Source organism: Gossypium hirsutum, chromosome D10 (assembly GCF_007990345.1).
Source record: "Gossypium hirsutum isolate 1008001.06 chromosome D10, Gossypium_hirsutum_v2.1, whole genome shotgun sequence".
In the NCBI taxonomy this organism is placed as follows: domain Eukaryota; kingdom Viridiplantae; phylum Streptophyta; class Magnoliopsida; order Malvales; family Malvaceae; genus Gossypium; species Gossypium hirsutum.
The window spans coordinates 63,561,817-63,705,995 of record NC_053446.1 but is presented as its reverse complement, the minus strand read 5'-3'; the positions used below and the strand labels follow the sequence as shown (position 1 = coordinate 63,705,995).

General features: G+C 31.6%; 7 protein-coding genes across 7 annotated transcripts; 2 read left to right on the top strand and 5 right to left on the bottom strand.

Moving 5' to 3' along the window:
• Positions 1–27,868: 27,868 nt before the first annotated feature.
• Positions 27,869–34,375, bottom strand: LOC107944072 (CASP-like protein 4D1). Its single transcript, XM_041102029.1, has 5 exons — positions 34,190–34,375; positions 33,327–33,462; positions 31,536–31,736; positions 28,199–28,309; positions 27,869–28,051 (listed from the first exon to the last, which is right to left on the bottom strand). The coding sequence occupies exons 1-5, from the start codon at positions 34,372–34,374 to the stop codon at positions 27,869–27,871; spliced, it is 816 nt and encodes a 271-aa protein (XP_040957963.1). The 5' UTR covers position 34,375.
• An 18,756-nt stretch (positions 34,376–53,131) lies between these two features.
• Positions 53,132–55,166, bottom strand: LOC107946604 (dof zinc finger protein DOF3.6). The gene is made up of 3 exons (XM_016881001.2): positions 54,828–55,166; positions 53,727–54,657; positions 53,132–53,621 (listed from the first exon to the last, which is right to left on the bottom strand). The coding sequence occupies exons 1-3, from the start codon at positions 54,873–54,875 to the stop codon at positions 53,590–53,592; spliced, it is 1,011 nt and encodes a 336-aa protein (XP_016736490.2). The 5' UTR covers positions 54,876–55,166; the 3' UTR covers positions 53,132–53,589.
• An 11,991-nt stretch (positions 55,167–67,157) lies between these two features.
• Positions 67,158–71,218, bottom strand: LOC107946605 (uncharacterized). Its single transcript, XM_016881002.2, has 9 exons — positions 70,926–71,218; positions 70,765–70,826; positions 70,350–70,440; positions 69,707–69,793; positions 69,534–69,587; positions 68,780–68,964; positions 67,939–68,021; positions 67,716–67,816; positions 67,158–67,561 (listed from the first exon to the last, which is right to left on the bottom strand). The coding sequence occupies exons 1-9, from the start codon at positions 70,974–70,976 to the stop codon at positions 67,346–67,348; spliced, it is 930 nt and encodes a 309-aa protein (XP_016736491.2). The 5' UTR covers positions 70,977–71,218; the 3' UTR covers positions 67,158–67,345.
• Positions 71,219–78,002: 6,784 nt separating this feature from the next.
• On the bottom strand, positions 78,003–80,918 carry LOC107946606 (cyclin-H1-1). The gene is made up of 9 exons (XM_041103584.1): positions 80,531–80,918; positions 80,246–80,430; positions 79,914–79,964; positions 79,585–79,657; positions 79,377–79,495; positions 79,206–79,279; positions 78,772–78,892; positions 78,615–78,683; positions 78,003–78,287 (listed from the first exon to the last, which is right to left on the bottom strand). Exons 2-9 carry the CDS (start codon positions 80,303–80,305, stop codon positions 78,273–78,275), a joined length of 582 nt encoding a protein of 193 aa, XP_040959518.1. The 5' UTR covers positions 80,306–80,430; positions 80,531–80,918; the 3' UTR covers positions 78,003–78,272.
• A 2,047-nt stretch (positions 80,919–82,965) lies between these two features.
• LOC107944074 (receptor-like protein 9a) lies at positions 82,966–93,371 on the bottom strand. The gene is made up of 5 exons (XM_041102028.1): positions 93,044–93,371; positions 90,991–91,122; positions 90,309–90,455; positions 88,857–90,142; positions 82,966–83,978 (listed from the first exon to the last, which is right to left on the bottom strand). Exons 1-5 carry the CDS (start codon positions 93,369–93,371, stop codon positions 82,998–83,000), a joined length of 2,874 nt encoding a protein of 957 aa, XP_040957962.1. The 3' UTR covers positions 82,966–82,997.
• A 28,594-nt stretch (positions 93,372–121,965) lies between these two features.
• Positions 121,966–123,014, top strand: LOC107944082 (NAC domain-containing protein 83). Its single transcript, XM_016877902.2, has 2 exons — positions 121,966–122,736; positions 122,878–123,014. Exons 1-2 carry the CDS (start codon positions 122,005–122,007, stop codon positions 122,959–122,961), a joined length of 816 nt encoding a protein of 271 aa, XP_016733391.1. The 5' UTR covers positions 121,966–122,004; the 3' UTR covers positions 122,962–123,014.
• Positions 123,015–142,740: 19,726 nt separating this feature from the next.
• On the top strand, positions 142,741–143,789 carry LOC121222568 (NAC domain-containing protein 83). The gene is made up of 2 exons (XM_041103583.1): positions 142,741–143,511; positions 143,653–143,789. The coding sequence occupies exons 1-2, from the start codon at positions 142,780–142,782 to the stop codon at positions 143,734–143,736; spliced, it is 816 nt and encodes a 271-aa protein (XP_040959517.1). The 5' UTR covers positions 142,741–142,779; the 3' UTR covers positions 143,737–143,789.
• Positions 143,790–144,179: the final 390 nt, after the last annotated feature.

Here is a 144,179-nt window from a genome sequence, read left to right as displayed (position 1 = left end):
TCATGCATTACATCTAGATTTGTCTACAATTCTGCTTTTCACCATTATGGCAATTTCATCCTATATTCAGGGTAGTTTCAGTTTTCTCCCTCTCTTTTGATATTCTGTTTATACTGTGATTATATCTATTTGTACATTAAGGATAATGTACATCTTAAGTGTGGGGATGTTATTCATATAATTATTAGAAAATCCTTAAATTATGTCTTGTATTTAAGTAATTTTCTCACACTTCCATTAGAATGATTTTTGTCAATTTGAATTTTTTTGATATGTTTTAGATTAATTTGTTGATAATTGTGTATTGGTTGATTTAAACTTGAAGACATAAGAGAATCAAACATGATAAGTTATTTTTCAGAAATTAAAAAATTTTAGGTGATTTCTCTAAATTGAAGTATTATCTTGAAGTTTGATATTTGCAAGATTGACATCAAAAACCATAATTTTTCGTGAGATTTTGAGCCTTTAGAGCATACATTTTTCTTGCTCGTTTTATTATTGGTTATGAATGTGTCAATGTGATTTGTTATTCTAGAACTTTCTTTGATTATACATGTCGAAACCACACCTTTGATTTGATATACTGAGAAGATAAAGACACTTAGGTTTTAACTCACTTACCCCATAAAAAGCCTACCTTTTTAATTAACCCTTAGTGAACCCCGTTGAGCCTAACACACCGTTTCTTAATTTACCCATTAATGTTAACCCATAACTCATTTTTTGTTTGCTGAAAATTTTTCCCATTTTATTAACTCCTTTTTTGTTGAGATTTGATTTGGTTAGTTCCCTAACTATGCTCTTTTGTTTAATTTGCTGAATTATTTCTTATTGGTTCTCAAAAAAATTATATATATTTAGATTGATTATTATTTAGTTTTATGTTGTTTGAGCTTGAACAGTTAAATTCATATTTTGAGAAGAAGTTTGTTTTTTGAATAGTTCTCAATTGATGTAATTGTTTTTAATTCAACACTTGTTCATTGTTTTTCTAGTTTGGTAATTTATCAATTCGATCTCGATTATAACCAACTTTTCTAGCCTTTCTCCACACCCTTAACCTAAGCCCCTTTACAACCTTCTAAAGACCTTTAGATTTGTGTATCATATCATTTTATACTGGTAGAGATTTCAATTTCATGCAAGCCTATGGTAATAACTTTTCATGTTTGACTATTGAGTGCTTATTCTTGAACCTTAAACATTTTGAGTGATTTGAATAAATCTTTAGTGAGGATGTCGATTCTTGTTGATTTTGAATTAAATGTAATTACTTAGATAAGGGGAGACACCTATCTTTTCGTGTTTAAAAATTTTAGCTTGGATTGTTTGAGAATTTAGTGCTCTTTTAGTTGAATTGCCAATGCATGATTATTTATAAATTATTTTGAGACATTTTTTATGGGAATTACAACTTGAGAAATATTAATTTTAATGTGAGTTGAGGATTTTGATTAAGGACAAGCAAACGCTTAAGTGTGGGGATAATTGATAAGCTGTAATTGTAACATATTTTAATATCATTCTTAATGCATTTTTGGATGATTAATTATGTAAATTAGTGAATTTGATGCTCCTAATCCTTTAAATTCATGTTTCTATACTTAAGAGAGCCTTTGGGAGTGAAAAGAGTGAAAAATGAGCCAAAATTGGACAAATAGAGCTGTTTCCAAGATCCACGCAGCCTAGGCATTTCCACACGGGCCAGCCCATGTCGATTTCACAACTTGCTTCCTAGATGTGCAAAAAACTCAATTTTTAGGCTTTCGGAGCATTCTAAAGTCTATAAATACCAATTAGAAGAAGACCTAAGGGAGCAAGCAAAGAATATAAAAGAAAACACTCGAAGAACGCCATCGGAATCAACTCGAAAGCGGATCTCCGTGAAGATCAAATATCTCTATTTAATTTCTTTCGAAGTTTTATTGAGTTTCTTTATGTATTGTGGTTATCCTAACTTTGAGATGTTTCTATTCAAAATTATGAACTAAATTCCATAGATACCTAGGGAAAAGGAAGCCTATGATGAATCTTATTATTTCATTTCTTATTTACATGATAAATACTTGATTCTTGTTCTGAATTATGCATGCTTATTTCTTGTCTTAATATTTTTGAAATATTAATTCATGTTTAATATGTTTATTTCAGTGGAGCAAAAGTCCATATTTAAGAGAAGATGTAGCATAATTGAGTGGAGTTGTATGCAATCCTAAAAATAGGACGACATAAATCTACCGGATTAGAGTCAAATCTAATAAGGGAATCCATAGATTGAGTTAATGTGACAATAGGGGTTTTAATTAGAAAGAGATCTAAATTTCAACCTAGAGTCAGTTGTTCTTACTCTCAAAAGAGATGTTAACATAATTTAGGGATTTCTATGGATCAAGACACAAATGAATAAATCATTTAAATCAGATTGATAATAATAAGTGGAGTATAGGTGGATTCTTACCTGGGTATTGTCTATCTCATTTGTTATCTTTAATTATTTTCCTATTTCATTTCTGTTGCGTTACTAGATAAATTAGATTAGTAAATTTAGATTTAAAAAAATCACTCCAGTTTGTCAGCTAAATAATTGAAAAACAGTAATTTCTAGTACTTTTAGTCCTCGTGGATACGATATTCCTTACTCACCATAACTATACTATTGTTCGATAGGTTTGCCTGCCTTTGTCGTAATTATAGTTAGTTTAGTGACCATCAATGTTGTGGTAAGATAAATTGCACTCTCAAGGAGAGATGCATGTTCAAATCTTGAAATTGACTTTATTGAGAGGGACACCCATGAAACATTAAATATAAATCGTGAAACAAACATGAATGATACCAAAAGGCAAGTATTTTAAGGAAGGCACACCATATATATCAATATATAAGTTGAAAAAGAAACTAATATTGAATGACACAGCTTGTTGTGACCTCGAGGAATTTCTCAACGTGACGTGACTCTTTAACATGAGCTCGTCGTGACCTCAACAGCCTAACGAAAAAAGTTCTTTCTTGTCAAGTTATAACAATTCCAATACAATCAATCATTACAAACGTTTAATAACTAACTCAACAAATAAACTAAATAGCTAGCAAATTAACAACTACGACCAACAAAGAGTGTCGAAACCTTTTTTTTAATCGACTTTTTATTTAAAAACGAAAATGGGAGTCGCCACCTATCCTTTTTTATGAGGTGTGATCGGGTCACCTCGTAATTTGATCGTTTTAATAAACGGTTTGATTTATTAAAACAACAATTTTTGGTCTACAAAATTTTAAAAATGGGTTCAGGAGTCGGTTACACATGAGGAAGGATTAGTGCCTTCGTAATGCCTAAAATTGGTACGTAATTTATTAATTAATGTGTAACACCCATAACCCTTATCCGTCACTAGAATAAGGTTATGAAGCATTACCAGACTTTACGAATTAAATACGAACATTTCACAACTTTTATTATATATGTCAAGAATCAATTATATAACACTCATACTGTCTCCTAGATGGGCCATCGAGACCCAATATACACCTTAAAAGTGAATTGGGACTAATCCGAATACTTAGGGAATTTTTCCCAAAATTTAAAAAGTTTTTTTAGGAGTAAGGGGCACACGCCCGTATGGTCGGCTGTAAGACATGCTCGTGTCTTAGACCATGTGGGCATACGATGCGAGGCACATGGCTGTGTCCCAACCTGTGTCCTTACCCATGTAATTCTCTGACTTAGGTCACACAGCCAACCACACGTTCGTGTGCTAGGCCGTGTACAAATTACAGGGGTCACACGGCCAAGCCGTATGCTAGGCCGTGTACAAATACCTGGGCATTTTGTTTTGAAATTTCAAAGTGCAGGGGCACACGGCTAGACTACACGCCCATGTGCATGGCCGTGCGTCATACACGGCTAAGACACACGCTCGTGTCTCTGCCCGTGTGAACGAAAATAGGTCATTTTAAGGCCTCTTTTCTCACCCTTTTTGACATCAACCTATACACAACATTTAAATACACTAACATATCCAAACCAAGCAATCAAAACCAACCAATACACGTTCTAAACATAATATAACATTACATATACATCAATTATTTATACTTACCCATTTAACTCATTTTATTGATTTATCAAATTCTACTACTAATTACACTCATACAAACATTTAAGATTCACAACCATAATTCAAACTATTTCATTGCAAAACCAACCTTATACATTCCATATAAACCAAAATTTATATTTCAAAAACTACTGGATTAAACTGGATAGTGCGGCTTGATGTGTTGACCCGATCTTTGATCACACGTTAATCTACAAGAAAATAAAACAACACGAATAAGCTTGATGAAGCTTAGTAAGTTCAATAGATTAAACATTGATCTTACTGAACTTAATATAATAAACTAAATTGTAAATAAATCATACATTCTCCCTGTCAAATACAACATAAGTCAATGAACACACTTCCTTCAGATCAATATTATTAATAATCAATATAACTTTCAATTCATTCACATAGGTCTTTTACCAATTCTTACTAAATTGAGGAACGACTTACAGATATGAGTACATCGTTTTCTTTGTGCCATAGTCCAACTATGGTCTTACAGATGCATTGCCATGGCCTAGCCATGGTCTTACATTCGTAGTGCTATAACCTAGTTATGGTCTTATCATTAGAATGCCATAGCCCAACTATGGTCTTACTTATAAATACTGCCATGGTCCAACCATAGTCTTACGTTCAAAGTGTCATAACCCAGTTATGGTCTTTTCATTAAAATGCCATAGCCCAGCTATGGTCTTACATATGAACATTGTCATGGTCCAACCATGGTCTTATCTGTCAATTCATCTTTTGCTATAAAATGATTGTACTATATCCTGCGTTTTCCTTGTTTTAAGCATTCATTTCAATTTCATATTTTAACAATAAACTTTAGTTTCAATAATAAGAATATGAATAAATGCATTATATCATTCATAAATTAATAAATAATCATGAAAGTTTAATCATACGAACTTACCTAGGTTGAATTGTAAAATTGGTAGTAGTTTAGGGACTATTCAACTAATTTTTTTCTCGTTGACGAACGGGCTCTTGATATGAAGTAAAAATAATTAAAACCAGCTTCTTAAGGGTTATTCAATGGTGCCTTTGGCTGAGAATTATGAAGAAATGTCTAGATATTCAATTAAATCCTATTTTTAACTATTAAGTTTTATTTCATTTCCAATTTTACCCCTTGTTCACACTAATTTCATATTTTTTTCTACACTCATGTCGTCCAGCCTCTTATTTTAGGCTTATTTACCCTTCAAGTCCTTCCTCATTTAACATTTAGGCTATTTTATCACTCTGACAAGTTTTGCACCTTTTTAAATTTAGTCCTTTTTAATTAATTAACTATCAAAACGTTAAAATTTTCTAACGAAACTTTAATACTAACTTAATGACACTCTGTAAATATTTATAAAAATATTTACGGCTCAGTTTATAAAATCGAGGTCTCGATACCTCGTTTTCGGGACCACTTAACCTAATAAATTATTTTAAAAACACAAATTAATAATTCAAAAATCTTTCTAAAATCACACTTGACTCATAAATAATAATTAAATAATAAAATTTTTGAACTCACTCGTCGGATTTAGAAATCTCGAATCATTGTTTCCGACACCACTAAAAATTGGGCTGTTACATAATGTCTTAGTGTCGTGAATTGAAATTTTGAAAAGAGTTTAAAACACGATTCTTTTTGTATTAACGCATTACCTAACTAAAGTAACTTTCGTGAAAAGGTTCAAGTTCATCGAGAAGAAAGACCATACCCCGTAAGTTAGGACAAGATACTTTTAATTCTTGAAAACGAGAATAAATGCCATTTGATTGTTATTTAAATCTTGTCTCTTATTTTTGAAATGGGTATTCGATTATGTTGGTTTTAGAAAGGAGCCATATCTCGTGAGTTAGGAACACGATTCTTCTAATTCCAAAAATAATGAACATTACCTCGGATTAAAAATTTTCATTTTTATGCATCGTACGAAATAAATGAACGTAACGCTTAAGGTGGCATTTAACTTGTTTGAGCATAGTATAAAAAATGCGTAAGTATGTTTAAACACGATTCATGACATGGTTATAACAAAATAAAATAAAATGATAATATGTAAAAATGAAACAATGATATATGAGAAAATAAAAATATCATACTAGTAAATGATGATGTAACCATAGTAATAAAATAACAAATAAACAATGGCAATAATCATATTATAATTACCAATTCTAATACTAATTAAATAATAATGTAAAAAATAAAAAATAAAAGAACAAAAAAGATGAAAAATAAATAATAATAATAATAATAATAATAGCAAAATGTGCAAAATAAAATTATAAAGAACACTATAAATTTTAGATACCAAAAGAATAAAGGAATCAATGAAAAAATAAACACATAAATAAATAAATAAAACTTTCGTGAAAAAATGAAATTAAATAGACCAAGGACTAAATCAGAATGAAAATGAAGTTAAAAGTATAAATTATGATAAAATAAGTAAATAAAGACTAAAATGAAAAGCAAGAAAATATATAGGGACTAAATGCAAGATTACCCCAACCCCCATGACACGCATCCTTTCTCCAGAAGATCAGCAAGCCGAGGACTTAATTGAAAACGGGATAAATTTGAGTGGCAAAATTTCTAAAAGAAAGAATAGCGAAATTAGGACTAAATTAAAACAACTCAAATGGAAGAAGGACTAAAATTGTAAATATACTACTGTAAAAAAAAGGATCCTTGGATCGGGTCGGGTCGATCTTTGGGTCTGCCTCGAAACTACGTCATTTCGAGTGTCTTTTTCCAAAAATGGTCTAAGGACCAAAGTGAAAACAAAATGAAATAGAATGGCGAAATCAAAAAAATAAAAAATACAGGATTAGATTGAAACCAACCGCAAAAGTGGAAGGGTCAAAATAGAAAATATCCCTTCCAAGGAAAAATAAGCGGATCCTAGGTCAAATTGGGTCATTTTTTGGGTTGCGTCAAAACGACTCCGTTTTGAGCGTTTGAAGCTAGTCCTAAAACAACACCGTTTTGGGGCCTATATAAGTGAAAAAAATAAAAAAAAAATTCATTTCAAAACAGTTTAAAAAAAAAACTCTACAACCTTTTCTTTTTCTCTCCAGCCTCCCCATGTTCGGCCATGATGCCATCGTTCGTTCGTCGCGGCCACCGGTCATTGGTGACGGCGGCCGAAAAATTTTGAAAAAAAAAACCCTTTTGATACTCTCGACTCCTAGAATCCAAATTTGGGGTCCAGTTTTTTAGAAAATGGCCAAAAGTCACCAAAAGGGCAAAGAACCCTTCGGCTCCCGACGGCGAAAAACGAACATCAGGTGAGTTTTTTTCTTTTTATTTTAATTTATTTATATAATAATATATTCAAATAAAAAAATAAAAAATAAAAGAGATCACCTTCTAAATGTTTATATTATGTTCTCTATTTTATTACTTTTTTTGTGCGTAAGAAATTACATGGGTTGTTGTGGCTTTTTTAGCCGATTTATATGCTATATTTTACTATTTTTTGCTACTGTTTAACCACTGCTCTTTGCCTTTTTTTTTTCCTTCCGTGGTCCTTTTTCTTTCTCTTTTCTTGCAAGTACTGACGCGGTCAACGGAGGGGAGAGAAGAGGCACCCTCTGCCATTTTGGTGCAAGGTGGCAGACGCGCGTCAGGCCTTGGGATGAGGCACAACAACATGATCAAGGAGAAGCGACTTTGGCAAAAAATTAAGCTTTTGGGCCGCTGGGCCATTAGGTTACTGATTTGGGCTATTTGGGCCTGGTTTTGTAAATGGACTGGACTCTTTTTTTATTGTTCATTTTGGGTTCTATTTATTTTGTTTTATTGTTCGTAATCTGGGCCAGGGCAAAATTGGGCTATTACAAAGAGAATCCACATATTTTATTATATAGGGTGAGACTCGAATTTGGGACCTCGAAAATCCTAGTAACTCAGCCTTGCCATTGCCAAGCAAAAGAAGATATTATTTAAATAGATTGACTGATGGAAGGACCGGATTAGAATTGTATAGATTGTGCAAGGTTTCTATTAGAACATTTTGAAGTTATTAAAAATTGACTCAAAATTTGAGAAGGTTTGGTGAAATTAACCCAAATCTGAGTAAATGAAATAGATTGGTAACTGAGTTTGGAAAATCCAAGCTGATTTTTTTGGAGGAAATTAGACTGCAGTTTTTTTTTTTTTCCTCAACCAACAAAAGTATATTAAGGGAGAAATCATACAAACACGAAGATAAAATAGGGGAGAAGAAACAAAATAGGCAACGCAACAGTGATTAAGTCCCAAGGTTAGCATCCCAATAATGATTTAGGTTTAAGCCTGTTGATGTAATCCTTTCTTCCGATTTGTAGCTTGACTGCCCGCGCGACACACAAAAAGCAAAATAGCTTCCTATATCTCCACATACTACACATACAAACTTAACATGGCAAGATGCAGAACAACAAAAAGAAAACACAAGGCAAAAAAGGGCTTCCACACACAGCCTGGCAATGAGCAGCAAAAGCGAGTTTCAATTCTTTCGAGCGACGGTAGACCGAGGGATTTTGTTCCAAAATGCCTGGGGTTTGTATACGTTATCGGGTCTCAGCATCATAGCTTTCCAACAAGCCACATGATAATTGGTACCATTATGGGAGACATAGGACCAGCCACCATTTATATTTGGACATGATCGGTACGAGCATCTAACGTTGCAACGGTTGCTCAGTGTCGTTTGCATCCCACTTATGGTTAGGGTGGTAGGAAGCCTTACACAAAGAAGATGTAAATTGGTTCTCTTGTTATTGCATTGATAGTATCGACCTTCTATGGGCAACTGACAGGCAGTGCATGGTAGATTTCGGGGAGGATCTCTGGAAACGACGAAGTTAGAGCCAGCTAGAAATGAGGGGAAATTGAAAGCAGTATGGTAAGTAAAATTGGTGCAACATTCTTCATGGAGATTGAAATTGCAGCTCTGAGGACACGAGAACCGCGGTCCGAACCCAGAATGCCCGCAGATTTTGCAGATGTAAAAAGCGGAAGAGATTTTGTGACAAAGATCATGCTGCGGGTGACTAGAATGGTTTCCTGTTTTGATTGTGAACATGTCTCTCCTAAGGTTTGACAATAAAAAAGAACTGCATATCATGGATACAGGCATGATTGGAGCAAATTTATAGATAAAATAAGACTGTTAGTTTATAATTAAATTAGACTTTGAAACGAAACTTCAAGGAAATAAGCATCTTGATTAATTTTGTTGAATTATTTTTTATAGTTTTAATATTGAAAATAAAATAATTAACACGTTAAAAGTGGTTGATCCTATGGTTCCAAAGCCGCCGCCCCTCAAGGTTCGATATCTAAAAAGGAATAAAAGTTGGAATAAGAGAGCAAGGGTCCAAGGGACTAGGGAGTAGTCGGTGACTTTAGTTTTTTCTTTTTCTAAATTACAACCAACCTTGTTTGGTAAAAGTAGGGACTAAGCACAGAATTTATTATGACTAACGCGGAAAAAGTAGGGACTAAGCACAGAATTTATTATGACTAACGCGGAAAGAGTCACCCATTATTGTGTACCATGGTTGACGTAATCGATTTGGCCCGAAGATTTGTTTTAGATGTGAGAGGGTTTGAATAAAATATAAGTCTGAAAGATTTGGGTAAAAAATAGGTCCGGATAAGTTTTTTTGACCCAAGGCCAACCCCACTCGAATTTGAAAAACAATAAAACTGTTACTGTTTTGTCATCATTTCATTATTGTATTGCTACTATTTTGTTGTTAGTATTTGAATATTGTATAAAATTTATTTTATTATTAAGTTTGATACTATTTTAGAAGTATTTGTTTGCTAAGTTACCTCTATATTAGTGTTATTTAAGTATAAATAATTTTTTAATTTATTGAGAAATATTTATTTTAATGTTGTTGTATATGTGATGTATTATATTGTTTAAATTTTTTTATATAAAAATTATAATATAAAAATTAATACAAGCAAACTATGCCGTACTCAAATTTTAACATTTTTACCCGATTAATTTAGACAAAATTTAAATATATTTTTTTGAGCTAAACTGAGCCTAAAACTAAAAAATGGACCTAAAATTCTATAGAAGCACGTGCGGAATTGTAAAGGTTATTTAGTAGGTTGTGAATTTGCTACTGGAAAAAGATTGGTAATTGGAGATCGTGCCTTTCTTGTCGATTTCTATGGGGATAAGGTACAATTTAATCATTCTATTTTTTTTATTAATTCTTTTTTACGTCTTTCAATTTTTATGTGGATTAAATTGCAATTAAGTCTTAATCATCCTATGATATTAAAACTTTGAAAGTATTAATTCTATATTTCAATAGAATTCTTATCGAGATTGTCTGTAGGGTGAATTCAAAAATTTTGTTTTGGGTGAAATAAATATTAAAATTTGAGGATTAAAGCTGAAAATTTTGTGTTACAATAGTTTAAATTTAATTATTATTTTTTGAGAAAGATTAAAATTGTAATTATTAAAATTGTAATTTTATCATTTGATCAAAATGTAATTCGTCCCGGGTACAACGCAGGCATATTTATCGTTATTTATTTTTCATATCTTTACTTAAATTTAAATCCTTAGTTGAGTCGGTGTCACGAGTCAGCTAGGTATCAATTCAATTAAAATTTACTAAAATACCCTTTTATATGCACAATAGGTTATATTGTATATTATAAGTGTATTTTTTTGTATTTTTATATAAAATTAATAAAATAACTAAGATTTAAACCCACAATACAATTAATTTTAAATATTTAATTTTACTATTTCAACCAAAGCCTTATTTAATTTTTATATCAAATTTTAAAAAATATATTTGTTCCATATATTTTTTCACTGGGTGTGCCATAATCTAGTATCACACTTATAGATTAACTTTTATTTTCTTGATACTTATTGGTTGATATATATGATTCCAATAACCATGATTTTTACCAATGAAAATTTGGAGGAACCTTTCTAATTGCATGCATAAATCTCATGTAAGAGTTTCACAGTTAATCCATATATATAATACTAATAACAATATATTTTATATTTATATAAATTTTGACATATTCGTATTATATTTTTAATGTTATATTCATATTAATTTTGGTGCAGGTAATATCGTATTTATTAGCCACTGGTTCGGCAGCTGGGGTTTGTGCCACCAAAGATCTGAAGTCACTTGCTGACTCGACAAATGTGGATGACCTTGATGACTATTTTGATAAAGCTTATGCATCGGCTAGTTTGCTTCTCTTTGCATTTATATGTGCTGCCATTTTATCTGTTTTCTCATCTTATGCACTCCCAAAATAGTTAATTCAAGTAACACTCAAAACCCGACCTAGACGTTATAGTCGAATTTTGAATATTACATTAATAAGTTGAAACTTTAAATTAAAATAAGACTGTTAGTTTATAATTAAATTAGACTTTGAAACGAAACTTCAAGGAAATAAGCATCTTGATTAATTTTTGTTGATCCTATGGTTCCAAAGCCGCCGCCCCTCAAGGTTCAATATCTAAAAAGGAATAAAAGTTGGAATAAGAGAGCAAGGGTCCAAGGGAGTAGTCGGTGACTTTAGTTTTTTTCTTTTTCCAAATTACAACGAACCTCGTTTGGTAAAAGTAGGGACTAAGCACAGAATTTACTATGACTAACGCGTAAAGAGTCACCCATTATTGTGTACCATGGTTGACGTAATCCATTTCGCCCTTTGTTCTAGATGTGAGAGGGTTTGAATAAAATATAAGTCTGAAAAATTTGGGCAAAAAATAGGCCTGAATAAGTTTTTTTTGATCCAAGCCCAACCCCACTCGAATTTGAAAAACAATAAAACTGTTACTGTTTTGTCATCGTTTCACTCTATTTTGTTGTTAGTGTTTGGATATTGTATAAATTTTATTTTATTGTTAAGTTTGATACTATTTTAGAAGTATTTATTTGCAAAGTTGCCTCTATATAAGTGTTATTTAAGTGTTAAAAAATTATTTAGAAGTAATTATTTAGTTGCCTCTATATAAATACTTCTAATAACACTTATACTTAAATAACACTTATAATATACTTCTAAAAAATTTAAATTTAAGTAAAGAAATGAAAAAAAAATAACAATAACACTTAAATAACACTTATATAGAGGCAACTTTGCAAATAAATACTTCTAAAATAGTATCAAACTTAACAATATAACCTATTGTGCATATAAAAGGGTATTTTAGTAAATTTTAATTGAATTGATACCTAGCTGACTCGTGACACCGACTCAACTAAGGATTTAAATTTAAGTAAAGATATGAAAAATAAATAACGATAAATATGCCTGCGTTGTACCCGGGACGAATTACATTTTGATCAAATGATAAAATTACAATTTTAATAATTACAATTTTAATCTTTCTCAAAAAATAATAATTAAATTTAAACTATTGTAACACAAAATTTTCAGCTTTAATCCTCAAATTTTAATATTTATTTCACCCAAAACAAAATTTTTGAATTCACCCTACAGACAATCTCGATAAGAATTCTATTGAAATATAGAATTAATACTTTCAAAGTTTTAATATCATAGGATGATTAAGACTTAATTGCAATTTAATCCACATAAAAATTGAAAGACGTAAAAAAGAATTAATAAAAAAAATAGAATGATTAAATTGTACCTTATCCCCATAGAAATCGACAAGAAAGGCACGATCTCCAATTACCAATCTTTTTCCAGTAGCAAATTCACAACCTACTAAATAACCTTTACAATTCCGCACGTGCTTCTATAGAATTTTAGGTCCATTTTTTAGTTTTAGGCTCAGTTTAGCTCAAAAAAATATATTTAAATTTTGTCTAAATTAATCGGGTAAAAATGTTAAAATTTGAGTACGGCATAGTTTGCTTGTATTAATTTTTATATTATAATTTTTATATAAAAAAATTTAAACAATATAATACATCACATATACAACAACATTAAAATAAATATTTCTCAATAAATTAAAAAATTATTTATACTTAAATAACACTAATATAGAGGTAACTTAGCAAACAAATACTTCTAAAATAGTATCAAACTTAATAATAAAATAAATTTTATACAATATTCAAACACTAACAATAAAATAGTAACAATACAATAATGAAATGATGACAAAACAGTAACAGTTTTATTGTTTTTCAAATTCGAGTGGGGTTGGCCTTGGGTCAAAAAAACTTATCCGGACCTATTTTTTACCCAAATCTTTCAGACTTATATTTTATTCAAACCCTCTCACATCTAAAACAAATCTTCGGGCCAAATCGATTACGTCAACCATGGTACACAATAATGGGTGACTCTTTCCGCGTTAGTCATAATAAATTCTGTGCTTAGTCCCTACTTTTTCCGCGTTAGTCATAATAAATTCTGTGCTTAGTCCCTACTTTTACCAAACAAGGTTGGTTGTAATTTAGAAAAAGAAAAAACTAAAGTCACCGACTACTCCCTAGTCCCTTGGACCCTTGCTCTCTTATTCCAACTTTTATTCCTTTTTAGATATCGAACCTTGAGGGGCGGCGGCTTTGGAACCATAGGATCAACCACTTTTAACGTGTTAATTATTTTATTTTCAATATTAAAACTATAAAAAATAATTCAACAAAATTAATCAAGATGCTTATTTCCTTGAAGTTTCGTTTCAAAGTCTAATTTAATTATAAACTAACAGTCTTATTTTATCTATAAATTTGCTCCAATCATGCCTGTATCCATGATATGCAGTTCTTTTTTATTGTCAAACCTTAGGAGAGACATGTTCACAATCAAAACAGGAAACCATTCTAGTCACCCGCAGCATGATCTTTGTCACAAAATCTCTTCCGCTTTTTACATCTGCAAAATCTGCGGGCATTCTGGGTTCGGACCGCGGTTCTCGTGTCCTCAGAGCTGCAATTTCAATCTCCATGAAGAATGTTGCACCAATTTTACTTACCATACTGCTTTCAATTTCCCCTCATTTCTAGCTGGCTCTAACTTCGTCGTTTCCAGAGATCCTCCCCGAAATCTACCATGCACTGCCTGTCAGTTGCCCATAGAAGGTCGATACTATCAATGCAATAACAAGAGAACCAATTTACATCTTCTTTGTGTAAGGCTTCCTACCACCCTAACCATAAGTGGGATGCAAACGACACTGAGCAACCGTTGCAACGTTAGATGCTCGTACCGATCATGTCCAAATATAAATGGTGGCTGGTCCTATGTCTCCCATAATGGTACCAATTATCATGTGGCTTGTTGGAAAGCTATGATGCTGAGACCCGATAACGTATATAAACCCCAGGCATTTTGGAACAAAATCCCTCGGTCTACCGTCGCTCGAAAGAATTGAAACTCGCTTTTGCTGCTCATCGCCAGGCTGTGTGTGGAAGCCCTTTTTTGCCTTGTGTTTTCTTTTTGTTGTTCTGCATCTTGCCATGTTAAGTTTGTATGTGTAGTATGTGGAGATATAGGAAGCTATTTTGCTTTTTGTGTGTCGCGCGGGCAGTCAAGCTACAAATCGGGAGAAAGGATTACATCAACAGGCTTAAACCTAAATCATTATTGGGATGCTAACCTTGGGACTTAATCACTGTTGCGTTGCCTATTTTGTTTCTTCTCCCCTATTTTATCTTCGTGTTTGTATGATTTCTCCCTTAATATACTTTTGTTGGTTGAGGAAAAAAAAAAACTGCAGTCTAATTTCCTCCAAAAAAATCAGCTTGGATTTTCCAAACTCAGTTACCAATCTATTTCATTTACTCAGATTTGGGTTAATTTCACCAAACCTTCTCAAATTTTGAGTCAATTTTTAATAACTTCAAAATGTTCTAATAGAAACCTTGCACAATCTATACAATTCTAATCCGGTCCTTCCATCAGTCAATCTATTTAAATAATATCTTCTTTTGCTTGGCAATGGCAAGGCTGAGTTACTAGGATTTTCGAGGTCCCAAATTCGAGTCTCACCCTATATAATAAAATATGTGGATTCTCTTTGTAATAGCCCAATTTTGCCCTGGCCCAGATTACGAACAATAAAACAAAATAAATAGAACCCAAAATGAACAATAAAAAAAGAGTCCAGTCCATTTACAAAACTAGGCCCAAATAGCCCAAATCAGTAACCTAATGGCCCAGCGGCCCAAAAACTTAATTTTTTGCCAAAGTCGCTTCTCCTTGATCATGTTGTTGTGCCTCATCCCAAGGCCTGACGCGCGTCTGCCACCTTGCACCAAAATGGCAGAGGGTGCCTCTTCTCTCCCCTCCGTTGACCGCGTCAGTACTTGCAAGAAAAGAGAAAGAAAAAGGACCACGGAAGCAAAAAAAAAAGGCAAAGAGCAGTGGTTAAACAGTAGCAAAAAATAGTAAAATATAGCATATAAATCGGCTATAAAAGCCACAACAACCCATGTAATTTTTTACGCACAAAAAAAGTAATAAAATAGAGAACATAATATAAACATTTAGAAGGTGATCTCTTTTATTTTTTATTTTTTATTTTTTATTTGAATATATTATTATATAAATAAATTAAAATAAAAAGAAAAAAACTCACCTGATGTTCGTTTTCCGCCGTCGGGAGCCGAAGGGTTCTTTGCCCTTTTGGTGACTTTTGGCAATTTTCTAAAAAACTGGACCCCAGATTTGGATTCTAGGAGTCGAGAGTATCAAAAGGGTTTTTTTTTCAAAATTTTTCGGCCGCCGTCACCAATGACCGGTGGCCGCGGCGAACGAACGACGGCATCATGGCCGAACATGGGGAGGCTGGAGAGAAAAAGAAAAGGTTGTAGAGTTTTTTTTTTAAACTGTTTTGAAATGAATTTTTTTTTCACTTATATAGGCCCCAAAACGGTGTTGTTTTAGGACTAGCTTCAAACGCTCAAAACGGAGTCGTTTTGACGCAACCCAAAAAATGACCCAATTTGACCTAGGATCCGCTTGTTTTTCCTTGGAAGGGATATTTTCTATTTTGACCCTTCCACTTTTGCGGTTGGTTTCAATCTAATCCTGTATTTTTTATTTTTTTGATTTCGCCATTCTATTTCATTTTGTTTTCACTTTGGTCCTTAGACCATTTTTGGAAAAAGACACTCGAAACGACGTAGTTTCGAGGCAGACCCAAAGATCGACCCGACCCGATCCAAGGATCCTTTTTTTTACAATAGTATATTTACAATTTTAGTCCTTCTTCCATTTGAGTTGTTTTAATTTAGTCCTAATTTCGCTATTCTTTCTTTTAGAAATTTTGCCACTCAAATTTATCCCGTTTTCAATTAAGTCCTCGGCTTGCTGATCTTCTGGAGAAAGGATGCGTGTCATGGGGGTTGGGGTAATTTTGCATTTAGTCCCTATATATTTTCTTGCTTTTCATTTTAGTCTTTATTTACTTATTTTATCATAATTTATACTTTTAACTTCATTTTCATTCTGATTTAGTCCTTGGTCTATTTAATTTCATTTTTTCACGAAAGTTTTATTTATTTATTTATGTGTTTATTTTTTCATTGATTCCTTTATTCTTTTGGTATCTAAAATTTATAGTGTTCTTTATAATTTTATTTTGCACATTTTGCTATTATTATTATTATTATTATTATTTATTTTTCATCTTTTTTGTTCTTTTATTTTTTATTTTTTACATTATTATTTAATTAGTATTAGAATTGGTAATTATAATATGATTATTGCCATTGTTTATTTGTTATTTTATTACTATGGTTACATCATCATTTACTAGTATGATATTTTTATTTTCTCATATATCATTGTTTCATTTTTACATATTATCATTTTATTTTATTTTGTTATAACCATGTCATGAATCGTGTTTAAACATACTTACGCATTTTTTATACTATGCTCAAACAAGTTAAATGCCACCTTAAGCGTTACGTTCATTTATTTCGTACGATGCATAAAAATGAAAATTTTTAATCCGAGGTAATGTTCATTATTTTTGGAATTAGAAGAATCGTGTTCCTAACTCACGGGATATGGCTCCTTTCTAAAACCAACATAATCGAATACCCATTTCAAAAATAAGAGACAAGATTTAAATAACAATCAAATGGCATTTATTCTCGTTTTCAAGAATTAAAAGTATCTTGTCCTAACTTACAGGGTATGGTCTTTCTTCTCGATGAACTTGAACCTTTTCACGAAAGTTACTTTAGTTAGGTAATGCGTTAATACAAAAAGAATCGTGTTTTAAACTCTTTTCAAAATTTCAATTCACGACACTAAGACATTATGTAACAGCCCAATTTTTAGTGGTGTCGGAAACAATGATTCGAGATTTCTAAATCCGACGAGTGAGTTCAAAAATTTTATTATTTAATTATTATTTATGAGTCAAGTGTGATTTTAGAAAGATTTTTGAATTATTAATTTGTGTTTTTAAAATAATTTATTAGGTTAAGTGGTCCCGAAAACGAGGTATCGAGACCTCGATTTTATAAACTGAGCCGTAAATATTTTTATAAATATTTACAGAGTGTCATTAAGTTAGTATTAAAGTTTCGTTAGAAAATTTTAACGTTTTGATAGTTAATTAATTAAAAAGGACTAAATTTAAAAAGGTGCAAAACTTGTCAGAGTGATAAAATAGCCTAAATGTTAAATGAGGAAGGACTTGAAGGGTAAATAAGCCTAAAATAAGAGGCTGGACGACATGAGTGTAGAAAAAAATATGAAATTAGTGTGAACAAGGGGTAAAATTGGAAATGAAATAAAACTTAATAGTTAAAAATAGGATTTAATTGAATATCTAGACATTTCTTCATAATTCTCAGCCAAAGGCACCATTGAATAACCCTTAAGAAGCTGGTTTTAATTATTTTTACTTCATATCAAGAGCCCGTTCATCAACGAGAAAAAAATTAGTTGAATAGTCCCTAAACTACTACCAATTTTACAATTCAACCTAGGTAAGTTCGTATGATTAAACTTTCATGATTATTTATTAATTTATGAATGATATAATGCATTTATTCATATTCTTATTATTGAAACTAAAGTTTATTGTTAAAATATGAAATTGAAATGAATGCTTAAAACAAGGAAAACGCAGGATATAGTACAATCATTTTATAGCAAAAGATGAATTGACAGATAAGACCATGGTTGGACCATGACAATGTTCATATGTAAGACCATAGCTGGGCTATGGCATTTTAATGAAAAGACCATAACTGGGTTATGACACTTTGAACGTAAGACTATGGTTGGACCATGGCAGTATTTATAAGTAAGACCATAGTTGGGCTATGGCATTCTAATGATAAGACCATAACTAGGTTATAGCACTACGAATGTAAGACCATGGCTAGGCCATGGCAATGCATCTGTAAGACCATAGTTGGACTATGGCACAAAGAAAACGATGTACTCATATCTGTAAGTCGTTCCTCAATTTAGTAAGAATTGGTAAAAGACCTATGTGAATGAATTGAAAGTTATATTGATTATTAATAATATTGATCTGAAGGAAGTGTGTTCATTGACTTATGTTGTATTTGACAGGGAGAATGTATGATTTATTTACAATTTAGTTTATTATATTAAGTTCAGTAAGATCAATGTTTAATCTATTGAACTTACTAAGCTTCATCAAGCTTATTCGTGTTGTTTTATTTTCTTGTAGATTAACGTGTGATCAAAGATCGGGTCAACACATCAAGCCGCACTATCCAGTTTAATCCAGTAGTTTTTGAAATATAAATTTTGGTTTATATGGAATGTATAAGGTTGGTTTTGCAATGAAATAGTTTGAATTATGGTTGTGAATCTTAAATGTTTGTATGAGTGTAATTAGTAGTAGAATTTGATAAATCAATAAAATGAGTTAAATGGGTAAGTATAAATAATTAATGTATATGTAATGTTATATTATGTTTAGAACGTGTATTGGTTGGTTTTGATTGCTTGGTTTGGATATGTTAGTGTATTTAAATGTTGTGTATAGGTTGATGTCAAAAAGGGTGAGAAAAGAGGCCTTAAAATGACCTATTTTCGTCCACACGGGCAGAGACACGAGCGTGTGTCTTAGCCGTGTATGACGCACGGCCATGCACATGGGCGTGTAGTCTAGCCGTGTGCCCCTGCACTTTGAAATTTCAAAACAAAATGCCCAGGTATTTGTACACGGCCTAGCATACGGCTTGGCCGTGTGACCCCTGTAATTTGTACACGGCCTAGCACACGAACGTGTGGTTGGCTGTGTGACCTAAGTCAGAGAATTACATGGGTAAGGACACAGGTTGGGACACAGCCATGTGCCTCGCATCGTATGCCCACATGGTCTAAGACACGAGCATGTCTTACAGCCGACCATACGGGCGTGTGCCCCTTACTCCTAAAAAAACTTTTTAAATTTTGGGAAAAATTCCCTAAGTATTCGGATTAGTCCCAATTCACTTTTAAGGTGTATATTGGGTCTCGATGGCCCATCTAGGAGACAGTATGAGTGTTATATAATTGATTCTTGACATATATAATAAAAGTTGTGAAATGTTCGTATTTAATTCGTAAAGTCTGGTAATGCTTCATAACCTTATTCTAGTGACGGATAAGGGTTATGGGTGTTACACATTAATTAATAAATTACGTACCAATTTTAGGCATTACGAAGGCACTAATCCTTCCTCATGTGTAACCGACTCCTGAACCCATTTTTTAAATTTTGTAGACCAAAAATTGTTGTTTTAATAAATCAAACCGTTTATTAAAACGATCAAATTACGAGGTGACCCGATCACACCTCATAAAAAAGGATAGGTGGCGACTCCCATTTTCGTTTTTAAATAAAAAGTCGATTAAAAAAAGGTTTCGACACTCTTTGTTGGTCGTAGTTGTTAGTTTGCTAGCTATTTAGTTTATTTGTTGAGTTAGTTATTAAACGTTTGTAATGATTGATTGTATTGGAATTGTTATAACTTGAAAAGAAAGAAATTTTTTCGTTAGGCTGTTGAGGTCACGACGAGCTCATGTTAGAGAGTCACGTCACGTTGAGAAATTCCTCGAGGTCGCAACAAGCTGTGTCATTCAATATTAGTTTCTTTTTCAACTTATCTATTGATATATATGGTGTGCCTTCCTTAAAATACTTGCCTTTTGGTATCATTCATGTTTGTTTCACAATTTATATTTAATGTTTCATGGGTGTCCCTCTCAATAAAGTCAATTTCAAGATTTGAACATGCATCTCTCCTTGAGAGTGCAATTTATCTTACCACAACATTGATGGTCACTAAACTAACTATAATTACGACAAAGGCAGACAAACCTATCGAACAATAGTATAGTTATGGTGAGTAGGGAATATCATATCCACGAGGACTAAAAGTACTAGAAATTACTGTTTTTCAATTATTTAGCTGACAAACTGGAGTGATTTTTTAAATCTAAATTTACTAATCTAATTTATCTAGTAACGCAACAGAAATGAAATAGGAAAATAATTAAAGATAACAAATGAGATAGACAATACCCAGGTAAGAATCCACCTATACTCCACTTATTATTATCAATCTGATTTAAATGATTTATTCATTTGTGTCTTGATCCATAGAAATCCCTAAATTATGTTAACATCTCTTTTGAGAGTAAGAACAACTGACTCTAGGTTGAAATTTAGATCTCTTTCTAATTAAAACCCCTATTGTCACATTAACTCAATCTATGGATTCCCTTATTAGATTTGACTCTAATCCGGTAGATTTATGTCGTCCTATTTTAGGATTGCATACAACTCCACTCAATTATGCTACATCTTCTCTTAAATATGGACTTTTGCTCCACTGAAATAAACATATTAAACATGAATTAATATTTCAAAAATATTAAGACAAGAAATAAGCATGCATAATTCAGAACAAGAATCAAGTATTTATCATGTAAATAAGAAATGAAATAATAAGATTCATCATAGGCTTCCTTTTCCCTAGGTACCTATGGAATTTAGTTCATAATTTTGAATAGAAACATCTCAAAGTTAGGATAACCACAATACATAAAGAAACTCAATAAAACTTCGAAAGAAATTAAATAGAGATATTTGATCTTCACGGAGATCCGCTTTCGAGTTGATTTCGATGGCGTTCTTCGAGTGTTTTCTTTTATATTCTTTGCTTGCCCCCTTAGGTCTTCTTCTAATTGGTATTTATAGACTTTAGAATGCTCCGAAAGCCTAAAAATTGAGTTTTTTTGCACATCTAGGAAGCAGGTTGTGAAATCGACATGGGCTGGCCCGTGTGGAAATGCCTAGGCTGCGTGGATCTTGGAAACAGCTCTATTTGTCCAATTTTGGATCATTTTTCACTCTTTTTACTCCCAAAGGCTCTCTTAAGTATAGAAACATGAATTTAAAGGATTAGGAGCATCAAATTCACTAATTTACATAATTAATCATCCAAAAATGCATTAAGAATGATATTAAAATATGTTACAATTACAGCTTATCAATTATCCCCACACTTAAGCGTTTGCTTGTCCTTAATCAAAATCCTCAACTCACATTAAAATTAATATTTCTCAAGTTGTAATTCCCATAAAAAAATGTCTCAAAATAATTTATAAATAATCATGCATTGGCAATTCAACTAAAAGAGCACTAAATTCTCAAACAATCCAAGCTAAAATTTTTAAACACGAAAACATAGGTGTCTCCCCTTATCTAAGTAATTACATTTAATTCAAAATCAACAAGAATCGACATCCTCACTAAAGATTCATTCAAATCACTCAAAATGTTTAAGGTTCAAGAATAAGCACTCAATAGTCAAACATGAAAAGTTATTACCATAGGCTTGCATGAAATTGAAATCTCTACTAGTATAAAATGATATGATACACAAATCTAAAGGTCTTTAGGAGGTTGTAAAGGGGCTTAGGTTAAGGGTGTGGAGAAAGGCTAGAAAAGTTGGTTATAATCGAGATCGAATTGATAAATTACCAAACTAGAAAAACAATGAACAAGTGTTGAATTAAAAACAATTACATCAATTGAGAACTATTCAAAAAACAAACTTCTTCTCAAAATATGAATTTAACTGTTCAAGCTCAAACAACATAAAACTAAATAATAATCAATCTAAATATATATAATTTTTTGAGAACCAATAAGAAATAATTCAGCAAATTAAACAAAAGAGCATAGTTAGGGAACTAACCAAATCAAATCTCAACAAAAAAGGAGTTAATAAAATGGGAAAAATTTTCAGCAAACAAAAAATGAGTTATGGGTTAACATTAATGGGTAAATTAAGAAACGGTGTGTTAGGCTCAACGGGGTTCACTAAGGGTTAATTAAAAAGGTAGGCTTTTTATGGGGTAAGTGGGTTAAAACCTAAGTGTCTTTATCTTCTCAGTATATCAAATCAAAGGTGTGGTTTCGACATGTATAATCAAAGAAAGTTCTAGAATAACAAACCACATTGACACATTCATAACCAATAATAAAACGAGCAAGAAAAATGTATGCTCTAAAGGCTCAAAATCTCACGAAAAATTATGGTTTTTGATGTCAATCTTGCAAATATCAAACTTCAAGATAATACTTCAATTTAGAGAAATCACCTAAAATTTTTTAATTTCTGAAAAATAACTTATCATGTTTGATTCTCTTATGTCTTCAAGTTTAAATCAACCAATACACAATTATCAACAAATTAATCTAAAACATATCAAAAAAAATTTCAAATTGACAAAAAATCATTCTAATGGAAGTGTGAGAAAATTACTTAAATACAAGACATAATTTAAGGATTTTCTAATAATTATATGAATAACATCCCCACACTTAAGATGTACATTATCCTTAATGTACAAATAGATATAATCACAGTATAAACAGAATATCAAAAGAGAGGGAGAAAACTGAAACTACCCTGAATATAGGATGAAATTGCCAGAATGGTGAAAAGCAGAATTGTAGACAAATCTAGATGTAATGCATGATTCCGAGAAAACTAATAAGAAAATAAACAAAAATAGGGAAGAAGATTAAGGGGTTATAACTCAAGTTAAAAAAACTATAAAAATATAAATATAGTTCAAAAGATAAGAAACAAAATAAGTCTAAGAAAATAACAATAAAAATAACTAAAAATAACAATAAGCATAAACATAAAATAAAAATAAAAAAATAAACTCAATGGTCATCGTCATAAAAAAGTCAGTGTTGTGAGTTGTCGATGCTAACGAAAAGATATAGAGATGCTGACAGATCTACTGCAATTTAGCGTCAATACTGTCGAACCTCTGAAAGCAGTGTTGCTCGAAGCAAGTGAATCGCTCGAAAAGGTCCTCTAAAGTAGCAGCAGAAGAAACAGGATAGTGACTCAAAGGTAGAGGATGAAGTGGATCTTCGTGATGGAAAGGGACATCAGCAGTGAAGTCCTCAGGTTCATTCTGAGAGTCAGAATGATATAGTCGGTATTGAGAAAGGTCTACCCTACGAAGTCGCTCGATCATCCTCATATGGGTCATGCTTGATATCCCTTGTGGAGACAGATAGGACCCTTTCTTTTGTTATCTGTCTGATCGCGGAATGCGAAGGCAATGAAGTATGCTAAATAAAAAAATATGTTTGGTGGCCATGCTCCATAAAAAATATACATCGGTAGTACTAACGACTCTAGTGCTCTCTCTCCTACCGGTCAAAGTATGAGTTAAAAGGACAAGAATATATCTTAAAGCCGGAGGGAGAGAAGTCGCCTTCGAGTGACTTGTGTTATAAGGTGTCGTACTCTCCGTAAGATCTACCCAACAATTAGATGGCGAGTAGTGGATGTGCTGATGTAAGCGAAAGAAGTTCTCGGCACTTATAAATTCTTCAGTGTATAGTCCCAAAGCAGCTCTAAACTCAAGGACACTCATATGGCGTACCAAATCACCGAGTCTGAAGGTGATGGTGTCCAGCTTGTCATGGGATGACATCACATGCTGTAGAGTACATGCTGTAGAGCAAATGCAGAGCAAAACTCCAAAGTAAGCTCCATGTAAGCGGGCTTGATAATAGAGAAGAACGATCTCATGAGGCTGTGGTAATAAAGGCACGCACATGATCAGCTAATTAAACCTGCTCCAAAGTGGCCCAATCGATATAGCGGTTTAAATCGGGTGGTCACAGTTGAAGTAACTAGTATAAGTCCTCTTGGGGACCCACTAAAAATCAGATATATGGGTGGCGGGCCTCGACAGAAGCGCTTGAGGAGGAGGTCGCGCCAGGGGTCTTCCACTTTTTCAAAGCGAGAACGACGACCTTGGACTTGCTTCGTGTGTTCTTCATGATGTACCTAAAAATAAAAAAAGCAATATTAGAAAAATTATAAATAAAGCATCGCCAAATACGCAAACAGAGGGCCGACAAATCAAAATCCAAGCAGTTAAAGAATGGAAACCTAAAAGACAAATAATAATCATAAGAACAATAGTAACAAATAAGAATAATAAGATAATGATAATAAAGCTAAGAAAATCAAAGCAACCAAGAATAAAATAAGAATTATAATAAAAACATTACTAAATTAATAATAAAAGGAATAAGAACATGAATAAGAACAAAAATAGAGGTGCAAAACAGAATAAGCAAAACAAAAATAAAAGGGACAATATAAATTAAAGCTACTACTAATAAGAAGACAAATAGAAAAGAAAACTAATAAGAAGAATAAGACTAAACTAATAGAATAAAACAAAATAAGAAGTAGGAAAATGAAAAAATAATAACAAAAAAAATAAAGATACTAAAATAAAAGAAACTAAAATAAAATAATAAGCAAAGAGAATAACAAGAAAAGAAGTAACTAAAATAAAATATAAATAAATAAATAAATAAACAAATAAAAGGGGAAATGGGGGAAACCGACAGTGATGGTGGTGGTATGCACGGCAACTGACGGGCTTGGGTGGGCGGTCAAAAGGAGCTGGATACGGGTTGGAAAGGGAAGCGAATAGGACGACTGTAGGGTTCGAGGTGTATGTGGGGGAGAAAGGGAGAAAGGGAGAAAGGAGGAGAGGGCTTGGGTGGTGGTGCAGTGAAGATGGTGAAGGAGAGGGTGGCGCGTGGTGGTGTAAGGGTACATGGCTGAAGTGGCGACGGAGATAGAGTGCGAACGTTGGAGGTGGCCGGAGTAAAAAGTCGACTTGGGTCAATGGAGGTCAGCGGATAGAATTGAAAAGGGGAGGAAGAAGACAAACTTAGAAAAATAAATTAGGGTTTACTTTAAAAGGGGTGGCATAGTCGTGTTCGATAAAGATTTTCAGCCCACACTTCCCACAGCCTTGGACACGCCAGTGTGTTCCACACGGCCGTGTTGCACGGCATTTTGCAATCTCATTCGCTTCTCTCACGCCCTTGTAACTCTCTAACTTGATTTAAAAATGAAAAAAAATTAGCTTCAGATTTCACACAACTGTGTAGACTATTTCAGGCCGTGTAACCTTTGATTTTTTGAAAAAAATTAAGTCCCAGGATCTACATGGCCAAGGACACACCCGTGTGGGTCACACGGCCATGTCATCAAGCCGTGTAACTCACTTTCGAACCCCTTATTGTGTACACAGCCCGGGACACGCCCGTGTGTCCAAGCCATGTGGGTCAAAAATACTTTTTGTATTTTGAAAATTAATTAATTTTAAAAATATCATGAAATAAAATTAAGAAAGTTAGTAGTGTTAACACTTGGGTTGCCTCTCGAGAAGCACTTATTTAAAGTCTAAGTTCGACTTACCTTGTATTCACATGGTAACGGTGGTTCATCGAGCTGAAACTCCTCTTTCTTGTTATCAATTCTATGATCAAAATAAGGTTTAAGTTTAGTGCTATTTACATTAAATGTGCCAAGTTTAGAATTAGTCACCTCGATTGTACCATATAAAAAGACGTTCAGTACCGTAAAATGTTTTGATCTGTTTGCATCTAGCTCTGAAGTGGCAATACGTGGACCCATTTTAGCAGTACCTTATCCCCAACCTTAAATTGGTTTGTTCCATCCACATGCTCATCATGGCATCACTTTGGCTTTGCATAGTGTATTCTCAGTTTCTCTTTGACTTGTGTCCTCCATTCGTCTAGTTCATCAATCTGTAACAATTGTTTCTATTTCTGTAGTATGGACTGGAACGTGGCTCCATCACGTTTTTTCGAGGGGTTAGCTACAAAGAAGTTTGAGCCACATGGTTACTCATATTAACAGAACTTGTAAAATCATCTCGATCACTAGATGTCTTAATAGAATCATGAGCTTGGAGAGTAATCGTTTTGTCACCTACACGAAATATTAATTCACCTATACCAATATCAATAATAGATCTAGCAATTGCTAAAAAGGGGCTGACCTAGAATCAGAGGTACATCACTATCCTTATCCATGTCTAAAACAACAAAATCAATTGGGAATATGAATTTAACAATTTTTACAAGTACGTCTTCAATAATACCCCTAAGAAATCTAATGGTTCTAATTGAATACTCATCCTAATTTGTTTGGGTTTCCCAAGACCTAATTGCTTAAACATTTTATAAGGCATGACATTAATACTATCCGTTAAAACATTATTAATATCCAAACTACCAATTAAACAAAGAATAGTAAAACACCTTGGATCTTTCAATTTGTTGGGTAGTTTATTTTGTAGTATGGCTGAACAAATTGCATTTATCTCCACATGCGACGAATCATCTAACCTTATCTTGTTTGCCAAAAACTCCTTTAAAAATTCAATAGAATTGGGCATCTGCGAAAGAGCTTCAATAAACAGTAAGTTAATATGTAATTTTTTCTGAAGTTTAAGAAATTTACCAAATTGTTTGTTCATGTGGTCTCTTTTCATCGTGTTAGGATATGGCACTCGAGGTTCATATTCCTTCCCATCTGGGTTTTGCTCATTTTGGCTTACGTTAACCTTATTGTTACTTACCACACTTTCTTGCCTCAGTTTTGATTCAGATTCAACTAACCCTTCTTCAGCTCGAACAGTAATTGTATGAAGTTGCTTCCTTAGGTTAGTTCCAGTATTGCTCGGCAAACTACCATGTGGTCGTTCTGAGATTAACTTAGCAAGTTGGCCTATTTGGTTCTCGAGCCCTTGAATTGATGCTTGTTGATTTTTAAGTGTTGCTTCAGTATTTTGAATACGAGTTTCTGACACCGAGATAAACTTCGTTAACATCTCCTCAAGGTTTGGCTTCTTCTCTTGCTAGTAAGGTTGTTGTTAGAAGCTTGGAGGGGGTTGTGCTCTTTGATTTCCTTGACCATCTCAAGAGAAATTGGGATGGTTCCTCCAACCTACATTATAGGTGTTACTATAAGGGCTATTTTGAGGCCTAGAATTATTACCCATAAATTGATTTGTTCGTTCTCTGTGCTAGGACCGTAGGGTAAACATTCTGGATTGTTCATTCCTCCTCCATTCGTATCGTATTGCATCACCAGATGTACCTGCATAGAGACATGTAAACCATCAATTTTATTATTTAATTGTTCTATCTAATTTGATAACATGGTGATTGCATCCAAATTAAAAACACTTACTGCTTTTATCGACTTTGTCCTCATGACTTGCCACTAATAATTATTCAGTGCCATCTCCTCTATAAATCCATAAGCCGCTTCGGGTGTTTTATTATTAAATGTACCACCGGCTGCTGCATCGATCAACTGTCTAGTTGAGGGATTCAAAACGTTGTAGAAGGTTTGAACTTGTAACCATAAAGGTAACCCATGGTAAAAGGATCGTCTCAATAAGTCCTCAACATAGTTATCTTATCCGGTGGGGAGTACTTCAATAGGAATTTCTCAGTCATTTGATCCCATGTAGTGATGGAACCTCGTGGTAAAGAATTCAACCACTGTTTAGCTTTGTTCCTCAACGAGAAAGGAAATAACCGTTGGCGAACGGCATCTTCAGAAACTCCATTTATCTTGAAAGTATCATAGACTTCCAGAAAATTAGCCAAATGAGTATTTGGATCTTCATATTCCAAACCATCGAACTGAACAAACTGTTGTATCATCTGAATAGTGTTTGGCTTCAGTTCAAAATTATTCGCAGCAATAGTGGGTCTCACAACACTTGATTCAGCCCTAGTTAAAGTGGGCTTGGAATAATCGTATATAGTACGAGGAACAGGATCTGGATTTGCCAAAGTTGCAGCAACTATAGGAGGTAGCTGATTATTCTGGTTATCACCCATCTCCTCAGTAATAATAATGTCTTGTTCGTCTACTATATTTTGTCAACTTTGCCTTACTTCTCTACGGTTTCTGCAAGCTGTACTTTTAATTTCACTATCAAATAATAATGGTTCCGACAAGTTTCTTCTAGCCATAAACTAAAAGAACCTACTAGAAGCAAACAAAAGAAAAATTAGAAAATAAAAATTAAACTAAAATAAAAAATAAAATGCAATAAAAATAAATGGCTAAATTAATAAAAATCAAGTGTTCCTAATATTTTAGTCCTCAGAAACGACGCCAAAAACTTGACGGTCACTAAACTAACTATAATTATGAAAAAGGCAAGCGCGCCTATCGAACAATAGTATAGTTATGGTGAGTAGGGAATATCGTATCCACGAGGACTAAAAGTACTAGTAATTACCATTTTTCTATTATTTAGCCGACAAATTAGAGTGATTCTTTTTAATCTAAATTTACTAATCTAATTTATCTAGTAACATAGCAGAGAATGAAATAGGAAAATAATCAAAGATAACCAATGAGATAGACAATACCCAAGAAAGAATCCACCTATACTTCACATATTATTATGAATCTGAATTAAACGATTTATTCACTTGTGTCTTGATCCGTAGAAATCTCTAAATTATGTTAATATCTCTTTCAAAAGTAAGAACAACTGACTTTAGGTTGATTAATTGAGATCTCTTTCTAATTAAAACTCCTATTGTCACATTAACACGATTTATAGATTCCCCTATTAGATTTTACTCTAATCAGGTAGATTTATGTCATCCTATTTTTAGGATTACATGTAACTCCACTCAGTTATGCTAAATCTACTCTTAAACAGAGACTTTTGCTCAACTGAAATAAGCATATTAAACAGAAATTAATATTCTGGAAATATTAAAAAAAGAAATAAGCATACATAATTCAAAACAAGAATCAAGTATTTGTCATGTAAATCAGAAATCAAATAATAATATTCATTATAGGTTTCCTCTTCCCTAGGTATCTAAGGAATTTAGTTCATTATTCTAAATAGAAACATCTCAAAGTTAGGATAACCACAATAAAACTTCGAAAGAAATTAAATGGAGATATTCGATCTTCAGGGAGATCCACTTCTGAGTTGATTTCGATGGCGTTCTTCGAGTGTTTTCTTCGATCTTCTCTGCTTTCCCCCTTAGGTCTTTTTCTAATTGGTATTTATAGAATTTACAGTGCTCCGAAAGCCTAAAAATTAGGTTTTTCCGCGTATTTGGGAAGCAAGTTGCAAAATCGATACGAGCTGGCACATGGGCTTCTGGCCAGCCCGTGTGGAAATGCCTAAGCCGTGTGGAACTTGGAAACAACTCTATTTGTCCAATTTTGGCTCGTTTTTTACTCATTTCGCTCCCAAAAGCTCTCATAAGTATAGAAGCATGAAATTAAAGGATTAGGAGCATCAAATTCATTAATTTACATAATTAATCATCAAAAATGCATTAAGAATGAGATTAAAATATGTTACTTTTACAGCTTATCATGCATCTAACATTATCTGATTTAGTGAAAATTTATATGTATTCTTATATTTTATGTTTTACGCTTCTGTCTCAACATCTGAAACAATGCCATTAATAATTAATAATCATCTAGACCTTTCAAAATCATAAATCGTCCATACATAATATAGAGAAAAGAAAAAAACCACTTGAAGATCTAAAAAAGATTAAGGTATATAAATGAATAGTCAGCCTGAATTGACCATTTTGAAAGGAGGAGAGGGAGTCAGGACTTATACTTATCCCTAGGCATTGAGTGTTACACATTATTAGCTTTAGTCCAAAGGTGCTACATGTCAAGTCTCTATAAGAGGGTTAGAGGTAAGTGGACCAGTGGTCTATCGTTATAGGTCTAGGTGGAGTGGCACTATAATGTGCTTTAAGTTACCTCGAATGGAATATGGCAATTTCGTGAGAAAATAAAATTAGCAGACGATGCCATACTGCCGTTTGTTTGACCGTGTGCTAGACCATGTGTGTCACACAACTGTGTGATTGGCTGCGTGTTGGGTTGTGTGAACCACACGGGCATGTGGTTAGCTGTATGAGCCACACGGTTTGAAAAGTATGGTGTGTGGGTCAGACAAGCGAGTGGGCCCATTTTGTGCAATTTGTTGGGCCTTGTGCGGTCGAGTATGAGTATTCTAAAATCTGATTTACATGCACTCATTAAGGATGTTAGACTCTGAGTAAGATTATTCGTATGATTTGTTGTATTATCTCATATGTATGAAAAATATGTATCTGGTTTGTTTTTGAGTAGGTGTCGCATGCTATGATACATATGCATGATCTTTTAGTATGACTTTGCATGTGCATTTGGGGTGGGATATATGGATGCGATGGAAGAAGTGTGATTATGGCAACACAACTACATATTATCTTAGTGGCATACGACCACATTATGGTGTGATGGATGGATGGGTTATTGTAGCCTTATTTGGTGTGATTGGTTGGACAAATTTGGTGTGTAGCAGATGGGGGTAGGATTTTTCTGTTTGATTATGTCATGCTAAGCATGTGTAATATCTGATATGTCTGCTCTGATGTATGCATCTAAGCATGATTCTGTTGTGATTTTAGCTTGTGGGCCAAGGCACACACTGAGCTTTATAGCTCGCTCTGTTTATTTAATATTTTTTAGGTAATCCTCAAACTTAGGATTTGGTGACGCTCGGGAGCTCGGTTAGGTTTTTCTGTGTTAAACTCTTTAAGAAATTCTTATTTTAGATTTTATGGATTATTGGACTATTTTTCGGACTTTAATTTTGATTTTTGGGATTTGTTAAGTATTTTAATCAGTATTCTAAAAATTGACATGATTTCTGATAATTTAAGTTAAACGACCAATTTTTGAAGTTAAACAATTCTAAGAATTTTTTTTGTTTCAAAGATTAAATCAGTATTATGCATTTTTCAAAACAAGTAAATAAAGTCGATAGCGTGATGGTTTTATAAAATCGAGTTTTATAAGTAAATGTTTCAAAGTTTCACATATACATTTGACAAATTCTCCTTCCAAAGAGTTGAGATGAGTTTCTATAAAATCTTCAATTTTCAATTTCGATATAAGATGTGCTTTGAAAATAAATTATCAAAGTTTCAACTTATTAATGTAACATTCAAAATTCGACCATAACGTCTAGGCCGGGTTTTGAGTGTTACTTGAATTAACCATTTTGGGGAGTGCATAAGATGAGAAAACAGATAAAATGGCAGCACATATAAATGCAAAGAGAAGCAAACTAACCGATGCATAAGCTTTATCAAAATAGTCATCAAGGTCATCCACATTTGTCACGTCAGCAAGTGCCTTTAGGTCTTTGGTTGCACCAAACCCAGCTGCCGAACCAGTGGCTAATACATACGATATTACCTGCACCAAAATTAATATGAATATAACACCAATACGATTGAACAAGTAATACCAATTATTATGATGTCAAATTTTATATGAATATAAAGGATATTCTTACTAGTATTATATATATATTAACTGTGAAACTCTTACATGGGATTTATGCGTGCACTTAGAAAGATTCCTTTAAATTTCTATCGATAAAAATGGTTACCGGAATCATATATATTGTCGTTTCGGCTTTTAATCAATTAGACGTAATTTAAGGTTTTTCAGTAAAATTTTGATATGCTTCGATCCATTGTAACAATATTGGTCTATACTGGTCAAGGGCAGTGGGAGGAAATTGTACTTAAATTTTTAAAAATGATAAAAATTTAATTTAATTCTTTAAAAAATTATAAAAATATTAATTAATACATTAATAAATTATATTTGAATTTTTATCAAAATTTATAACTTAATTTTAGTCTAAATTTTTTTTCTAGCATCATCCTCGATACCTCGATGCCGTATGTGCTAATAATCCATATAAATTGATACAAGGGATTTATTTTTATTAACCAATTTTTAGTACTTTTATTATCTTTTTTATCTTTTTAATTACACTAAAAAACAAAATATAATAATTAAATTAAGTTGTTGAACTTAATTAATAGATTTAAAATTTATATTTGCATGTAAACATATTTATATGTTTGTAATTGAAGTATATTTGCATGTACATATAATATATATTTTATGGAAAAATGTTTGGCACATTACTAGTAGGATAAGAGGGTTGACAAGTGTGCTATAGGATATAATAAATTATTAAAAATATATATTTTAAAAAAAAACACATGTCGATTTTTTAAAGGTACCAGCGGAATAAAAAAACTACACTACTAGTTTACCAAATAATCATCGATATTTTACTAAATTATGGCACACCACCTATGTGGGTGAAAAATATATGGAACAAATGTATTTGTTAAAATTTGATATATAAATTAAATAAGGCTTTGATTGAAATAGTAAAATTAAATGATTAAGATTCAAATCTCATCATAATGACTTTTATTATTAATTTTATATAAAAATACAAAAAAAATCCACTCATAATAGTATAACCTATTGTGTATATGGAAAGATATTTTAGTAAATTTTTAATTGAGTGGATGTTCAGTTCGCACGTGACACTAACTCAATTAGAGATTTAAATTTAAGTATAGATATGAATAAAATTAAAAATAACGATAAACATGCCCTGGTGGTATTCGACACACGAATTACATTTTGATCAAATGATAAAATTATATTTTTAGTCTTTATCAAAAAAAATAATAATTAAATTTAAATTTTAAACACAATTTTCAGCTTTAGTCCTCAAAATTTAACAAAAAAACTTTTTTCACCCAAAACAAAATTTTTGAATTTGCCCCTACGGACAGTCTCGGTAGAAATTTAAAATCCTTTTGAAATATAAAATTAATAATTTCAAAGTTTTAATATTTTAGGATGATTAAGACTTAGTTGCAATTTAATCCACGTAAAAATTGAAAGAGGTAAAAATGAATTGATGAAAAAAATACAAAATATATTAGTTGGGGAATGATTAAATTGTACCTTGTCCCCATAGAAATCAACGAGAAAGGCACCATCTCCAATTATCAATCTTTTTCCAGTAGCAATATGGTATAAAGAGAGAGCGGTTTGCAACACTGAGTATACGAGTCCCATTATAATCGACGCAAGCACGTATCTGCAATATATGTAAACTCTATTAATTATATAGAAAATTTTAAATTTTGGTCCCTCTAAAATATAAATAATTTAATTTAAAAAATTTTGGTACACCTCTCTCTCTCTATTTATATAAATATACCTAGAACGCCCTTAAGGATTGAATCAAATTATTCCTTCTACTATTAAATTGATCAATTTAGCCCATTTATCATTCAAAAGAGTCAAATAAAATCAAATTTCAATAGAATTAACATTTATTGCTTAAAAAAATCATTTATTGTTTAACAGAGTTATGTTTTGAAAGCTTTTTATGGTTCTATAGATAAAATATTTTGTTCAGAATTGATCTCTAAATAAAAAAAAAATCCTATAATTTTTAAACAGTTAATGTTAAATATGTTCCAGTTTGACTTTATTTGATTCTTTCTTAAAAATACATGTATTAATTTGATCCATTTAATTATAGAGGGGCTAATTTTAATGATCGGTATCATCAGGAATGATTGGCCCCAAAAATATAAAATTATAGTTTAGTTCCTTCAAAAATGATAAAATTGTAAGTTAATAAAATGGTGAAATTATATTTTAGCCCTAAAAAAACTTCGACCTTGAGTAAACTATCCATTGCCAATAAATTTGAATCCTATTTTCTTTATATATACTTGTTGAGAACTCATTTGATGCAGCAAATAATTTCAAAAACAAAGAAAGAAACTAATATGTGTATATAATTAGGGACTTACCGGTAAGTATAGACATCATCGAAATGAATTTTGGACTCTACGAAGGTGGTGTAAAAGCTAAGTGATAGAGTTGCAGTATCAGTGGCAAGAACAACTAGCGATGCTAAAAGCAAAACCAACATTAAAATCTTCAAAACAAGAGTAATAATAATTGGGGAAATTGTTGAAGTTGGTGGAGGTGCCATCTTTATGCTTTTATCTTTTGGTAATTTGATATTTTACAAACAATATAAAGCCTCCTTTTACTTGGAAAATGTTGTCTCTTTTTTGTTTCTAACGAGTGTCGTATTTGTTAAACTATGTAACCAATGATTTTTAAACAATTTTAGGTAAAAGAATCATTGAGGCTTTTGTATTAGGATTCGGATTAACTTTTGCTCTCTCTGCTCAAAAAATAACAAATTGGTCCATATCCATATACGTTAGATCAAAGAGCAATCTGGTCATTCTATTAAAAATCTCATCTATTTCTATTGTTAAAAACTGGTCTATGTATGTCAAAATGACGTACATGTAACTGTTTGGTTATTTTGTCAACTACACTAGTTTTTAATAGTAGAAATGGATGAAATTTTTAACAAAAAATACTAGTTTGCTCTTTGATTTAACGTATAAGGACTAATTTGTGAATTTTGTGAGTTAAGGAGGCAAGATGCAATCTAACTCCTAATACACAGGCCTCCATGGTACTTTTACATCTAGATTAATATTGAAAGAATGGTTTTTGGGTTTACACTAAATGTGTTCATAGGTTGGACTAGCTGATCCAAGTCAAATCCGTACGTAATATCAATACCATACATAATTGCTCAAACTTGGCCTGAAATCTTAGCATTAAATTTGTTCAAACTTGCACGTAGTTGTAAATGACTAATACAAGCTTTTTTAAGCTTATTAATATCATTTTTTATTTTAAAAACAATTATTTTAATTAATATTTATCATTTATATATATATTTACTGTCATTATATATTTTAATTAATTTTGATATATGTCTGTGAGAGAGAAAGAGAGATTCATTTAAAATTAATTTTGATAGAAAATTTGATCATTAATTTGTTATATATAAATATGAATAAATTTATTATGTCTACGTATAGTAAATTTTGTTACATTCACGATATGGGTGAAATAAAATATTTTATGTTAAAATTTCATTTAATAATGAATATAGATAGAGTAGTAATGAACTTATATTTTAAAATTGTTGAACAATTGTTTGATCTTTAGAAATAATATTTTTGTAATTTAATAACTAAGTTAGTAATCTAATTAAAGGTGATACTAATTTAATAAAGTGTTTGAATATAAATATTAGAGGTATATATAAAGTTTTAGGTTGAGGATGTTAACATAAATCCTTTTATGCTATAATATAAAAAAAATTCCAACTTTTAGTATTGGAATTTTAGTTTCAAGATAACAAAAATTATATTATTCTTATAAAAACCCAGACGTATGGGTTAAGTTGAAGATAAATAAAACCCATAAATTGAAAGGTGAAACTTAAATTAATAAATAAATTAAGATGACAAATTCATTTAATTTTTAACGACTGGCTACTTAGCTGGTTTTGGCCGGCCAAGTCCTTATCGATCTCCCGCTGTTAGACAAGGTATAATTATATGATATAAAGATATTATATAACACAAATTATTAAATTCTGTTGATATAAAATAATTTAAATATAATTTTAACATAAATTAGTGTGGTTTTCATCTCATGTTTGGTGTTAGATTAATTATTTGTTTATATTAAATTACAGAGTAAAAATTTGATTGTTAAAAATGCTCTAAGTTTTTATACATTTTATACATTTGGAATTAGTCTTCTACTTTTATTTTCGAGAATATTGTCACCTCCTTTTCAGATATAAAAATTAAGATAAAGTTGTTATCATTGCTAAAACTCTTCTGTTAAATTCTCTTGTGTGACATTTTTTACATTAAAAAAATGTTCACTTAATAGTTATGTAATATAATTTTTTTAATAAAAAAGCATTCAGAATTGCCATGATAAAATATTCTTGTTGTTGGAATAGCGTTTGTGTTGAAATATCACCAGATATTGAAACAATCGATTAAAACAAAAAATAATCGATTGAAATAGGAAAACAATCAATTCAAGAGTAAAAGAATTTCAGTACTACTTGAGTGAATACCAGAGCTAAAGGCATAGAACTTGTTGCAAGAGAAACTTTAGTTGACAATTTGGTGGATCCAACTTGATTTGCCATTGAAGTATTGGACTTGCATTTAGTGAATTTGAAGTCTAGAGTTAAGTCAATCAACATTGGTTGACCTTATCGTAACGTTCCTTAAGGTCTTTCCATACTTGGGCAACATTGGTTGCAAACACAATTCTAGCGGGCTGATTGATATTAACACTTCTCAAGATCCATGAAAGAACAATCGCATTACATCGATCCCATTATGACTGAAAGATAGATTTCACTGACTCTCTTGAGCAATATCTATCAATAAAATCAAGCTTATTCCTGGCCAACAAAGCAACTCGTATTGATCGACTCCAAATGACATAATTTTCATGACCCATTAAATGATGCGAAACCAACTGATTGCCTGGTGCGTCTGAAAGATGCAAATACATTGGATTATTGAAGTCCATGGTGACTGACTCTCCACCTCTTCCATTACAATAGAGAAATCCAAGAAACACACAACACAACAGAAAAGAAACAAGGAAAACTTGAAACAAAAAGCAAGAAAGCAGAAGCAAACTAAAGCAAAGAAAAACCACAAAGCAAGACGATTAATCAATCGGCAGCCTCTGCTGCTATCACCATCGTGAACAGTAGCTCTGATACCATGTTGAGATATCACTAGATATCAAAACAATCAATTAAAACAAGAAACAATCGATCGAGTAACTAAAGAAAACAATCGATTGAAATTGGAGAACAATCGATTCAAAAGTAAAAGAATTTCTTACTTGATTCAATTCAATAAGCTTATAATAGTTGACTTATATACACCATTCTACTAACAATTTACTAAACAAGCTTAATAACTATCTAACCATATTTACAACTTCTACAATTTGTAAGAGAAAATGACATCAACATTTTGATTGAAATAGTCAACAATATTAACTATTAAGACTAACTAATTATATTATAAAAGTAGAGGATCAAATTATTCAAGAATTAAACTATAGAGATTAAATATTAAGTTTCAACATAGTTTAAAGGTCAAAATTTAAATTTGACCAAACTTAAAAGAGATAAAAAAAAATCTTACTCAGTCTTTAAAACTCTTACACCATGTTTGGTTGGGGGAATGGAATAGCATTCTCCCCTTATTCATTGAATGGTAAACCATTCATTTGTTTGGTTGAACATAATACTCATTCAATGGAATAGCCATTACTTCCTTATTACTTGTCTTCCCATAATAACCACCAAACAATGGATATTTCATGCAACCTTGAATAATAAAACAAAATTAATTTCCAAATTAATCCTTTAAAACTTGGACTCAAAAATTAAAATATTTGAAATATTTTAATATAATTTAATATAAAAATAATTATATTAAAAATATTATTAAGTTTTATATTTATATTTATATTAAATTATATTTAATAATTTTTGTATTAAAATATGATTAAATTATTTATTATTTATTATTAAATATATATAATAGTCCTATTAAAATTTAATAACAATAATCATCTATCTAAAAAAAATTTGCTATGGGTACTCTGGTCATTTCAACTTTTTTCCTTATGCTATTAAAGTTCTATTTCGCTCAACCAAACATAAGAATACTATTGCAGCTCTATTTCATTTCATTCAATTAAACAATTAAATTACTAATTACAACTCTATTTTATTACAGCTCTATTCCATTATAGTGAACCAAACGTACCATTAGAATATTCAAATTATATATATCCACAAAATATTTTAATTAAAAATTAATAATATTAATTATTTAAACTAATTAATAACATTATAAAAAATATACATAAAATTAAATAAATAGATTCAATAGTTTTAGTGGGTAAATTTGACCTTTAGTACTGAAATTAAATTTGTTTGCTCAAATTGCCCAAGCCTATTTTATAAATGGTTTACTTAGACGAAATGGGCTCACCATTTGCTGGGTTCGATGACCCAAAAGTTGTGGATAAATGGTTTATCTTTTCTATTTTTGGTGAAATAAAATAATATGGTAAAGTCTGAGCAACAAACATGACTAATGTGATTCAAGCTCAAATCACACTTAGAACAATGAATACATTTAATCATCAGCCCATCACATGAGGTTCCTTTTAATATATATTTGTTTTTTTAGTTAATATAAATCCCAAAAAACTTTGAATTTGAGTTAAAATATAAATAATTAAATTTGAAAGCCTACATAATAATGGTGCTCACTTTTCAAAATTTTATTTCTCATTATACTCTTAAAAATAAATTTTAATTATCAATAAAGCGTTGGCTTATTATCAAGTTTAAGCGTCTAAAAGTTTTAAGATTTTATATTCAAGTTTCTCATTGATAAATAAATATAATATATGTAGATTCTATCTGAATAATATTTCGATTATCAACCCGAATCATATTTTTGTAATGATTAATAATAATTTTTCATATATATTATATTTATAATTCTAATTATACTTATAATTTCAAAAAAAAAATTAACTAAGACTAGCTTTGGGCAATAATTAAAACTTAGTTTGACACCTAAATAAAATACAATTAAGCCTGTAGTTTTAATTGTCTGGAGTCTCAACAGAAACAAGAATTGAGAAGGGTTTTGAGAAGTAGAGAGGAAGATAAAAAAGTAATTGTCTGGAGTCCCCTCAAATGGACCATCTTGGGGTTATTTAAACCATAAATCTAGATCGAATTATTCCATATTTTATTAAAATTGTATAACAAAACCCAAACTTTTAAACTGTTAACTTTTTACAACACCATTGTTTAAATTAGTACCATCAAATTCTTAACCGACAAGTAAAATGGAAATAGGGAGAAAGAAACCTTTTTGAGTTTAGATTTATATGCCTCAAAATCAATCTCTTGGGGGTTGATTGCAAGGACAAAATAATTATGTTTCAAATGATAATTTGCACAAATTTAAAGGCTGAGCTAATCAACTTTAAGACTAAAGTGAAAGACATGACTCAATTTGTAAAAATAAATTAAAAAATTAAAAAAAGAAAAAAGAAAGGGAAATGATTAAGTAGGGACCATCATGTTTTTATATGGTGTCACTAGAATTTTATTTTGATGTCATATTAAATTTGTTGGGGACCCCTTTGCATGTCGCTATAGTATCTTTATACATTCCAATATACCATATAATTTATCATTCTTTCGAAAAATATTTGAATTCTTTTAAAACATTATGCTTTTAAAAATAAAATTTTAAAATGTATTTCTATTTCATAATGGATTAAATTCTTTTTTAGGACGAGTTTGGATGGACGGTAGGCTGTGGTGAAATGCGTTTAACTTACTTTTTGTCTTACGCTATAATATCTAATCTCACGCTACTGCTATTTTTACACTAAACGCAAGTAAATACATCTTCTATCTAAACCCACCCTGAGTATCAGAACATTTTTTTAATTTTTAAATTAAAAAATGTATTTAAACGTACTCAAATTTATATCCTCTTAATTACTATAATATCAACGATACACTTAAAATAAAACTAAATCAATTTAAAATATAACTTTAACCTAAATTATTTAATACCAACTTTACCACTTTAACTATAAATTATATTAAACTTGGGTAACATATTTATAGTATTATATATACAAAACTTCATGTACTTATGGGACCAAATTTTGGTTCAATCAAACTCCACTTTGAAAGACGAGAGAGCAAAAAGGGCCACAAATTAGGCAGTCTATTGGCACAAATCTTTTGGTCAAAGATTATCACCTAATATCTACATAAGATATCCTAATTAAATTTGTTTGCTTAGTAGAATCAATGTTGTGTACTGAAATTTATATTATATTGAGAGGAGCTTTTTGTTGAAGGCAAGAGAATTTACTTAAGGATGAAGTTTTTTTCTTTCAATATTAGTATCCTTTTTAGCCTATCTGTTTGTTGATTTATATTGTGTGCCTTTCTCACAAAATTCTTTAAAGATTTTTTTGATATCATTCATCTTTATTTTACGGTTTATATTTAGTGTTTTGTGGATGTCTTTTCTAACAATTTCATCTTCAAATTTTAACATACATCTATCTTTGAGAGTGCAATATATCTTATCACTGCAGCTAACAATATTTTTTTTATTATAAAGAGACAACTATTATATACACTTAAAATAATATTTGATATTACAATCATATCTAACCCTTTATCTATTTTCAAGTAAAAAAATATAATATATTAATAATATTAGTGAGATTAAAATTATATCTTTAATAAAATTTACTAATATAATTTCATTTATTAAAGATTTTTATCATTAATAAAAAAATATGATTAATAGATTTTTAAGCAAAATTTAAATATTTTATTAAGAATATCTTAAGCAAAATTGATTATTTTTATTTTACTTAGGAATAAAATTAATTTAAAGGAAAATGTTCTAAAAAATAAAAATAAAACATAAAAATTTGATTCTACAAATAAAAAATGTATTAAATATAATTTTGTTTATATATATAACCAAACATGTATGGGAGGATTGGCGTTCTTTTTTCTTTTATTTCATCAATTCTTTATTCTTTTCTTGGTAAAGGTGGAGGTTTAAAATTTTAAATGTTGAAATTTAAGTTCTAATATACGCAATTTAATTCTCTTTAAAATTTATTTCTATACTAAATAATTTTTTTCTTATTTCGTTTTTTTAACTATTTCATTATAAGTTCTGATCATATATGTTTCGTTTGATATAATGCCTAGAACTACCCATAGCCTCTCCTCAATCCATAAATAGGAGGATAATACGCTTCAACGCACTCAAACTCACGTCCTCCTACATTGACAATAATATTCATACCAATCGAACTAAGATTCAATCGGCTTATTGATTTCGTTTTATTTCAACAAACTTTTAAGACAATCCCATAGTCAAATAATAAAGGGTTTTGGGTATAATACATAAATGACAAAATTAATTTCATCCCAAAAAGCAAAAGCTACCATAAGATAGGATTTCCTCCCTTTTAATTTCCAATGCTTAAGTTCCTTTCTAAAATTGGTTTCTCAAAAGTGTTGGCTCTTATTAAGTTTCTACAAAAAATAAATCAAAATTGGAGGTAGACAGAAAGATAAGTTGCCTTTGTTTAAGGATAATTAAAATAAAAAGAGATAGGTTTCTTTTATTAAATATGAATGTAAATGCTAAAAAAGCCATAGTAATTTCAAAGTTTTAAAACATTCCATTTTATGATGTCCAAAGCTAGAAAGGCTAACATACCTTTTAATTACCTTTATGTATGACATCACATTCCAATAAGTTTATATAGTAATTCTTTTGGCATAAATATAAAGTTGATAATTAAGATTCCACCATATTATTCACTCAATTCTGTAAATTATTAAGCTTAATCTAATTTAATCGAATAATAAAAATATTTATTTTTAAAAAATAATAAAATAAAATTTAATTATAATATATATTAATTTTAGAAATACATTGTCAATTTCTCATTGTTGTAAATATTTTAATTAATTTTTATATTTTATCTATAATAAATTTTAAATAATAATAGGTCAATGTTAAAAGAAATTCATTAAAAAAGTAAAATATGACAAATTTAAAGGACGGATTATATATTGCTTCACCAAACTGATTTCCACTTTTGATTTGTGCCTATGATGACCAAAAATATTCCTTTACAATCAAATATAGTTCCTTTTTTTCATTATTATTATTATTATTATTTGTTCTCAAAACCCTAAAAATAAACTCTTGATTGAATCAAGGGATCGATGAGGTTTAAAATGTTGGGTTTGAACTATTTTAGTCAAAATTGATAAAATAATAATAAGTCTATATATAGTGTGGTTGCTTCTTTATGACATTTTAGTTGTAATTATCTCAAAGCAATTTTGCAAAGAAAACTTAGTGCTTAGTTGCGCAAGCTTCCAATATTTGCATATATGATTGATTGCATGTTGAATGTACGTGGAATCAAATCCATTATGCATTACCAAACTTTAATCAACTATATCTCGTTCCTAATTTGCATGTTGTTGATTAAATAATTGTTAATAGTGCATATAAAATAATAACATTATGAGTATATATTTTTATCCCAACATCTTTTTTTATCATAAAAAGATTTTTTTTTTCATTTTTGCTCAATTTTGAAATTGAAAAAATTAGGCTCTCTCAAAAAAAATTGGAGTAATTTAATTTTTTTCAATTTTAAAAGTGAGCATTTAAGGACAATTAATTGCGATATTAATGACTTTCGTCAATTGTACATAATTTTAGTTGGTATAGTGACAAAGTTAGCCTTCAATGTTTACATATTTTGTCATTTTGGCTTTAATTCTAAAAAATTAAAAAATTTCACCCTCAACATTTACACAAATATTGCAGGATAAATTTGTTAAATTAAGACCAAGTTGGCAGAATATGTAAACTTTAAAGGCTAAATTTGTTATTATACCAATCAAAATCATGTACACTTGATGGAAAACATTAACATTGTGATTAATTATTCTTAGTTACCCACTCTCAAAATTAACAGAGATTAAATTGCTTTAATTTTATAGAGGAACTAATTTACTCAACTTCGAAATTAAAAAAAAAGACTAGAAAGATTTTTTACCTAAAAAGATTGAATCGAGATAATTTATTGGATCACCTTGAGTGGAATTTAAATATTTTAATACTTCATTTGAATACTTCATAAATTTTATTTTTAAATTCCTAACCTAAATTTGATTTCAAGTACGAATAATTGAATTTGATATGTTAATTGATGGCTGAGATATTCGCCATTGGTGAAGCTCCTTCTGTATATCTCTAGGATTGACATGCTTTAATTTAAATCTTTTCGTTGAAAGTTATTCAAAAAGGTTGTCATTACTTTGTTTCCTTTTATTGATTTTTAATAAATATATTTTATTTTTAAGAAATAAGATATAATATATATTTTACAAGATAATGTTGCTGTTTTTTTTTTTTACTGTCGAACAGTGATGTTATTTTCTAACTTCATCATTAAATTAAAAGTGCCTTTTTTTCCTTACCAATAGGATTTGTTTATACATACAACCAATAGGAATTAATTTCTCAATATTTAACATTTAACAGGATGCAAAGCTGAAATTTAAATTTGACCCTAAATTCAATGGTTAAGCTTAATTCGAATTTGTTTGAGTTTTACTTTAGTTAATGTTATAATATAAGTGTTAAGGGTTACGTATTTTAGTAGCAACAAAAATAGGATTTTTATGTAATAGGAAACTAAATGATGTGGAGTTCAAGATTTGTGGGTTTTGTACTTTCTTTTATTAAAGGATATTAATTGAAAAGTTTGAAGGATTAAATTGAAAAGTATGAGAGGATCTTTTAGCTACATTATACTCATTTCAAGGAGGATGATTCTATCAAGGATGTCAAAAGCTATATAAAAAAGGGATACATCTAAAAATTGTACATATTTTGGTTTAATGTCTAATTTTAGATATGAAATTTTGATTTGATTCAGATATCATAATTTATTAACACAATTATTGATATAGCATCATTTTATGTATATATGTTGCATACACAAATATTTATCTAATATAAAAATAAATTTATGCATTTATTTCTTTAAATCTGTACGACTGAATCAAAATTAAAGTTTCATGTATACATTGGAACCAAAATCTAAGTTTCATGGGTATGATTACACCAAATCAAAGTTCATGTATCAAATTGCACATCAAATCATAGTTCATGTATAATTTTGAGATTTATCACATTATAAATAAAAAATTCATCCTTCCCTATTGGTACAAGTTAAGAAAGAACATTCTAGTTCAATTAGGAACTTTATATCGAGGCAGTTGAGAACTTATTTAACAACATTTGGAAGTTGTGTAATATTGGTGCAGTTGGAAAAGTTGGGGTGTTGAGAGTATTCCCTAAAAGTGTACAAGATTAAAACTAAAAAATTTATTAGATTGTAGTTAATGCTTGTACTAGTGGATTCATGTTTAGGCAAGGCTCACACATGTTGTGGCTCATTAAAAAAAATTAGTATAATATCAATTCAACCAGACATTTTCAATTTATATCAAAGCCTATCACCAAACATATGTAGTGTAATCTTATTTGCCATAACTACTAGAAATTGGCTTCCTAATAGCCAAATAGACTTTGTTAATAAAAGAATGGCTATACCATTAAGAAAAGTGGTAGAGATGATTGAATTTGGTCTAGGCCAAATCATCTTTGATGGGATTGTTAAGTTTGTAGAGAATATTTATAACCATTTCCTTCTACTTTATCCTTCACTTATCTTCCAAATCCTTTACACTCAAAATCTGAGAATTGTTAGTGTCACTGAATAATATGAAAAGACAGTACTTGAGCTGAAGTTCTCACATAAATGGCTTGAAGGAAAGCATATTGTAAATGAGCCTACAGAATAAGCTTCAGGTTTTGACTCTGAAAAAGATGCTAAGGAATATGCTCCATCTTAGGAAGTGCCCACTATTGCAAGTACCAAATCTGTACCTTTGGGCATGAGGAAAAGAATAATTAATGAACTTAACTCCTCTATTGAATTCAATAAGAGACACTGTGACAGTCTATGAGTTGAAGCCAAAGTTGTAAAGAAGCTGATTGATAAACAAAAAGCTCTGTGGGCTAACTTGCTGACCCTCTCTGATAAGGAAAATGTTGGCAAATTTGTTGACCAAAAAGGGGGAGAATGAGGTACAAAAGGAGGAAGATGATGAAGCAGTAAGGGGGAGATATGTTATTAATGGGGAGTATTTCTTGTAGGGAAGAATTTCTTTTGATGAATTTCATATTGATTTTGAACTACTATTTATATTTTATTTGGGATGACTGTATTCCTTAATTTGCTAGTGCTACTTTGTTTTGATTCTTGATGATGAAGCTGATGATGGACTTGGTACTGTGGAACTTCATTCATTGGTGAATGGATTGCTTTTACCATTTTTGCTTTATTTTTCTTGTTTCATTAGCTTAGTTATAATTATGGTTGGTTTATTATAGATGCACAATTCAACTTAGCTTTGATAGTTAATTTGCTTAATTGTTATCTAAGTTTTTGGAAATAAAAGGAATAAGCTAAGGGGGAGCTAAGGTAACTTGACAATATAGCTTCTTGTGTTGTACAAGTTTTGTTCAACAAATTGCCAAATGGGGAGATTGTTGAAAAATATGGAAAGGATAAATGAGTTCTTGCGGGAGTTCCCACTCCTTAGCTAACTGCGATAGTTGAGAATGTTTTCATATTTGAGTTATTGACAATTTATTGAAATGAATATTTGGACTATGTTGATATTGTGGAATGTATCTAACCATTAATCACTTGAGGAAACATATAAGATCAGGTCATACTTATCAAATCCTTTGGATCAAGGATAGTGAATTGAATTGAACGTTGATATCTTAGCTACCAAGAGTCCTTGTTTACATTGTTGGTTATTATCATAGTGTATTCAACTTATTTAATTATTGTTTAATAGGGATTGTGATAGATCTTCTTCATGTTAAGAAGTCTCAAAATATCCTATGTAATTGACAGATTTGTATAGGTTATTGTACTGAGATATATAACACTTAATTTGTTCAAATGAGCAACTTTGTTTTTATGAGTGCATTGTGATAGTAAAACCTATTGTGTTGTGGTTTTACTTGCTAAATTCACAAAGGTAAATTTAGTGGTATCAGTCTTTAATATGAAAAATGAGGAGATTGTCACAGGTGTGTGATAAATTTAGTTTCATTTGTTGTAAGTGTTGAAGATAATGAATATTTCTCGCTAAGTTAAGCTTCACAAAAGTAGGGAAATTGGACTGCGTAAACAAACTTTGTGCCCCCTATTTTATTCTTATTTATTGTAGTGCTTAAAGGAGTGCTCACTCCATTAGCCAATTCTTCCAAGCATATAGCTTATATCTCAGCAACTGTTCAGGCCAACACTCTCTTTCTATATGGCACAAGAGACATTTTGGGTCCACTATTTCGATCCTTTGTCAATTTTTGCCTTGCATACCAATACATTGTTGAGAATCTTCCACAAGAGAATGGTTATTTTGACTAGTAATTTTGCAACCCATAGCGCATTCCAAATTTTTCTTGGTAAATACATGATGATGTGGTTTTGAGTTCTTTCATGCCTATTGTTAAATTCTTCCAAATAGGCCTATTTTATTGAAAACTCTCCTCTAGATGAGAATTTCCATTTTGCAATATAGGTTCCTTCAAAAAAAGATCTCACCTTACTCTATCTCTTGTTAGTGAAACTCTGAATTTCGCTTCATAGTTCTTCTTTCCACCTCTTCATCAAACTCCATCACATCTTGTAATCTATTCTCTCTTTTCCATGTTAGGCTTTCTTGTGCTAACTCCTTGTTGTCAAGGATACTTATCCAGTCCCACGAGTTCCTCAATTTGGCTTGGCACTAGAGAAATCCATCTGTCTTGTAATATTTCTTGACTAAGGTTTCCTTGATGAGCCACATTTGCTTATCGACGATGCTTAATGTCTGTCTTGCAAGTAGCGCGCTATTCATGACATCCAATCTTTTGATCCTTGATCCACCTATTGCTTTTTCATTGCACAATTAGTCCCAATTGAGGAAGTGAATTTTCCTCTTCCCTTGTTCTATCCCCACCAGAATTGACACATTAATTTATCTATTTTTTCACATATACTTTTAGGGACTCGAAAGCCAAATAACTAATACACTGGTAGGCTTGAAAGAGCGAACTTTTCACCTTCCATTGTCATAATCTTGACTCATCTTATTCTTGGAAGAATTTTTTTTTATTGTTATGAAGACCAATCTAAATTCTTAGGTATTTATTTCCTTCCATTGTGGTCTGTACTTGCGGTATACTCTTGAACATCCTCTTGAATTTTGGGTGGCAATTGTTGCAAGGTAACACATCAGATTTGCCAAATTTTATCTGTAATCTTGAATATTCGTAGAATCAGTCGAGTATTCTTTTGATCTTAAAACATGATTCCTTGTTATCTTTAAAGAAGAGATAGCTATTGTCAGCCAACTAGAGGTGAGAGATGGGAATGCTCCTCTTACTAATTTTAATGTCATGTATTCTCTTTTCAATTTTTTCCTTGCTGATCATAAGGGAATGTACATTATGGCAAAGAACAAAAAGATAAAGTGAAAGCGGGTCACCTTGTTTTAGACCTCTTTTTCGGATGAATTTTATCATTCGGGGCTCGATTAATAAGAATGTTATAGGACACTGAAGAGACACATGTCATAAATAAGTTCACCCACATTTCCTCCAATTTGGTTAATTTAAGGACCGTCTTTAAAAATTTTTAGCTCAACCTATCATAGACTTTGTTCAGGTCATGTTTTAAGGCTGATAGAATGTATTTCTTTTTCTTGATTAGGTGGATCATTTCTGAGCCAAAAATAATTGTCGAAACCACTTTTGGAAAAACAAAAATTAGTTGTCGACTTAAAAACGAAAATTGGAGTCACCACCAATTTTTTACTGAGGTGTGATCGGATCACCTTGAAAACGATTCTGTCTACGAGTTTCAGAAAAATGAGTTCAGCAGTCGGTTACGTGCGAGGAAAGGTTAGCACCCTCGTAACGCCCAAAATTGGTACCGAATTGATCATTTAATGTCTTAGTGTTGAAAATTTGGAAAGATTTTAAAATACGATCCTTTGAAAAGAAAACTTGAATAAACTAAATTAGATGATAAGACACTCTTATTTCAAAGAAATAAACTGTTACGCTTAGTGAGTTAGGGTGCAACACTTTTAATCTTCAAAATTAAGTTTATCTTTTGACTTTTTAAAACTCATGCATTTTGAAAAGGATATTTGGTTATTTGTGTCAAACGAAAAAATCAGAACCCAGTAAGTTAGGGTTCGATCTCTCGAAATTCCTAAACACCGAATATTACCTTTATTTTTAAACTCCTTCATTCGAGATAGCAGAATGTCATATCCAGTGAGTTAGGATTCAACAATTTGAGTTCTTGAGAATAAGCTTTATTTGAAATTTGTATGATTTTATTGAAAAAAGATACTCGGCCACCTAAATTCAACGAAGAAAATTGAAGCCTAGTAAGTTAGGGCGCAATTTTCTCGAGAATCTTTGCATACCGGGTATTTTGGAAACTTATAAATAAAACTATTTCGATATTTTAATAAAATGTAACCTTTTAAACAATGTAATTTGATTGAATGTTTACGTACAACGCAAAAAGGATAATTCGAAAAAAAAAATGTACACCAATGAATAACAAACAATTAACAAACAAATACAAACAAGCATAACAACAATACTTTCAATCATATATTATGTGAATACCAATATCAACGGTCAAACATCAATTGAATTATTAATCAAAATTTTTTAAAGATACACTAAAAATAACAAAAGGAGAAATTTTAATTTATAGATCCTATGTACCAAAGTTTTAAAATAAATTATATACATGAGTATAAAATAGATTCGAAGTAGAATGAAAAATGTTGCATAATAGTATTTGAAATAAGTTTGAAGCAAATAATATACATATATTAATTTTACATAGGTAATACATATAAAGTGAAACATAATAGTAATAATACATATTATAAAATATCAAAACCGTATACAAAATATATCAAATTTTTCTAAAAAATATAAAATAATTAAGGATGAATTAAATAATAATATGTTAAGTTTAAAACCATAACACATAATGAACTTGAAATGTTAATGTATGATTAATTTAAATAATGTTAATAATAATTTAAAATAATAACATGTTATATCTTAAAATAATACTAGTGATAAATTTTAAAACGATGTTAACTTTAAATATTAAGTAATACTAGATTTGAAAACAAATATATTAAAAACAAGAACCAATTAAATTAAAAAAGTACACTAATAAGAACTGAATTTGAATTAAAACAGAAGTAAAAAGAGAAAAAGAAAAAAAAAGAATGATGGGTCAAAATGGAATTAAAATAAAATTAAAGAGCAACAAACAGAATTAAAATAAATAAAAAAGGACTAAAGTGCAGCACGCGAATAATATGAGGGACCAAAAGGGAATATTCCCAACACCTCAAAATGCTGCAGTATGATAAGGACCAAAGTGAGCAGAATTCAAAATACATTGGGTAAAATTAACAAATAACAAAAACAAAATTAGAAATAGGAACTAAAATAGAGGGACTAGTGGCGCAAATATTCCCTCCGAGACCAAAACGCGGACCTGGCCGTACTTGGGTTGGGTCATTGGGTCAGTGCCAATACGGTACCGTTTTAAAGCCATTGACACAGGCCCTAAACAATGTCATTTTATGCCCTATATAAATGCCATTCAAAACCCTAAAAACAGAATACTTCAAAGCTTTATTAAACTATCAAAAAAAAAAAAAAGAAACCTAAACGTCTCTCACCCTCCGCCGCCTCAAAACCCAAAACTCTGTCTGACTCCGATTTGGACAGAGTAAACGGAGCTCCGACGGCGTGCTCACAGGTAAGATCCCCCGTCTTCCTCTTTTTGTTTTGTATGTATATAAAAAGGAGCGAGAACAGAACGACAGAAGGAAAAAAAGAACTTCGAAAAATCACCTTCAAAAACTCAGTCTTTTGCTTTTGATTTTCTTTTCGTAATTTTCTGATATAGTATGCGTAAAAAACTTACAATGGTTGGTTGTTTTCTTTTATAATCGAATATTCAAAATAAAAAATAAAATAAAAATACAATATTTTTTCTTCTCTGCTGCGTTGTTTGTTCTATTTGCAGGTACTGCGTACGGAGGCTGTGGACGTGGCGTGTACGGAGCTGCGCATGAAGAACTGCTCGGCTGTGGCACAGAGGCTTGGCACGCGCGGAAGAGGGTTTGGCTGCTGCGACGCTGGGAGCCAAATGTTGCTAGGGTTTCTTGCTTCTGTTTTGCGTTTGGGCTCATTGGGCTAGAGGTTTTTAGGCCAGTGGGCTAGGTTAAATTTCGGTTTTGGGCTTGGGTTAATTGGGTTTGGTTGTAATTTTTGGTTTCTGTTAACTGTTTAATGGACTTATTTATGAAAATAGACTTTTAATTTTTTTTGTTTTTATATTGGTTTTATTTATTTACACAGGCCCGAGCAAATTGAGCTATTACAATAATATTATCACCGTTCACCTCCCTTCAGGGATTTAAATAGCGGTCCGTTACCGAAATAGCGGCCATTATATAACGGTAGCGGCACCGTCCGAAACCGCTACTGTCGAAACCGCTATTATATTTTACAATAAGTTGTGTGAATTTTTTTAAAAATTCATGACCGTGATACCCGCAATGACCGCAATAGCATTCGTTATATCCGCAACTGCGATAAACACAATGCGACCGAAAACGCGGCTGCGACCGCAATTTAAATCCCTACCTCCCTCTTATAAATACATTTTGGAACAGTGATATAATGGCACTCCAAATTAATTTTAAGCGTCTGATGATTATTTTCACAACCACATTGTAAATCACATTACAAAGAATTATGAGGCACATGCAAAGACTACTAACACATTCTCGAGTCATTTTTTTCACTCATCCAAATTTTAATGAATCAAAAAAATATAATAACTAAAATACCATCTTGAGCCTCCTTTGCTTCTTATCAAAATTTCAGAAAAGATTAATAAAGGAAAACATGTTGATGACACAACAAAACCTAATGACTTTAGCAATTTTTTTTAAAGGAATTTGAATAGCATAGGTAAACGACAAATATTCTAAATAATTCTTCAAAAAAAAATTCAAGCAAATGTCGAAATATTCAGGTCAAACACCCTTTGTCTCTTGATGTAAATAGCCAACAATAATAATAATAATTAAGGGATGGAATTAATGGAGAAATAGTAGAAGTGATGAGAAAGAATCTTAGTGTCAAATGTATGATTGAGCACATGTGGAAGAACGTGATGGACTGAACCCCATACACAAATCAGAATCACTTGGATTGGAATCTCATGGCAAAGCTAACCCCAATTCAAAAGCAAAAGAAATATATAACAAGGATGTTTCAAAAGTGAAAGCTGCCATTGGAAACAGAGAGAGAGAAACCTGCCCACACGCCTATACATACATTCATACCAACTAAAAATTATATTTAATTATCAAGCTAAAATAGAGAATTACTAAATTTTTTTAAAGGAAAATATTATTAATTGTTAATTTTATAATTATATTAAATATCGATTAAATTTGAAGTAGAAAATCGGAATTAAAACTGTGACTGTTAAAAGAAAGAGAGAGATTTGCTTTTTTTGGAGAGAGAACTTTATTCCATGTTAGTAAGCAGCCTTGGTTATTGCAAAAGCAGATCCAAAACACAGATTCCATTCTCTTATACAATATTACTTGGAAAAACCCTAAACAAAAACGTTTAATTTTAAAATTATTAATGGCATCGAATGATTCATACGTTCTTGGAATAAATAAAATAATAATCATGCATTAAGCATTAAATACAAATATTTTACATAAATCACAAATAATAAAATACGAAATAAATAGTAAAACATATATTAATTTAATAGTTTAACATTTTAATAAACTTGATATAAAACCATTTTAATCTAATTTTTTGAACACTAGAACTCTTTTTCTGTCGGTTTAATAAAAACCCTAGTTCTTTTTATATATATTGGATCAAACAAACTTAGATTAATTTGATTTTTTTTCTTTAATATAATTGTTTTCAAAATCGGATTAGGTAGGCTGGTCAGGATGAGTGATCCAAGAACTGGTTGGGATACCAGTTCGGAATAAGAGATTGAACCGATTAAATCAAATTAAAAATTAGTTGAATTGGTTTTTTTATTTTTTAAATTTATAATTTTTAAATAATTTATTCAATTAAACCGTACAAACTGGTTAAACTAATCAAACCCAAAGCCAGTGATTTGATCGATTCAACTATTAGTACAGCATTGATGTAAAACTATATTAATTACATTGTTAAATGCTTAAATGTGCCCTAAACAAAAGCTTAAAGGGAAAAAGTCTTTTGAAATATGATAAATTTTTTTTTCCTTTTGCAAACGATAATTCAAAATTTTTAATTATATATATAATATACTTTTGACTTTGTACTGTTGGATTTTGGTCTTACGTTAGAGAAAAAAATTGCTGACAAAATTGGAGAATCCTATATGTATTTATCTTTGCATGGTTTTGAGTGAGATTTTGGCGTTTTTCATTTTCTTTTTAAACTTTCTCTTTTCCAAACTCTCAGTTCGGTACAAAAAAGCAAAAACAAAAATTGAAATCAATGTTGTTATTGTTTGATAAAATTCCCTATAATTATAAATATATATTTTAAAATTTTTTATTTCTAATTTTAAAATTACCATTATCCATTTTTTTAATCATGGTAATATGGGGATGTACAAACAGTACTAAATGCATTGAAGACAAAATAATTATTTTTTATTATTTTTGGGTTATTGGGGAGGGTGAAAAATAACTAACCTCAGGTTAAAAACCCTAAAAAATGTAAGGCAAAGCAAACATTTTAGGAATTTGAAATTGCCCAGAAAGATGATAAAAGGGAAAACTGAGATTCTGATGATCAGTGATTACTATAGCAGTAAATGAATTCAATCAATCTTACAGAAAAAAGAAAAAGTACTGAAACAACATTTTTACTTAATGTATTTTTCGGTTTTATCTCCAATAGCAATAGACACGACATGATTATAAAAAGATGTTCATATGTCATCAAGTCCATAATGTGTAAGCAAAAGAAGTGAAAAAAAAATATGAAATTATTGTCCCATTGCATGAAAGGGATTGAAGCTCACTTTCAGCTATGCTAGAAAGTACTTAAAACTCCAGTCACTGATGAAATTTCAAAAGAAAAAATTATTTTCTCAAGCAAAAGAAAAAAGAGGTGGCAAATTTTTTTTTTTTACATAATAGATCAAAGCATTGTTGTTTTTTTCACCATCAACTATGATAAATTGACAATAATCTATCTTAATTTCTTCAAAGTCAGATACCCCAAACCCTTTTCTCTCCATGAATTACATATATATATAAATTAAAACCCTACTTAATTTCCTTAGAGATCATCACAATATTAATACATAGAAACACAACAAATAATTTTTTTCAAGAGTAGAAAATATCTACCATTAATTTTTCTAAAAACCTCTTGTTTTTAGTCTCCCATTCCTTCATTCAAAAAGTTAGAGCTTGTTCTTCATTGAAAACCCTTTATCTATGACTTGATTTCTCCTTGATGAAACCTGCAAATAATTTAACCAAAAAAACCAAGTATTAGATTGGGTTTTTAGAGAAGAATCTACACGTATATATAAATAAATCATGGTTTGAGGAAGAAGAAGTGGAACCAGAAAGGTCAGTCCATGAGTTGCCAGCAGTGGCAGTGCCCCAGTATTGATGATCATTGCCCGAAATTCCCAAAAAATTCCTTGATAAATTCAATCCTTTTTGAGAGTCCTCCATTTTAACATTCGCAAGCTGTGTAATAGCACTCTCTAATGGCTTAGACCGAAATTGATGATGACCAGCATAACTCGGTGGTGGCTCCACACCATCACTTTCAAATGGATATAACCCAGTTTGGGATTGTTCCAAGCTAGTCAAAAATGGAAATTGTTGAACTTGTTGAAGTGATCTCCATTGTTCCACTAATCCAGTTGAGCCTTGAAAATCCATGTCACTAGCACTAGTTCCACAGCCTGTCACCGCCACTTGTGGTGGAATTCCTGCGAAATTCAGCCCGATATCGCCGGAATTGTAGTTGCCGAGATGGTGTAAGGGTGGCAATAGAGGTAATTGAGGTGGTGCTGGTGGGTTCATGTGGGTTAATATATCAGTGCAACTATTAGAAACAAGTGTACTTGAAGATGAACTTGAACCATGTTGCCGTTCGGTAACAACTGACGGAGACTTTGATCTATTATTTCCTTTGCTTCTTTTGTTTCTGCGGCAACCACCGCCGACCGGTACGTTCCTTAAAGCTCCGCCGCGAGTCCAGTACCGTCTACAAGTCTTACAAAAGTGACGAGGCTGAGAAAGGCTGTAATTGTTGAAATAACAAAACTTAGTGTTGGTTGATTCACAACGAGGACACTTTAGAGCTGATTCAGGTTGTGGTATTTTAGCTAGCCTAGCTCGTTCCGTCATCGAACCAGGCCTAATACCACCACCACCAACACCCGGTACTGGCAGCGGCGGCGGCGGTGGTGGAAGCTGAGAATTATGATGATGACTCTCACTAGTGATAACCCCAGCTTGCTGATGATGATGACTTGGTGCCTACAAAATTCCCAACAAAAAGAGAAAAAAAAATATACATAAGAAAGAAGAAGATCAAAATAAATGGTATATTCAAGTTAAGATCAAAAAAGGGGTAAGAATATTATTTATCTTTTTTGAAGAAGAAGCTAGCCAAGGAAAGAAAAGAAAAGAAAATCTGGGTTTTTTACCTGTTGCCAATTTGGGGGATCAAGATATGGAACAGAAGAGAAAACCATGGTGTATTGAGCTTAAGCTTTCAATCTTTTTTAGAGATATGGTGGAGAATCACATCAAAAGAACAATGGAGAGTTTGCAGAGAGAAAAGAAAAAAAAAGAAAGAAAGATAAAAGGAAAGGTTATGGGATTGTTTGTTTATTTATATTTTGGTTTTTTTTTCCTTTGAGTTTCTCTTTCATTCCACTCTTCTCTTTTTGTTTTATTAAATTTTTTTAGGGTTTGAAATTTAAAAAATGGAAAAAGAAAGAGAAAATCTTAGTAAGTAAGGTTAAGTTTTTTTATTATTACGGTGCCCGAAAAAGATATTAGTGTGGCCATGCATGTTTTGAGAGAAAGAGGAAACCCTAGATGAAAACTTAGTAATAATAAGATAATAACAATCTATTGTTTATGAATATAATAATAGAATTTTATGGGGAAATAAAAGGGAAAGGAAAAAGAAAAAAGTGGTCTTGGTGGGGGAGACTTATGGGTGGATGTGCCACAGTCGAATGTACCTTTGTTTCTTGGTTTTGTCCCTTGAATATTTTTTTATTTTATTCTTGTTTTTTGCATGTAAAATATTTAAGGATTTTCTTTTTATTATTTACTTTCACTCGAGTCCTCCTTTGGAGTCTCTTCATGTATACTATTCTAATCTTGTAGGTTAAGTTAAACATTCCCTATTAATCAAATGTTAAAAAAAATGAAATGGTTGATTTTCTTTTTCCTTTTCTGGTTGGAGATTTTTTATTTATTTAATAATCTCGTTGAATCACCATCAAATTTGTAGTCAAGTCGAACCCTTAAATGAGGATTAAAATTTTCTCTATTTTCTTCATTTTCGATACTCAAATTCGATACCTTATTTAAGGGATATCCAACTCCTTACAACTCAACCCAATATTCATTAATAAATGATGAGACTTAACCGATTAAATTAGTAAAATATTTAATATTTTAATAAAAATATTAATTAAATATTTTTTTGAGAAAAAATATTAATTAAATATTAAATGCGACTGATAATTGAAAGTTTTTATTTTGGTCAAATCTCATTAATTACAAATCATATTTTGAGTTGTATAAAAGAAATTAATATTTTGAAAAATGTATCTAATCATTTTCTATCGATTGAGTCTTTGTTTTCCGATTCACTTAAGTCACCAAACCAAATAGACAAATGATTCAATCGATTAATCCAATCGCAATTCTTATTTCATGTTAATTTTAGTATAATTTTTAATTAAAAATAAAATAAAACTACAATTCCTTCTCCGTTCGTTATAATCTCGTTTTAAAGAAAAAATATAGTATTATAATTTTTTGAAGTTACAAATATAATTACAATTATAAATATAAATATTATATCCAAATAAAGTCACTTAAATAAATTATTATAAAACACAATCCAACTGATAATAAAAATATACTCAAACTTGGATCAAAATACTATAAACTTTCTTTATTCCAAAGGTAGATGAGAAGGAAGGAAAGGTCTGTGAAAAGAAATGAAAATAATGTAGGTATAGGAAGGGATTAAAGCAAATCTCATAGTGATACATTCAACATATTCTTGTCACTTTTTTCTTACTCACCCTATTATTATATTTGCTTACACTGTTACTATTTCTGCATGACTTTGATTTCTTTTTAAGTCAATACAAATTTCAGTTTAGATTTAAGTCAAAAAAAGGAATTAGGAGAATGATGTGAAAAGTAACCAAAGGGAAAAAAAATTTTGGGCTAGCAATTTTGAACCATTCAATTAAAAAAAGTTTATTTACCAATTCTTTAATTAAACTAGAAAACAAACAATATTGTTAATTTTGAAAAAGTGTTGTTAGAACTTAGAAGGTCGACCAAAGTCAATCTTTATAGGACAAAATTAAGAAAGACAATTTCTCTCTTTATTTTTTGTTTCAAAAGCAAAATCAAGTCCATACTAAATTGAAAACCAATTAATCTACCCTTTTTCTAGAAAAATACAAAGGAAAAAAAATACTTGATGGGAGAATTAATTTGGATGAGACTTGCTTGTACCTTTTAGCTTATTAAATTTGTCTTGCTATCATTTAAATTTTTGGTTGAAAAGTAATTATCCATTGCATTAAATAAAAATATTATAGATATAATTACTTAAGAATTCCTTTCATGTTTAAAACTTAAAATCATTTTCAAAAAATTATTAGGATGGCAGCTGTTTTGAAAATATAATGAATGTCACAAAATTAAACAAAATCCTAAGCTACTATCTCAATCGATATCACCAAATTATATCACCAAATGTTGCCTAGCATAATGGAGGATTTTTTTTTTTGAAAAAAAAATTGTCATTGGGATTTTTTGAAAATGATTGGTTGAATTTAAAATACAATTAAACTTATATTTAAAAATAATGAATATTTGTGTTTTTTTACCCACTTTGTGTGTGAAAAATAATAAAAGAATGTTATTAAAAATAAGTATGAGGAAGAGTTTTTTGGTGGTTAAAAAGGTAGTGATTAAAAAAATTATTGATAGTTTCTAAATATTTTTATTTTTACTTTTAACAAAAGATATCAACAAATTTTAAATATTTTTTTATTTTTTTATTTTACAAATAGGAGATTTTTATATTTGAAAATCATATTTTTTCTTAATTTTTTTATAATTTTAATAGATTTTTAATTTTGAAATAATATAATTAAATTAATTCTTATAAACAAAATAGAATTAAATTAATGCTTATAAATGAAATGGAATTAAATTAATGATTATGTATTACTATCCATATAGTGAAAACAAGATAATAACAAAAACAATGGAGAGAACAAAAAAAAAGATATGGAAGATTAAAAAGTTTTAATTTAGGTATTGTTGGATAAACTGAAAAATTAAGTGTTAAAAATTTTGGTACTGAATTTAAATTTTAAAATTCGTTTGATGTATTACTTAAAATTTAGTATGTAGTATAATTAAATTCTTTGATTGATATAAATTATAAATTATGATAGCGAGAGAAAAATAATTAAATATATTAGAAACCTTATTACACGCGTATGCGTGTAGAAATAATGTATTTAAAACAAAATTTAAATAAAAAAAACACATGAGTTTAAGAATATTAAATGCATACAATTTTTTATTACTGTTTTGTTATCAATCTTGAATTGATGTCAAGTTAATATATACAATTGATTGAGATAATAAAGTTTGCATAATAAAATTAAAATGTATAAAAATATCAAAATAAAACTTTGGTTGAGTGATAAATTTAAGGTTTTGCTAACCCAATTGACATGATTTCAAATCTCATCATATGTATATTTTTATTGGTTTTTTTTTAAATTAAAAAGATTAAAATATCCTTAAATATTATAATTTATTTTAAACCCGATGGAAAATTAAATTAACTGAATTGAAACCTAATTAATAGGTGACACCAACTCAATAAAAAACTTTATAAATAGTATACACTATGGAAAGAGAAAAAGAGAATGTAATTGTAAAAGTTTGTGAAAAATGTGCAGTAAATTCTAATTGAACTTTTGTTTAATATTTACCCAAATTCTAATTCGCATTCGATTTGCATTGCAATATAATTCTATTCAATGGATATTACCTAGTACCTAAGTTTACTTAATATATTAGTATTTACAACATATAAGAAATATTAGGAAATAGGAGTTCTTTATGTTTATATATAGAGTAGGTTTTACCCTTTAGACTTAAGAGAGAAACCTATATATTCCAAAAAAAAAAAAGTTACATAGTGATCTTTTTGTGTGGGGTGAGTAATGAAGGAGGCTTTATAGCTTTGTCTATGCAAAAGTTACAAATTGTAAGTTTTTTTAATTGAGTGAATTGTTTTTAGTTGTTGGAGATAGGGGTTGAACTACATCAAATTTGCATTGTTGGAGATAGGGGGTGAAGTGTTTATTATGGGATTATTATGTTATTCTAATAATTGGTATTAGAGCTTTGTTATTGCCAAGAGGAAAGGAAGGGTGAATCCATCAAGGTTATCACATCAGCAACTATTAAGAGTGGATAATGCAATGAAATTCAAATTATCGTCCTTTGATTGGAAAAGCAGTTTCAATTTGTGGCCGTGTATCATACAAGAGCTTTTGGTGAAACAAGGCCTTGATGTCAATTTAGATGAAACATAGCCTGATAGGATTAAAAAAGCGAGTGGCAGTCTATAAAGAAGAAAGCCGAAAAAACAATTAAGTTAGCTGTTATTATTGCAATTAAGTATAATTTATTAAATGAGAAAACAGATTCGAAAAAGAAAATGACCAATGGGTTGTGCCAAAAGATTGGCTTATATACATTTAGCATGGAAAGAGAGGTAATTTACATGATTATTAATGAGTTTAAGCAGCTAGTTTGTCAATTGTTGAATATACTAAGTGATGAAGAGCAAGCAATTGATTTATTAGCTTTCTAGCCGTATTCTTTCAAATCAATGGTAATACCACTGTTGAACGGAAAAAATATCATTAAGCTAGATGATGTAATTATTGTTCTACGATAAGACCAAAGGATTCATGGAAGGGATCACACTAACAAGAATGGAGATGCAATAACTATGGGAAGTTATTGAAGATGAAGGAACACTTCCCATAATAAAAGTGGACAACGAGAGATGTCTAGAGGGAGAGACTATGGTAATGTGAAGTGCTACTACTATGAACAATATGGCACATTCAAATGTCCATGGAAGCAAGACCGATGGTGATGTTGATATGCTTTAAATAAAAGGTAATGATTCGGTTAAGATTCATCTAAATGGGTGTCAAATTCTGTCACTGATGTACATGTATGTTAGGATCAAGCCATGTTTACTATTTGCCAAAAGGATAGCGATTTTGGTTGCATCATTGTAGGGGGTAAAACAGGAGTTCAAAGTTGAAGGTATGAAAAGAGTTCGTCTAAAACTCCATAATGGTAAAATCTATAATGTTTCAAATGTAAAGTATGTCCTTGTTGCCAACCTAAACATTATTTATTTGGAAGAGATGATATCGCATGAGTATGAATATGTGCGAATTGGGAAGACATGCAAAGTGTATAAGGGAAATCGCTTTATTCTACAAGGTAGAAAAGGCAAGAAGAATATTTGTTATTTGGAAGGCCACTCTACGAAGGGAATGTTTCAATAGGACAAAGTAGAGAGAACGAAGAGACGAAGGCCAATGTTTTAGCAGAATTTGTGCCAATGGGATTTTGTTAGATGTTGACCAAAATTTTTTTTAGCATTCAATTTGGATTACTTATACATTAGTCCTATCACCTTTTAATCTTCTGAATCTACATTTAATATTTCAATATTAAAAAATTATAAAAGTTGTGAATTTAGTTTTAACTCAATTGACATGAACATTATTGTCAATGTAATTCTAATAGTCTGAAGTGCATTATCCTCTTGTTTATAGGTTAAGAAGGGAATATAGATAGTTCTAAAACTTGTATAAAAAAACAGATATGATCAAAACCTATAATAAGATTGTTAATTTTTTTTTTAAATTTAAATCTTTCCAAGACTTTAACTTTTTATATAAAAAAAGTAAGAAGAATAGATGTGTTAATGAATAAAATTATTCCGTATATATATGAAGATAAATTCTTTAAATTCTAAGATTAAGACCAACGATAAAAGTTTATTTAAAAAACCGAATGATAAAAGCATATTAAATGAATCACGCTATACACATATATATATATTTATTTAAGTGAGTGATTGTACCGATGTTACGAATTAATCGAATATCAATTCAATTAGAAAATAATTAAAAGCTAATTTTTTTATAAAGTAACAAATATTATTATGTGAATAAATTAATTTAAACCAGAAAAACTTTAGAAAATAGTCAGCCTTTTCCTTTCAACTAAAATTTCATGGTAAAAATATATGAAGGCTCCTGTACTAAGTATTAGATTTCATTTTGCTCTTTCTACTAAAAAATAGGTAAAATAATATTTGTGCTTTTGATAAAATAGGAAACTGATATTTTCTATTAAAAATTTCATTTATTCTACTGTTAAAAACTAACATGACTAACAAAAAAGTGACATGTGGTGTGCCTTGTGTACCTCATCAGAAACCAATTTTAATAGAAGAAATGGATGGATTTTTTTAACAAAATAATCAATTTACTCATTGATCTAATGTATAGGGACTAATTTTCCTATTTCTTGAATAGGGGGCAAAATTCAATCCATCTCCTAATTTAAGTGCCTCCATAGTCCTTTTACCAAATTTCATTTACTTTTTGCATAATTTTTTTTATAAATATAATTTTCACATAATTTTTTAACCCTACATATAAAGATATAACCAAATATATTCTTATTCATGAGTTGTACTCCATGGTTATCACCTAAAGAATCATACCTGAACTTTCCCAGCTATTTCAAAGTAATATCTTAGGCATTGAACTAAAATAGCAAATTCCCCATTGGATGTCGCCTTCGTGGTGGTTGTTAATACAGTCATAAAATAAATAATGAGAGAAGATAATATCATAAAACCAAATGTGTATTTTTTTGTTAATTATTAATTATATTTAATATTTATTTTATATTAACATGACCAATAGATATATTTTTATTAAAAATTTAAAATATCAAACTTAAACAATTATATATATCATTATACCTTAACATAATTTAATCCGACCCTATTCAATTCAATCTGACTCGACCCGATCCGACCTCACCCATCAACTCCTTGTCATTATAATTGTGATGAATAGTGTATATATATAACTAAAAAAACGTAAGGAGGAATGTAATATAAACGAGGAAGCCGCCGTGAGTGGGATAAGGAGATTGGTCTTCACCAGATGCTCGCTGTCGGGTTGATTTTCAATTTGTTTTTGTTTTGTTTTGCCACGTCAGATTTTTTTGTGGGTCCCACAACACCTTCTTGTAAGGTTCTTGTCTTTGGGTCCTACAACCTTACCTTAGAATAACATATAGTAGCTTTTTAATATTATTATTATTTAAAAAATAAAAAATAAAGCTGGTCTCACAACCCCCACAGGTCTCTAAGGGGTCCCCCACATATGAAACATGAGGCCGAAATTTTCGTTCAAACTTTCATGGAGTACACATAACAGGTATATTCATCACTCCTTTTATTGTCTTTGATGATAATCTCAATATTTACGACGAGGGACAAAATTAGAAAATTATCTTTGAAGGATTAAAGATGAATTATAGGTTTTTGTAAAAATTAGATATTAGGTTAATTTGTAATTTTATAAATTTCAAAGGAATTAAAAAGTATATTTATCAGTTTTAGAGATCAAAGTCATTGCTTACCCCTTTTATCTACGACCCTGTTTACAATCTCTTTTCTTAGTCTTGAACTACTTTTGTATTAAAAATAATATATTGTAAAATTTTATAATATATTTTGTATATATATTAAGTAATTTGAATTATATGAAATTTAAAATTTTGATAAAGGAAAAACTATATAGTAGTAGTAAGTATTAAATAAAAATAACATATTTAAAAAAATAAAAAATATGAATAGGTCTAAAAGGATTTAGGTTTAGTTGTTTACAAATATGAACGTGTATAAGTAAATTTTGAGTCTAGTCAAGCATAAGTAATTATATATGGTGTTGATGTCATAATATAAATCAGACATAAATTCAATCTGAGTCGTGATCATCTCTAATCGATAATAAAATTAATTAGAACCATTCATCAAGTACTAGTTTCAATGGAGTCAAACTTGAAGTGTGGATTAAGTTCATCTAGATTTCAATTAGTCAAAATTCTAGTTTAAATTGAGTTTGAATTTAGTAGATGGAATAAATATGGTAAAAATAAAAATAATATTTGAAAACTAAAATATCCCAATGTGATATTCATGCTTATGTATATAGAACAACAATCAGATATTAATAATCAACATAATCATTTTTTTACAACTAAAATTAAAAAAAAAAGAGTTAAAAGTTGAATCCCAAGCATGATGGTCAGGGTGTTCACCGCTTCAGATGTGAACTGAATTTGAGTCGCGCTAGTTGCGTTGTTGTTAGAGTTTTACTCTCCCCTTGTAGTTCACTAAAAAAAATTTAAAGCTTTATATTTATGTGATAATTATATGGGTTTCATAATTATTTAATCAATAATTTTTTATCGAATATACACTTTTTATTCTTTAATAAAATTTTATTGCTGAGAAAAAATAATTAGTAATTATTATATGATTATACATTCCATTTCACAATAGAAATAGTTGGAATTTCTTTTTATTTTATTTATTTTTAATTTTTGGGTGAAAAAGGAAAAAAAAAAGCTTGGTTGGTTGCATGGGATGGTGTCCCTACAAAAGCTTTTTCTACTTGAAATTATGAACAGTTTCCTGCAATAACCAATCATGCATATTTATGGCCCCTCAAGTGGGTGGCACAAAATTAAGGACCCTTTTTCATCAATGCATTCAAGATTTCTTTTTTATGAATATTTATTTTGGGTAAAAAAAATTATTCCCATAAATTTTAATTCTTAAATTATACTTAAATAAAGTATTAATATTTAATATCAACCAGCGTTTGATGTAGTGATAAAATACATTACATTCTCAATCGTAAATGTTAATTCGAACCTTAAAGATGATATCATTGAAAAAGACAACTATAAACAGGGGTGAAGGGAAGTGTGCAAGTAGGGGCTTGGCCTGCACCCTAAAATTGAAAATTGATGCTTTAATTCCAAATTTTGAAGTTAATATATGATAATTTGATCCCAAAATGTTAGAATTTTGATTTAATCCTTTTGAAAATTATCAAGATATAAGTTAATACATTTCAGCTCTCATAAAAATATATAATTTATCTCGTCCCAAAAGAAAAAAAATTTGACTTCGGACTTAACTACGAAACCCCAAACATCAATAATAAAACCTACATGAAAATAACAAAAAAATTAACAATTAATTTGTACTTAGAGTAATTTTTTAGAACACTATTTAGATACAATAAAAATATAAAAGAGATTACTTACAAAATGAAAAAAAAAACAGAGGATGAAATCAAGAAATTGAAAACTCATATATATGGTCATTTTCAATATATATATATATATATAATTCTACAAACCTGTTGTCTATATAGGTAGATCCAAAAATGTTCTTTTTGTTATAATTTTCTATATTATTTTGTCTACATTTTACCCTGTATAGAAAAATTATGATACGTGAATACATGAAAGGATATGTAGATAATGAAATTTCAACCTCATATCCAATTAGTATTAAGTTTTAAAAGTTTAATCAAAATTTTTAAAATTTTTAAAAAATTAATGATAAATTTTGAATTTTTTACAAGATTTAATTAAAATTTTAAAATTTTTAGGGTTTAAAAAATTGAAAAAAATAAAATAAAATAAAATGGAAGAGTTTGTAGTACGAATGCGCGTATGTTATTTGCATGCAAAATTGAAAGGACTGAAAATGAAAACTGAGCACGTTTAATTTGACATATATATATTTATGAATATAAATATTTATATATGTAAGAAGTGACCTTTGCAAATTAATGGAGGTTGACGATAAGATATGATTATCCCTTTCAACCGACTATATATATTATGTAAGAAGCTATATATCTACATATACCTACATTTCAATTCAACCATCCACTCTTTTTTATTTCCTTTAATTCCTTGTTATTGATCCCAAAATTAGCTGGACTGATTCAGCTTCAATTTTGCCTTCCAACAATTTGCTAGGTTCTTTTTATTGAATGACAATGACCACACTTCTTTATTTTGTGCAATTATAAGAGTTGGGTTCATTATTTAATCCACATTCAATTTGAATATAAATTTATTGGTAATTTTGGATTTTATCAATATGGGTTAATTGTATTTTAGTTCATCTCGTTATAGGTAGAAAAAAAAAAGATAAATAGAAAGCTTATCATATAAAAAACTTGAATAGGATAACAATAGCAGTAGTAAAAGTATCATAGAGGTTTTTGTATTAAGGGTTAGATTGTATTTTATTGTTTTATTCAAAAAATGGGCAAATTAATCATTTCTATTAAAAAACCTATTCATTTCTACCGTTAAAAACTGGCGTTGCTAACATAATAACCAAATAGTTACACATGACATGACACATTTGCCCCATTTTGGCATACAAGGACCAATTTTAACAATAGAAAAGGATGAAAATTTTAAGAGAACGAGTAATTTGTCCATTTTTACTAGAGGGGGCAAAGTGAAATTGAACCTTATGCAGAAACCTCTATAGTAGTTTTACCTAATAATAGTAAATAAAATATAAAATCTGGACTTTGGTATCATGATAAACATCCAACTTAAAATTAATCCTAAAAAAGGACCCAATTTTCATAATAGATAATCCAAATGATGCCACTTTAATAGGCCATGAAAAAATACAAATAGAAGAGCCTATCATAGAAAAAAAAACTCAAAAGAGGGTAACAATAATAGTGGTAAAAGTATTAGGGAGGTTTTTGTACTAAGAGTCGGATTGCATTTTGCCTCTTTTACTCAAAAAATGAGTAAATTCGTCGATGTATGTTAGATCAAAGAGTAAACTAGTCTTTTCTATTAAAAATCTCATCAATTTCTATCGTTAAAAACTGGCATTGGTAACAAAATAACTAAATAGTTATACGTGACATGACACATGTGCCTCATTTTAGCATACAATGATTAATTTTGAACAATGGAAATGGATGAAATTTTTGAAAAAAAAATAACCAATTTGCTCTTTAATATAATGTATAGGGACTAATTTATTTATTTTTTAATAGAGGGGGTAAAGCGAAATCGAACATTAGTACAAAGACCTCTATAGTACTTTTATCTAATAATAGTAAATAAAATCTAGACTTTGATATAATAATAAACATCCAACTTAAAATCAATCTTAAAAAGGACCCAATTTTCATAATGGATAATCCAAATGATACCACTTTAATAGGCCATGTCACGAGTAGGTAGAGACAAGTAAGCCTATTATATGTGACAAGCTTGAGAGGGATAACAAACAAAAGAAACAAGCAATAACAACAATTAAAAGAGAACTTGAGCTCTAATACCATATATTAAGCATCCAACATAAAAACACTTTCTCATATGAAAAATTAGAAGAAAACAAATAATGGTAACATACAATAACAACAAAATAAAATTTAAACCTCCATATTTACATTAAGCATTCAATGTCAAATCAATTAATTATATATAAAATTTAAAATAACTCAAAAATTATATAAAATTTGATTTTCAAGAAATTCCTCCTTAAATTTCATTCTCATTCATATTAAAAAAAAATTGGACAATAAGGACATAAATTATTCCCAAGAGCATGAGATTGTGAAGGGGTGTCGCATCAAGCTGTATGGTCCACTGGATCTAAGAATATCAAGTTGTGTCCACTGCCCATGTATTAGTTTGTTGCGAAATTGACCCTTGGAGTTTGACAATTACAATTCAGGCATTTCAAACTTCAAACCAATTTGTTTTACATTTTTTTTCTCTTTATAATTATTAGAAATAAAATTGTGACATCCTCTTGTATCATCATACAATCTATAATTTCATAATCATTTTATATTATATAAATATTATTGATAAATAAATTAAACTCATGAATTCATAAACAAATTTATTCATACTTTGGAGTGACCAAATACTGAGTCGACTAAACCAATAGCATTGTGATGATTAATTCAATTTTATAGGCTGTTAAAAAAATTAAGTCAATTTGTTATCGGTTATGAATTTTCACATATGGATTTACCGGCTTTTAATATTTTAATAAAAGTTTGAAGTATATTTATAATGTATAATAGAAACCCAAATCTAACTTCTATGAAGAAAACAAGAGAATAATTCAATCTAACCAACCTAGTTGGCCGAACTAATCAATGTTAAGTTGGTTTGATTAAGTCAATTAAAACCTAAATCAATCAATCATTCAATTAAAGTACAAAATTAATCGTTTAAATTGAATTTTTTTTTTAATTTTTAACTAAACCGACCAAACCGATGAACTGGTATACAAGAGAGAGAAGAGAGTTGAAGAAGTGGGAACAGCATGGTATGGGAAAGGGTGGAATTCACCTTTAAAGTCGTGGTAATGTAAATGTACTGTGTACCCCTAAAATTAGAGGAAAAAGATAAAAAAGAATCTGATAATGTTTTATGGATAAAATTGTTAAGAGACATTGTCATTCATAAAAGCTGAAAAGCAAAATAGAAAAAGAAAAGAAAACATATCTCTGGCTCAAAATTTGTGGTCCTAAACCTCCAACTCATTCACACAATATGCTTTTTTTTTATTTCAATTGCAATGGCTATATGGACCAGGTACGAATATAGGGATACGAGGCATGATTCTTTTAAAAACCCTCCAAATACACCAAAATTTTAACGTATTCCAGTGTTAGTGTTGTTCATTTTAGTGTTTAGCATACAAAATGAACTAAAACTGAATTGGTTACTTTTATCCCAGACCACTGTAGCTAGAAACCTTTTTGATGGCATCTTCTTCCATTTCCGCAAGTTGCTGACAAAAGGATTCGATGTCCCGAGTCTCTTCTTTGAATGTGATCCTGAATTGCTTCCATTGGTATTCGTCAATTTCATCCCCAGTAACTTTACTATGAACCTTTCCTAGGACGTCGAACCCCTTACGATCAAGAGACAGCATGTATGCATCCTAGAAAGAAAGATTAGTTGGTTATCAAACGACATGAACAATTAGTCCGAGACTATATGCAAGGATATGCGACTTTTCATGGCGGAATTCATAGACTTAACTCTATGTAACACGCAGAAAGTACTTGACATTGAAAAAAGATGGGAAACCTTACTCTTGCATTTACGTTCAAGTATGTGAAACAGAAAAGGATCAGTCCTCTGCGCCGTGCTTCACTTTGATTAATACCATCGATTAGCTTAGCTGAATAAGGAGCTATAAAGAGAGAAAATGAAGATATTATTTAATCGGTAATGTCAAGACCGTAATTCATTCCACTACTATCTGTAAAATAGAGCAGTCGGTTTATTTTTATTTTCTCGACAATGATGTCTTACCTAGCAAACTTGCTTTACATTTTTCCATATCTTCAAAGTCTACTTCATGAGTTCCTCCATTACCATCAACAAACATGCAAGAGCTGTATAGAAGATATTTCATGTCAAATGAAGTTTGCATATTAGATCACTTTTGTTTTCCCTCTCTCTCAAAGTAAACCTCTTTCTTATCATATTTTCCGAATCTATAGGCGAAAAGACTATAGTATTATATCATATTGAAGTTACCATAGTATTAAGGTTACATTAAATGACACGGGATCCCTATTGGATCTTCTTTCATAAAGCACTTAAACTAACCACTATTATGTAAAAGTACCATGAAGGCCTTTGTACAATAAGTCAGATAGCATTTTGCCTCTTTAGTAAAAAATGGGCAAAATAATCCCTATTTAATAGATTAAAGAGCAAATTGGTCATTTCTGTCAAAATTTTCATCCATTTATACTGTTAAAAATTGGTGTGGCAGATGAAACAACCAGACCCATGTGTACCTCATGTTGACGTATAGTGAAAATGGATGAAATTTTTAGCAAAAAGACCAGTTTGCTCTTTGGTCTATCATACAAGAACTAATTTGCACATTTTATGAATAGAGGGGGCAAAATGCAATTTGCTTCCTAGTACAAGGTTTCTATGGTACTTTTACCACTACTATTATTAAGCAAAAGACATGCTATGGACAATTTAATTTAAGAACTTTATTTCGGGATATGGTATAACATCAATCTTTCAACATTCAGCGGAGACAAAATCAAGCATCACTGCCACCGGGGATCACGCGATAGTAATTATCTACAATTACACTGATAAATTTAACAATCTGAGTGGAAATTTATACCTTAGATTGAACTTATAAATCACATACTTTTCACCCCCATCGATCAGCTCCTTGAGGTTTTCGCTTCGAGTTGTCGAAAAGTGATTAGAAGAACTTAATACACCCGAAACCGTATAACTAAATTCTTTTAATGCTTTCTCCTCGGAGAGCATCATTTCTTTAAGGTAGTTTGCGGCTGATTCAGCCTATAAAATGAAAAAGAGAAATAAAGTTGACAATGATTGTAAGATTCTTAAAAATTGACAATCAATTCAGATTTACCAAGATTATTACTTCCAAATAAACATTTTATTTTTCCAGAAAAAGTATCAACAAATTAGTGTAACAAATATGACAGTGTTAAAATATCAAGGAACCAGTGCTATACTAATCATTTAATCAATTAGAATCCGTGAAAATATTTAGACAAAATGATTAATAATCTCCATCTTTTTGCAAATATTCGGTTTTAAGCTAATTTATCGACATAAAATCTTATCTTGGTTGCTTTCATATTACATGCCAAGGAACATAGTGTACTTAGTTACTTGAACCGGGAGAAGTATAGTTGATTTGACCAGCATACCCTGTTTCTCTTGACATAAATTAAAAACATGAAGATCTCCACAAACGACAGTTAATCTTATTGAAGTATATACATGCAGACATGGTTGCATCCTTGTAGTGTGGTGATTTGCGGCAGCCTAATCATGAGCATATTACTCATAGCTGTACAAAATTCTTATGACCGAGATGGTTTTCAAAATATAGTTACCTTTTTATCTTTGACAGGCACAACATCCCCGGTTAGAGCGACCCGAACTGGAAACTGCAACATAGGAGTATAGCAAATTAAACCATTGTGTCACATTCAAAATACTTGCTCAACACAAATGTCAAGGTATACACTACCAAAAGACAAATTGTGCAGTTCAATTAGATACCAACCTTGTTCATTGATTTGAGTAATTTTCCAAGAGGCCCTGGGTAGGGGCTGGCTACAGAAAATGAACCACGTTCATCAATTATAGTGTTCTGTGTACAAAAAGGTAAAAAAATGAAATAATTAAGAATTCAATTGACATGGTGAACATCCATTTTCTCAAAGTTCTAATAACGAATGTAAACTAAAAGAAAAGGTTTTACATTCGCGAGTGTTTTCAGAAAGGAATTTAAACTTTATAAAAATAGGTAAACAAGGCTAACATTTAACGAAAAAGACATGTATGCTTAAACTGTTCAACATTTGACACGAATAGGTACAATAGTTACTCCAAATAGTTCACCAACCAAAGGAAGAATACAAGATTATGAGCTATTCGATTCATATCCTGCCTAAACGGCGTCCAATGTTGCTCCGACTCTTCATTTTCCTAAAGTATTCATGTCTGACATCCATGTCCCACACATATTCGTATATGGGTATGAGAATACGGCTTTCCAAATACATGGAAAAAATTGAAGATACTCATGTCGGACACATACCCTTATCTCACATTCACATCGAAACAAAGACACCACAAGATACTTGAATAATAAGAGAAAACTACAAAACAAAGAAAGTAGAGCCGTAGCTGCAAAAGAAACATACCACATTGTGCAATTCATGTTCTGGTACCCAGATAAGAGGATTCCCCTTCCTTATAATATACTTAACCTTCGACGTGTATATATTCTCTTTGCTGTAAAACAATCATTAAAAGCAATCAAACATTATAACAAATTTAATTCCCAGCTCTTCTTTTCCATTTTCCAACAAATTCATGCCATAAAAACAAAAACCATATTACTTAAACTAAATATCATTGTGCTAGAAATCATATATTTCCACCAAAACTCCTCTCTTTTTCTTCTAACATTTTGGGATTTTCAACGATTTCATAAAGCTAAAGGCTTTGATAGATAAAACCCGAAAACCAAAACAAAATCCAAAACATACCCAATTGAATTAAATGAAAGGGAAAGCAAAAAAAAGCAATATTTGTAAATAGATATGAAAAGGGTACCTTCCTTGGGCATCAGTTTTGATGGTATTAAGATAACCTTGCCAATTTGAAACCAATATATTCTGCAACATTAGAAAAATAAAAGGTAAAAATATGTAATTGCAAAGTTAGAGTATAGCAATAAACTTGTAGCTTGAAAAAAATGGTGGAAAATATCAAACCTTGCATTTCTCAGCAAGAGTTAAAACAGTAGCTTTGTTGCTGCCTTTCATTGAACACCAGGTGCTCGACCAAATTACTCTTTCAAAACTGGGCTTTTCTGCATGCGAAGGGGGAAAATAAACTAAAATCTTTTAGTGGGTTTTTAGGAGGAGCGAGCCCTTTTGTCGAAAAGGGGTTTATGGAGGTGAGAAGGGTTTTTAAGGAATATAATATATTATTCTTATTAATTTTGGCTAAACTACAAAATTAGCCAATCAATTTCAGTAAATTTTCATTTTGATCACTTAAAAAAATTGCAAATATTTAAGTTTCTTGCTTAGTTAGTATAAGTGAAGAACTCACCAAATGTCCCATATTTAAAAAAAAAAAAAAGCAATAGATATTATTTTTAGGTCAAATTTATCTTTTCATATAAAATATAAGAAGAAGAAAATTAAGAAGACTGATTACAAAACCTGTAGTGGAGGCACAACTACATGACATTCATCATCGTGGAGCACCTCTTCTATAGCATTAAGCGGCACTCTTCGAATGTTAAATAGGATTCATTTGTAAGCTGTTAAATTTTACAATTTACAACTTTTGATCAATTATACATTTTTGAGAGTTTATTTTCTTTCGTGTTTTGAGAACACCTATCGAACTTATCAAGATTTATGTCAACGCAATGTACATCATCTTCATTGACGACTTTAATTCAATGTCAATAAATACTAAATAATATATTTATTTTTTAGTTAAATTATTATTTTGGTCCTTAAACTATACTCAAATTTAAGATTTAACCTTTTTGTTTATCTTGATGCTATTTGATTTTAGCTATTCCAGGTAAAATGTTGATATAATTGTTTTTCTTAATAACATCTTTTTCAACACAAAAGAATCTATATCAACATGAGTCAAAGAAAAAAAAATTAAATCAGTATTTTAATCGAAATAATTAACATTGTTAGATATTTAAATTAATTAATGACATTATTAAAAAAATACATGACTAAATTTTATCAACTTCAAGGATAAAACTAAATCAAGGGATTAAAACCAGAATTTGACCATATGTTTTTAAAAGTCATTAATATTTAATTATACTAAATTCCATCATTGCGCCATTGATGGATTTAAGTAGCAAACAATATGAGATTGCTCGAGATAAGAGTAATGGCTACCATGCTTGTATCCTAAATCTACCATTAATTGTTAATTTCCAGACATACAACATAGCTTAAGATTATCAACCTTAGCTGAGATTTTATGGTTTTCTTGATATTTATTTTAATTATAGTTAATTAATTTAAATTCAATTAGTTATTAATTATTTAATTCAATGCTTGTAAAGATTTATTCTATTGCTTTAATTCTCCTACATTATGCATAATAGATAACATAATATCTCCAATAACAAACATATATCCCCAAGTCATTTAAAAACATATAAACAAGAGATAATGTAAGATCTCTTGCTCGACCCTATCGTCGGGTCTGAGCTACAGAATGCTATACTAGTTACCAAAGCAACATCTATTATAGACATATCTGATTTATGTTGATATTCATTAAAATACAATCAAAACAAGCATTTGTCATAATATACAAACAATTTCGAGGTTTGTACAAGCTTAATAATTCTCATATGCTAGTCCGTACTTGAATTTTGACCAAATTGTAAGGTTTTAAAAATTTTTGGGCCAACATCACAACTTCATCATCTTCTCATCGCAACGTGGTCATCTCAGTATGTCATGCCACAACGGCATGCATAAGCTTGTTGCAACTTCACTCTCTAAGATAGCGATGTTGTGATATCGAGAACCCATGATCACGACATTGACCTTTTTTTCTTTTCGCAAAATACACATCCGGTACCCAATTCAAGTGATTTTAAACCATTACATATGTGGCTTCATTCAGTCCTACACAAATACAAAGTCATTAAACCAAATAATGACAACCAAGTATATACCAATTAACCATCCATGCTATACCTTACAAACTAATCATTTCATATTTAAGCACATTAGTATCCATTTCATTCATCTACATCAAAATGCTTTCAATTTCAATTAAAGCGTAACATCCCAAAAACCGGGCTAGAAGAAATTAAGTTGTAAAACCAAGAGTGGTTATCTCTCTATTTGTGAATTAAGATTTTGAAAATTTTAACAAGTTAATCTTATTCAGTGGTTTAGTGTTGTGTTTGTGTGTGAGAGATTCTGGGTTTGAATCCTTTATTTGAAAATTTTTACTACTTTTGTCTAAACTCCTATTCTTGAGCATCCGACATTAATATTATTTTAGCTCAGTTGATGGCAAGAATGAGCTTGATGATTCAATGGTTAAACTTGTGGTCTTGTGTTCGAGTCTATGAGAAAGTAATGAGAAGTTGTTTTTGTTATGCTGCCTTGCGAGTTAGTTTCTATTTTTTGAAATTAATTAAGGGTGGGTTTGGATGGGCGATTGGGTGCGGTGTGATGCGTTTAGCTTACTTTTTGTCTCACGCTACAGTATCGCTACAGTATCTAATCTCACCGCCACTGCTTTTTTACACTAACTGCAGGTAAACGCACCACCCATCCAAACTCACCCTAAGTTTCTTTCAAAGAAAAAACTCTCTTTTTTTACTTTTTTTTGTTTTCCTTCCATTTTTCTCTTTACCATTTCCTTTTCTTTTCTTCTTGGTTGGGATCTTCTTCCACCTTTAGTTTACTATTCCAATCCTTTCGTATTTGATATTTGAAGTTTTGTTTTCCTGTAATTCTTCAAGTGTGTAAGTGTTATTTGTCAAGTTTTTCTATGTATGAGTTTTGATGAACGAAGTAATATTTTCTGTATGAAGTAGATTTCTAATTTGCACAAGTTTGTTAGGCAGAGATATTAAGAGTAACGCTTTTCCTTAACTATTTGAGTTGCGTGTTTCGATTTACGAGCAAAGGTAAGTGTTTAACTCCATTTAAGATTTGGTGTTGAAGTCTTTCGTTGTACTTTGGTTTGGATGTTAATTCAAGCATTTTGTTTCGGTTTATTCGTCTGATTTAGTCATTGTAATGTAGTTTTTTTGGTTCCAGGATCGTCTCTGTTGCTTCTATGTTAAAATCATATCAGGTGGGTACTAAAGCCCAAATTTTTACGATTTGTGAACGTCAAAAAACATGGCCTTTGATGCCACACAATCGTATGCTAGGCTGTATGGTAGGCTGTGTGTGCCACATAGTCGTGTAAGGCACTACTTAGGGTCACACGGGCTAGCAACACGGGTGTGTGTCCAGGGCACATGTAACTCACTGTTTGGGACCACACAGCCGTGTACAAGGCTATGTGACAGGCTATGTGAGTCACGAAGAGGGCCATATAGGCGTGTACTTGGCCATGTGGGTCACACAGGCAAGACACCCAGGCCGTATGTATCCACTTGGGTATGTGGGTTAAAATTCTAAAATTTTCCCTAGGACCGTGAACGTTGTCTGGACCAAGTGTAGGCCTTTTGTAGGGTCTATATGATCTGTATTAAGCTATAAAACTCAGGAAGCATTGATCTATTAGTGTATAATCTGCTATCTATACGTATGTTTATTTTGATTTAAGATAAGTGAAAATGATTGCTATTGTATAATATACCCTTATTTGGATGCGTTGAGGTATGTAAATTATCCAGGTACGATTCATATTCTGTCAAGTCTGATGATACACATTGTGCTACTCTGTTGCTTAAAAATATAGGATATCCGAATGTGTGGAATTGATTGGTATTAATTCTAATTTATAACCATGTATATGACTTCATGGCAATCTGATGTGATCTATTGAGGTTTAATACATCTTTCTTACAAAGCATGGACTCTCATGCCTACTGATTTTGTTATTGTACAATAGCATGATTTACATGCTTATCACTTTAACTCTGTATATGCATGTTATGACATATTGCATGGGATTTGGGATAATATGAAAGAAGGAAGTTTCTGGTAGTTTAATGATCTACATTATCTGGTGGTTTATCCATAATTTTGTTTTGGCAGCTTGACTGCAATTTAGTGGCTTGACCACATGTATCTGATATGGCAGTTTTAACTACAAATTCAGGTGGCACTGTCCATAATTATTTGCAAATTCAGGATGTTTTCTATAAATCTGCAATCTAGTTGGTTTTGAAAAATACTGCATCGACATAGACATACATTTGATGTTCTGTTCTGTTGTAATACCATTATTGAAATCTCTGTGATACTCTGGATCTATTCCGTGTAGGTTATATGACCGCTATTAAGTTCTCTGCATTACTACAATTTATATGTTGTGGTCTATTTATTTGTATTCAAGTTTGGTTATATACTGTGCTTTGTTGCCCACCCCTTTGTCTTATCTTTGCCTATTCATGTAGTCTTTTGACTTAGGATCGGATGCCGTACGGGAGCTCGGATTGTTTTTGCACTGATAGTTTGATTTGATTTCTTAGGTTTGTAATATGTTTTTAAACTCACCTTGTTTTTTGCTAATCTCGTCAGTAATTGATAATTCCTAACGCGAAGCTACAAAATCATTTAAGTTAAAACTCCAAAAAGTTTTCCGTTGCAAATCAAGTACGGTTTTGAGTCTGAGTTCTTATTGAAACAAGTTTCAATGCATTGATGTAACTCCTCCAGATTAGCTTAAACTTCTAAGTCGGGTTTGGGGTATTACATCAAGCATATTCATTTTACCATTTGGAAACTATCAATTCAAAAGTTCAACATAAATCAATCAAAACCTACACCAAAGTTATATGACATATTTAACAATTATCTTACCATTTCCATGACATTAATCAACTTAACCAATTCAAATAGCCTAATCATCAGCTTAACATGCCATACCATTTCAAAGAAAAGTCCTTATTCAGATATCATCAACTTAGCCAAAACATACACTACAAACTTATATACCAAATGGTACATCTGATCTGCCACGATTCATTGTGGCAAATTGAGCTCTTTTAAATACTTAATGAGCTTGTTTTTAAGTAATTTATTATCCTGTTATTTAGTTTTTTTTTTATTTCACATGTTTATGTTTAAAGTTAATAAAATTAGTCATTTTGTGTGTTTTATGACCCATTGGGCCAATCTGGGCCTAAGGGAAGACTAATGCGTTGATTGAATGTGTAGCATATCGTTTTAGGCGGATGAGTTAATAGACTACTCAAGATCTCGCAACACCCAAATTGGATGTCGCAATATCAAACTTCAAAGCTAACAGGGAGCAGTCTACCATTAATGTCGTGACAACCAACTTCGAGGCAAATGAAATTACATTTGAAGTCCAATGTCGCGACAACACTCCTTCAATATTGCAACACGGTTCGATAAGGCCAAAATCTTAACCGAGGGTGTTTCAATCTGTACTACCTTATTTAACACATTTAGTCATCTGTATAATTAACCTAATTTGGTCATTTAACACAACTACTATAAATATTAGTGCTCAATACCTGATTAAGGGAGCTTTTTCCTTAGTTTTAAGTCCTTATTAGACTAGGCTTTATTTTTTTAGGGATTTTTTTGTTCTTACTTTATTTTCTTTCAATTAAATTCAGTTTTCAATTTCAATTCAGCAACTTTATTATTTATTTCATTTCTGTTTTCAATCGATCATCATTCAACATCGTTCTACGAGTTTTCAACTTCGAAACTTTATCTACATCAAAAAAATTCAATCCTCATTTCCCTTTCTCTTATTTTTTATATTTAATTGAATGTCTAAAATTCGATTTGAGGGGTTCGCATTTAGATGCATGACGAACTAAGAACCGTAGGGAGATTGATGAGCGGAAATGGGAGTAATTAGCTGAAGTTTTAAGGTTTACGCGAAATTAGTTGAATTGGGTTAAGTGTGATTAAACCTTAGGATTGACGGTCCTAGGAAGTAACTTAGGTAGATGAGGTCAAAAGAATATTCTACTGTGCACCCCTTAATCTATCCCAGTAAATTTTACAGTAAAAAAGCCATGAAGATGTATTAAAAAAGCCATGAAGATGCATAAATCGGATGCAGTTGATCTCGTTGGATAGTTGTGTATATCGGCATTACGTGATTCGTTTTAGAAGTAGACTCATTAAGGATTGATTTACTGCATTTCGGATCATATACACAAAGTATATATATATTATAAAGTTAGAACAAAGTCCTCATCACAGCCAACATACCAAGAAATGAAACAATGAAGACATGATAAATAGCAGAAAAGCTCGGGTGTTTCTCCACATCCATGGTTGTATTTGTTCGTTCAATGGCTTGAAGAGCAACTCGAGCAATATTTTGCTCGGCTTCTTTCCGGTGAGGGAAAGTCAGCCTAGAAGTATAAGAGCACGTTTGGTTCGCTGTATTGGATTAGAGGTGTATTGGATTAGAGGTGTAATGGAATAGAGGTGTAATAGCAAATCAACTGTTTGGTTGAATGTAATGGAATAGAGGCGTAATAGTAAAACTGTGTTTGGTTGAATGTAATAGAGGTGTAATAGCATAATGGAGAAAACTAAAATGACCAGAATACCCTTAGCATAAATTTGTTTTGGTAAATGATTATTGTTATTGTTATTTAAATTTTAATAAGATTATTTATTATCAAAAATAAATAATTTAATCATATTTAAACATAATTATTATTTAATATATTTTAATTAAAATATATATTTTAATAAAATTCTTAATAATTGATTATCTTATATGAATTTACTCAAATCATAATATATGATATTATAAAAGATAATTTGAAATAATTAATATTAAATATATTTTAATTAAAATATATGATTTAATAAAATTTAAAATAATTATAACTAATAAATTATCTTATATGAATTTGTATAATTTAAAATAATTATTATTACATATAATTTAATAATAATATATAATTTCATAAAATTCTTAATAATAAATTTTCTTATATGAATTTATACAATTTAAAATAATTCGGATCAATCACACCTTCATTACTAAAAAGTTACATTTGCTGCATTATAATTTGCAATCTGCTGAAATAGTTTATATACAAGATCCACCGCTTAAAAATATGGACTCTTCCTCAGAGCATAACTAAGCTTGAATTTCATTAAATTACTTTCAAAATTTCATTAAATTACTTTCAAAGTTAAGGATCAACATTTAACTACAAATTTTGAGTTTGCTAGTTTACAAAATTGAATTATTTTGGGAATTTGTTTCGACTTGAACATCCTCGTCGAGTAACAATCTGAACTTGAGAATCTTCTGAAGTCGAGCGACCGGTTTTACTTGCTTTCTCGGAGCTTGATTTGGATCTAGTATATATTTGCCTGAGAAGAGATTTGCCTCTGATGGACCTGTCTCTTCATGTACTACAGGTGAAGCTTCTGTAAATCATAATTTCACACACAAGTTATTAATTCATGCAATGCAAAATGTTTGAGAAACAGAATAAACCAAGAGGCAGCCTATGTTACGGACTGAAGTTCAACTACTGGAACACAACATGTATGCACGAACATGCCAAAATCTATCATGGATTTATCGTGTTACAAACTATATAACACCTTAAATGCAATACGACATAGAAAAATAATAATAACACGACAAGGGAAAACAAATGATTACCCCAAATAACAACTTAAGATTTACTTGTAAATATATTTTACAACTATAGAAGGAAGAACAAAAGGATAATCAGTAACCAAACCCACCTCCATGTCATTGACAAAACCTTCAACTGAACGATAGGGTGCATAAACAATGAGATCAAATTCCAGACTCTGCAAATCCAGTTATGTACTTTTGAGAAGCACAAGCAAAAGAAAAAAGCAAGACTAAAAGAAAAAGGAAGGAGAACAGTAGCCATACCTGAGACACTATCATCTCGTAATTGAGAATCATTTGATGATCCTGTGAAATCCCCTTACCAAGCTCCTCTGCTGACACATGATTTTCTTCTATCTTACACGCCGCATACACACAGGTTAACCTAGAGTTATAAAGAAACTTTTCCAATTTAACAATTACATTATTCTCTAAAGAAAGTTTAGTATTCAATGGTGATTATCAGTCAAAGTAACATTTCTTCCACCACCACATACGAAATGACAAAGTCAGGGACAATATACAAATTCCAAACAGTATGTTGCTTACCTGATATTTTCATACATTTTTAAAATAGCACATGATGCATTTTTCTAACATACTCTTAAGCGCAAATCAGAATGACTCATCCAGCATATTACATGCAGAGATAAAGGGCATTGGAGCTTGTATCTGAAAGAGATGTAGAAGACTCGTACATTATATGTTTTGGATGATGTTCCATGACCGACCATTGCAGGTAAAACCTTTTGAAATAAATTAGAGCAGTTGCCTGCAAAACATGAACCACAAACAGAATCACATTGATCATGGCCTCATATTTATTTATAGTATGACCATTATCCAAAAAAAAAAAAGGTAGTAAGTACCTGAATTTTATTAGGAAAGTAGAATGCACTACAAACTTCTCGAAGTTTGTTCTCATAAAACACTCGCATGAACTGTTCTTCTTCAATGTTAAGAGGTTTTGGACGAGAATGCTTGTCAGCTGACATGAACAATCAAAATATTACATGGTACGCTCGATGACCTAGCACCTCACAATAGAACTAAAAAGTAAAAGAAAATTTCATTTACCATTATCTCTTGCAATAGGTTCAGGGTATGATAGTGAACCATCAGCGTCTACTTCCATTTGTGTTGTCCCATACTTCAGAATAAATCAGCAAGTCAGCTTCAATAAAATGAACACCAGAAAGAAAATTTCCACTAGGAATGGTTTCAATAATGGTGGTTTGCAACTGACAACATTTAAATGCTTCTAATGGGAAGTAAAGAAGGGAGTTCAACACCAATTTCATCTAATCTACTAAAACGATAATCCGAAGGTACACTATGCAAACACACACTCAAGCTCGCGCATATAGACATACATACAAAACTGAAAAGAAAGGACTCTGTCATACCTTCTCCAGTGCTTGTATTGCTCTTTGATTTGCAGCCTTGTATTTCTCAACCTATATCAGCAAAAAAAAATTAAAAACAAAACACAAAAGAACCTAATTTAAACTTGAGAAAGTTCTCAATTAATTGCAATTCCTACTTTTCTATCTTTTCAATCTCTTCTTACATCAATAAAGCATCCATGAAGAAAATTAAGCAAAAAACATTAACACCAGCAGCTTGTAATCAATATAAACAGTGGAAACGGAAAAACATTGCAAAGAAAAACAATTGGTTTTTTCCTCACATTTAAGAAACAATGAAATTTCTCTTTTTTTTCTTTCATATTATTTACCAGTTCTTGAGGCGAGAAGATCCAGTTAGCTCTATGAGTCGATGTATGAAAATCAGCCATGAAGAACTCAGTAACTCGGTAGCCCCTGACTCAGCAATTCGATCGCAGCTACGCAAAATAATTTCTCCAGCCACTCAACACACTCACATCTCCCCAAATTTTAAATTCACAGTGTTTATCATCACCTGATAATCATATATGGAAAATTAAGGAATTAACAAAAGACTGAATGAAACAGAGGGTTAAAAAAACCCAAAAACAGTAGGAAAATAATTTGAGAATTACTTGATTGAGAGGATCAAAGAAGGGAAATTAGTGGTAGATCTTTCGTAGCTGTTCAATCCAGATGAAGAGAAAGGACGGCGACTCTACTTTGTGGGGGGCTCTAAAATATAAAAGGAATTTAACGGTGAGGGAAGAGGTTCATGCACGGAAAAGGAGAGGGTCGGGTAGGGAGGGAGGGTAAAATAGGGAGATGGGGAGGGAGGCCGGAAGTAATAGCTAATACAGCGAAAAGGGAAGGGATTGGAAAACACGGGAATTTGGGGATTAGGGGCGTAACCGATTACGCGCGTAATACCTATTACAGCGAACCAAACGCCGGAATAGGGGCGTAATGTAATACACACGTAATCGGCGCGTAATGGATTGGGTAATACGGCGAACCAAACACAGTGTAAATGTCTCGATCGACACGAATGGTGGTTTTGAACCTCAGCGCATACGCAAACTCTTCGTTGCAGCTTTGGTAATCTGAGAGACCTAATTGAACCTCTGAGCGTTTTGTTGCAAACGATTCTTATGCAAATGCAAAAAACACACATCTTATGATATTACCGTCCCAAATTGATTGGATCAGTGGGTTAAAAATTTTAAAAATTTAAAATGCCAAATTTTTAACAAATATTATTACAAAGATTTTTTTTTGAGTTTATATAAAAATTTTGAAATAATTTACTTAAAAATGTTATATTAAGGTTTCAACCTTCTTGCATTTCAAAGTTGGATTAGTGGTCAAATCAGTTGGGTCATTAGTTTTCGGTCCGACCATTGATCTAGTTTTCATGTAAATAAATTATTAAAAATTTATTAAAAGGTTAAAAATAAAAAATTATAAAATTGGTTCAACCTGTTCAAACACTAGCTCAACCAATTCAAAGTAATTTGCTCAAAAACCAATTAAACTTCTTTGTCAATATTAGTATATCGACCAGTTCTTAATCCAACCGATCCAGTTTCCAACAACCATTCTTAAGGTAAAATTTCAAAAGTATTTAGTCCATTTTTCATTAACTATCATTAACTCGATATAATAGAAGTTTAATGTGGCTTTTTTTTTCCTAATAACAATTTTAGCCCTCCAATATTCATAAATTCTATCAAATTAATTCTAAATGTAAAAAAAAAAATCAACATATTTAGCCCTTAATGTTTACAAAATTTACTATTTTAGTTTGAATCCTAAAATTTTAATAAATTTAGCCATCAACATTTACAAACTTTATCAATTAAGTTCTAATTCTAAAAAACATTCAAAACTGAAAAGAAAAATATTTTTAAAATATTCGTTTTTTCAATATTCTTTAACATACCTCTAAAACCCACTAAACAAAAAGAGTATTTAACACCATCGGTATTATACATTTTAAACCAATGCCACATTCATCAACATGATAAAAAGACAAGTTAGTTTAAATCCAACTATATACGTTTCATATTTTAGATTAATGTCGTATTATTTAATTAAATCATCTAAAAAAATTAACCATTGTTGAATATGAGTTTCATATTTTAGATTAATGCCACAAAACAATTATTTTGAATATCTTCTCATTTTAAAAAGTATATAAAGACTTTTGTTTTATATGGATAAAAAAATGGGAGGGACCCAATTCATGATATAACCAAGTAATTATAGAAATGGTAGGGGTGCATTACACTAGTAATACAAACTTTCATAACTTTGTCTATAATTTATATTTTAAGAAATTAAATCTTTGAATTTATCAATATAATTGTAATTGTTATACTTGTAAAATTTTGAATTGATCTAATATCTCTATCATATCGATACAAAATATTATTATATACAATGGTTGATAGGCTTTTGTTTTCATAAAACAAATAATTTCAAATTTGAGATGAATGATCTACCTGAATAGAACATGAAATTTGTGTTAGTAATGTATAATGTTGGTACTAATAATCTTTTATTACGTTTAAAAGTCTAATAATTTATAATTTTTGTTCAAATAGTTGTGTTGTAAATATGTAATCTTTACTTGTAAAGTTATCATATAAAGATATAACTTTATATAAAATTATTTATAAAATATCGCAACCCTATAACTTTATATAAAGCCATCACATTTTACTATTTTTTTTCTCTTGTTTCGATCTTTATTATTTATTTTTCTAACAATTTGATGGTTGAATTGTTAATCATTTGTACAAATATTTTTGTAAAAGATCTATGATGTTCCATTTTATGTAAAGGAAGCATGCTTGCTACAATATGTTAAATTTAACTTTATACTATTTGGATGCTGGAAATCATAAAGCAGTAATCGAATATTCTAATTGAAATTGCATAAAGGTACATATGCTTTTCTCATAATAAAATCAATTATTAGAGAACAAAAATATTACAGTCTAGCTTTAGGAAGTTCAAAGCAGATAACCCAAACAAACTTCGAATAACAGAAAAGCATGAAAATTGATACAGACAAATGTAAACCATCAAAGCACAAGGCTACTTGCTTCTTTTTAAGATGGAAAATCGTAGAAGATTGTCCTCAATAAAATATTGGCAAGTCTTGATGCAGTGTTCAACGAAATAAAACCAAGCTTGTCGCCAATATGGATTTATATACAGGATGACAGCAATAACCAATAATACAATTACATAAGAAACAAAAAAGGTCACCTGGAAAACATACATGTCCATCAAACCACTTTCTTCTTCATCATTGGAGGCATTTGGTGTTGGTGTCGAGGGTGAATTAGGCTCACTGCAATCTTTAGGCAGGGGAGGTCCACAAAGAAAAGGATTTGCCATGTAACTGCTTTCATCGAAGGTCGCAAATTGAGCTTTTTGAGATGGAATACTCCCTGACAAGTTGTTGTATGACACATTGAAAACTTCCAAGGTATACAACTTCGTCAATTCAGTAGGGATTATTCCACTTAGGTTGTTGTGAGAAAGGTCCAAACTCTCAATTTTATTAAGCCTTGAGAACATTAATGGTATATGTCCAGACAAATTGTTATGCGACAAGTTTAATGAACGAATTTCACTCAAATTTCCAATCTCAAGGGGGATTTCACCTGTTAACCTATTACATGACAAATCAATTCCAGACATATACGTAAGAATGTTTCCCTTGTATATGTAAGATGCTCTCTTTGTCGTATAATCCACCTTTTCTTCCATTTGATTCTCAATAAATAAAGGAGAACCGAATGAAGAAAATCCGCTTCCAGTGCTCCATTCAAATTCAGCCGATTCACTATAATTAGCTATGTCCCCGTATGTTACAAAATTTGAAAAATCCCTTTTTGTTGAAGATTTTTCATCACTTGGCTCAAGAGTTAACTTACTCAAACAAAAAGGTATTGGACCCGAAAGATTGTTTTGAGAAAGAACAATGATGCTTAATGAGTGCAGTTTGCATAACTCAATAGGAATTTCACCGGTAAAAAGATTGGCCCTGAGAAGTGTTGCGCGGAAGCGTGTGAAAGAGTAAAATTATTGTACTAAAAAATCACACTAAGTTCAATTCCCAGGAAAGAGAGGTGAATCACGAGGATCACTTAAGTACCAAGTCTTTCCTAGCCAGAATATCCCTCTATCGTAATTTAATAGCACAATAAATCACTACAATCACACTCACAAAATATGAACATTAAATAGTAAAGAACACCAAAATTTTAACGAGGTTCGGCAAATCTTGCCTACGTCCTCGGGCACTACCAAATATATTTCACTCCAAAATACAAGTGAAACTTTACAAATAGGGAGAGAGAACAATGCCTTAAGTAGAGAATGGCAAATGTGGGATGATGAGAATGAGCAATGGTTGGCCTATTTATAGTTGAGATTCAAGGGCCACCTTGCAAAGTCCCTATTCACTTAGGGACCAAAAATTGCTATTATCCCATGCCCAACACTAAATAAATATTTGGTGCCCATAACTTTGACCTTTCCAAGGTATGGGTAGGTATGGGAAAGGTATGGGCAAGGTATGGGATATATTCTAATAATCTCCACCTTGAAGATTTGATTAGGATAATCTTATCTTCACACAATTCTTTTTGCCTTTGACAACAATACTTGATAGTGCCTTCTTCGACTGTTAAACTTGCAGGATATTGATCAAGTTCAAACAATGTTCGAACTTGGTTGCTGTTACCACCTTGGTCATCATATCTGCGGGATTATCTGCAGTCTTGATCTTCTGAAGACAAATTTTCCCCTCTTCAATAATTTCCCGCACAAAATGGAATCGTACGTCGATATGTTTTGTACGTGCATGATAGACTTGATTCTTTGCTAAATGAATAGCACTTTGACTATCACAATACACGTTAATATGCTCCTGAACCAACCCCAAGGTTTTAGCCATACCTTGTAACCAAATAGCCTCCTTTACAGCCTCTGTTACAGCCATGTACTCGGCTTCTGTGGTTGACAACGCAACTGTAGACTGTAGTGTAGACTTCCAACTTATTGGTCCTCCAGCAAGTGTAAACACATAACCGGTGGTTGATCTTCGCTTGTCCAAATCACCGGCATAGTCAGAATCAACGTACCCAATAACACCTTTACCAAGTGTATTATCCTGCTTGAACAGTAATCCAACATCTACGGTCTTCTGAATATACCGTAGAATCCATTTCACAGCTTGCCAATGTCCTTTTCCAGGATTATGCATATACCTGCTCACTATACTAACTGCCTGTGAAATGTCGGGTCTTGTACACATCATTGCATACATCAAGCTACCCACTGCATTAGAATACGGAACTTGCAACATGTATTCTCGTTCCATATTCGTCGAAGGAGATAGTTGTGCAGAAAGCTTGAAATGAGAAGCCAACGGGGTACTTACAGGTTTTGTCTGCTCGTTCATGCCAAACTGCTGTAGTACCTTTTTCAAATACTGCTTCTGAGACAAGCTAACTCTATCATAAGCTCTATCTCTCCATATTTCCATGCCGAGAATCTTTTTAGCTTCTCCTAGATCTTTCATCTCAAACTCGAGATTGAGTTGAGTCTTCAATCTTTCAATCTCAACTTTGCTCTTAGATGCTATTAGCATATCATCAACATATAAGAGCAAGTATATGAAAGTTCCTTCTTGTAGCTTCTGAAAATACACGCAATGATCAAATTTACTTCTTGTGTACCTTTGCCCTTTCATGAACTGATCAAATCGCTTGTAACACTACCTCGGAGATTGCTTCAATCCATAAAGCGACTTTGTCAGTTTGCAAACCCAATTTTCTTTTCCAGCAACCTTGAATCCATCTGGCTGAGTCATATAGATTTCCTCTTCCAAATCACCGTGTAAAAACGCGGTCTTCACATCAAGCTGAACTAGTTCAAGATCATATTGCGCAACCAAGGCTAGCAAAATCCGAATAGACGAATGCTTCACAACTGGAGAAAACACTTCATTGTAGTCTATTCCTTCTTTCTGAGCGTAACCCTTTGCTACTAATCTAGCCTTGTATTGAATTTCATTTTTATCAGGAAATCCTTCCTTCTTTGCATATACCCATTTGCATCCAATTGCCTTCTTTCCCTTGGGTAGTGTCACCAACTCCCAGGTCTTATTTTTATGAAGAGACTGCATTTCTTCATTCATTGCTTGCTTCCACTTTACACCATCAGGGTTACTTATTGCTTCTGTGTAAGTAGAAGGAACATCATCATCTGCAATTGGAAGTGCATAGGCCACTATATCATCAAAGCGAGTAGGCTTACGAATCTCTCTTCTTGGCCTCCTATATGCAATTGAATCTTGTTGCTGTAGAGGTTCTTGGGTAGGAACCTCTTCATCATTTGTCCCTTCAATATTAGCTGGATCATCGTTAACCTTTTCAAGCTCCACCTGCTGCAAAATACTACTGGTTTTGCCATCCTTTTGTGAATCCTTATACTTTAACATGGTTGATTCATCAAAAGTCACATCTCTACTGAAAACAATCTTCCTTGTATCAGGACACCAGAGACGATATCCTTTTACTCCATCAGTTATACCCAAGAATAATGCTTTCTTTGCTCTTGGGTCTAACTTAGATTCTTTTACATGATAATATGCAGTAGAACCAAATACATGCAAAGAATCATAATCAGTAGCAGATTTACCAGTCCACATCTCCATAGGAGTTTTTCCATTTATTGCAGCTGATGGCAAACGGTTAATTAGATGGCACGCATATGTAACTGCCTCAGCCCAAAATTCTTTGCCCAATCCAGCATTGGACAACATACATCGAACTTTCTCCAGTATAGTTCGATTCATTCGTTCTGCCACCCCATTTTTCTGTGGTGTATCCCGAACAATGAAGTGTCGCACAATGCCCTCATCTTGGCATACTTGTAGAAATGGATCGTTTTTGTACTCAGTACTATTATCTGATCGAAGTCGTTTGACCTTTCGATCAGTCTGAGCCTCCACCATCTTCTTCCATTTCAGAAATGCATCCAAAACTTCACTTTTTCTTTTCATTAGATACACCCATACTTTTCTTGAATAATCATCAACAAAAGTAAAAAAAATAGTGCATACCTCCCAAAGAAGCTACTTTGGTAGGTCCCCACACATCACTGTGAACGTAGTCCAGAATTCCTTTCGTATTGTGAATTGCTGGACCAAATTTTACCCTCTTCTGCTTGCCCAGAACACAATGTTCATAGAATTCCATTTTGCAAGAATTTGCACCTTTCAATAAGCCTTGCTTCACCAATGTCTGCAAAGCTTTTTCACCAGCATGTCCCAATCGCATATGCCATAATCTGGTAGCCTCTGAATCTACATCTTTTGTAGAAACTGTTGATGTTGATCCAATAACTGTACTTCCATTTAAAAAATACAAGTTATTTCTTCTTGTGCCTTTCATCACCGTCAGTTGCCCAGCTACTACTTTTAGTAATCCATCTCTCAAAGTGATTGTGAGCCCTTTAGATTCTAGGGCACCTAATGAGATGAGATTTTTCTTCAGGCTAGGTACGTAGCGAACATCTGTCAAGACTTAGATTGAGCCGTCGTGATTCTTCAATTGGACTGTATCCACTCTCATTGTCTTACAAGCACTATCATTGCCCATAAGAACAATTCCACCTTCTAGCTCTTTAAGACTAGAAAACCAGTCCTTATTAGGACACATATGGTAAGTACATCCTGAATCCAAAATCCACTCATCCGTTTGACATGCCATTGCCATGCCAACCAAGCTAAAGTCTGACTCCTCATCATGCTCCGCTACACATGCATTAGAAATAGCCTTGCCCTTTTGTAGCTTAGGACAATTCTTTTTCCAATGCCCTTTTTCACGGCAAAAGGCACATTCATCTTTGGCGGGTCTCCCTTTGGACTTTCCCCTTCTACCAGATTTGCTGCTGTGTGAATGACCTCTTACTGTTAAGACTTCTGCGGTTGTATCTCTGTGATCTCTTTTATCTTTCTTTCGAGTCTCAGATCTATACAACGCACTACAGACTGCATCAAATGTGATCGTGTCCTTCCCATGAAGCAATGTGGTGGTAAGATGATCATATTCATCAGGAAGGGAATTCAACAACAATAATGCCTTGTCTTCATCTTCAAATTTCTCATCCAAATTTTGCATTTGTCACAGTAGTCCTTGCTGATGACGATGCTGCTGCCATTTTTCTCCTCAATCCCAACTACTGCATATGTGAACAGTATCGTATACGTGAATAGTGCTGTATACGTAAATAGTACCGTATACGTGAATAGTTCCGTATACGTGAATAGTACCGTAAACAGTCGTATTCCCCAAGTACGAACCTGGCTCTGATACCAATTATTGCGCGGAAGCGTGTGAAAGAGTAAAATTATTGTACTAAAAAATCACACTAAGTTCAATTCCCAGGAAAGAGAGGTGAATCACGAGGATCACTTAAGTACCAAGTCTTTCCTAGCCAGAATATCCCTCTATCGTAATTTAATAGCACAATAAATCACTACAATCACACTCACAAAATATGAACATTAAATAGTAAAGAACACCAAAATTTTAACGAGGTTCGGCAAATCTTGCCTACGTCCTCGGGCACTACCAAATATATTTCACTCCAAAATACAAGTGAAACTTTACAAATAGGGAGAGAGAACAATGCCTTAAGTAGAGAATGGAAAATGTGGGATGATGAGAATGAGCAATGGCTGGCCTATTTATAGTTGAGATTCAAGGGCCACCTTGCAAAGTCCCTATTCACTTAGGGACCAAAAATTGCTATTATCCCATGCCCAACACTAAATAAATATTTGGTGCCCATAACTTTGACCTTTCCAAGGTATGGGTAGGTATGGGAAAGGTATGGGCAAGGTATGAGATATATTCTAATAAGAAGGAGGACACGTAAAGCCGAAAGAGTACCAATCCAATTTGGAATTTCACCAGTTAACTGGTTTTCACTAATGTCTAAAGTCACCAAAGAGGAGCAGTTAAAGAATGCATTTCCCAATGTCACACTTAATCTATTTCCATTCAAATGGAGATGTCTAATAGATTGTGCACCGCAGCAAGATGGTATTTGGCCAGAGAAATTATTTTGGGAAAGGTCCAAAATATTGAGAAAATCTAAATGGCACAAATCCATTGGAATGGGACCATCAAGTTGATTGTTGGATAAAGCCAATACCGTCAAATATAATAGATTTGATATCCATCTTGGGAGCTCGCCAGACAAGTTGTTATTACTTAAAACCATATCCTCAATGGGAGATAGACGGACAATTTCAATACTAGGTAACCTCCCATCAAAATTGTTGCCATCTAAATATAGCTGACGTAATGAATGTGAGCTAAAGATAGTTGGAATTATCCTCCCACTCAGACGATTATTTGATAGTCTAAGAAAAACTAATGAGTCACTTTTAGCCAAGTTTTCTGGTATTCCTCCAGATAACTGATTATGTGATAGATCTAAATATAACCCATCGTACTTACTTTTCGAACTACCCAAACAAGGAGGAATATTACCTTCAAGGATATTGCTAGATAAGTTTAACACCAATAGTTGTGGAAAAATTGAACAAATGTTAGTCGGAATTGGACCCTGTATTTTATTTTCAGATAGATCAACAATGGACATGTACGGATTTTGATGTGAAGAGAACTGGAGATCACGGTTGATAAAAGAATTGCCCTTGATTGAAAATCCTCCCAATCTTGTATTGTTCTCTAACAACCATAAAGGTGCCTTTCCTCCAAAATTATTATATGAAAGATCAATAACTCTCAGGTCATATTGGTAATGGAGGAATTTGGGAACTTCATTGTGGAGTTCCTCTGTCGTACAATTTGACAAATGGAAAACTTTTATTTGGAACTTTGGGACCCAAGTTTGAATGGTAGACTCTTTGACTAACTTATTTTGATCGCTGGAGAGGACTTTGAGATGTGAGTGGTTGGCAAATGACATGAAAAAGGATGGAACTTCAAATAGGTTTAGTGCAAGAGAAACGAATCTAAGCAATGTGAGATTGGCTAGAGCAATGGAGGCACCATTTCCAATGAACTGATTATTGGAAATATCCAAATGATAAAGAGATGATAAGTTAGCCAAACACGAAGGAAGTTCTCCCTCGAGTGCATTTTCACTAAGAACCAACACCTCAAGCTTCCGTAAGTCACACCATCCTGTAAAACAAATTTGCGCTAATTATTCCAATTTTCGAGCTCATTTTTTGCGATATTTAAAAACAGTTACTTTGCGAAATCAGTTAAGTAATAAGTACTCATCTCCAAAATCAATGATAAGAAATCATTTAATCTCACTTAAATAATTAAAACATGATTAATTTACCTTGCGTAGGTAGTGTTCCGGTCAGCCCACAGTCATTCAAAGACAAGGCTTTGAGAGACTTCAATACATGAATGTTTTGAAGAATGCTGTTGTTGAGATGTAAACCATCCAACACTAACTCCTCTAAATTGATCAAAACATCTGGTTCTGTAAAGATTTGAAGAAAATAGTTAATTAATGCAGTAAATCAAGAAAGTAGTTTGATTTGTTTAAGAATCATTAAATACAAAGCATTGTGATAATTAGATTTGCTGTTAAGGGAATATTAAAATTATTTATATGTATATGTACGAAGTTTGATAGAGTAAAATATATCAACACATACCACCAGAATATTGAAGCTCAATTTCATTATAACTCATATCCAACTTCTTCAGATTTGTCAGATTGTTCAACACTGTTCAAATCAGTTCAATCCTTGTTTTGTCAGTCCACTTAAATAATCATCACAAAAATATAGTTATTGAATTCCAAGTTGCGACCTGTTAATTTGATATTTATTTTCGTTGTAAAAAAAGTAACCACTTATCTTTATATTTTAGAAAAAGTGATGCACATATAGAAGAAATAAATACATAAATATTTTTTTAATTCATTTCCCAAAAAATCAATCCTATATGATATGATCACATACTTAGACATAAATTCTCTTTTATCGGTTTATGAAATTAATTGTACATACCTCCAATATCGATTGATCCTTGCAGTAGGTTTCCTCCAATATCCAAGGATTTTAGACTTAGCCCCTTAATATATGTCAGATCACTGTTCTTCAACCTATTCCCACTCAAGTCAAGCTCTTCCAAATTCATCCCTGTAGAAAATTTGTGATATTGTTTCACGGAAATTTTGTTTTATATAACTTCAAACAAAAATGTTAAGTTAAAATATACTATAAGTCTCTATACTCTTCATAAATTTAAAATTTAATTCTTGTATTTTAATTTCAAGAAATTTAGTCCATTTACTTTTCAGATTTGAAAATTCAAGTCCAATTATTAACACCAATTTTTTGTTAAATTTGTTGTTGTGACATGTTAAAACAAAACAAAAATTTAATCACTTGGTAGTAATGTAACTAAAAAAAATAAAATTATGATGAACTTAAATTAAGAAAATATTTACTTGTGTTAATAACTAGACCTGAATTTTAAAATATAAAACGTAAAAAATTAAATTCTAAATTAACTAAGAATATATAGAATACTTAGGATATATTTTAACCAAAAATATTCAATTTCTCCCTATGATTTTATCTAATCTGGTGCAGTAATAATTTATTACTAAGAATTTAATATATTAGCCGAGTTGGTCTTAAATTCATGGGTCATACTAACTTGAGAACTTGGTTTATACCTTGTAAATGCTGGAGACTTTGGATCCTATTGTACCTTAAATCCAACACCTTCAAGTTTGGCACACTCTTCACTTCTATTCAGGAGCAATGAAATATATATATATATATATATATAAAAGATCCATGGTAAGATATGAGCCAAAGTAAATACAAGCCAAAAATCTAACAGAATGAGACTCAAACTTGTGAGCCAAAATCATTAACTTTGAAATAAAATTTTCTTTTAAAAAAGAGTTTTAATTTCTTTGCTATTATCATTGTGAAATTATCACTAAATATTTGCAAATAAGTAGTTAATTAATGCAGCAACTTATAGTTCGATTTGTTTAAAAATAATTTAATATATATAAAGTTAATTAATTCAAATTATACTTTATTTATTGATCCTTTAATTAGGTTATTCTCTACACTCAAAAACTTCAAATTAGAAAGTGCTCCAAGATGTGTCAGTAGGGCATTATTGAAGGAATTGTAACTCAAATCAAGCTTTTCTAAATTTAAGTGGTTTCTCACCATCCACACAGCATTTAGATTAGTAGATTTGTTATCAAGGGAATATTAAAATTATTTGTATGTATATGTACAAAGCTGATAGAGTAAAATATATAATACGTCCCTACACTTTTCATAAATTTAAAAGTTTTAATTTCAAGAAATTTAATCTCTTTACTTTTCATATTTAAAAATTCAAATTTAATTGCTAACACCATTTTTATTGTTAAATTTGTTGTTGTGATATTTAAAAAATAATAATAATTACTTGGTAGTAACGTAACAAAAAAATAACATTATAATGAACTTGAATTTAAGAAAATTGTTTAACATTAACAATTAGACCTAAATTTTAAAATCTAAAAAAATAAAAGAATTAAATTATAAATTGATGAAGAATATAGGGACTCGTGGTATATTTTAACCAAAAACATTCAATTATACCTTGTAAATGCTGGAGACTTTCGATCCTATTTTCTCTTAAATCCAAGACCTTCAAGTTTGGCAGACTCTTCACTTATATTCAAGAACAATAATTTATTTTTTATTAATTAATTGTTGTTGTATTCTACCATCTATCTTTACATATTAAAATCAATATATAGGGCCCAAAATAAACTACCGAAATAAGTTTACTCAAAACCAAATAAAATATTTGAGAGATAAAAACTCACTTGACAAAATACTGTCATGGAAATCATTATTAGATAATATAAGAATTTCCAAATTGGTGAAGGCAGTTGATAAAGGTACTGCAAAAAAGATTTTTTTTTTTTGGGTCGTTAGTGCCTTAATTTATAAAATATTGAATGAAGAAAATTCACTGACTTGAACTCAATTTCTATCGCCAGAGATTAATCGATCATAGAAATATAAAGCAACAAACCTTTGTTATCAATAAAATCCTTTATTCTATTCCCTGATAAATCAAGACTCCTCAATTCTTTAAAAGGGGGAAATAAAGAAACATCGAGACGTCCCCAGTCCCATGAAGATTTGAAAGAAAGAAAAAGTCCTTTCACTCGTCCACTAGTATTATGGCATTCAATGTTTTTCCAGTGACAACAATTCGAACCTTTCTCAGCTATCCAGTCGCTAACATCGAAAACAGAATGGAGTTGTAAGAGAGCAACTCTCTCCTGCTGCCAGCACCCCTGGATCTGTACGAAAACCAGAGATGTAGTGAGCAATATCCATAACAGTTTAAGATCCATCATCTCAAACCCACTCAGCTGCTACCTTTGGAGCATTTGGATGAACCAAAACCTTAAGCTTTATACACAACTATGATTCTCTACTTTCCAAAATGCGGGCCCAGCTAATTTGATTTTTGCTCTAGTTGTGATTAATTTCATTCTCAATTTTCCAAAACATGGGCCCAACTAATTTGATTTTTGCCTAGTTGTGGTTAATTTCATTCTCAATTTTCCAAACTAAGATTAATTGCTCTGGATATTAATATTATTATATATAAGTAATTTTTTATTTATAAGAATATAATGATTCTAGTATCAACTAATAATAGAATAATAATAAATATTTTTATGGGTTCTATTTTTGGGGAACAAAGTCCTAAAACTCTCCATAGTAGCAACAGCGTGGATTGACCAAAGGTGTTGGAATCAATGTGAAACATAAAAAGAAAATGTGATTTCACATGTAGGGATTTATGAATGGAATCTAGACGATAAATTTGACATTGACCCTTCATCCTGATGGATCCTTCATCCTGATGGATTTGTGAAAAATGTGATTTCGCATGGGGATGGTAGGCTCCTCACCCCATAAAATTAAAAATTTACATTCAATTTTTATAAATTATACAATTTAATTTTATCCAAAAAATAATTACTTTCACTTTGCTGTAAAATGTACAAGGGAGCTCTACCCATTCAAAATAATAAATTTTCAAAGTACATATTTTAAGATTTAATTTATAATAAAAGAGTCAATGACAATGTTTTTGTGTCAGATCAAGAAAACACTCGGTCAATAGAAAAACACCTACAAGTGATTCTGCCTGAGCTAGAGATCATAAAGCAAGACTTTGAAAAGAAGAGTTCGAAGCTGGGGAAAAAGATAGAATAGTTGGAAGAGGAAAATATGCGGCTAGGATTAGACGTCGACGTTCAGAAGTTAGAAACCGAGAAAATGAAAAAAAGGAAAGAACAAGGCTGGGAAAGACTTGGACAGTCTAAAAACATATTATAAGAAGATGTGTTTGTTCGGCAAGAAATCAAAGAAGAAAATATCAGAGCTGATCATTGGGAAAAGAAATTCTAAGATGCTCGAGTTCGAAAAGATGCTCTAGAAAGAGATTTGTTAGAAAGCCGAAATGAAAAGGTTGGATTGAGAGACCCGGTTAGCAGAATTAGAGAGGTCACTACGTCAATATCGTAGTCGCAACTCCACAATTGAGTTGAAAGCAAGCCTAAATAAGATTGAAGAGTTGAAGGGAAAGATCGAAGAGCTCAAGGCCGCACTGCAAAATTATGAACTTCGAGTTGAGCTTTTTAAAACGAACAATGAACACTGGAAAGAGCAACTCCAACGCTCTCAAGGTCAGATTAGGGATAGAGACTACATCATGGGTGAAGTTGTAACTCAAGTACGGGAAGTAGCTGACCATTTGCAAACCTTAACAGTTCAAGCCGACATGTTGAGCTTAAAATACGAATCAGAATCAAATTGGGATCGAGAATTAGCTTGGCATTTTAGGAAAGTCAAGGCTTTAAGTATTAGGGTAAGGCCGTATATGTAAAATATCCGTTTTATGTAAAAAGATTTGTTTTCTGGTAAAGTTGTTCTAATAAAACTGAATCAGAATCAATACCTCTTTTTTGCATTCATTTCATTCATCAGCATTACATTTCATCATATGTATTAAATTCCATAAAAAAACCCTTATTAATCGAAATTATGACAGTCAAACCAACGAGAGTATACCAACTGAATATCATTACGATACCCGCGGCAAAACCAAAACAATGGATCAAATATTAGAGAAATTAGAACAAATTCAGAAAGACATGCAAGATCAGTTGCAAGCGTAGCTGCATGAACAATTAGCTAAAGTACAGTAAGACATGAGGGATCAAATACAATAATCTCAATGAAGTATGATAAGCCAGTTGACACAGTTGTTGGTCGGAGGGATAGAAAAAGGGAAAAGCATTGTGGTTAACTCAGGGGATGATAATGAAGACCCTACATACCCCTCAGGTTTTACCTCGGTAAATGTCCAGACCCAACCAGACCCATATCCACAAAGGGTACCCGTCGCCATAAGACCTCAACAATATCAAGCCAGTGCTTTAGCACCGATGAACTACCCAACAGGTTCAAGTTCCAATCTCGAGGATAATCCAACTAACCCAATTGTTCCCAATTTGAACGACATGGCTAAAATGGATAGAGCAAGAGTAGAATTATTGAAACAACTAGAAGATCGGTACAAGTGGTTGGAAAAGAAATTTAGAGCTATGGAAAATGCTGACTACCTTTGCGGGGTTAATGCTAAGGAGTTGAGCTTAGTCCCAAATTTAGTACTCCCACCAAAATTCAAAACTCCAAAATTCGAAAAATAAAATAGGACTAGTTGTCCTGAAGCCCATATCACAATGTTCTGTCGAAGGATGATGGGATACATCAATAATGACTAACTGTTAATCCACAGCTTCTAGGATAGTTTGATTGGGTCAGCTGCTAAGTGGTACAACCAGCTAAGCTGTGCCAAAACCAACTCATAGAAAGACTTGGCATAGGCTTTCATGAAATAATACAGCCATGTGACTAACATAATGCCCGACAAAATTACGCTGCAAAACATGGAGAAGAAGTAAAATGAAAGCTTTAGGTAGTATATTCAGAGATGGAGAGAGGTGGCAACGCAAGTCCAACCACCTCTTCTGAATAATGAGATAATAATGGTTTTCATAAACACGCTGAAAGCCCTATTCATTAACCATATGTTGAAAAGAATTCAACAAAGAAGGTATGTTAAGACCAAAAGGATTCAGCTGATATTTCAAAATAGATTTTTTTTTATATAATTTTATATTTATTAATTCATTTGTTTTTGCTTCGATTTCTTTTGAATTTTAAGTCACATGCATACTACATGTAGCGGTGATAGTAGGAGTGCCCATAAGCAAAATTATTGTCGACAACTATATTTTTTCAGTTCCATATTTTTCCTTAATTAACATAACTTATTGAGATTTATTCGTTATCACCATTTGCAAGTACCTGAACCTTTTTGCTTCGATTTCTTTTGAATTTTAAGTCACATGCATACTACATGTAGCGGTGATAGTAGGAGTGCCCATAAGCAAAATTATTGTCGACAACTATATTTTTTCAGTTCCATATTTTTCCTTAATTAACATAACTTATTGAGATTTATTCATTATCACTATTTGCAGGCACCTGAACCTCTTCTAGGGTTTTTTTATTAGTTATATATTTGGCCTCTTCTTGGGGACTTGCCTCTACAATATTATCATCTTAAGTAATTACTCATTTTCTTTTACGAGGATTTTTATCTTTGGAACAGATTGACCTTCCACACTTCAGGCCTGGATTACCTTTTTCTGCACTAACAATTTGCCCTATTGGGATATCAATTCGTATTGGAGCATTTTTAGCTGGTATGTAAGATTTTGTAATTCTCTTTAGGTTAGTAAATGAATCTGGCAGTTGATTGCCGATGTTTTGCAAATGTGTGATCCTTTGAACTTCTTGTTCACATTGACTTGTGCGAGGATCTAATTGAGATAATGATGATCCATTCCATGTAATTTCTTTTACCAGTTGTATTTTTTCTCCCCCTAATGTTGGGAATGTTGTTTCATCAAAATGACAATAAATGAATAGTGCAATATATAAATCTCCAGTTAATGGTTCACCATATTTAATTATAGAAGGAGATTCATAACCAACATATATTCTCAACCTCTTTTGAGGACCCATCTTTGTGCATTGTGGTGGAGCAATTGGAACATATACTGCATATTCAAACATTAAGGAATCATCTTCATGACATTCTGCATTTATTCAAATGTCGTTCAAACGCGTCTAGTTAGGAGCATTTGATTCATTCTGATCATGTCATCTTAATCACTAGGCACAATTAAGTTCATAAAATAGAACATATAGGTCATGTTCCCCAGAGAAAGAACAATGAAGATAGCAAATCTTGCCTTCCTATACTGACAGCGAAGCAGATCGAAGACACCAGCCTTGCCTCCCTGTACTGACAGCGGAGCAGACTGAAGATAGCAGATCTTGCCTTCTTGTACTGGCAGCGAAACAGATTGAAGACACCAGCCTTGCCTTCCTGTACTGATAGCGGAACAGACTGAAGATAGCAGATCATGCCTTCCTGTACTGACAGCGAAGCAGATCGAAGATAGCAAGCCTTACCTCCCTGTACTGGCAGTGGAGCAGGCTGAAGATAGCAGGTCTTGTCTTCCTGTACTGACAGCGAAACAGACTGAAGATAGCAAGCCTTGCCTCCCTGTACTGGCAGCGGAGCAGGCTGAAGATAGCAAGTCTTGCCTTCCTGTACTGACAGCAGAGCAGACTGAAGATAACAGATCTTGCCTTCCTCTACTGACAGTGAAGCAGATCGGAGATACCATAATTTGCAGCAAAGCAAACTGAAGATAGCAGATCTTGCCTTTTTGTACTGGCAGCAAAGCAGATAGAAAAACAATGGCGAATCTTATTTCCCTTGGCGATGCAGTGGAACAGATTGAAGCTACAACGGCGAATCTTGCTTCCTCGACATTGCAATTTAAAAGATTGAAGTCATAACGGCGGATCTTACTTTCCTGGCAGTGCAGCGGAATAGATTAAAGCTACAAAGGTGAATCTTGCTTCCCCGAAATTGCAGTTAAATAGATTGAAGCTACAACAGTGAATCTTACTTCCCTGGCGGTGTAGTGGAATAGATTGAAGCTACGATAGCGAATCTTACTTTCCCGACGTTGCAGTTAAATAGATTGAAGATGGCAGATCTTATCTCTTTGAAGTTGCAGTAGAGCAGATCGCATCCAGTCTTATCTCTCTGAAGTTGCAGAGGAGCAGACAGAAGAAGCCAATCCTATCTCCTTGAATTTATAGTGGAGCGGATTAAAACCACATATTTTATCTCCCTAAAGCTACAGAGGAACAGACAAAAGAAGCCAATCCTATCTTTTTGAAGTTGTAGTGGAGCGGATTAAAACCACAAATCTTATCTCTCTAAAGTTGCAGTGGAGCGGATTAAAACCACAGATTTTATCTCCTTGAAGTTGCAGTGGGGCAGGTTGAGTATGCAAGTCTCATCTCCCTAAAGTTGCAGTAGAGTAGACTGAAGCTGCTAATCATATACCTCTGAAGTTGCAGTAGGTCGGATTAAATTTACCATGACAAGTCTTATCTCCCTGACGTTGCAGTGGAGCAGACTAAAACCACAAATCTTGTCCTCCTGAAGTTGCTGTGAAGAAGATTGAAGCTATAAGTCAGAACTCTCTGAAATGCAGTGGAGTGGATCGAAGCAACAAGACGCAGTAGACTGGAATGAAGCTACTTGAAGAGAAGAGTCAAGAGAAGTCAAGACTCGGCGAGACCGGGTAAATTTGGTCTTTTTTAGCCTTTGTTTCATTCCCGTTACACGACAATGAAGCAAAGAGGGGCAGCTGTACAGCCCAAATTTACCCGGGGACCAACAAACCCAAACCTACCCAATACCCAAATAACCCATTACAAGCCCAAATACCAAACCCACCTAGACCAACCCAAACAGCCCAATGCAATTGGCCCAATAAGCCCACTAACAAATCAGACCCAACCCAAATTTCCAATAGTCAAACTAGGGTTTCAGAAAACTGAAACCCTAGCCTACTGCCTTCAGCCGCCACTGCCCATGCCACTGCCGCACCTACCCCTGACTGCCTGTCACCACCGTCGCCTGTAGCGCCGCACCAACTCCACCCACTTGCGCCTGCAAAATCAGAGAGAAACGACAACAAGCAAATAATAAAAAATTTTGTAAAATGGCTCTATATATAAGGCCATTATAACATTGTAAGAGGGGGATCCCTTTTTTTTGGAGAAATAAAAGAAGAGATTCAAGCAAAAAAAGTAAGAGATCAGAAAAGAAAATCCCGAAAGCAAGGTTTTTTAAAAACCCTCTTTTTAGTGTTTTTATTTATATATATTTTTACTTTGTTTCTTTTAAAAAAATATCTATATGTATACAAGTATATAGCAACAAAAAACAAAAACAAAATAAAAAAATACCTTTTTGAATTTTTTGGCCTCCGTGTACTGTGGCCGGTGCGACGGTGGCCACGGTGATCATCAACCGAAATCCAGGCCGGAGGTAGAGGGCCTTGAGAGAAAAAAGGGGACGGATGTTTTGTTTGTTTTTTAAAGCTGGTTAAAATTATTTTTTTCAGATTTTTTAACTTAAATAGGCTCTTAAACGAAGTCGTTTTGGGCCTGAGCTTCAGGCACAAAAATGGCGTCGTTTTGATGTTATCTGACCCGAACTCGACCTGTCTGCTCCAGGATCCTCGTGTTTTCACGGAGGGGCAAATTTCACTTCTAGCCTCTCCTCTTTTTAATGTTTTCTCAATCAATTTTTTCATATTTTTAAATTTGTCCCTTTAGTTTATTTCTAATATCAATTTAGTCCTATTTGAAAGACACCATTTTAAAGGAGAAGGGAAAACTTCCCTTCCAGTCCCTCTATGTTGTTCGCGCATTCAAATCAATCCCTCATCTTTTATTTATTTCAAATCCACCCCAAATTTCCGTCTTTTAGTTCGATTCAGTCCTTTAAACTTGCTATTTTTTTAATTAATTAATAATATTATTATTGATATTATTTATATATTTCTATTTATATTTATGTAACAAGTTTAAAGATATTTTGGTTTTCCCATATATTTTTATTTATTTACTTATATGTTTTTTTGATGATTTTTAAATTTTAGATTAATTCATTATTTTGTTAATAATATTATTATTTACTTATTATTATTGTTTATTTTAGTTTCAAGATGTATATATACGTACATTTTTTTATTTGTTATAAATATATATTTTTTATGCTTCACATTTTTACGTACCCGTATAGTTTAATTCACACACAGATATATATGTATATATATATACTTATTTTTTTAACTTATATAAATGTCTATACATATCTATGTACATATTTTTAACTTTCATAAATATATATGCATACTTGAATATATATATACATATCTTATAATTTTTATATATGTACATACATATATCTTTGTTACATTTTTATAAATTTATTTGTTTTCTTTATTGACTTTTTTACGTTTTCATTATTATTTTAAAAGAATGTTCTAATTTTATTTGCTCATATACTTGTTACTTTGTATGCTGTTGATTTGTCCTTTTATTTATTTTATTTTGTTGTTATAGCTCGTATTATTTATGCTCACATTATCGAATTTATTATCTTGTTACGCGTATTAATATCGAGTTTCATTTCTACTATTTCATGTTAGATTAATTTTATTCGATGTATAAATTATGATTTTTGAATAAGCAAAATCTCGTGTTTAGATTTGAGTAGGTCGTACCCTAACTTACTGGGTTTCGATTTTCATAATAAATATAAATACACGAATCTTTTCAAACTCAAGTTTTAAACGATCTCGTGAATTAAGAAAAGATCGTGTCCTAACTTAATGGGCGTGATGCCTTTCTCTAAATCCGAGATAGTTAAATATCTTTTAAATAAGTAAACTTTTCGGCATGTATTCTCATATCTGGAATTCGATACGTTGTGTCCTAACGCATTGGATATGACATGTTGTTTTCTCGACATGAGGATTTCTAAAAAATAATAAAGGCAATATTTTGCATTTCAGAATTCGAGAAAGCGTGCCCTAATGTGTTGGGTTTCGATTTTTTTTCGTTCAACCAAATAGCCAAATATCCTTTAAAATTTCAGAGTAAGGCAATATTTTGCGTTTCAAAATTCGAGGAAACGTGCCCTAATGTGTTGGGTTTCGATTTTTTTCGTTTGACCAAATAGCCAAATATTCTCTTAAATCTTAGTCCATGTCATTCAAGTTTTTTTATGATCGTATTTTAAATCTCTTTAAAGTTTTTAGTTTTTCGACATTAAGACATTAAGTAATCAACTAGGTACCAATTTTGGGCGTATCGAGGGTGCTAATCCTTCTTCGCGCGCAACGGACTCTCAAACCTGTTTTTCTGAATTTCGTGGACCAAAACTGTTGTTTTAATAAAATTAATCGTTTATTAAAAACAACCACTTTTCAAGGTGACCCGATCACACCTTATCAAAAAGGATTGGTGGCGACTCCCATTTTCGTTTTCATTTTCAAAATCCAAGTCGACCCCATTTTCACAAAAAAATGGTGTCAACACACCAAAAATAAAGTTCTACACCTAAACTGAAATTAAATTAATTTGCAGCATACTGCATGTAGCAGCGATACTAGAAATGCGCAAAAAAGTTTTCATATAAATTTTTTAAAATTTTTAAAATTTTAAATTAATAAAAATAAAATCACATTAATGTTTAGGCTATTTTTAATTTGGGCTAAAAATATTTTCTAATTTAACTCAGTATTACAATTTTGAACTCTTATGAGGTTAAAATTGGTAATTTCATATTATATGAAATTTAAATTACCAATTTTTATTATTATTTATTTTAAAATAATATATAAAAATTTATTTCATGCAAAAGAGATTTATATGTAAACAAATTATAAACATCTTTTTAGAAACTTTTTGAAATTCCTTTGAAAACCACCAAATTAATCTTATATTTCTCTTCGTCGATCACTACCACCTCAACGAAACCCCGATCATGTCAAACTGTTAGACCGTATCCTGTAGGGTTTCGATTTCTTCTCACCAAAGAAGAAATCATTTGTGATTACCTTCAACCATTCATCAAGGGCGACACCATACCTTCTGCTGTGATGGAGGAATTGGATATTTATTGAGAAAATCGCGAGCCTTGGAATATTTTCAACCAAGATTCGGCAGAGTCTTTGTGGGTTATCCTTGCAGTAGGTTTCCTCCGATATTTAAGGACTTTACACTTAGCCCCTAATATATGTCAGATCACTGTTCTTCAACCTATTCGCACTCATGTCCAGCTCTTCCACATTCATCCATGTAGAATTTGTGATATTGTTTCACGGAAAATTTGTTTTATATAACTTCCAGAAAAAGTATAATGGTTAAAATATGATATAGGTTATTATACTCTTCATAAATTTAAATTTTAGTTCTTGTATTTTAATTTCAAGAAATTTAGTCCCTTTACATTTAATTTAGATTTGAAAATTCAGGTCCAATTGCGAACACAATTTTTTTATTAAATTTATTGGTGTTACATTTCAAAATAATAATAATAATAACAATAATAATAATCACTTGATCATAATGTAACTAAAAAAAAATTTGATGTTATCTTAAATTTAAGAAAATATTTAATTATGTTAACAATTATATCTGAATTCTGAAATCTAAAATTATATTAATTGATTGAAATATGGGTTTCAATTTATACCTTGTAAATGCTGGAGACTTTCGATCCTATTGTTGCTTAAATCCAAGACCTTCAAGTTAGACTCTTCGCTTCTATTCAAGAGCAATGAAATATATGTGCAAATAAATAAAAATTCAATTATTCCCCTTAAATACAAATAACTACTAATTTTATTTATTAAATGATTTTAAATAAAAGGATAATTTTATTTTTTTATTGTATTCATTTTTGTTATCATTTATTTGCACCATAATTAAAATATCTCCAAGACATATTAAAATAAAATAAAAAGTCCAAATTTTTGAAACCCAAAATAAGCGTCTACACAAAACCAATTAAAATATTTGAGAGATGAAAGCTCACTAGATAAAATACTGTCATGGAAATCATTAAAAGATAATTTAAGGATTTCCAAATTGCTGAAGGCAGAAGATAAAGGTACTGCAAGAAAGTTTTTTTATTGTCGTTAGTGCCTTAATTTATAAAATCAAAAGACACCAATTATAGAGTATTGAATGAAGAAAATTCACTGACTTGAATTCAATTTCCATCAGCAGAGATTAATTGATCATAGAGATGAAAAGCAACAAACCTTTGTTCTCAATAAAATCCGCTATTCCATTGTAGGATAAATCAAGATTCTTCAATTCTTTAAAAGGGAGAAACAAAGAGGCATCCAAACACCATGGATGTTTGAAAGAAAAAGAGAGTCCTTCCACTCGTCCAGTGGTATTGTGGCATTCAATGTATCTCCAGTGACAACTATTAGAACCTTTCTCGATTATCCAGTCGCTAACATTGAAACGATAATTGAGTTGTAAGAGAGCAACTCTCTCCTGCTCCACACCCTTGTATGAAAAACAGTGATGCAGTTAGCAATATCCATAATAGTTTAACATCCATCATCTCAATACGATCAAATCCACTCAGCTAATACCTTTCAGCATTTGGATGAACCAAAACCTTAAGCTTTATACACAAATGTGATTCTCAATTTTCCACATGTGAAAACATTTTGTGTGCGAATCCTATGTGTAAACCCTTAGTAATAAGTGGATTGACTAAAAACAGCGTCAAGAACTTTTTTTCTCGGCAAGTTGGAAGCAAATTCACAATGGAAAATTTCCGAAGCACAGTAATCATCAATTTCATTTTTTAGTAATTATAAAGACACTTATTTACTTTTGGAAAAGAGCAATAAATGGATTGACCAAAAATCGTATTTGGTAGCAACACCGTCAAGAAATTAATTTCTCCGCAAGTTCCAAGAAAATTCACGATTCAATCATTTTCCTTTTAATTAATTTGTATATATCGGTATATATATATTAGAACTGAAGTTAAAATATGATAATATTAGAAGTGTTATAGAAAAATTAATAAAATAATAATAATAAGGAAAAAGTAGATGAAAAATATGGAAAAATTTTTATTAATTGTTTAATTTTCACTTACAATGTGATATTTATAAGCTCATTTACATTCAATTAGTAAATGTGTTATATTCAATGAATTAAGTCTTCTTAATTACTCCATTTAATGATCTCCTGATTATAAATGAAGTAAAGAGTTTTATCTCATTACTTTCATATGTTTAAAGGGGTTATAGACATCCATTTAATGTATTTACAACACTCCTCCTTACATGTCTTTTAAATAAAAATGCACCTCATTAAAACCTTTATTGGAAAAACCCTGTGGGATAAAAACCTAATGAAGAAAAAAGAGTACACAATCTCCTATTCCGTTAAAAACCTTTACCAGGAAAATTCAGTGGGACAAAACTTTGGTTAAAGGAAAAGAGTACAACGTGCTTTAGACTCCCCCTAATGGCAACATCACATTATATTGTTGAGTCGACGCATTCCAATCTTGTTTCGTAGTCTTTCAAATGTTGAAGTTGGCAATGCCTTCGTAAAAAGATCCGTTAAAGTATCACTAGAACGAATTTATTGAACTTCTATGTCACCTTTCTTCTCAAGATCATGAGTAAAGAATAATTTTGGTAAAACTGTCACATTTGATATAACCACCCTTTAATTGAGCTATACATGTTACATTATCTTCATATAATATAATTGACATATTTTCCTATAAAGACAAATTACATATCTTCTGGATATGTTGGGATAAAAACCTTAGCCAAACATACTCTTGGCTTGCCTCATGCATTTCAATTATTTCAGCATGATTTGAAGAGGCATCAACTAATGTTTGCTTTTTCAAACACCATGATATGGCAGCACCTCCACATGTAAATAAATATCCCGTTTGAGATCGACATTTATGTGGATCTGATAAATATCCAACATCAACATAATTAACTAATAGGGATTTTGAATCATTTGAATAAAATAACCCCATTTCAATGGTTCCTCTGAGATATCTAAATACATGTTTAATTTCATTCCAATGTCTACGTGTTGGAGAAGAACTAAACCTTGCTAACAAGTTTACAACAAAAGCTATATCAGGTCTTGTGTTATTTGCAAGATACATCAAAGCTCTTAAGGCACTTAGATATGGTACTTCAGGACCAAGAAACTCTTCATCATTCTTACAAGGACGAAATTGATCTTTATTCACATCTAACAATCGTACAACCATCGAGGTACTCAATGGATGTGCTTTATCCATATAAAATTTCTTTAAGATCTTTTTCGTATAAGTTGACTGATGGACATGAATTCTATCTTTTAAATGCTCGATCTGCAGACCAAGATAAAACTTTGTTTTTCCAAGATCTTTCATCTTAAATTATTTCTTTAAATAATTTACTGCATTTTGAAGCTCTTCGGGAGTTTCAATAATATTTAGATCATCAACATAAATAGCAATTATCACACAGTTTGATTCAGACCTTTTTATTAAAACACATGGGCAGATTGGATTGTTTTTATAACCTTCTTTTAACAAATATTCACTAAGACGATTGTACCACATACGTCCAGATTGTTTTAATCCATATAAAATTTTCTTTAATCTGATTGAGCAATTTTCCTGGGAAACTCTATATCCTTCAAGGATTTTAAATCCTTCTGGTTGTTTTATATAAATTTCACTATCAAGTGTACCATACAAATAGGCTATAACAACATCCATTAGACGTATGTCAAGTCTTTCACGTACTGCCAAACTAATAAGGTATTTAAACGTGATTGCATCCACCACATGAGAATATGTCTCTTCATAATCAATGTCGGGCCTTTGTGAAAATCCTTGTGCTACAAGTCGTGCTTTATATGTTACGACTTCATTTTTCTTATTTCGTTTTCGTACAAGCATCCATTTATATCCTATCGGCTTTACATATTTAGATGTTTGGACTATAGGTCCAAAAACTCATGTTTAGAAAGTGAATTTAATTCTGCTTGAATTGCGTGTTTCCATTTTGATCAATCTTTTCTATTTCTACATTCTGCAATAAATTTAGGCTCAAGATCATCATTTCCTTTTGCTATTTTAATAGCAATATTTTAAGCAAAATTTTATCGACAACTATAATTTTTCAGTTCCATATTTTTCCTGAAGTAACATAACTTATTGAGATTTATTCGTTATCACCGTTTTCAAGTACTTGAACCTCTTCAGGGGTTTTTTTATTAGTTATATATTTGGCCTTTTCTTGGGGACTTGACTCTTCTTGGGGACTTGCCTCTACAATATTATCATCTTGAATAATTGTTCATTTTCTTTTACGAGAATTTTTATCTTTGGAACTGATTGGCCTTCCACACTTCAGGCGTGGATTACCTTTTTTTGCACTAACAATTTGCCCTATTGGGATATCAATTCGTATTGGAGCATTTTTAGCTGGTATGTGAGATTTTGTAATTCTCTTTAGGTCAGTAAATGCATCTGGCAGTTGATTGGCGATGTTTTGCAAATGTATGATCCTTTGAACTTCTTGTTCACATTGACTTATACGAGGATCTAATTGAGATAATGATGATCCATTCCAAGTAATTTTTTTACTAGTTGTATTTTCTCTCCCCCCTAATGTTGGGAATGTTGTTTCATCAAAATGACAATCAATAAATAGTGCAGTAAATAAATCTCCAATTAATGGTTCACCATATTTAATTATAGAAGGAGATTCATAACCAACATATATTCCCAACCTCTTTTGAGGACCTATCTTTGTGCGTTGTGGTGGAACAATTGGAACATATACTGCACATCCAAAAATTCTAAGATGGGAAATATTTGGCTCCTGACCAAAAGCCAATTGTAATGGAGAGTACTTATTTTAACTTGTTGGCCTTAAGCACACAAGCGTCGATGCATGCAAAATAGCATATCCTTAAGTTGTAACAGGGAGTTTTTAAAAATCCTTAATTCGAGGTAGCAAAATGTCATATCCAGTGAGTTAGGATCCAACATTTTGAAATCCCGAAAAACTTTTATTTAAAATTTGTATGGTTTTATTGCAAAAGAAATAGTAGGCTATCTAAATTCATTGAAAAGAATTGAAGCCCAGCAAGTTAGGGCACAATTTTCTCGAGAATTGTGAACACCGAGTATTTTGAAAATTTATGAAATAAGATGATTTTAACGCTTTAATGAAACATAATTTTTAAAACAAATGTAGTGTGATTGAACGGCAATGTACAATGTAAAAGGATAACTTGTAACCTAAACATACACCAAAGAGTAATAAACAAGCAATAGATAAATTCACACAAGAATAACAACAATGATTTTAATCACATTATGCAAAAATCAATATCAATATCAATATTCAAAAATTAAATAAATCTATCATCAATTTTTTAAAAGATACACCAAGATAATAAAATAAAAAAAAATCAATATGTCCTATTTATAAAAATTTTAAAATAAATTACATACGCAAATTCAGAATAGACTCGAAATAGAATTAAAATAACCATTGAATAATTGAATTTGAAATAGATTTGAAGCAAATAACATACATATATTAATTTAATATAAGTAATACATATAAAATAAAAAGATAACAGTAATAATACATATATAATATATAAATAAAGATTGAAGTATATAAAGTATTAAAAGTGAGTTTTTTTTTTAAAGAAGTAAATAAAAATCGGTTTTAAATAAACACATAAACATATTAGAAAAACTTAAAATTAATAGTCATAATAAGATCAAAACAATAATATATCTTAGAAATGAACAATTTAATAAGTTATACATAAGAATAATAGTATTTTATGGGTTCTATTTTTGGGGAACAAAGTCCTAAAACTCTCCATAGTAGCAACAGCGTGGATTGACCAAAGGTGTTGAAATCAATGTGAAACATAAAAAGAAAATGTGATTTCACATGTAGGGATTTATGAACGGAATCTAGACGATAAATTTGACATTGACCCTTCATCCTGATGGATTTGTGAAAAATGTGATTTCGCATGGGGATGGTAGGCTCCTCACCCCATAAAATTAAAATTTTACATTCAATTTTTATAAATTATACAATTTAATTTTATCCAAAAAATAATTAATTTCACTTTGGTGTAAAATGTACAAGGGAGCTCTACCCATTCAAAATAAAAAATTTTCGAAGTACATATTTTAAGAATTAATTTATAATAAAAGAGTCAATGACAATGTTTTTGTGTCAAGTCAAGAAAACACTTGGCCAATAGAAGAACACCTACAAGTGATCCTGTTTGAGCTAGAGATCATAAAGCAAGACTTTGAAAAGAAGAGTTCGAAACTAGGAAAAAGATAGAACAGTTGGAAGAGGAAAAGATGCAGCTAGGATTAGACGTCGACGTCCAGAAGTTAGAAACCAAGAAAATGAGAAAAGGAAATAACAAGGCTGAGGAAGACTTGGACAGTCTAAAAATAGATTATAAGAAGCTGCGTTTGTCGATAAGGACTGTCGGGTTGGGAAAAACATCAAAATAATGGAGACAAGAAATCAAAGAAGAAAATATTAGAGCTGATCAGTGGGAAAAGAAATTTCAAGATGCTCGAGTTTGAAAAGATGCTCTAGAAAGAGATTTGTTAGAAAGCCGAAATGAAAAGGTTGGGTTGAGAGACCCGATTAGTAGAATTAGAGAGGTCACTATGTCAATATCGTAGTCGCAACTTCGTAATTGAGTTGAAAGCAAGCCTAAATAAGATTGAAGAGTTGAAGGGAAAGATATAAGAGCTCGAGGCCGCACTGCAAAATTATGAACTTCGAGTTGAGCTTCTTGAAACGAACAATGAACACTGGAAAGAGCAACTCCAACACTCTCAATGTCAGATTAGGGATAGAGACTACATCATGGATGAAGTTGTAATTCAAGTACGGAAAGTAGCCGACCATTTGCAAACCTTAGCTGTTTAAGCCGACATGTTAAGCTTAAAATACGAATCAGAATCAGATCGGGACCGAGAATTAGCTTGGCTTTTTAGGAAAGTCAAGGCTTTAAGTATTATGGTAATGCTGTATATGTAAAATATTTGTTTTATGTAAAGAGATTTGTTTTCTGGTAAAGTTGCTCTAATTGAACTGAATCAAAATCAATACCTCTTTTTTGCATTCATTTCATTCATCAACATTACATTTCATCATATGCATTAAATTCCATAAAAAGACCCTTATTAATCGAAATTATGACAGTCAAACCAACAAGAGTATACCAACTAAATATCATTACGATACCCGCGGCAAAACCAAAGCAATGGATCAAATATTAGAGAAATTAGAACAAATTCAGAAAGACATGAAAGATCAGTTGCAAGCGCAGCTGCATTAACAATTGGCTAAAGTATAGTAAGACATGAGGGATCAAATACAATAATCTCAACGAAGTACGATAAGCCAGTTGACACAATTGTTGGTTAGAGGGATCGAAAAAGGGAAAAGCATTGTGGTTAACTCGGGGGATGTAATGAAGACCCTACATACCCCTCAGGTTTTACCTCAGTAAATGTCTAGACCCAACCAGACCCATATCCACGAAGGGTACCCGTCACCATAAGACCTCAACAATATCAAGCCGGTGCCTCAACACCGATGAACTACCCAACAGGTTCAGGTTCCAATCTCGAGGATAATCCAACCAACCCAATTGTTCTCGATTTGAACAACATGGCTGAAATGGATAGAGTAAGAGTAGAATTGTCGAAACAGCTAGAAGATCGGTGCAAGTGGTTGGAAAAAAAATTTAGAGCTATGGAAAATGTTGACTACCTTTGCGGAGTTAATGCTAAGGAGTTGAGCTTAGTCCCAAATCTAGTACTCCTACCAAAATTCAAAACTCCAAAATTTGAAAAATTCAATATGACTAGTTGTCCTAAAGCCCATATCACAATATTCTGTCGAAGGATGATGGGATACATCAATAATGACAAACTGTTAATCCACAGCTTTCAGGATAGTTTGATTAGGTCAGCTGCTAAGTGGTACAACCAACTAAGCTGTGCCAAAATCAACTTATGGAAAGTATAACAGCCCGATTTTGGGTCTAGTTGGAACAGTGGTTTTGGGACCACAAATCTGATGAGGAAAAATGTAATGGCCTGAATTTTCAAAGGTGTCGAAACGGTGATTCGGGATCACTAAATTTGACAAATGGGTAGAAAATATTATTAATTTAGTGAGTATAAGTTAAATGTGAAGTTCAAAAATTTTTTTAAATAGTGAATAGTGCACTAGAAATAAATATTAAAATAATTAAAATCGAAAATGAGGTATCGAGACCTCAGAGATTTTAAATCGAGCCATAAATATTTATAAAAATATTTATGGAGTGTTAAAAAGTTAGTATTAAAGTTTTGTTAAGAAATTTTAAAGTTCCGATAATTAATTGAACAAAAAGGACTAAATTGTAACAAATGCAAAACTATGGGAAATGATTAAATAACTTAAATGATAAAAGGAAGAGGGATTAAAAGGAAAATAGGCCCAAGGTCTATTTGGGCTGGACGGCAAAGGTAGGAAATCAGCAACAAAGTAAGGAGAATTAAGGGCAAAATTGGAATATTACAAAATTTACTTAATAAAGTTAGGACCAAAGTGGAATTATCTAGATTTCTCTTTATTTTTCTGCATTCTCATCAGCTAAAACACCATAGAAGGGTTCCCTTAAGCTGGTTTTTCATATTTTTACTGCAAGTAAGTTCAATTCTTGATTATTTCTTGAAATTTTTGTGTTTTTGTGACTTTTACAACTAGGCCCACTTGTTGAATTCATTAGTTTTTGATTCTATGAAAGAAGTTGAAAGTTGCTATGAATATGTGCTGGAAGTATGATGATTTAGCATGGAATTAGAGCTTTAAATTGTTCATATGCTGATTTTATTGAAAGAATTGAATAGAAAGTGAATGTTTGGGACCTAATAGTAAAAGAGTTTGAAGTTAGGGTTATATGTGGAAATTCTGAATTTAAATAGTTGTGAAATAACTTATAATGTCTAGGTAAAGTATTAATTGAGAAAATTAGATCGATTGAGGGGTTAATTGAGAAAGAACCGAATTGTACGAACTGTGAAATTTGGGGCAAAATGGAAATCAACATGTTGCATTAAAACAGTTTTGGACAGCAGCAGTTATTTAACTTTAAAAAATCACCAAAAATTGCAGGAATTAAATCAGAGGGTGAATAAAATATGAAATTAAAGCTTATTGAGTTTAGTTTTTTATAGAAGAAACGGTGTAAGTAATGGATTTGTAAATTATGAGATATAATAAATTTTGTGAGACAATATTAGAATGATTTCGGGTTCCTCTGTTCTGACTTTGAAAAATCATCAAAAATTGAATAAAAATAATTATGAGTTATAATTTATATTCTTAGAATCCTTAATGAGTCTATTTTCAAAGGAAACAAACAGAAACATCATCCGAATTTTGTACAATTAGATAATTCATTTTTACTGAAGAGTGGTCGGAACTATCAGACAACGAAATAGGGGAAATTTTAAAGAATAAACTGTACTATTTGGCTAAACCAAAAATTCTGAAAATTTTATAGAAAGAATATATGTGAGTCTAGTTTCAGGGAAAATTAATGGATCTTAATTTGGAGCTCTGTAGCTCCGGATAAAAATAATTTAGTGACTCTGATTCGGATAAACAGCTTTGAATATACATGTGAGTGAATAGTAAAATTATAGTTAATGTTGTTTAAGTGTGTTATACACATGAAGGATGTGGAATGGAGAGGAGGAGGAAAATTGGGAAATATATGAATGATTCGTGTATAATTGGTCATATGTTTGATTATAATTGATAAACGATGAAATAGAAATGATGCTTATATTTGTGCATTATTGGTCATGGTTTAAGCTCATGTGTGAAAATAAAGTTTCATAGTATGTGTGTATGGTATATTCGGTATATGATTTGGCATGAAATAATGTCATGAATGGTTTATCATGTGGTTAGTTCCAAAAAGAGTTATTTTTAAATACACTAGTTTGCAACTATGGTTGAATGATATGTTTATATCTTGTGTGATGTGCATAGGAAACAAGTGTGGAAAGATAATGAAATAGTAAGTTCATATGGCTGAAATTTAATGATTAAATGTTAATTTCATGAATTATATAATGTATGATGAGATATATTTATTTTTGAAATGAGAATAAAATGAAAGTGCGAAAACTGAATAAATGATCAAATTGAGCGAAACGCCTGATTTGAGTACTTCTGATCAGTGACAAGTGATAAGTGATAGCTTCAGCTACACTTATCTGATCCGTGACAAGTGACAAGTGACAAGTGATAAGTGATAGCTTCAGCTACACTTATCTGATCAGTGACAAGTGACAAGTAAGAAGTGATAAGTGAGAAGTGATAAGTGATAAGTGGTAGCTTTAGCTACACTTATCTGATCAGTGATAAGTGACAAGTGATAAGTGGTAGCTTCAGCTACACTTATCTGATCAGTGACAAGTGGCAAGTGATAAGTGATAGCTTCAGCTACACTTATCTGATCAGTGACAAGTGACAAGTGATAAGTGGTAGCTTTAGCTACTCTTATCTGATCAGTGACAAGTAGCAAGTGATAAGTGGTAGCTTAGCTACACTTATCTGATCAGGGATAAGTGATAAGTGATCATACGTAAGGCCATAGTTATACTACGGCAAAGTGAAAGTGAAGTACTCAATTTTCCGTAACCGTTCCCTAATTTGATTAAGGATGGTAAATGAAAAATGGGCCCAAAAGAATTAAAGCAAATGGATAAGTGGTTGTGTATTTATACCAGGATGATGTTGTTATTTAAGCTAAAGTGATCTTTTCATTGCAAAATTGAGAATTTCATAAATGTGTTAATGAATGGTACAATCGATAAACGTTGAGTTAAATGGTAAATACGTATTAGTGTTAAACTTAGTGACATTGAATTGTACGTGAATTAAATGAAAATTGCTAGTGATATGATTTAAACAGTGAGCATGAGAAATTGCGAATTGAATGAAATGGAAATGAAGCATTGAATTGCATAAGTATGTATCGGATATCGTAGGCCCTATTTATTATGATTATAATATTTTGAGGATATATTGTGAAAAGTTATAAAAGCATGTTAATAATTTTAAAAGTTTTAATTTAGATGAAATTTTATAACTCGGTTAAATACGTTTATAAGTGTATGTGTTCTAGTAATGCCTCGTACCCTATTCCAGTGTTGGATACGGGTAAGAGGTGTTACAGAAAGACTTGACACAGGATTTAATGAAATAATATAGCCATGTGACTAACATAATGCCCGAAAAAATTACACTGTAAAACATGAAGAAGAAGCAAAAAGAAAGCTTTATGTAGTATACTTAGAGATAGAGAGAGGTGGCAACGCAAGTCCAACCACTTCTTCCGAAGAATGAGACAACAATGCTTTTCATAAACACGCTGAAAGCCCCATTCATTAACCATATATTGAAAAGAATTCAACAAAAAAGGTATGTTAAGACCAAAAGGATTCAGCTGATATTTCAAAATATAATTTTTTATATAATTTTATATTTATTAATTCATTTGTTTTTGCTTTGATTTATTTTGAATTTTAAGTCAATTCATACTACATGTAGCGGTGATAGTAGGAGTGCCCATAAGCAAAATTATTGTCGACAACTATATTTTTTCAATTCCATATTTTTCTTTAAGTAACATAACTTATTGAGATTAATTCGTTATCACCATTTTCAGGTACCTGAACCTCTTCTGGGGTTTTTTGATTAGTTACATATTTGGCCTCTTCTTGGGGACTTGCCTCTACAATATTATCATCTTAAGTAATTACTCATTTTCTTTTACGAGGATTTTTATCTTTGGAACAGATTAACCTTCCACACTTCATGCCTGGATTACCTTCTTTTACACTAGTAATTTGCCCTATTGGGATATCAATTCGTATTGGAGCATTTTCAGGTGGTATGTGAGATTTTGTAATTCTCTTTAGGTTAGTAAATGAATTTGGCAGTTGATTGCCGATGTTTTGCAAATGTGTGATCCTTTGAACTTCTTGTTCACATTGACTTGTGCGATGATCTAATTGAGATAATGATGATCCATTCCATGTAATTTCTTTTACCAGTTGTATTTTCTCTCCCCCTAATATTGGGAATGTTGTTTCATCAAAATGACAATAAATGAATAGTGCAGTAAATAAATCTCCAGTTAATGGTTCACCATATTTAACTATAGAAGGAGATTCATAACCAACATATATTCTCAACCTCCTTTGAAGACCTATCTTTGTGCGTTGTGGTGGAGTAATTGGAACATATATTGCACATCCAAAAAATTCTAAGATGGGAAATATTTGGCTCCTAACCAAAAGCCAATTGTAATGGGGAGTATTTATTATAACTTGTTGGCCTTAAGCGCACAAGTGTTATTGCATGCAAAATAGCATATCCTCAAGTTGTAATAGGGAGTTTTGTTCTCATAAGCAACGGTCGAGCTATTAGTTTGAGGCGTTTGATAAACGATTCTGTTAAACCATTTTCTGTGTGAACACGAGCTACAGGATGTTCAACTTTTATCCCAATTGACATACAATAATCATTAAAAACCTTGGGATGTAAACTCATAAGCATTATTAAGACGAATACTTTTGATTGCATAATTTAGAAATTGTGCTCTTAATCGAACTATTTGAGCAAGTAGTCTCGCCAATGCCAGGTTGTGAGTCGATAATAAAAACATATATGTGACTACCTACTAACTGCATCTATTAATACCATAAAATATCTTAATGGTCCACATGGTGGATGAATGGACCTACATATATCACCTTGAATACGTTCCAGAAATGTGGGAGGTTCAATCCCAACTTTAGCTGGTGATGGTCTAATAATCAATTTTCCTTGAGAACAAGTAACACAAGATAAATCCTTGAATTAAAGAATCTTTTGGTCCTTTAATGGGTGTTGAATTGAATTCCCCATGATTCTTTGCATCATAATAGATTCGGGATGACATAATCAGTCATGCCAAATAGTAAAAATATGTGGTTCTACAAACATCTAGTTTGTAATAGCATGTAACTCAATTGCACTAATATGTGTATAATATAAACCTAATGAAAAAGCAGGTAGTCTTTTCAAAACATATTTCTTTCCACATTCAACATTTGTAATATATAGATATTAAATATTTTTCTCATTCATGGTCTGAATATGATACCCATTAAGATAAATATATTTAAAATTCAATAAATTTCTTTGAGACTTAGTGGAATATAAAGCATCATCAATGACAAATTTTGTACCTTTAGGTAATAATATAATAGTTCTTCCAGAGCCTTCAATAAGTTTTGAACTACCCGATATTGTATTAACATGGGCATTACCCATTGTCAAATGAGAAAAATATTTTTATCTTTGAGTATTGTATGTGTTGTAGCACTATCTGCAAGACACATGTCTCCATTAATTTTGGGTCTATCAAAATTTTGTTGAATATTCATATTCGTGTATGGTTTAACGTGAGTTATACGAGCAAATTATATAAAGTAGAAATGACGTGAACTTCACTATGAACTTGTAGAAGCTCATGCTAATAACGTGTTATAGAAAAATTAATAAAATAATAATAATAAGTAAAAAGTGGATGAAAAATACGGGAGAATTTTCATTGTTTAATTTTTACTTACAATGTGCTATTTATAAGCTCATTTACATTCGATTAGTAAATGTATTACATTCAATGAATTAAGTTTTTTTAATTTCTCCATTTAATGGTCTCCTGATTATAAATGAAGTAAAGAGTTTTATCTCATTACTTTAATATATTTAAAGGGGTTATAGACATCCAGTTAATGTATTTACAACAAGAAGATATATATTGATAATTAATTGGTATATTTGTCTAATCTAAAAATCAATTGTGTATATCATTACATATCATTTAGGGGCAGTGCATTTATATAGAAATCATGTATAAAAATTATATATATAGTATTGTAAAATATTTACTTTTTATATTATTTATAAATTAAATAAAAATAAATTTCACTTTGATTTAAGTAATCACAATTTTTTAATTTGTAGTTTGAAAATCCTCCAAACACCCTAAATCCTAAACTCTTGATCTTGATGGATTTGTAAAACTTGTGAGGGGCGACCTCGGCTAGTAGGGTTCCCAACTCTTTAAAATGAAAAGTTTTGATTTTTGGTTTTTACAATTTATGAAAGTTTTAAATTAATGTAAGTAAATTAATACTTTAACCTCCTACAAATGATAAATTTTGATTTAGTCCTTTAAAAATTAAAATGAAAAATTACATTTTAACTATCATAAAAATATCCGTCCCTTAAAAACATTTTAGGTGCGAGGAAAAAATATAAGGAGCTCTAAGTCTTGTAAGACCCTTCAAAATAATAAATTTTCAATGTACATATTTTAAGAATTAATTTATAAAAAAGGTTTTCCGTTTTGTACATTAGTATCTTCTTCTTCTTTTTCTTTTCCTTTTAATGCTACAACAAAGTGAAAGGCTCTTAATTAAGTAGAACAAACTTGTCAATGTAACAGCTTTGTTGCCAAGAACCAAGTTTATTATGTTGCAGTTAACATGATAAGAAATTGAATACATCCAATAGATTCAAAACTAAAAGGCTTAGAATTAGAGAAGGTGAACAGCGAAATCCGACTCCCCCACTGGCATTTGATGCAGCATACTAATCATACTCACCTTCCAAAATTTGCAGTTCAATAATTTAAGGCTTTGCGCCAGCACCCTGACCTGTAAAAAATATGGCTGGTGAACTGGCCTCACCACTTAGAGCTAAATGGAGTTGCTTTTGATTTACTATTAGTATGTATTACATGCCAGGTGCTGCTGCAGAGCCTTAAATAGCAGAACTGAAATTTTTGAAAGTTGAGTATAATGAGCATATGCTACATCAAATGCTAGTGGTGGAGTTTCCTTTAGCCGTTTACCTGCTTTAATTTTAAGCTTTTTAGTTTTGAATCTGCTGGACGTATTTAATTTCTTATAATGTTCAACATGTTGTAGAGTTTTCTTTAGCCAATATTACAGAAGTCATATATTGAATCCATCAACTTTCAATTTTTTATTTATTTAAAATAAGAACTTTCACTTAATATTAAAGTATACAAAATCACACATGCATAATCCATCGTCCACTCAATATTAAGACATGTCACACTATAAACGTCATCAATGAATAAATTCATAAATAAATTTAAGATCTATTCTACTTAGATCTTGTCCTATGTGTTTTCAATCTAGTTAGTCATATATATATATATATATATATCTATTTTGACATATTAGACTTTTAATCGATTTACTCATTTTTTATTAGACTAAAGGCTGATAGATGTCGAATCCACAAAAAATAAATTCCTATACCTAAATCGAAATTAAATTAATTTGCAGTATGGTGAGTAGGGTTGATCTCACAAAGACTAGATTGATTAATTTTATGATTTCTTATGACTAAGATTAGACGAATCTACAAAATTAAAGAAGGGGTTAAAACTAATAGAAATTAAATAAAAATAAGTAAATCATAATTAAATTAAATAAAACAAACAAATGAAAACTCTAGCCTCAGGCGCGATATTGACTCGACTTCAAATTGATTTCGAACAATGAATTTTCTCCTCCAATTGATAAGTCGATTAAAAAGATTGAAAACAACCTTTAAGTTTCTTAATTAATTACGAGAACAACCCAACAGCTAACCCTTACCCAACAAAAAACCTTTCTCGATTTGAAGCTAAAACAATATTGTGAGACAATTGATTTATCTCCTAAACCATAGCTAACCACAATAACAATATGAAATAATATTTTATTTCATTTTGTTTTGCATGCACAAGACCGTAGAGGGCAATATATAAAGAGATTAATGAAATTGATGAATATTTTTATTAAACTAATTTGTTTGAAAATTACTAATTCATATACATTAAGCGTACTAGATACTGACAATATCTCACTTGCTCTAATGAAGTAAATGAGTCATATTTCGTATTCTCATACCATTTACATGTTTCTCAAAACTCAAAACCACCACAGTATTAGTAAAGAATCCGTAAGGTTGTCCTCTGAGGTGACTTTGATTATATCCAGTATTTCATCTTCAACTACCTCACTTGTGATGTGATACTTTCTATCTTGTGTTTTGTTCTCTTATGGTTTCTGGTTTCCTGGTTTTAGCTATTGTAACATTATTGTCACAATACAATATGATAGTTTTCCCTTACCAAGACCGGTTTCAAGATCCATAAGGAACTTCTGAAGCCATATTACTTCTTTTATTGCCTCGAAAGTAGTCACATATTCGGCCTCCATAGTGAAATTAGCAGTGTTTCTCCACATTATTGATCTGTCGTCTAAGATAAAGACACGGTTTGATGTTAATTTTCTCGAATCTTGACACGTTTGGAATTCAGAATTTGTATAACTAATAGGAGTATGGTCTCCTCCAAAATACACAAGCATATTTAATCTAGTGTTCTTCATAAATACTTGAGTACTTGTTTTAATGTTTGTCAGTGTCTTGGACTAGGATTCGCCTGATATCGACAAACCATGTTGTTTGATAAAAATAAATATTAATTTTTAATAGGCTATTTATTATTTAATTTTAATCTTGTTAATATAATATTTTATATTATTTTAGATAAATTATAATAAGTTAATTTGAATATCTAATTTTTTAAAAATATAATTTATTTCAATTTTTTAATAAAATAAAATCAATTTAATATTTTTTGATAAATAGTTACCTATCTACTTATCTTATTTAACATTTTTTGTTGAAAACATTATATTAAATAAAAAATTAAAATGATTATCAAACATATTCAAATATTAAATGAAAGTTTTCAAAAGTTTATCAAACACACCACTGGTTTCTAAGTTTGATAAAAAAAATTAATTTAATCTCTAAATTTATTTGGGTCCATATTACTCCCTAAATTTGATCTTTTTTTCGAATTTGATCCAGTTGATGACATAATATTTTGAGATTGTATCACATCATCATATCATGGTCTAAATGTTACTTTACCCCTTTTGTTTTGTAGTGCTTTTGGATTTGCCTATGCCAAGCAAATTTTACGTACTTATGTTAGACAACGAAACTTAATGTGCTACATAAACACCTACAAATATATCACAATGCACACAATAGGGAAAAGACACAGTACTGACGCAGTCGCCTTGTCCCAAAATGGTAACTTTGGCATTTTACCCTTTTAAAATTTATAAAATTATATCTAGGTATAATAATAAATTTATATTTTATCCCCTAAATTTTATCATTAATCTCTGCCTTAAAAGTAATTTCTTAGCTTCTCGCTGCGCATGCACATGCAAAACCAATTACCTCTGAAGTGGAAAGTAACATATGTTGGTGACTTCATTTTTAGTGCACACTTTCAACATATTCAACACGATACAAACGAGTTCCAAATAGAAGAATAAGGTTATACAACTAGACTTGTCTATAGGTTGGGCCACTCAATCCGAAGGCCCACTCAAAAGTAGGAGAATTTGATTAAAAGTATAAGCGAGAAAAATGGCTCATACAAAAAAATAAGGTCTGTTTAGAAAATAGATTAGTCTTGAGTAAGGCTTTTTTGCCCAATACCGGCTCGAATATACAAAAAAATTTGTTATTTTTTTTACTGTTTTGTTGCAATTTTTTATTGTTGTATTTTACTGTTTTGCTACCATTTGACTATTATATTGTTACTATTTGATTGTTATTGTTTGGATATTATATAACTCTTGTTTTATTGTTAATTTTGTTACTATTTTAGAGATATTTGCTAGTTAAGTTACACTTATCTTAGTGTTATTTAAATATACATATTTTTAAATTTATTTTCAATTTGTAGGGAAATATTTATTTTAATATTTTTAATATTTTTTATGTATTATAATTTTAAAATAATTATTTAACAAAATTAATATAAAAATTAATACGGGCATGCCGGACTTGAATTTTAACATTTTATCCGAGCTGAATTTGGACAAAATTTTAGGTCAATTTTTTTAGCCGAGCTAACTTAACAAATATGTCTAAAATTTTGATTGGACCCAACCTATAAACATCTATGCCTACAGCCCATATTTATAATCAAAGTTCCCTTCCTATCTTATAGAATTCCCAAAAACTTTTCTTCTCTCCTCCTGGTAGACAAAACCTACAACCAATCAAATGGAATATATATATGCATGTCAAGTTCAATTCAACATTGTAGCTTTAGCCCCCTTGCACTCAACTTAAGCATTAGTAGGAGACGATCAAAATGGAGAAACACAAACCTACTGCCGACCAATTCGCAATTTCTTCCGATCACGCTCCTAGTACTGCGGATTCCGCTTGTTTCGTACGATGATTGGCATCAGCACTCGGACGCTTACAACGTAAGTTGGCAGGACAAGGTCATTAGCGTTAGGTGTCATTCCTAGGCTTGGTTAATGGATCATTACAGCATTTCAAAGCTTCACCATGTCCTAACACTAGTTTTTACCATTTTTAATGAGATGAAATGACTTACCACAACAATAACAGGTTATTCAGAAGGGCTTACTAGATCAACAATCAGTAGTTGTTTAATGGCTTTGAACCCGAGCAACGTTTTGCTCAGCTTCTTTCCGGTGTGGAAAAGTCAGCCTACAAGTGTAAGTGACTCGACCAACTCGAACGGTGGCTTTGAACCTCGGAGCATGCGCAAACCCTTCGTTGAAGCTATGGTAAACAGGGAGACCGACCCTGGATCTCTGAGCATATTCTTGCAAACGATTCTTATGCAAATGCTGCTAATCCTAAACAAAACAAAGAACACATCAAATGATATTAACATCCCACATCGATTACTAGTAATTAAACACGAAACTGTTAACAAACAAATTCTTCTCTTTTTTCCATTATCACATTACAAGTGTTAAGAACATTGGAGGGAATTCCCATGCAAGTAGTGGGAAACTCCTTCATATCTAAAGGTTGAGAAGATGACACCTGTCTATGGGCAAAATTGTCATTTAAATGATTTTTTTGTTAAGAAGTTCATAGATACTCGACGGGTTAAACGATGACATCTTCAAGCAATTACTTTTTCTTTCGGAACCTCATTAGACCCTCCGCTACCACTCCGGCCGCCGTCAACGGTGTCGAAATATTCAAAATACCCTCATTATACCTCTCTGAACCTCCTAAGAACATGCACCATATTAGATTATAGAAAATCTTAATGATGATGTGCAGATTTAGGTTTCAAACAGAGATTTTCTATCACTATTCTGATGTTTTTAACGACTTTCAACCACCAAAATCCCGTGTCCTTGCATGTTCCGGCGTGTCGACACTGGTACGAGGGACTTTCCGGCGAGTCCGTGGCTTTAACTACAACAAAGAAGGTATGTTAAGACCAAAAGGATTAAGCTGATTTCCTGATATAATTTTATATTTATTAATCCATTTGTTTTTGCTTCAGTTTCTTTTGAATATTAAGCTACATTCACACTACATGCAGCGGCGACACTAAGAGTGCGCGAAAAAATTCATATGGATTTTCTAACTTTTTTTTTAAATTTAAAATTAATAAAAGTAAAATGTTATTTTTATTGCAAAAATTATAATTTAATTTGAGTAAAAGAATTTTATAATTAAAATTTTGAATGAAGTTAAAATTGTAAATTTCATATTATGAAATTTGAATTAACGAATTATTATTATTTATTTTAAAATAATATATATAAACAAACTATTTGATACAAAAGGATTTATATGTAAATTATAAAATAGAAAATTTTTGAAATTGATCTCATCTTTCTCGTCGTCGATCACCACCGCCTTAACGATCATGTCAACTGTTAGCCCGCAGCTTCAGATTCCTGTAGGGTTTCGATTTCTTCCCACCAAAGAAGAAATCCTTTGCGATTACCTTCAACCATTCATCAAGGGCGACCCCATACCTGCTGGTGTGATGGAGGAGTTGGATATTTATGGAGAAAATCGCGAGCCTTGGAATATTTTCAACCAAGATTCGGCAGAAGAGTCTTTCTGGGTTATCACGAAGCTGAAGAAGAAGAGCAAATCAAGAATCGAAAGAACCGCGGGAGATGGATGTTGGCTCCAACAATATATCAAAGAAGTGAAGAACTCGGACGGCGGCGAAGTCATAGGGTATGATAAATACTTCAAGTACACCCGCAAGAAAAGCCAGAAATCAAATGGTCAATGGAGCATGCATGAGTTCTCCTTGAAAGACCAAGAAGCTCTTGGTTTGAGTGATTATGTTATCTGTGAGATTAAGAATAAGGATGCGGCTGTTGTGAGCCCGGATTACGAAGAATGTGAAGGAGAAATCAACAAGAAAAAGAAACGTAAGTTGATGGAGGTGCCGTCGACTTCAACAAATCATTTTGCTTTCGTGCCCCTGGGGAATCAGTCATTTGATTATATGGCTCCAGAAGCAGGAGGCTTCTCACCGTCACCACCCTTCACTGCATGTTTAAACCAACAACCAAACCCTTGGACGTCGGCAGGTGTTGGTGGCAATCTTGGAGTGCCTGATTATAATTCTCACCATCTGGTACCTGCCTAACCCTTGCTCTATTTTCGTTTTATATTTTTACATGTTTATGATTTAGCTTATATATTCATAAAGCTTGTTCATGCATGCTTATATATTTGATTCTCAAGCCTAAGAACTGGTATTGATTTGCATATTCAGGAAGAAGCTCGTGAGGATGTCAACGCCAATAGTTTCATCACATTGCAAGAACTGGACAACTTTTTGAACTCCGATTGGAGTTGATGTAAATGTCTTCAAATGTAACTCCACATATGAATTATAGTGATGGCTTTTTTCCCGTGGTTTTTTTTCCCTTCTATATTCAGAAGGGTTTTCCACGTAAATTTGGTGTCTCCTCTTTGCATGCCTTCATTTATCTTAATATATTAATACACTAATCTAAAATATATTTTATAACTAAAATTGATTTAAATATTTTATAGCAAATAATATTTTGTTTTTATCAAACATGATTTTTTTTCTAAAACTTAAAAAACCCAAACTATCTGGTTTTACTTACTGTAAGTAGAAAATTTTAATTATCAATATTTTTAAATTATCACAATTGGATACATGCAAGTCTTACAGCATGGAGCTCGCAAAGTGTGTTCGCAAAGAAAGCTTGCAGAGTGTAGACTCAACTCGCACAAGACAAGAGGAGATTGCAAGGGGAGCTCGCATGTCTTGGCTCGTAGGAGCCTGAGGATTGTCCAGCAAATAGTCTAAAACAGTACACGTGTTTAATGTACTCAAAGTCTGCTAAGAATGTTAGTTCTATGAACATTGGAGTCAATTCCATGAATGGTAGTAACATATATATAAATACATGATTGTTTCCTCATTAAGACAGAATGAAAAATTATTCAACAAAAATCTTACTTGTTAAGGATCAATTTACCACATTTCAGATCCTACTTACACAAAAATATGATATAGTTAGAATAGAGTCCTCATCAGTGATCACAACCAACATATTAAATATAAGGAGCTCAACATTCATAAGTCTTGTAGGAACCCTTCAAAATAATAAATTTTCAATATTGTACATATTTTAAGAATTAATTTATAATAAAAATTATCCGTTTTGCACATCAGTATCTTCTTTTTCTTTTCCTTTTAATGATATAGCAAAGTGAAAGGCTCTTAATTAAGTAGAACAAACTTGTCAATGGAACAGCATCAAATGCAGCATACTTATCATACTCACCTTCCAAAATTTACAATTCAACAATGGAAATGTCATTTTCCATCCCTCTCCCTCTTCCCCACCATCCCTCCCCCTATCATAAGGCCCTTTATTTTTTTCAGACCTCCCCACCTTGCCCTCTCCCCCTCTTCCCCCATTCCTTCTTCACCATCATCCCCACCGTCGACGCTGTTATTACTCTGTTCCTTACATCAGATTGGTGCAGTGACGTTTGTGGCTTATGAGTTTACATCAGATTAGTTAGAGTACATTTTTATTTCAACCTAACCCAGATTTCCATTTTTATTTTCCTTCTCGTCTATTACATGATTCATTCTTTTTCATTTTTGGCCTTTTTAAAGCAGTGAAAATAAACATAAGCTGGAAGAAATTATCATAAGCTTCCAAATTGCTTTAAAAAGGCCACTCTACTTCCACCAACATCTAGTCTATACATATTTTTCCCCTGTTTTGTTCTTAAAATAGTTCACTTTCCAAGGAGTTTCTATTTCAGCCGATAATGGTGATAGTCTTCTGATAAACCCATTTCTGCCAGGTTTTTGTTTTTAAAATTTTTTCATTGGTTGGCTTTCAGGGTATAAAAGGGAAATGGAGAAATCCTTCATTCCTCATTTTGTTTTTGGTGTTTTGTCTATTTTGGGCATGTCTTTGGTGAATGTTGAATACCCTTACTTGTATTTCACCTGGACTGTTACTTATAGTACCCGTTCTATTCTTGGAGTTCCCCGGTAGGTTACTCTACTCTCTAAACTGTCAAATTTGAAATTGTGTTTTGGGTTTTTGAAAGTAATGTGCTTTTTTATATGTATGTTTTTGGGTTTCTAAGAAAAAATAAGTTTCGATTATTTGTTATTGTGAAGGTTATCCTTATCAATGGGGACCAAAACTTGATGTAGTGACAAATAGCAACATTATCTTGAATCCCATTAACAAGCTTGACCAGCCTTTCTTGTTGACATGGTGTACATTGGTTCTTCTCATTTTACACTTTGTTCTTTGCATATGAATCTAGGAAATGATGGAAGCATGAGTGAAGAAGATGAACCAAGTTACAACGAAGATGGAAATGGTGAGAAGTGCAAAGGCAAGAATGGATGGCCATGGAAGAGAATGAAATGGAAGGACAATGTGGTTAGGCTTCTAATAGCAGTGGTGGTGGAGAAGAAGGGGAGAGGGAGAGAAAATCAAAGTAGGGGAGAGATTGTGGGAAGAGGGAGAGAGATGGAAAATGGCATTTTCATTAACGGAAAATGGTAGCTCCGTTACAGATGTAACGGTAATTTTCCCTTTAACAATTAAAGGCTTTGCAATTGCACCAGCACCTGACCTGTAAAAAATGTGGCCGGTGAACTGGCCTCACCACTTAGAGCTAAATGGAGTTGCTTTTGATATACTATTAGTATGTATTACATGCCAGGTGCCGCTGCAATGCCTTAAATAGCATAACTAAAATTTTTGAAAGGTGAGTATAGTGAGTATATGCTGCATCAAATGCTAGTGGTGGAGTTGCCTTTAGCCGTTTACCTGCTTTAATTTTAAGCTTTTTAGTTTTGAATCTGCTGGACGAATTTAACTTCTTATAATGTTCAACATGTTGTAGAGTTTTCTTTAGCCATTCCCCTGTTATCGAATGATATTACATACTACATAAGTTATATATTTAATCTATCAGCTTTTAATACTTATATCAAAGTATACAAATTACACATAAATAACTCATAATCCACTTAGGATTAAGACATGTCACACTATAAGCGTTATTAGTGAATAAATTCATAAATAAATTTAGAATCTATTCTACTTAGATTTTGTCCTATGTATTTTTACTCTAGTTAATCACATATATATCTCTATTTTCTTGAAGTCATCCATTTCAATACTCAAGAAAAGGAATCCTCCCAATTGGACTTGATAAATGTCATATTAGACTTTTAATTAATTTACTCATTTTCGATTAGACTAAAGGCTGACAGATGTCGAATTCACCAAAAATAAATTCCTACACCTAAACTGAAATTAAATTAATTTGCAGTACAGTGAGTAGGGTTGATCTCACAAAGACTAGACTGATTAATTTTACGATTTCTTATGACTAAAGTTAGATCAATCTACAAAATTAAAGAAAGGATTAAATCTAATATAAAATAAATAATAGAAATTAAATAAAAATAAAAACGAAATAAAAATAAGTAAAACACAATTAAATCTAAATAAAACAAACAAATGAAAACTTTAGCCTTAAGCGCAATTTTGATTTCGACTTCAAACTGATTTCGAATAATGAATTTTCTCCTCCAATCGATAAGTCGATTATAGAGATCGAGAAACAACCCTAGATTTCCTAATTCTTTCATAGTTGAAAATTAACTACGAGGACAACCCAACAACTAACTCTTACCAAGAAAAAAACCTTTCTCGATTTGAAACTAAAACAATGTTGTGAGACAACTGACTCCTAAACCATAGCTAACCAATACCAATTGTTGACACCATTTTTTGAATAAAAACAGGGTCGATTTGAATTTTGTAAACAAAAACGAGAGTCGCCACCAATCTTTTTTTTTTTGATGAGGTGTGATTGGATCACCTCAAAAAGTGGTTGTTTTAATAAACGGTTTGATTTTATTAAAACAACGATTTTGGTCCACGAAATTCAGAAAAATAGGTTCGGGAGTCGGTTACGTACGAGGAAAGATTAGCACCCTCGTAACACCCAAAATTGATACCTAGTTGATTTAATGTCTTTAATGTCGAAAAACTGAAAACTTGGAATACTTGTATTAAAATGAAAATTTTTGGGAAAAGAAGCATATTTCACATTAATCGAGAAAGAGAACCATATCCAGTAAGTTAAGACACAATGTCTCGAGCTCTCGATACGTAAAAAAATGCTTATTTAAAAGATATTTTCGCAATCTCGTATTTAAAAAAGGAGATCACGACCATTAAGTTAGGACGCGATTTTCTTTTAAATCCCGAGATCATTTAAAACTTGAGTTTGAGAAGATTCGTGCATTTAGATTTATTGTGAAAATCGAAACCCAGTAAGTTAGGGTACGATCCTCTTCAAATCTAAACACGAAATTTTTTTTATTCAAAAAGTCATAATTTATACATTAAATAAAAACAATTTAACGCAAAATAGTAAAAATAAAACACGATGTTAATATGCGTAACTAAACAAAGATGAATATGATAATGTAAGCATAAATAATACGAGCAACAACAAAAAAGACACACAATAAAAAATCAATTATACATGAAATAATAAGTAAATAAAAAAAGAACTAAAGCAATTCATAAAAATAATAAGGAACACATAAATAAATAAATATCAAATAAAACAACGATAGCAATACAAATTATGAAAGTTTCAATAATTATGTATGTATATCTACATATTTAAATTATAATTTATAAACTATATGAATGTATATACATATATATAAAAAACAAATATGCATTTCTATGTGTATATATATATAAATCATAAAGCATAAAAAGAACATAAGTATGTATATATATATATAAATTGAAAAATATATGCATATGCGTACATATATATATATGAAGTGTAAAGTATATACATCATATAAGTATTTATATCTATACAAATTAAAAAAAGATTATGTACGTATATATATTATAAATATGTATGTATGCGCCTATATATATGATGCGTAAACCCCGGATCTAGACACAAGAGAAACACAAATTATAAATAAAAATGAGAATAAATAAATTAGTTAAATAATAATGATAATAACAAAAGGATAGATTTGCCCTATGGAACCCTTGGTTAACTTGCAACCAAAAACGCCAATGATTGAGCAGCTCCCTACGAAACTCCTAGAAGAAGAACCTCTAGAAACACCGATGAACGGGAAAGAAATTTGAATATTTGTAACTCTGAAATACCCTCGAAAGTAACAAACTCCAAACTAAATAGCAAGAGAAGAATCACTCTACTCTCAAAAATTTGCCTCACACAAATTTGGAAGAAAATAAATAATCTCTTTTTTCATTCTGTCTCCAATGTGTAGAAAACAAGCCTATTTATAGGCAAATTACAAGAGTAATTGAATCGTAATAAAAATTTTTTAAAGAGTAATTGAATCCTAATAAAACTCTTTAAAATTATCTAAGAAAATAAATAAATAATAACCTAGCCAATAAAATTACTTAACTCATAAATGATGTGTCCCAACAAATGAGAATTAAGTAAATAATAATAATATACATAAAAGATTAATCCACCAATTTATGGGCTTTCACTATTCCAAGATTGGTCCAATGAATTGCATTCTCGTATTTGTCAATGTCACGAACATGATGAATTAAATTTGTAGCAACAAAGTCTTGGACAAAAGCATTCATCTTTGATTTTAATTGTCGTGCCTTGCTTCGAGTGATTGGACCACTAGGAAAGACAACCCTTTGAGTGTCACCTCCTTGGCTCGTATCATTCTTCCCCTCTTCAAGAAGATTCGTCCTCGAATCTGAACCAGGAAGATCAATGCGATAAGCATTGTCATTTATTTTCTCAAGTACTTAGAATGGTCCATCTCCTCGTGCATCAAGTTTATTCTTTCTCTTAGAAGGAAATACATCCTCAAAATCCTGCAAAATATCAACAAAACAACTAGGCAAATGTGTATTAGGGTTAGTCAAAACAAAGTTTTCCCTAAACCTAATAATTACAAATGTTTGTTTTGTACAAGGAGCAAATTTGATATCTCGAAACCTAGCGAATAAACTCACTTTCTCATCTCGTGACTTGTGTGTGCAATCACTCACCAATGTTGGGCCTTTAAGTTGGCTTTTAACACTAAGGGCCTCTTTACTCTCAACCTTTTTCAATGATTTTACCTCACTTCCCTTACCCATCTCACTAGCAAGTTTGAGTTGATCATTGTAGACTTCTTAAGAAGGAAGTGGAGCCAAAGTAAACTTCTTTCCAAGGAACACAAAGGTATATTGGTTAAGGAAACCATCATGATTTACTCGTCGATCAAACTGCCATGGTCGTCCAAGTAATATGTGCCCAGCTTGCATTGGAACAACATCACACAAAACTTTATCAGAGTATCTACCAATGGAAAATGAAACTAAGCATTGTTTAGATACTTTTACCTTCCTACTATCATTCAGCCATTGCAAGCGGTATGGCCTTGGATGCTTCACACAAGGTAGGCCAAGTTTCTCAACAAGGGAAGAACTTACCACATTGGTGCAACTTCCACTATCGATGATCAATGAACTAGGTTGTCCACCAATCAAACATCTCGTGTGGAAAATGTTATCTCTTTGTTCGCTCCCTTCCTCTTTAAACTGGACATTTAAAGCCCTTCGAGCAACAAGTGCTTTCTCACCATACTCCAAGTATTCTTCATACTCATCATGAGTATGCACATCATCAGCATCTTCCAAAGGAGGCATCTCATCTTCGTTATCAGACTCAAAATCAACCTCGCCATCTTCTCGAATCACCAATGACTTTTTATTAGGGCATTCTCGAGCATAGTGACCCCTTTCTTGGCATTTGAAGCAGGTAATATCTTTTGGCTGCTTAATGGCACTAGGAGAAGTAGAAGAAAAAGATGGAGCTTGATTAATAGAAGTAGAACCTTTAAATGAATTAGGCATACCTCTATCTTTGGAGTAAGTTCTAGGCTCATTTGGCTTGAACCGTGCATCTCTCCCATTCCACAATTTATCATCTTGTTTTTGCCAATTTTCTCTCCAAGCAGGATTAGAAACTGAACTAGCACCCCTCGGTGTCCCTTTATTTCGTAATTGCTTTTCAATGGTGAGTGTGGTTTGAAGCATCTCTTCAACATCCATGTAGTGTTGTAACTCAACTCGATTTGCAATCTCAGGCTTTAGGCCGGCAAGGAATCTAGCCATAGTTACCTCAGCCTCTTCAACAAGATTGGCTCTAATCTGAATAGTCTCCATCTCTTTGTAGTAGTCATCCGCAGATCTATCTCCTTGAACAAGATGTTGGAGCCTTTGATGGAGTTCTGGATAATAGTATGGTGGAACAAACCGTTTTCGCAAGATGCGCTTGATTTCAACCCAAGTAGTGACAGGTTGCTCTCTATAAAGAATCCTGCTTTTACATAATTGATTCCACCATGTTAGTTCATAATTAATGAACTCAGCGACAGCGTATGTTACCTTTTTCTCATCAGAGTAATTGTAACAAGCAAAGACTGCTTCCATCTTTTCCTCCCAATCAAGGTGAGCATCAGGATCATTCTTCCCTGAGAAAGAAGGAAATTTTGGTTTGGGGGTGTCATTGTTTCGTTCCACCCTTTCTTTAGGTACATACTCGGACTCAAAGTCATCATCAAAAACATGATCCTCCCTTCGTTTAAAAGTTCGATCTCGCGAATTTGATCGGCTTATAAAGGCTTCGTTCAACTTCTTGTAATTATCGGCAATGTATCTCTCTTGAGTTGTAAGTTTTGTATCAAGATACTCCCTTTGCTCTTGTAACATCTGGGTCATGCGATGTTCGACTTGAGTTTGCAACTTTTTCATCTCTTTTTGTAACAACTCGACCAAAGGATCGTTATCTCTTTTTTGCTCATCCTCTTTATTTTTACTAGTTTGGGATCTAGTGATCGGCATGGTATCTATGAAAAAATCACACAAACAGGAACAAGAAAAAAAAATAATAACCTCACTCGTTAGCTCTCAAAAGAATAACTCTCTGAATGATTCAAAACTTGTAAATATGTTTGGAGAGGGTTACTAATCAAGATCAAATAATAGAGGTGCAAACTTCAAAGAAACAATGAAGATCCTAATTGCTTTAAGAGGCCAATAAACTTGACGAAGCAATTTGTAATGGAGGCTACACGGATGAAGGAATTGTGCGTGCCTTTAATATTTGCTAACACAAGAAGAAACAAAGTGTTAGAAAACGTAAGAGAAACAAAAAAAAAAACGTAGACCTGCAACGATCCCTAACTCTAGAGTCAAAGAAAAGCTTTAATAAGAAGAAAACTTAAGAAAACTCTACCCAATTTAAAGGAAAACAAAAAATCGGAAACGTTTGGTGTCTTAAGATTTTCAAAAATTGAAGCTTTAATTATACTTGAGTTAAGAAAATAAGGGGGAAAAAATTCAATTTTGGGAAAAATAAAATAAAAATAATAACAATAATAGGAAAAGAAGAAACCTACGTATGAAAGGTAGGCAACTTTTCTTTTTTGGGCTTTTTTGCTTTTTGCTTTTTTTTCTTTTTTTTTGCGCTTTTTACTCACTTTTTTTTTGCGTTTTTTTTTGTTTTTTTTAAAGAATAAGAGGAGAATAAACACAAACTTCACAAAAAAAGAGAATCGAAGAAACCAATGAAAAGTGTTCTAGGTATTTTGACTCGTTTTGGATTTGATTTTAGCTTCGAAAATAACACCGAATGGCCTGAAACTGATACCAACTGATGCGGAAACCCCGGATCTAGACACAAGAGAAACACAAATTAGAAATAAAAACGAGAATAAATAAATTAGTTAAATAATAATGATAATAATAAAAGGATAGATTTGCCCTATGGAACCCTTGGTTAACTTGCAACCAAAAACGCCAATGATTGAGCGGCTCCCTACGAAACCCCTAGAAGAAGAACCTCTAGAAACACCGATGAACGGGAAAGAAATTTGAATATTTGTAACTCTGAAATACCATCGAAAGTAACAAACTCCAAACTAAATAGCAAGAGAAGAATCACTCTACTCTCAAAAATTTGCCTCACACAAATTTGGAAGAAAATAAATAATCTCTTTTTTCATTCTGTCTCCAATGTGTAGAAAACAAGCCTATTTATAGGAAAATTACAAGAGTAATTGAATCGTAATAAAAACTCTTTAAAGAGTAATTGAATCCTAATAAAACTCTTTAAAATTATCTAAGAAAATAAATAAATAATAACCTAACCAATAAAATTACTTAACTCATAAATGATGTGTCCCAACCAATGAGAATTAAGCAAATAATAATAATAATAATATACATAAAATATTAATCCACCAATTTATGGGCTTTCACTATTCCAAGATTGGTCCAGTGAATTGCATTCTCGTATTTGTCAATGTCACGAACATGATGAATTAAATTTGTAGCAACAAAGTCTTGGACAAAAGCATTCATCTTTGATTTTAATTGTCGTGCCTTGCTTCGAGTGATTGGACCACTAGGAAAGACAACCCTTTGAGTGTCACCTCCTTGGCTCGTATCAATATATATAACAAAATTAGGAATTAACAAGACATAAATGAGTAAATAATGATAATAATAATATTAATAATATAATAATAGTTGTAATAGGATTAAAATAGTTAATTTAATAATAAAATAGCTAAAAAGAAAAAAAGGATTAAACTGAAAATAAACTAAATCATAGGGGCAAAATCAAAACTGAAAACAAACAAAAGGATTAAATTGTGACTCGCGCAAAAATAGGAAGGACTAACTAAGAAATTATCCCCTATCAGTTAAACGGTGTCATTCTGCCAAAGCCCAGACACATGGCTCTAGACCAAATTGAAACAGATGTGGAACTCCGGGGCAAAATTAAAACAAATAATAAAAGGGGATAGGACCCAATTGTAAACTGTCTCAAAAGCGGAAGGACTGATGGCACAAATAACCCCTCAAATCTAAAAACACGCGGATCCTAGGCGGTTCGGGTCGGACCGCCCCAAGTCAAAACTACGACGTTTTGGGGCTTAAGAACGCCGGTCAAAACAATGTCGTTTCACAAGTGTATAAAAGGCAATATTCTGAAAAAAAATCATTTGGGCATTGAGGAGAAAAAAAAGAAAAGGGGGAGGGATATTCTCTCTGGACCAAGTCCATTTTCCGGCCAGAGGAACGCCGGCCGGCCACCCTACACGGTGGCCAGAAAAATCGAAAAGGTAAAATTTTTTTTAAAAAAATTTTGTATATATTTATATTTTGAAGAAAGTAAATATATATATGAATGGGTATATGAACTGTTTCGAAAGTAAAGAAAAAACAAAAAAATAAAAGACCTTCGCTTTTCTTTTCCGTTCACTGCTTGTGTTTTTTTCTCTTTGCTCAAATTTGGTTTTGCTTTTATTTCTTGAAATCGTGAAAGAAGGGGCGGAACCCCCATTACAGTGATTCGAATGGCTTTTTATAGCCTTTTACAAGCTTTTTTCTTTTTATTTTTACTCTATTTTTGCTTCTTAATGTTGCGTGTTGCAGGTGAGCGGTTGGGAGCAAGTGAGCGGCGATGGGACGTGCGCGGCGGCCAGCAGAACAGCGGTGGCAGGGCAAGTGGAGTGCGGCGGCACTAGGGTTTCAGAAAAGCTGAAACCCTAGTTTGACCCTTAGTATTTGGGCTTGGGTCTTGGTTTGGGCTGAAGGTTATTGGGTTAGTTGGGCTAGTGGGTTAGTTTAATTGGTTTGGATTTTATTTGGTGTGGGCCCGGGCAAATTGGGCTGTACACCAATCTAAAAAACATTAAATGTGAATTCGAAGTCTCGCAACTCAAAAATAACACAAAAAAATTATTAAATAAGAAAAAGGGGACAATGGTTCTGGGTGGGTGGTTGTAAAACACCTCCCTTTATTATATATATAGACTAATAAACCCTAAAATAAAATATATGGATTTTTCGTTGACCTTTAAAATCATTATTAAAATAGTCTTAAAATTTTAGGAATAGTGGGCTCCACCCTAGTTCTCACGTAAAATTTCCTTGTAACCCAAACTCAATTTTTTTCACATGAAAAAATATTATACCTACATAGAAAATTACCCATAAAATGACAAAATCAGTAGAGCTCATGTTCAAAATTAATTAAAATAAATAATAAAAATATGTTAATTAAGCCTATTATCAAGAGTGTGTTTAGATTATCTAGTAATATAAGTTATTTTTTTGTATCACGATCCACCATTTAGTATTAGTTAAAGGTTAGATAATTAATGAGTCAATATTTTATTTCATTTTGTTTTGCATGAAAAAGACCGTAGAGGACAATATATAAAGAGATTAATGAAATTGATGAATATTTTTATTAAACCAATTTGTTTGAAAATTACTAATACATATGGATGAAAATACTACATTAAGGGTACTAGATCTTAACAATATCTCACTTGCCCTAGTGAAGTAAATAAGTCATTTTTCGTATTCTCATGCCCTCTACATGTTTCTCAAAACTCATAGCCGCCACAGTCTTAGCAAAGAATCCGTAAGGTTGTTCTCTGATGTGACTTTGACTACATCCAATATTTCATTTTCTACTGCCTTCCATACGATGTGATACTTTCTATCTCTTGTTTTGCCCTCTTGTGGTTTCTGGTTTCTTTGGTTTTAGCTATTGCAGCACTATTGTCACAATACAATACGATAGTTTTTCCTTACCAAGAACAACTTTGAGATCCATAAGGAACTTCTGAAGCCATATTACTTCTTTTATTGCCTCGAAAGTAGTCACATATTCAGCCTCCATAGTAGAATTAGCAGTGCAACTGTGCTTGGCATTTCTCCACACTATTGACCCGCCGTATAGGACAAAGACACAGTCTGATGTTGATTTTCTCGAATCCTGACACATTTAGAAGTCAGAATCTGTATAACCATTAAGAGTATGGTCTCCTCTGCAATACATAAACATATAATTTAGTATTCTTTGTAAATACTTGAGTATATGTTTTACTGCTTGCCAGTATCTTAGATCAAGATTCGTCTGATATTGACAAACTATGTTGTTTCGTAAAAGTAAATATTAATTTTTAAAATACTATTTATTATTTTATTTTAATCTTGTTAATATAATATTTTTTATTATTTTGGATAGTTTTGGATAAAAGATAATATGTTAGTTTGAATATCTCATCTTTTAAAAAAATAATTTATTTCAATTTTTTAATAAAATAAAATCAACTTAATATTTTCTGATAAATAGTTATCTATCTACTTAACTTATTTAACACTTTTTTTGTTGAAAATTTCACGGCATGTTTAGTTCACTGGAATTGAATATGGTTGTAATAGAATAAGGCTGTAATGGAATAAAACTATAATCAATAATTCAATTGTTTGGTTAAATGTAATGGAATAGAACTGTAATAGTATTCTTATATTTGGTTGAATGTAATAGTTGTAACAGCCCGTTTTCAACGAAATCGGAACAGTAGTTTCGGGACTACAAATCTGAGTCCAAAAGAAAATTTATTTTAATATTATTTCATGGTCCATCGTATGATAGGAATATCATATAAAAATTTTGTTAAAAAAAGTTTATCGATTACATGTCTAATTAGATGGAAAGGACCAAATTGCATAAAATGCAAAAGTTGAGTTATAGCAGCTATAGGTATTAGTTATGAAATTCAAAATTGAAGGTCCTTATATGGAAAATAAACCATTAAGAGGAGTAAGTAGATAAGTATGATTAGTCATCAATGGAAAATTAAATAAAGAAAAGGATTAAATTGGAAAGTAGAAGATAAAAAGATGATAAATAATAAAATAAACTAAAATATCATCATTTTATCATCTTTCCCAAATTAAAGACATGGAAACCCTAGTTCTGGGTGTTGAGCTCAAGCAAAATATTTTGGTTTAATTATATATGTATTCTTGTCCCGTATTTAATAATTTTTATATTTTCGAGATCGTAAAGGCTTAATTTAGCTATCTCAGGGATTAATTTGTAAAGTTATCAAAGTATTAGGGTTTTTTCATGGATGAATATAGTTTAATTATGATGTTTTATGGTAGTAAATGAAATGTTGTTGATAGATAAACAACTTTTGTAAAGGGAATTTTGATAAAATTATGATTTAAGGACTAAATTAAAAAGATGTAAAATTCATGGAATTGTGAAATTGTGAAAGTAATGTGCTTTTTTATATGTATGTTTTTGGGTTTCTAAGAAAAAATAAGCTCTGATTTTTTGTTATTGTGAAGGTTATCCTTATCAATGGGGACCAAAACTTGATGTAGTGACAAATAGCAACATTATCTTGAATCCCATTAACAAGCTTGACCAACCTTTCTTGTTGACATGGTATACATTGGTTCTTCTCATTTTACACTTTGTTCTTTGCATGTGAATCTAGGAAATGATGGAAGCATGAGTGAAGAAGATGAACCAAGTTACAACGAAGATGGAAATGGTGAGAAGTGCAAAGGCAAGAATGGATGGCCATGGAAGAGAATGAAATGGAAGGACAATGTGGTTAGGCTTCTAATAGCACTGGTGGTGGGGAAGAAGGGGAGAGGGAAAGAAAATCAAAGTAGGGTAGGGATTGTGGAAAGATGGAGAGAGATAGAAAATGGCATTTCTATTAAGTCTGTAACGGAAAATGGTAGCTTCGTTACATCTAAAATAGTTAGTTGTAATTGTTTTGATATATTTCAAAAATTAAGTGACTGAATTAAAACTTGAATGAATGCTTTGTTAACTAGCCTAAAATTAAGTGACAGTTGATGTAATTTACCCTTCAACAATTAAAGGCTTTGCACCAGCACCTAACCTGTAAAAAATCTGGCCGGTGAACTGACCTCACCAATGGAGTTGCTTTTGATATACTATTAGTATGTATTACATGCCAGGTGCTGCTGCAGAGCCTTAAATGGCAGAACTAAAATTTTTGAAAGTTGAGTATAGTGAATATATGCTGCATCAAATGCTAGTGGTGGAGTTTCCTTTAGCCGTTTACTTGCTTTAATTTTAAACCTTTTTAGTTTTGAATCTGCTGGACGTATTTAAGTAATTATAATGTTCAACATGTTATAGAGTTTTCTTTAGCCATTCACCTGTTATCGAATGATACTACATACTACATAAGTTATATATTTAATCTATTAGCTTTAAATTTTTTATTTATTTAAAATAAAAATTTTCATTTATATCAAAGTATATGAATCACACATACAAAATTCATAATTCACTCAAGATTAAGACATGTCACACTATAAGCGTCATTAGTGAATAAATTCATAAATAAATTTAGGATCTATTCTACTTAGATCTTATCCTATATGTTTTCAATATAGTTAGTCACATATATATATATATCTCTATTTTCTTGGAGTCACCCACTCCGATACTGGAGAAAATGAATCCTCTCAATTAGACTTGATAGATGACATATTAGACTTTTAATTAATTTACTCATTTTTATCAGACTAAAGGTTGATAGATATCGAATCCACCATGTACAGCCCAAATTTACCCGAGGACCAACAAACCCAAACCTACCCAATACCCAAATAACCCATTACAAGCCCAAATACCAAACCCACCTAGACTAACCCAAACAGCCCAATGTAATCGGCCCAATAAGCCCACTAACAAATTAGACCCAACCCAAATTTCCAATAGTCAAACTAGGGTTTCAGAAAACTGAAACCCTAGCCTACTGCCTTTAGCCACCACTGCCCATGCCACTGCCGCACCTACCCCTGACCGCCTGTCACCACCGTCGCCTGTAGCGCCGCATCAACTCCACCCACTTGCACCTGCAAAATCAGAGAGAAACGACAGCAAGCAAATAATAAAAAAAATTGTAAAATGGCTCTACCTATAAGGCCATTCAAACATTGTAAGAGGGGATCCCTTTTCTTTTTTTGGGGGGAGGGAATAAAAGAAGAGATTCAAGCAAAAAAAGTAAGAGATCAGAAAAGAAAATCCTGAAAGCAAGGTTTTTTAAAAACCCTCTTTTTAGTGTTTTTATTTAGATTTTTTTACTTTGTTTCTTTTAATATATATATATCAGTATATAGCAACAAAAAACAAAAACAAAATAAAAAAAATTTTTTAAAGCCACGGCCGAAATCCAGGCCGGAGGTAGAGGGCCTTGAGAGAAAAAGGGGAAGGATGTTTTTTTTTAAAGCTGGTTAAAATGATTTTTTTTTCAGATTTTTTACCTTAAATAGGCTTCTTAATCGACGTCGTTTTGGGCCTGAGCTTCAGGCACCAAAACGGCGTCGTTTTGATGTTATCCGACCCGAACCCGACCAGCCTGCTCCAGGATCCGCGTGCTTTCACGGAGGGGAAAATTTCACTTCTAGCCCCTCCGCTTTTTAATGTTTTCTCAATCAGTTTTTTCATATTTTTAAATTTGTCCCTTTAGTTTATTTCTAATATCAATTTAGTCCTATTTGAAGGACGCCGTTTTAGAGGAGAAGCGAAAATTTCCCTTCCAGACCCTCTATGTTATTCGCGCATTCAAATCAATCCCTCCTTTTTTATTTATTTCGAATCCGCCCCAAATTTCCGTATTTTAGTTCGATTTAGTCCTTTAAACTTGTTATTTTTTAATTAATTAATAATATTATTATTACTATTATTATTGATATTATTTATATATTTCTATTTATATTTATGTAACAAGTTTAAAGATATTTTGGTTTTCCCATATATTTTATTTATTTACTTATATGTTTTTTTTATGATTTTTAAATTTTAGATTAATTCATTATTTTGTTAATAATATTATTATTTACTTATTATTATTTTTTATTTTAGTTTCAAACTTTGATGCATATATTCGTACATTTCTTAATTAATTACGTGAACAACCCAACAGCTAACCCTTATCCAACAAAAAAAACCTTTCTCGATTTGAAGCTAAAACAATTGATTTATCTCCTAAACCATAGCTAACCACAATAACAATATGAAAATAATAAATGTGAATTCGAAGTTTCACAATCCAAACATTAATTAAATATTGACTTAAAATTAGATCAAAGTTAACTAGGTACTTGAAGGATAAAGATATAAAATAACACAAAGAAAATTTACTAAATAAATAAATAATAAAAAAAGGAAAATGGTTTTGGGTGGTTGCAAAAACGCCTCCGTTTAGTATTATTATATATATAGACTAATAAACCCTAAAATAAAATATATGGAATTTTAATTTCCCTTTAAAATAATTATTAATATAGTCTTAAAATTTAGGAATATTGGTGGGCTCCACTCGAGTTCTCATGTAAAATCTTCCTTGTAGCCCACAACTCAAATTAATTTTTTCACATTAAATAATATTACCAATAAAATGTCAAAATCATTCAAAATTAATTAAAATAAATAGTAATATATGTCAATTAAGTTTATTGTCAAGAGTGGGTTTAAATTATCTAGTAACATAAGTTGTCTTTTCATATTACGATTCGTTCACGTAGTACCGTCTAGTATTAGTTAAACATTAGATAATTAATGGGTTAATATTTTATTTCATTTTGTTTTGCATGCACAAGACCGTAGAGGGCAATATATAAAGAGATTAATGAAATTGATGAATATTTTTATTAAACTAATTTGTTTGAAAAGTACTAATTCATATACATTAAGCGTACTAGATACTGACAATATCTCACTTGCTCTAGTGAAGTAAATGAGTCATATTTCGTATTCTCATACCTTTTACATGTTTCTCAAAACTCATAACCACCACGGTTTTGGTAAAGAATCCGTAAGGTTATCTTCTAATGTGACTTTGATTATATCCAGTATTTCATCTTCTACTACCTCACTTGTGATGTCATACTTTCTATCTTGTGTTTTGTTCTCTTATGGTTTCAGGTTTCTTGGTTTTAGCTATTGTAACATTATTGTCACAATACAATATGATAGATTTCCCTTACCAAGACCGGTTTCAAGATCCATAAGGAACTTCTGAAGCCATATTACTTCTTTTATTGCCTCGAAAGTAGTCACATATTCGGCCTCCATAGTGAAATTAGCAGTGCAATTGTGCTTGGCATTTCTCCACACTATTGATCTGTCGTCTAAGATAAAGACACAGTTTGATGTTGATTTTCTCAAATCCTAACACGTTTGGAATTCAGAATTTGTATAACTAATAGGAGTATGGTCTCCCTCCAAAATACACAAGCATATAATCTAGTGTACTTCATAAATACTTGAGTACTTGTTTTAATGTTTGTCAGTGTCTTGGACCAGGATTAGCCATTTTTTTCAAGTTTGATCCAGTTGATGACATAATATTTTGAGAGTGTATCACATCATCATATCATGGTCTAAATGTTACTTTACCCCTTCTGTTTTGTAGTGTTTTTGGATTTGCCTATGCCAAGCAAATTTTACGTACGTATGTTAGACAACGAAACTTAATGTGCTACATAAACACCTACAAATATATCACAATGCACACAATAGGGAAAAGACACAGTACTGACGCAGTCGCCTTGTCCCAAAATGGTAACTTTGGCATTTTACCCTTTTAAAATTTATAAAATTATATCTAAGTATAATAATAAATTTATATTTTATCCCCTAAATTTTATCATTAATCTCTGCCTTAAAAGTAATTTCTTAGCTTCTCGCTGCGCATGCACATGCAAAACCAATTACCTCTGAAGTGGAAAGTAACATATGTTGGTGACTTCATTTTTAGTGCACACTTTCAACATATTCAACACGATACAAACGAGTTCCAAATAGAAGAATAAGGTTATACAACTAGACTTGTCTATAGGTTGGGCCACTCAATCCGAAGGCCCACTCAAAAAGTAGGAGAATTTGATTAAAAGTATAAGCGAGAAAAATGGCTCATACAAAAAAATAAGGTCTGTTTAGAAAATAGATTAGTCTTGAGTAAGGCTTTTTTGCCCAATACCGGCTCGAATATACAAAAAAATTTGTTATTTTTTTTACTGTTTTGTTGCAATTTTTTATTGTTGTATTTTACTGTTTTGCTACCATTTGACTATTATATTGTTACTATTTGATCGTTATTGTTTGGATATTGTATAACTCTTGTTTTATTGTTAATTTTGTTACTATTTTAGAGATATTTGCTAGTTAAGTTGCACTTATCTTAGTGTTATTTAAATATACATATTTTTAAATTTATTTTCAATTTGTAGGGAAATATTTATTTTAATATTTTTTATGTATTATAATTTTAAAATAATTATTTAACAAAATTAATATAAAAATTAATACGGGCATGTCGGACTTGAATTTTAACATTTTATCCGAGCTGAATTTAGACAAAATTTTAGGTCAATTTTTTTAGCCGAGCTAACTTAACAAATATGTCTAAAATTTTGATTGGACCCAACCTATAAACATCTATGCCTACAGCCCATATTTATAATCAAAGTTCCCTTCCTATCTTATAGAATTCCCAAAAACTTTTCTTCTCTCCTCCTGGTAGACAAAACCTACAACCAATCAAATGGAATATATATATGCATGTCAAGTTCAATTCAACATTGTAGCTTTAGCCCCCTTGCACTCAACTTAAGCATTAGTAGGAGACGATCAAAATGGAGAAACACAAACCTACTGCCGACCAATTCGCAATTTCTTCCGATCACGCTCCTAGTACTGCGGATTCCGCTTGTTTCGTACGATGATTGGCATCAGCACTCGGACGCTTACAACGTAAGTTGGCAGGACAAGGTCATTAGCGTTAGGTGTCATTCCTAGGCTTGGTTAATGGATCATTACAGCATTTCAAAGCTTCACCATGTCCTAACACTAGTTTTTACCATTTTTAATGAGATGAAATGACTTACCACAACAATAACAGGTTATTCAGAAGGGCTTACTAGATCAACAATCAGTAGTTGTTTAATGGCTTTGAACCCGAGCAACGTTTTGCTCAGCTTCTTTCCGGTGTGGAAAAGTCAGCCTACAAGTGTAAGTGACTCGACCAACTCGAACGGTGGCTTTGAACCTCGGAGCATGCGCAAACCCTTCGTTGAAGCTATGGTAAACAGGGAGACCGACCCTGGATCTCTGAGCATATTCTTGCAAACGATTCTTATGCAAATGCTGCTAATCCTAAACAAAACAAAGAACACATCAAATGATATTAACATCCCACATCGATTACTAGTAATTAAACACGAAACTGTTAACAAACAAATTCTTCTCTTTTTTCCATTATCACATTACAAGTGTTAAGAACATTGGAGGGAATTCCCATGCAAGTAGTGGGAAACTCCTTCATATCTAAAGGTTGAGAAGATGACACCTGTCTATGGGCAAAATTGTCATTTAAATGATTTTTTTGTTAAGAAGTTCATAGATACTCGACGGGTTAAACGATGACATCTTCAAGCAATTACTTTTTCTTTCGGAACCTCATTAGACCCTCCGCTACCACTCCGGCCGCCGTCAACGGTGTCGAAATATTCAAAATACCCTCATTATACCTCTCTGAACCTCCTAAGAACATGCACCATATTAGATTATAGAAAATCTTAATGATGATGTGCAGATTTAGGTTTCAAACAGAGATTTTCTATCACTATTCTGATGTTTTTAACGACTTTCAACCACCAAAATCCCGTGTCCTTGCATGTTCCGGCGTGTCGACACTGGTACGAGGGACTTTCCGGCGAGTCCGTGGCTTTAACTACAACAAAGAAGGTATGTTAAGACCAAAAGGATTAAGCTGATTTCCTGATATAATTTTATATTTATTAATCCATTTGTTTTTGCTTCAGTTTCTTTTGAATATTAAGCTACATTCACACTACATGCAGCGGCGACACTAAGAGTGCGCGAAAAAATTCATATGGATTTTCTAACTTTTTTTTTAAATTTAAAATTAATAAAAGTAAAATGTTATTTTTATTGCAAAATTATAATTTAATTTGAGTAAAAGAATTTTATAATTAAAATTTTGAATGAAGTTAAAATTGTAAATTTCATATTATGAAATTTGAATTAACGAATTATTATTATTTATTTTAAAATAATATATATAAACAAACTATTTGATACAAAAGGATTTATATGTAAATTATAAAATAGAAAATTTTTGAAATTGATCTCATCTTTCTCGTCGTCGATCACCACCGCCTTAACGATCATGTCAACTGTTAGCCCGCAGCTTCAGATTCCTGTAGGGTTTCGATTTCTTCCCACCAAAGAAGAAATCCTTTGCGATTACCTTCAACCATTCATCAAGGGCGACCCCATACCTGCTGGTGTGATGGAGGAGTTGGATATTTATGGAGAAAATCGCGAGCCTTGGAATATTTTCAACCAAGATTCGGCAGAAGAGTCTTTCTGGGTTATCACGAAGCTGAAGAAGAAGAGCAAATCAAGAATCGAAAGAACCGCGGGAGATGGATGTTGGCTCCAACAATATATCAAAGAAGTGAAGAACTCGGACGGCGGCGAAGTCATAGGGTATGATAAATACTTCAAGTACACCCGCAAGAAAAGCCAGAAATCAAATGGTCAATGGAGCATGCATGAGTTCTCCTTGAAAGACCAAGAAGCTCTTGGTTTGAGTGATTATGTTATCTGTGAGATTAAGAATAAGGATGCGGCTGTTGTGAGCCCGGATTACGAAGAATGTGAAGGAGAAATCAACAAGAAAAAGAAACGTAAGTTGATGGAGGTGCCGTCGACTTCAACAAATCATTTTGCTTTCGTGCCCCTGGGGAATCAGTCATTTGATTATATGGCTCCAGAAGCAGGAGGCTTCTCACCGTCACCACCCTTCACTGCATGTTTAAACCAACAACCAAACCCTTGGACGTCGGCAGGTGTTGGTGGCAATCTTGGAGTGCCTGATTATAATTCTCACCATCTGGTACCTGCCTAACCCTTGCTCTATTTTCGTTTTATATTTTTACATGTTTATGATTTAGCTTATATATTCATAAAGCTTGTTCATGCATGCTTATATATTTGATTCTCAAGCCTAAGAACTGGTATTGATTTGCATATTCAGGAAGAAGCTCGTGAGGATGTCAACGCCAATAGTTTCATCACATTGCAAGAACTGGACAACTTTTTGAACTCCGATTGGAGTTGATGTAAATGTCTTCAAATGTAACTCCACATATGAATTATAGTGATGGCTTTTTTCCCGTGGTTTTTTTTCCCTTCTATATTCAGAAGGGTTTTCCACGTAAATTTGGTGTCTCCTCTTTGCATGCCTTCATTTATCTTAATATATTAATACACTAATCTAAAATATATTTTATAACTAAAATTGATTTAAATATTTTATAGCAAATAATATTTTGTTTTTATCAAACATGATTTTTTTTCTAAAACTTAAAAAACCCAAACTATCTGGTTTTACTTACTGTAAGTAGAAAATTTTAATTATCAATATTTTTAAATTATCACAATTGGATACATGCAAGTCTTACAGCATGGAGCTCGCAAAGTGTGTTCGCAAAGAAAGCTTGCAGAGTGTAGACTCAACTCGCACAAGACAAGAGGAGATTGCAAGGGGAGCTCGCATGTCTT

Bases quoted from the DNA above. Each gene is read 5' to 3' on its own strand.
- LOC107944072 (XM_041102029.1), bottom strand. From the start codon at position 34,374: ATGGCACCTCCACCAACTTCAACAATTTCCCCAATTATTATTACTCTT. The intron at 31,737-33,326 runs GTACAATTTAAT...ATTTTGGTGCAG, and splicing joins TTGATTTCTATGGGGACAAG to GTAATATCGTATGTATTAGC. The intron at 28,310-31,535 runs GTTAATTCAAGT...GGTGATAACCAG, and splicing joins CTTATGCACTCCCCAAAATG to AATAATCAGCTACCTCCTAT.
- LOC107946604 (XM_016881001.2), bottom strand. From the start codon at position 54,875: ATGGTTTTCTCTTCTGTTCCATATCTTGATCCCCCAAATTGGCAACAG. The intron at 54,658-54,827 runs GTAAAAAACCCA...GGAATTTTGTAG, and splicing joins ATCCCCCAAATTGGCAACAG to GCACCAAGTCATCATCATCA. The intron at 53,622-53,726 runs GTTCCACTTCTT...AATTATTTGCAG, and splicing joins CTCATGGACTGACCTTTCTG to GTTTCATCAAGGAGAAATCA.
- LOC107946605 (XM_016881002.2), bottom strand. From the start codon at position 70,976: ATGAAAGGCAGCAACAAAGCTACTGTTTTAACTCTTGCTGAGAAATGC. The intron at 68,965-69,533 runs GTAACTATATTT...TTCATTTTATAG, and splicing joins TGCCTGTCAAAGATAAAAAG to GCTGAATCAGCCGCAAACTA. The intron at 67,817-67,938 runs GTAAGACATCAT...CTCTCTTTATAG, and splicing joins ATGTAAAGCAAGTTTGCTAG to CTCCTTATTCAGCTAAGCTA.
- LOC107946606 (XM_041103584.1), bottom strand. From the start codon at position 80,305: ATGGCTGATTTTCATACATCGACTCATAGAGCTAACTGGATCTTCTCG. The intron at 79,496-79,584 runs GTAAATGAAATT...TGTTCATGTCAG, and splicing joins ACCTATTGCAAGAGATAATG to CTGACAAGCATTCTCGTCCA. The intron at 79,280-79,376 runs GTACTTACTACC...CATGTTTTGCAG, and splicing joins ACTTTCCTAATAAAATTCAG to GCAACTGCTCTAATTTATTT.
- LOC107944074 (XM_041102028.1), bottom strand. From the start codon at position 93,371: ATGGATCTTAAACTGTTATGGATATTGCTCACTACATCTCTGGTTTTC. The intron at 90,456-90,990 runs GTATGTACAATT...AAATCTTTACAG, and splicing joins AGGATCAATCGATATTGGAG to AACCAGATGTTTTGATCAAT. The intron at 90,143-90,308 runs GTAAATTAATCA...TTTGTTTTACAG, and splicing joins CGGAACACTACCTACGCAAG to GATGGTGTGACTTACGGAAG.
- LOC107944082 (XM_016877902.2), top strand. From the start codon at position 122,005: ATGTCAACTGTTAGCCCGCAGCTTCAGATTCCTGTAGGGTTTCGATTT. The intron at 122,737-122,877 runs GTACCTGCCTAA...TTGCATATTCAG, and splicing joins ATTATAATTCTCACCATCTG to GAAGAAGCTCGTGAGGATGT.
- LOC121222568 (XM_041103583.1), top strand. From the start codon at position 142,780: ATGTCAACTGTTAGCCCGCAGCTTCAGATTCCTGTAGGGTTTCGATTT. The intron at 143,512-143,652 runs GTACCTGCCTAA...TTGCATATTCAG, and splicing joins ATTATAATTCTCACCATCTG to GAAGAAGCTCGTGAGGATGT.